This window comes from Camelus dromedarius, chromosome 23 (assembly GCF_036321535.1).
Source record: "Camelus dromedarius isolate mCamDro1 chromosome 23, mCamDro1.pat, whole genome shotgun sequence".
NCBI lineage: Eukaryota > Metazoa > Chordata > Mammalia > Artiodactyla > Camelidae > Camelus > Camelus dromedarius.
Window position 1 is genome coordinate 3,726,809 of NC_087458.1, and position 123,582 is coordinate 3,850,390.

The window sequence follows — 123,582 nt, forward strand, 5'->3', positions numbered from 1 at the left end:
ACACAGGCGTTCAAGAGGGTGAGCTGTAACTCTATGAAGATTCAGGGACCTGACCCTTCAGTAAAGTTATTTGGGGTCTAGTTGTCAGGGGCATGCTAGGACACCCTGTCTAAAGACAAATTGCTGCATCTTGCATCCACAAAGAAGGAAACACAAGGCCTGATGGACTTCTTTGTTCTAGAGACAACATGTTCCACACCTAGGAATACTGCTCCCACCCATATAATGGGGGAACATGCAAGGCTGCAGCTTTGAGTGGGGCTGAGGCAGGTATGTTGAGGCTGATGCGCAAAGGGAGGTAGAACTGCTACCACACAGTGGAGCTGGAATACATGTGGCACTCAGGTATACCCTTGGGCACCTCTTGGCACCCTGTGGCCTAACTGTGACATGAATGACAAGTGCTGCCCAGTATATGAAGGGTGAGGGTATCAGGGCTCAGACCTCCTCAAGAATGGTGGTGAGTTACACCACCAGGTAAGCCATGAAGACCAGCAGAGGTGATAGTGGACTCACCTCCAGCAGAGAGGGAGAGTGGAATTTAGAATGGATAACGGAGCAGGGAGAAAATAAGTTACCAGTTGTAGCCCCAAGACCAACCACAGCAGCAGCCTATGGTTATCCCAGGGACCTCCCTTTTCAAAGTCCCTTCAGGAAGAGAGCTCACTGGAACCCTGGTGAGCTACCCCTTGCATATGGAAAAGTAGATCCACACAGTACAAGGGATGGACTGTAGCCATGGGGGTGCCCCACTTGGATCTATTTTAGAGAAAGAGCTTGCTCAGCAGCTGCAAGGAGTACAGGCAGCTGTCAGCCTCCAGCCCTCAGCTCCTTCAGCACCCTCTTCCCAGGAAGCCCCCAGCCAGTGACTGAGAGCACAGTGAGGGGTCACTAGGGCCTGGGCATTTCTTCCCAGTGGGAACTTCTCTCATGGAAACATCTTTGCTCTGGAGTTCCCCAGTGGCTTGCCCAAGATTTTACCTGCATTTCAGTCTGAGGTTTTCCCTATCCAATCCTGCTGCCTCTCTCCTTTCCTTTTATAGGCATTATCTCCCTCTTATACCTCCTACATGACTAACTCCTCAGCATCTGCTTCCCAGAGGACCCAACTAACACACCTTTCTTCCTTTCGCCCTCCCCAAAGCCAACATCTAATCCATCAGCAACTCTTTTGATTCTACCTTAAAAAGTATCTACAATCTGACCATTTCTGTCTCTTCTCTGCCAGGTCCTCACCGAATAACTGCATAGTCTCCTGATGATCTCTGTCCCTGCTTCTACTCTTCCTCACTCCACAGCTGGAATTCTTAAAGCAATTCATATAACATTTCCTGCTTAAAACCATCCAAGCTTCACGTCACTCTCAAAATAAAAACTCAAACTTCCTCCCCTTCATCATCTGATCCATGCATGTCTCCGACCTTATGTTGTCCCAATCTAGCCACACAAACTTCCTTTCTGTCCTTGAAACACACCAACCTCTTTCCCACCTCAGGACCTTTGCCTTTCCTCATCCTTCTGCCTAAAAAACACTCTAGTTCTCTTCCTTAAAAATCTTTTTTCAAATGTCAGCTCCTCTGAGAGCTCTTTACTGGCCACTCTATCTGAAGAAGCACCCTGCCAATGGAACTGCTCTTCTTGCATCACTCTATTTGCTTCTTTCCCAATAATTACCACAGACTCATTATTTGCCTCATTTGCCTTGTTTCTCTCTCTCCCTGAACAGAGAATATAAGCCCCCTGGGGGCAGGGCCTTGACTCGTTCACCGTTAGCTCCCCAGCACTCTGCACACAATATAGACGTAAAAATTGTGTAATGAAGGACAATAAAATTGTGCCTAACCCACCCACACCTCCGCTACATTCATCCCCACCATTTAGTTCCATTGTAATAATATTAATGTATCTTGATGGCCCATTTCTGTTTTTAAATCGCATATTCTTATTTGTAAGTAATGGCTTTTTACACACATTATTTATTTATCTTGTTCTTAAGAATTAACCCTGTGAGGAAGATAAGGCAGGGATGACCCCCAAATTAAGGATAAAAAAACTGAAACCAAGAGAAGTAACCAGACTAGAAAGTACCAAAATCTAAATCTAAAAGCAGGTTGCGGGGGGAGGGAGTTTTGGGGGGGAGGTTATAGCTCAAGTGGTAGAGCGCATGCCTAGCATGAACAAGGTCTTGGGTTCAATCCCCAGTATCTCCTCCAAAAATAAATAAACCTAATTACCTCCCTCCCCTACCCAAAAAAATAAAAATAATATTAAAAAACAAATAAAAGCAGGTTTGGGGAAATGCAGTGATGTCTGACACCAACTACCAGTGCTAGGCCACCAATTCCACAGGTTAAGGGTACAGTCCTCCACAGGCTGTCCTCACTTCAGACACCTGTCACAAGTTCAGGGATCCCACTACTCCCTCAGTTTGAGAATTTGCTAGAACTGTTCACAGAACTCAGGGAAGCACTCTACTTACAATTAAAGTTTTGTTGTAATAAAAGGATACAAATCAGAACCAGCGAAAGAAGAGACAGATGGGGTGAAATCTGGGCGAGGCCCAAACATGAAGCTTCTGAACATCTCCTGTGGAGTCCTGGATGGCATTACCTCCTCCTGGCTACAATGTGTGCCAATACTCGAGAGTGTTGCCAAGCAGAGATGCTTACCCAAGTCTCTGGTGTCCAGAGTTTTTATTGAGGTTCAGTCACATACTGCCCACCTTGCTGACCTTCGTCTGGAAGTCAGAACTGATAGAGTATGTTCCAAAGCCCCCATCTTAAATCACGTCGTTAGACTGGCCTGTGGCCAAACCCCCAGGCAGACAAAGATACTCTCATCAGGTAGGATATTTTAGGGATCTAGAGGTTGCTTCCCAGTAGCTGAGGGCAAAAGTTTCTCTTTGGATAAAGCTAATTCTTCATTATACAGAGTTTTACTCTTCCCTTTTTTTTTTTTTTAATTCTAAGTCTAGCGCTCTAAACACATTGTTCTGTTTAATCTTGAATCTCTAAATCTGACCCATCCTTCCTCTTTTAGAGTCTGCTTCAGGTCACATGTTGCCCTGGAGAACGGAGAAGGCTGAGCAGATGAACAACCAATTACGGCCCCAAGAAAGCAAGAGGACAGAAGTAAATAGTCTTTATTATCAAACAAGAAACATGTTGTTTACAAAGGAAATTATGACAGATTCTTTTTATTACATAGTGTTATCAAAGTAAGATCTAGCAAATATATCTGTTAGTAAAAAGACCAAAACAATGCTGGGCAGTGACATCAAAGTGACATAATACTGTAATCTAGTTGACATTCTCTGATGATATACTACTACACTGCAGCCTAAAATTTCCTACAGATTAACATGCCAAGAAAATGCCAGTTACTTATTGGAATGTAAAATTCACATGATTTTCACTGATGTTGGGGGGTAGGGAGCGGTTACGCATGAGTATGTGTATGTGTGACTTCTTTTTCCCACTTTTTACAAAAGTCAATGTGATCATCATCTTTTGAAAAAAAGTTGTCATCAGGCTATCATTAAAAACCATTTATTAAGCCTACAAACTGCAAAGTATATTTTGTCTTTGATTCTTAACTATTTGTTTATTTCCCTTTCTCCCAACTAGATGGTGAGCAGTTTACAAAAGTACTCAATAAATGTTTTTTAACAAATGTCTACACAAGGCTATCTAATTTGAATTTTTTAGAAAAGATAATTACACGGACCAATAAAAACATACTCACAATAATGAAAGTTAAAAAAAAAAAAAAAGTACTGAAGTTGCTGACCAAAAGGCCAGGTTCCCATTCTGGCTCTGGTCCTTATTGGTTATTCGACCTTGGGCAAGTCTCAATTCCTAAATCTGCTTCCTTGTCTGCAAAATGGAATTACTCACATTTGCACTCCTTACCTCATAGGGTTATTGTAAGAATCAACTGAGTCCGTAGATTTTAAGGTATTTTGCAAACTGTAAAATATCTTACTAACACTACTTTTTTTTCAATGAGAAATTATTTTTAAAGTGACATGTGCAGAGGAGGGTATAGCTCAGTGGTAGAGTGTGTGCTTAGCATGCACAAGGGCCTGGGTTCAATCCCCAGTACCTAAATAAATAAATAAATAAACCTAATTACCCCCTGAAAAAAATTTAAACTAGAAGATTAAAGTGAAATGTACTTTAGTGGGATTTAAAATATGATTGCAGAAACAGACTCAAGAATTCCAAGCCTAGACAGATTGAGAGCAGGAAAGCTACTTCTCACCTCATCAGTCCTGTAGTAGTCTAGAGGGACTTCGTTCTGCTCTCTGCTATTTGTTATCTCAGTATCGTCTCTGAGTCTCAGTTTGTTTATGTCAATCTCTGAGCCTCAGTTATACCATCTGTTATATGGGAATAAAGCTTGCCCTACTCACCCCAGATGTTTCGCTGGGAGGCTCAAATTAGATCATTGTTGCTAAGGTCTCTTTGCCAGCCATAAAGTGCAATACAAATGTAAAGAAATTTGGTAACATTTTCCTAAAGGTGATGAAATTTCAGGAATAGTTTCAGTAAAATACAAAGGCTGAGAGTATGTTAGGCTTACACTGGCCAGCACAACCCAGGAAAGAATAGACTGTGCTTCACTGTCTTGGGTTGAACTACATATTGCTTTAACAAACTCCATTCTGGAAAGGCCTTGGAAGAAAAGTAAAATGAAACATAGCCTCTTCCACATGCACTGCCTTATTAAATCTTCCCAAGACTGTGCCAACCAGGAATTATTATGCACAATTTACTGGCAGAGGAACTGAAGCTTAGAGATGTTAAGACTTTCCCAAGGTCATGCAACTGGTAAATGGTTGCATCTGAAACTAACTCATCAGGAGGAGAGGACAAAGTATGCTTAAAAGAAAGAGAGGAACTAGTGGGAGGTGGCCTTACATACAACAATGGCCCATTTCTCACTCTTCCTTGACACAACATTCTATTCAACCCATCAAACCTAGTTTCTGTCTTTTACAAATACTTCATTTTCTCACTACAGCTAGGGAGTCCAGAGAAACAACTGGAACAGTAGGTACATTTAGGAGGCAGCAGGGTGACAGCCATGGATGGGTAAGAGGGCATTTCTCCTGGAGGAGAGTATGGGCAGTGTTCATAGTTGTGGCAGCCTCCTCCCCTGAAAGCTTTTTAACTGAAGAAGTGATTATGCCAGCTTTAACCCTTCCCTGTTAGAAATGCCCAGTTTTCAAGTCACATAGACTCAAAGGTCTGCATACACACTCACTCCTCTCCCACCTCTACCCTTATACCCACATTCACCCTAAGGTTTAGGCAACTCAAGAGTATGTTCCTCAGTCACAAAAATGCCAGGGGTCCCTGTTGATGTATAAACCTTTTTTCAGCGCCCATAATTCTTCCTTCATTAATTCATATCTCTTCTCTTATGTAAAATCTAATTCAAACACCAAAAATTGGAAACATCCCCAATGTCCATCAGTTTGGAGACTAGTTTAAGTAAATTATGGTAACATATTCATTCAATGGACTACTAAGCAATCATTAAAAAGAATGAAGCAGATGTGGCAAGACTGCCACAATATAATGTGAAGTGAATTACTAAAGGGAAGAGCAGGATGTATGGTATGTTCCTATTTTTGTAAAAGGAAAAATATTAAATATTTTAATAAAAGTACATTTTTTAAATAAAAATATTAAAAATTTAAGCTTGCAATGGTACAAAAAACTAGAAGAATACACAGGAACTATTAATAGTGGTTGACTCTGGTTAAGACATACTTTTCATTGTACATCTTTAGTACTGTTTGAATTTTGCTGTGGCATGTATTACGCTTTCAATTAAAAAACAACTTTGATAAAGAAGTTGTGGTATATTTATACAAGGGAATACTACTCAACCATAAAAAAGAATAAAATAATGCCATTTGCAGCAACACAGATGGCCCTAGAGAATGTGATTATAAGTAAAGTAAGCCAGAAAGAAAAAGAAAAATACCATATTATATCACTCATATGTGGAATCTAAAAAAAAAAAAAAAAGACAAATGAACTTATAAAGAAACAGGAACAGACTCACAAAGAAGGCAAACTTGTGGTTACCAGGGGGGCAGAGAGTGGGAAGGGACAGATTGGGAGTTCAAGATTTGCAGATACTGACTGGTATATATAAAATAGATAAACAAGTTTATACTGTATAGCACAGGGAACTATATTTGATATCTTGTGGTAGCTTATGGTGAAAAAGAATAGGAAAACAAATACATGTATGTTCATGTATGACTAATCATTGTGCTGTACACCAGAAATTGACATAACATTGTAAACTGACTATACTTCAATTTAAAAAAAAAAAAACTTTAAAAATGAACTCAAAATCTTTTTCTCTCAAAAGCTTTTCTTATCCATCCTACTTCTTAACTATCTCCTAAATCTGATCTCTTCCCTCCCTCCCTCCCTCCCCTGCCTCTGCTCCAGACTAACTGCTAGGGGTTAATGATACTTTGCCACTGGAGACAAAACTGTAGAGGGGAAGATCTTTTTTTTTTTCACATAATTATTTTAAAAGAATAGTACCTGGTTATCCAGAATATTTAGTTAGACTGAAAGCTATTGGAAGGCACATTACCAGTCACACCCACATGCAAGCCATATCTTGAATTACAGAGTTGTTTGAAGGTCAGTTTTTAGTTGTTTGCCTTGAGTGCTAAAATTGCTATTCATGGTTCTGCCCTTACAGGTTCAGGCCATCAGCCCTTCTCTCAACTAACGCAACATTCTTCTAATTAGTCTCACTGATTCCACTGTTTCTCATCCTCCCTTTCCCATAATCCAGTGCCACACAGCAATCAGAGTGATCTAAAATTTAAATCTGAGAGTCATATCTCCTTTGCCCTTGAGTTAAAGTCTACTTTCTTTAACACAGTTTACAAGATCCTCTAGATCTGGATTCTTTGGCCTTATCGTCTCTCTCCCCACTCCCCTCACTTGATGTCTCAGGGCCTGGTCCCCTGCTCTAAACTCCATCCACTTTGCATGTGCACTAAACTTTCTGTTCCCTGAACCAGCAGTGCTCCCCCTGGTCTCAACTTCCCATATCTGCTGTTTGCACTTTGAGGAACTGCTCCTCCCCACCAACTTGCCTGCAGAGCTGTAACCAAAATATATGTGCAGCCACAGGCTTTCCTCTCTGATGCATACCCTTCTCCTGTTGGAACAAGTATCCTTTCAATTAAAAGTAATAAATCTCCTCTTGTCTAAGTAGCAGATGGTTAAAATTGTTCTTTTGCTTTTAGCAATCCTCTTAAATGGGAAAGGAAACCTATGCACAGGCATAGACTGTGAGAAGAGATCAAATATTAAGGCCGAGAATAAATTCCTAGCAGCTAGGCAGAAGTTCGGGGTGGGGTGGGGATTCAAATTCTTTACATCAAGACCTCCACAAGGGCCCCTCCTGTCATAGACTCAAAGTTCTAGCAGTCTAGGTTCATCCTCCAATGTGTGATGGTCAAACTTACTCAGAAATCTGTGAATCACTTGGACTCCACATTCTCTCCCACATCCAACCTCCCAATCCTCACCCAGCTTTTATTTTAATGTTCACCAGGGGAACTTCTTGTGTGCACACACTCAAACAGAAAGCACACTTAAAGGCTTTTTCATACTTGGACAGGAGAATATAAATTTATCCATGTATGTGCCCTGACAACACAGAACAGAGACCTGATTTTTCTGGTTCTTTTGTAATGTCCACACCATACCCAGTGAACTCTCCCCATGTGCAATGGTAATTGATTATTCAGTTTATACTTCATTATATATTGTTTTGAACTGTTCTCTAACAACTACAAGGCACTTTCAACAACAGTCAAATGGGAAAATGCCAAACTGGAAGTAAAAATATCTAGCTTCCAGTCAAGAGTCTGCCACTAACTCTGGGTAATCTTGAGCAAGTCACCTTTCGGGGCCTCAGCGCTCCCTGCAGAATAAGAGTGGATTGCTGATTTCTAAGGATCTTCTACAGTCTATGGCTCAATGACTCTGAGCTCCTCAAAATTCGGGAGCACAGGCCACACCCCTTCTCAAGACTAGACACATAATAGGAGCTCTATTAATACTTGAATGAAAACCATTGATGAAGAAGTTGCCCAGCCTCAGCACTTTCACACCAAATCAGCATGCTACAGATGACGGTATCTTCCCTGAAGAGCTCTCTCAAAGTCTATAAGTGAGACTTCAACTTCACTGATACATATCTAATAACTTTTATTATCTTATTCCACTGGAAAGTTATTCCTTAGCATAAACTTAAATCTCTCCAGATCAACCTTCAAGAAAAGTAAGGATCATCAGCTTCAAATTTGCTTTATTTCCCCCACCCAAGGACTCCATTTTGCTGCAGTACTTAAATTCTACTTCAGAAAACAAATATTAATTCTGGGCCACTAATTTGTTAGGGACACTGCCTTGGACCTACTGCCCAGACCCCCAGTATTCCCACTAACCAAGCTAAGAGATCATTCAAATCATTGACTAACACCCAAAGGCAAAAGAAAAACAAAAACAAACTCTTTTTCACTTAGGAAACAAAGTATAATAGCCAAAAAAAAAAAAAACGTAATTTTTTAAGCTTTTGGAGATGTTGGGGGTGTAGAGATCGCAAGAACTGGTTTCCAAAGAGCACTGCATACCAGACAATACAGTACAAGAGCCTCCCGGCTGTTCTGTCAATGAAGCCTTTCAGGCCCTCCACACTACTTCGCTTGTTCCCCTAAAGTAGTGCTTTCTGGAAGCTAAAGCTCTCAGCTGGTGAGAACAGTGGACCCTGTGCCATTTGTCTATCAACTTCTTTAAAAAGAAAAACCTCCTGTACAGCTGTTTTGTTTTGCATTTTCTATTCTGTACTTCAGTACATGTAATGACAAACAGAGGAGGCAAGAGGCTCTTTTAAAACTGTGAAGAAAGAAGAAAATTTTAAATGCCCAGAAATCTCTGCTTCAGCTATTGGGGAAAGTTTGCAGCCCATAGAAACCAGCACTAATTTAAAAGAAAAAAAAAAAGTGAGTCCTAAGCACTAGGAATCAACAACAAGGCACACTTCAGGCTTTGGGGTACAGAAGAAATGACACAGCCTATCCACCCTCTCTAATTCAAGCAAAATGGTTTTCCAAAATTTGAAGGTAAAAATCTTTTCATATGTGAATGTTACCTTAAAAAATAAACTCTTAAAAAATCTTTCCACCTACAGTCTACTCTATTGGCACTACTGTAGGAAAATAGTTGGTACAGATAATTCAAAGTAGTAAATATTCCCAAAAGCATTTTTTTTCCAAAAACACTTTTTACCACACTTTGGTATACTCTATGTACATTTTACAGAAAATGTATCTTTGTAATTTTATTTTCCTTAAAATAATTGCTTAGTATAAATAGTTTACACCATTTGAACCCACACCCATTGACAGCATAAGAATGCAGTTCAAAAGAGTACGTAAAAAGAACTGAAATATTCTTTTTAAATGTTTTCCTTAAATATCTTTTTAAAAACCCAAAAACCCTACATGTTGAAAATTGGTGTTTAAAGGAATATTATTTTAAAAGAACTATTGATACTGTTCATTAAAAAAAACTAATGACTTAAAACACATCAAGAACTCAAAACAAACTGATAAGAAAAACCTGAGAAAATGACAAAGTAAATAATAATATAAATAAATAACAATATGAGGAATTGTTCATACTTAATAGTGGTCATCAAAGAATTGATATGAAAAACAATAAAATAACATTTTTGTCCCCAAATTTAGCAAATAAAAAACAAATGAGACTACTTCAGTGCTGTTAACCGACATGAAATGGGCCTCTCACACTCTGATGGGAACTCAAATGGGGACAACCCTTCTAGTAAGCAATGTGTCAAAATACATCAAGAACCTTAAAAATGGTATATTCTTTAGCTTGGCAGCTCCACTTCTAGTAGGAACTGGACCTAAGGAAAGTAATCCTGAATGTGAAAAAGAGTTTACAAAGATGGTCGCTGAAGCATCAAATGTGGAAAAATGGAATAAACGTCTAACCATGGGGCATGGCTGAACAAATTATGACACATCTCACTATTGTCATGTAGGTATTTTAAATGATACATATGAATATTTTTAAATGCTTATGACATAATTTTAAGAAAAAACAAAATAAACAATTCTATTTCATGATCACAAGTATTTTTAATGTACCTAAAAGACTTGGAAGGAAATATACAGAAATAGTTGTCTTTAGGATTGTGGATTAATGTTTTTCTTCTTTTTTTCATATTTTCTAAATTTTCAAAGGGTCATTTTCATAATGGGACAAAACAGATTAAACTTAACTTTAAAACTTACTGTCTGTATAATGTGTAAATAATGGCAGTGTGACTGTTAGGATGAATATGAAGTTGCTTTTGAAAGAACAAGATATTTCATTTTAACTCAGAATCCATGATGAACTCTCTCTCCTTCTGCATTTCCAGAACTATGAACTTAGTACTTTGGGAGTTTAGCACTTTAGGGCTATAGTTTAAAGTTTACACTAAATCTTTATACTAACATTACTTTCCCACTAGATATCAAGCTTAATGAGAGCCAAGATCATACGGCTTTTATGTAGTGAACATACCTCCCCACTCCCCAGTGATTCTACATATAATCAGAACTTCTTGATGATGACTATTTGTTTCTCTGATTGGTAAAGAGCTAGTAACTAGAGTGCAGCTAGCGAAATAATCAAATATAATTGAGACCAGTTACTGTAATTGACATGTAGTTACTACATATATTACTACTCTCGCCATCTCAAGCGACAAATAAATACCAGATGACTAAATGAACCTCAGTTCAGATTGTGAAAAATAACTTCTTGGCCATGAAAATCAATCCATTTGATACCAACTTAGTAGTTCTAGGGGACTACATATTACTTCTGTATTTCTAATGGTCTGCACCGTTCCCAGTCTGTCTCTCAGAGTTTTAGAAACTCTCATTCGCCATCATCCCTGATGTGGCTCCACCCCCACCACCTCCAAAATCATAAAAATTTTCTCTAAACCTGTGAGTCACCCAACGAATTGCATGACTTTGGACAATTTATGTGCTTTCAAGATGTAGATTCCCTTTTCTACAACTTACAGCTACGCTGTTTCCTTACAGTAGTTACTATCGCCATATGGCTACTGAGCACTTAAAATGCACCTCCTGCAAATTCAAATATGCTATAATTGTAAAACACATACCACATTTTAAAGACCTGGTACAAAAAAATAATGTAAAAATACTTACCTGGCAGAGGAGATACCATGGTTTTCCCAGGGCGAGGCTTATCCATTGCACTCCGGATGTGCTGACCCCTGCGATTTCCCCAAATGCGGGAAACTCTAGTGCATGATTTGTGGTAGTAGGGGACTGTGTTCATGCTTTCCCCTGTGGGAAAAAAAAGTAAGATATCTTGTTAACAATTTTATATTGATTACATTTTCAAATGATAAAATTTTGATCATTAGGTTAAATAAAATATATTATTAAAATTAATTTCACCAATTTTTAAAACATTTTTAATGTGGCTACTAGAAAACTTTAAATTTAAAAAGTGGTTCATGTTATATTCCTTTTACATAGCTTGCCTTAAAGGACTACAGGACTTCAAACATCCCTCCTTCCAGGTTTAAACAATAGAATTTCCAAACTTTGGGTTCAAATCTCTGCTCCGCCATGTACTAGCTTTAAAACCTTAGGTGATTACTTAAACTCTCTGTGTTTAGTTCCCTCATTGGTAAAAATGGAGATGATAATAATCATATGTATCTTCTGGAGCTGTTACATGGATTAAACGAGTGTACACATGTAATGCACTTAGAACCAGGCCTAGCGCTTACTCAGTACAGTCAGCTATTTTCATTACCATTTTTATTTACCAAAGAGAGCAAAGTTACAAACTATGCCTTTCCATGTAAAATACCTAGACGAAAACAGGAAATATCTTGCATAATTCCAAACACAGTGTTGCTTAATATTAAATTATAAATATTACAAGTATATTATATTAATAAAAATATTAACTATTATAAATATCCAGATTCCAATGAATATCAAGCTTTCCATCATATGGATTGTGTTCTTTATATATATCCATTTATTCAACTACTAAATATTCCTTGAACATCTACTATGTGCTAGGCATTTTTACAAGTATAAACAAAAATAGAAAAAAAAATTGCTGTCTTCATGGAGTTTACATTCTAGTAGAGGGCAGGAAAGCTAGTGACCATAAAGTCAATCTGAACTACTTGGTTTTTTTAGATCACATATTCTTGAATATTTAAAAAAGACGTTAAAAGTAAGCTCAAAAATTATACCAGCTCATTATTTTCCTAGTCTTTTTCCATTCCCAGCACCTTCTCAAAAGAATGATAAACCTAATTAGTATTCTGTACCACTATACCAATTAGTACCCACCCGGAGCTAGGGGGAAAGAAGCTACCACAAAAATGTGTCTAAGCTCATTACTTAAACCAAACGAAAGCATTAAGACTCAGATTGTTTCCATATTTGTTTCAGAGTTTTAGAAAACATACAGTCTGATGCAACAGATTACAGGATTTTGCATTTTTAACTTAGATTTAATTGATAAGACAGCAAAAAATGAATATGTGCAACCGAGCAATTCCATTCTTACATGTATACACTAGAGCAGAAATCAGCAAACTTTTTCTATGAAGGGTCAGATAGTAAATATTTCAGTCTTTGCAAACAATCTAATCTCTGTTGTAACTATTCACTGGGCCTGAAAATAGCCATAGGTAACATATTAAAAAATGAGTATGGCTGTTCCAATAGAATTTTATTTATGGACACTGAAATATGAATTTTCATGTAATTTTCAAAAACATGTCATAAAATAATAGTCTTTTTTTTAATTTTTAAAAAATCATTCAATAATGCAAAAACCATTCTTAGCTCCTGGATATACAAACATAGGTGGGAAAGCCTTATGGGCCAGGACATAGTTTGCTGACTCCTGCCCCAGAGAACAGTTACACATGCACAAAAGCAGCTGTCATATGAGAACATACATAACATCATTATTTGGATTAGTAAATAATGGGAAACAACCTAAATATCTATAGTAGGAAGATGATGAATAAATATTGGTATACCTAGAGATACTTGTATCAACATGGATGACTCTTACAAACATAATTTTGAAGGCAAAACACAAATTATAGAATACTTACATGCCATCTATAAAAAGTTTTTAAATATGCAAAAATTATATATTACTGTGCATATTTAACATATGTAATTAAAGTATGAAGAAATAGATGAGAATGTTAAACATTAAAGTCACTTACCTGGGCACCTGGGCATTATAGCAGGGCAGAAAGCAGGAAGAGAGGGTTACAATTGAAGAAAGGGTATGCAGAGGGTTTCAGTTAGATTGGTTCATAAATGTCCATTCTTTACACCGTGTTGTATATCTTTAATGTTTAATAATAAATAAAAAGGAACGTGTAGGTATAATGTGAGTTTAGCAAATGGTTTGTACTGTTTGGGAAAGAGATGTTCAATTTTTACTAAAATACTCAAAAACTTAGTCTTGAGCCTGGATGTCTCACTCTGAAAAGAGAAAATGTTTCATTTTTTAAAACTGGACTGATACTTAGGAGAAAACAGAAAATTTTACTGCATTCTTGCATAGTTAGCTAATTAAATGTTTTCAGGCAAGTAGATGGTTATTATTTATCTGTTTCAGAGAATCAAAGAGCTGTGTCAGACTCTCTCTGCCTTGTCTAACGGGTTCAATCGGCTTTGCCTGTCTGCTCTTAGTCCCCCTTTTCCATACACAGCTTCCACAGCATTACAATGATCCACATGCCCTAGGAATAGCCACTTTCCATCACCTGCTTCAACAGAATAAACAGAAGTGTAGGTGGCAATGACGTTAGTGTTTCTGTGTGTGAAAACCTAGTGTGAATTTTCCCCTTTCTCTGGCAAAAGTTCTCAAGGCATCATTTATAAAAAGAAGAGAAAAAAAAAAAAAAACGCTTGCTCTGCTTTTACTGATTTCAGCAACAGTTATCATTAAAACTGCCTTTTGATCTAGAATTACTTAAATAATTCCTTAAGGGCCTCCTAAAGTCACTTTTCTTCAAGTTACCTAAATCACGAGCTCTTTTTTTCCTTCAAAGACCCCCAAAGTAAAGTAATGTCAGTCACAACCGCTGGGCAGGTACTGCCCTCTAGTGCTTACACTTTTATAATAAAATCTTTAAACACTGACATCATACCAAAGAAAGTTAGTAACATCCTCTTGACCAAAGATTTTTCAACTTCATACTACTGACGTTTGGGGCCAGTAAGTCTTTGCTGTGAGTGGGGGGCTAACCTCTGCACTGTTAGATTTTTAACAGCATCCCTGGCCTCTCTACCCACTAGATGCAGTTGCACCCCTCACCTCCCCACCCTGCCCCAGTTGTGACAAACAAAAATGTCTCCAGATGTTGCTAAATGTCCCTTGGGGAGCAAAATCACCCCTGGGTGAGAACCACTGAATTAGCCAAAAGTGGTCCAACACATTCATATTAGTACTGAAAATTATAAGCAAAAAAAGTCTTCTCTAGACTAATTCGAGTGAAATAAAAGATAATTTCATTTCTGCATGGAAAAAAAAAAAACAGAGAATTAGATTTTCAGCTTTTCTCCCCACCCACAAAGTCTTGACTGGTGGGAAATTCTTTACACCTTTGTCTTTCTGTTCCAGCTTTACTTCTTAGATCTATTCACTTCCTTTCAAAGCGCTTAGAAAACAAAGCTTGCACTTCTAGCTGAATGTAGGGAATACTATAGGGAAAGGGTAGGGGGAGGTATGAGTGTCTGTATTGTGTTCTAAAAAAACTTAGAGGGTCAACATGAACAATGCTGGCAACAGAGAATCCTTATTGCTTGTAAACACAATATGAAAATTCTTACAAAATATCAAAAGAAGTTTCAAATCTGGATTTTATAAAGTTACATTAGGAAGGTTTATTCAGATCTGCTATGAATGGTTTTTCTTCATGTAAGTGCTTTATGCTTATAAATCCTGATTCTATGAATTTTAAAGCCTAGAAATGACTGAGGACTAGATATTTAAAAATAAAAAGTAGTTTGGACTGGCATTGAGTGAAATTTCCTCCCCTCATCAAATTTCTCACTGACTTAATTGATTTTACTGATGAAATAAATAAGAAATAAGAATCAATAATTTTAATTCACTTATATGATTAAAAATAAATCACTTCTTATTAACACATTCAGATCTAATATTTTATTTATTGCTTAGTGAAATTAAAAGTACTATAGCTCTACAATTGTAAGCTCTTATTAGCAGACCCTTGAAGTGGAAATCTATTTTAGCTCCACAGAGCAGTTTGTGATCACTCCCAATCTCTTCTTAGAGGCTGTTGCTTTGCTGACTTTATATTGGTTTCATTCTATCCTCTCTAATTAAATTCAATTAGAAAGTCTTCTAATCATATAATAAAGCCAAGCACAAATAGGTTTTAGGCTTTGATCTTTTAAAGGACAACCAAATGATTTAGAATGTATATTTAAAACTATAACAAAGAAAAGTTACATGACTTGGATCAAAGTAAAATGCTAAAGGAAAACACAAAATCTGGAAAGATATCACTCTGATCAGGGAGAGAGGAGGAATACGTATCACCCAGTGATATTATTTAAGAGTCATTTTAAGGTATTATTTAAGAGTTATGTTATTTTAAGAGTTATAATTTTTTCAGTTATATAAAAAGTCCCAGCTATTCTATAATATGCAATTATTTTAAAGCATCCAGAAACTTTTTTAAAAAAATAATTATTCTAGAAATTAGTTTATGTATTCATTGCTAATTGCACAGCACTTGAAGCTTCTCAGTGAAGGAAAATATTTTCTTAAGTTCTGATTTAAAGGAACTGTGGTGGGCAGAATACGGGGCAATAGTTACCTATCAAATCTCAAGAGATTAAAAAGTCCAGTAGCCCAAATATACTGGCTGTTAAACAAGTTGAAATCTGAGTCAGAAAATAGAATCTGACTTCAAAAGACAAAAATGGCAACGTTAACAATGTTACTTTTATGTGACCCTGTAACAGAAAGCTGACCTTTGTAGCAGTTGTTAAAAACAAGTTAAGTCATTGGAGGAAAGAGCTGAGCTTGATAAATTGTGAAAAATAGGCCTATCCTCTTAATGTAGACGGAGAGAACTGACTGACGATTATTCTCATCTCATTTCACCAGCATTTTAATGGTGAAAGCTGCCGCTGTGAAAGCTTGCTGCACAGTGCCTGCGGTGCCTCCTTCTAACACAGCAACTCCCAGTAGTCCTTTTGATGGCAAGTACCCATACACTCTTCCTTCTTATGTAGAAGTATTATTCAGACACACTTAAAGGAATTTTAATTACCATCTTTAAGGATTACAGTACCTTCAAATAACTAAAACAATGGCATATACTCCCAGAAGAAAACAACTCTCCTTCCTTTGCCAACCCACTGACAAATTTGGGAAAGATAAAATTCCAAACATAATGTTCATTATTGCTTATGATTTTGACCCTTGAAACTTTATAAAGAAAACCCTGCACATAGACTATTTTCTCATCTTTTCTTTGTAGTTTAAGAAGATAAGCTTCAGAAATTCTCTTGCTTCCTCTCCTCCTGTCAGGTTTCAGGATCATCTGGCCATTCAACTAGAACACGAGTTCATTTCTTCTTAGCTTCAACCAATTGTCATTCAGTATATTGACTTTTAAAATACTGTCCGCAGAGTAAATTAATTTGTTACAGAAATTTTTCTTTATTTTCAACTGGCATCAGTTGGGCATCAAGGTGTCCTTTGTACTAAGCAGTTTAATCCGAATTGGCAATATATGGATTACATATGTATAGTAATTTGGAGACTTTACTGTATTTCCCTTATGAAATGCTTTATACAATTTATTTTCTCTCCTTCCTTGATATCATAAAATGCCTTTAGAGAACTCTATGGACAAAAGGTACATTGTGAGTTTAATGAAAAATATTTTAAGAAAAGTAAACTCTAGCCATTTCTACCCTGTACTTGAAAATTCTCCCTTCTTGCACTTCTGTAAGGAGGCAACTGATAACAACTAAGGGGATTGTAAAAATCTAAACAAGCATTATAAACAAGGCACTGCTGCAAAGGATGGAAGAGCAAAGACAATTCCTGCCCTCCAGGAGGTTCCCCTTTGGTGGGACAGGAAAAATAATGATAAGAGGCTGAGTAAGAGCTGAATCATGAGCAAGCTCTAGATAAGCACCCCAAGGATATGTAAGAGAAAGACTGTATCCAGAGGGATCCATAAAAGAAACCACCCTGAAGATGGATAGGATCTTAGTGAGCAGAGATGGGGGACATCCCAGGCAAAGGGGAAAGTGTGAGCAAAACCAGAGAGAGATGGCATATTAGTTTCCAAGGGTTGCTGTAATGAAGTACCACAAACTGGGGGGCTTAACATAACAGAAATCTATTCTCCCATAGTTCTGAAAGCTAAAAGGAAAAAAGCAAAGTGTCATCAGTGCCATGCTCTCTCTAAAGGCTTTAAAGGAGAATTTTCCTTGCCTCTTCCTAGCTTCTGATAGTTACCTGAAATCCTTGGTGTTCCTTGGCTTATAGACACATCAGTCCAATCTATGCCTCCATCATCATATTCTCCTGTGTGTCTCTCTCTTCACATGGCCATCCTCCATGTGTGTCTGTGTCTTTTCTCCTATTCTTATAAGAATAGCAGTCATATTGGATTAGGGCCCACCCTAATCCAGTATGACCTCATCTTAACTTGATTACACCTACAAAGACTCTTTCCAAATAAGGTCATATTCACAGGTACTGGAGGTTATTAGGACTTGAACATGTTTTTTTGGGGAGACACAATTCAACCTGCAACATATAGTAATGAGTTTAATGTGGCTAGAAAGTAAACTACACCTTGGGAAGGAATGAAAATAACAGGAAAGAGTAGTTGGGTTGCAGAAGACCTTGATGAACGAGAAATGGGGGTGCCACAGAATATTTTTAAGAGTATTACTAATGAAATTATCCATTTGGGAAAATTAATTTGTCATTATTGTGTAAAACTCATCATGGGAAAAAAAAGAAAAATGAATAGGCAGTCAGAGAGCTACGTTAGGAATAGAGGGTGTTTGTGATACCTCAAATAAAATGGTCTAATAAGGTTTATAAAGAATGGGACATACTAGAGACTGGTTATAGGAGATAAGAGATGAAGTAACACTGAATTTGAAGAATAGGAGAATAGTGGTACAATTATTATCACTGTGATATTAGTTGTATTGTATTCTAATTCTCTGACACCAACTGGGTGTTCTACAATTTAACTCTGACACTATCTACCAAGAGTTAGTGCAGAATCCACAAGTTAAGGGCAAAGTCCTTCACAAGACTGCCCCCACTTCAGACACCAGCCACAAGTGTCAGGCGTCCCCAAGCCATGCACACATCTGCCCTGCTGACGACAAATTCAGGCTTCTCACAATGCTCAAGTTTGATAGTTTGCTAGAACTCACAAAATTCACTGAAAGCACTATAGTTACAATTACAATTTTATATAAAAAACACAATTCAGGAATAGCTAAATGGAAGAGACATATAGGGCAAGGTCTGGGTTGGGGGAGGGGAAGAGGGGACACAGAGTTTCCATGCCTTCTCCTTATGGAATCTGGTGCATCACCATCCTGACAGATTAATGTGTTTATGAACCAGGAAGCTCTACTGAGCCTCAAATCCAGAATATTTATTGGGGTTTCACTGCATAGGCATGGTTGATTAAATCACTGGCCATGTGATTGAGTCCAGTTTCCAGTCCCTCTCCCTTCCAGGATGCCAGTGGTGGGAAGTGGAGGAGTGGGGCTGAAAGTTCCAACCCTCTAATCACATGCTTGGTTCTTCTGGTGTGGCCAGCCCCTCACTTGAAACTAGCTAAGGGCCCATCAAGTCACTTCATTTGCATAAATTCAGGTATAGTAGAAAGGGGCTTGTAATGAATAACAAAAGACACTCTTATCACTCAGAAAATTCCAAGTTTTTGAATCTTCCAGGAACTGGAGACAAAGACTCCAAATAACATTATTATATGACATGCATATTAATAACTAATATTTATTAAGGACTTGATATGCAACAGTACATTTAACTCTCACAAAGCCTTATTATTATCATCTCCATTGTACAGATGAGGAAATTAAGTCTCAGGGATCATATGAGTCCTAAATTCATAATGCCAGTACATAGAAAAGAGTCAGTTTACTCCAGAGCCTGTGCTGGTGACCACAATGAATACTTTCTTCCTGTGCATCCTTGGGCAAGTCACTTAACTTCTCTAGGCTCTCTAGTAAACTGAAAAGGCTGTGATTACCAATGTTCCTTTCAACTCCAGTGTTTACCTTTTTCATTTGAATTGTTTCAAAACACCACACTATCCTACTTACAAGTAAAGGATATTTACTATTACCCTGCTATTGGACATTTAGGCTGCTTCCAGTTTTTCCTTTATATAATTAACCCTGCAACGAATAACTTTGTGCACTGACTATCTGCTTTACAGATTATTTCCTTAGAATAAATTCTTAGAAATAATCCTAAATTGATTTCAGTAATGAGGATTTTTTTTAACTTTTGTTACTCTAATGAGGATTTTTAAGTATTATTTTAGTGTACCTGCTTTTAAAAAGCAATATATGCTAATAATAGGAATTTAGTAAGAAAAAAATGTAACATACTTTACTTTTACTTGATTTCTTAAAAAATTTTTATCACTAACTTTTTAATATCAGGTCTACATCTTCTTCACAAAATTACATTTGTTAATAATAACAATTTAAAAGAAAAGAACACAACAAATTTTACTTACATCTGATTAGTTCAAAATTTTAATATCTTATTCATTGATGTATCCCTAGGGTTTGGAACATAGAAATCAATAAGTACTTACTGAATGAATAACTTTGTCTTGCTCTTTTTGTTTATTCTTTTATATCAACTTTGGAAAAATTTTCAGTTCCCTCCTAAAAATATTCCATAGGGAATTTAAATGGGAATTGTATTGATTTTTTAAGTTGATTTAAGATGGCCTGAAGTCATTAAAATGTTTATATTTCCATCCAAAACTTAACATGCCTCTCCATTCAGTTGTGAAAAATTAAAGGTGTTTCTGTTAAAGGGTGCTTCCAATATTTTTTCTCTCTGGTAATAATTTGATAGCTTGGATTATATAAATCAAACACATTCTTCATTAAAAGCATGTCTATTAATGTTATTTGTTGATATAGTGAATGAGATCTTTTCCATTACATTTTCTACCTAATTGTTGCCAGAATAGTAGAGTGATTTTTTCCTGAACTACTTCATTAATTCAAATGTTTAGTTTGACATAAAAATTCCATCATCCATTTTTCCTCTAGGATTTAAACCACTTACTTGTGTGCTATCTTACTGCATTAGTCAGAACTTTCAAAACAATTTAAAATTACCGTGACTGAGAGACTAAATACACAATGGCCAGACCATATAGAAAATAGAACCTTGACCCACAAGCTGCAGCCACCTGCCCAGGAAACCAATCCCTTATCTACAATAAACAACCCAGGAAGCCAGCCTGCTATGTCAGACTTGCAGGAAGCCAGGTTGCTATCTACAGTGACAATCCAAGCAGCTAAACAATAACTTCTGTAACAACTGGTTTGAAATGGCCAGGACTTGATTAATAACTGACAGCTTCCCTAATTTTGGTCCCTACTTCCAATGTGGGACCAACAATACAAAGCCAAGTATGCACCCTCTAACCAGTCACATAGGAAGCCCCACTTCTAGTTAGTCTGCCTACAAGCTTCTCCATGCCAACTGCCTCCAATTAAAGCACACATGAAGCTTCCCCATTCCTGTACCTGACACTGAGTTACTGACAAAACTCAAGTGATGGTGGCTGATTCCCTTGCTATAGCAAGCTCAGAATAAACAGCCTTTGCTTTTCTCATTTAGTTGGTCTTCATTTGTTTGAACAGGCAATAGCAGGCATCCTTAATTTTGCTCCTCATTTTAATGGAAACATCCTTAATTGGGGGCGGGGCATTAAGAATAATATCGTTATTTTGAAAAAGATTTTTATCGTATTGTGGTATCCTTCTATTCCATTCTTAACAACTACTTAAAATAGAATGCTTACTTCTTATCAGGTACATTTTCAGCATCTGAAAAGATCTTATATTTTTCATATTCAGTGTTTTAAGATTAGATTTCTTTTTATTGAACCATCCTCAAATTTCTGAGATAAGCATTTCTCAGTTGTAAATAGTTATTCTTTCAAAATATTGTAATATTTACATGCTTGTCTTTTTACTTAAAATTTGAAGTCTATATAGGCAAGACTCATTTTTAGTATTCACTATTAATCTTACTAGTTTTTTTTTCCAATGGGTAATTTTATTTTCAGACTGAGAGGGCATCTTTTAGGTAATTTTAAAAAGATGAACCACAATGTTAACAGCAACTTATAATTATAAAGGAATAATAAACAAATGCCTCACCTTTAAGAGTATAACAAATTTAAATGTATTCAAAAGTGAAGTGAAAAACCTACTTACAAATATCTGCTTTAATTAAACAGAAAATCATTATTTTAAGCATTATCTTTACTTGAAAATTCTTTATTGCAAAGAGCCATAGCACCCAACCTAGAGAGGGAAAATTCTATTGATATTAGAAACAGAAGTTAAGACTCCTCAGGAATAAGAAAACAAATACATATAACTATGATTTCTCTTAATACTAACCTATTCCTGTATTAAATGATAATATGTGGGGGGAGGGTATAGCTCAGTGGTAAAATGCATGCCTAGCATGCACAAGGTCCTGGGTTCAATCCCCAGTACCTCATTTAAATAAATAAATAACCTAATTACCTCCACCCAGCAACAAAAAAATGATAATATGTGTTTCACATGTCAAATTAATATACATTTAAAATTTGACTTCATGAAGTTAATATCCTGATGTTAATGATATTAATATTTTTAAATAATTAGACATAAAATATAATATATAAGAATTTAATATTTGCTAAAAAGGAGATATCAAAAATAATTGGCTAAGAGACAGATTATTCAATAATACATGGTGCTGGGAAAACTAACAACTTGGGAGTATGGAGAGACAAAAAAGATTGTCCAAAGAATGAACTAGGGGGCTTTCCCACAGTTACCTGACAATGAGCTGGCTGGTATCTGGAGGTGCCTGATCTCACCTTCCCCCAGAGTCTCCGAGTACTGAACAGCTAGTGTTTCCAGCAGCTCTCTAAAGAGCTGGCACCCAAGCTCCGGCTATTTGACACCCAATTCAGCTCCATCCTCAGGCCACTCCCATGTTTGACCACAACATACCTGGTACACTAGAGTGAGAATAACACTCTCCTAGATGGTGGGCATATGGCCCCTTGGATCCTGCTGACTCTTCCATTTATTAATTCCGGCTTGAACCAAATAATACTTGCTATTGATTAGCTGAGTCCTTTTCTTGAGGAAATGGGTTTAAACACTTAACCTCACATTATGCACCAAAACTAATTCTAGAAGGTCAGCAAGTCAGTAAAAATAAATCAAGACAATAAAAAGCTAGAATAAAGTGGAATTAAGTCATCTTCAAATCTCTGGAGGATGAGACAAATTTCCAGGCTTCATAATAAGATAAATCACAAATAAAAACACTGATCAATTCACTAATTTGACATAAATATTTTAAATGTTCACATAATAAAAGAAGGACAAAGAACAGAAGAAATATGTTCATCTAGTATGACAAAGGGTTAACATCCCTATTACATAAAGAAATTAATAGAATTGGTGTTTTAAATCAAATCATGAAAGCTCAATCAATAAAGGTTATAAGCAATCTACAAAGGAACATGCAACCAGTAATCAAAGAAATGCAAATGAAAGCAACAAGGTACCATTTTAACCTACTTTTCTTCCTTTTTGATAGCTCCTTCTTAGCCTGTTTGGCTCCATTTCCCCAACTTCTGTATGTTGAAGTGCTCTAGGAATTCAGTAGTACTTAGACTCATTCCCTAATGACCTCATCCAGTCTCATGGCTTTAAATAGCGTCTATGTATCAATGACTCCCAAATTTTATATCTCCAACTCAGACTGGAATATCCAGCTGCCTACTGGCCACCTCCACTTGGATTTTTAACAACTGACTCAAACTTAATGAAAATATATCTCATTCTGTACAGCTGATACTCTCTCCCCCAAACCAGTTCCTGCACCCTTCTCCTTCTCAGTTGATGGCAACTGAATTCTTCCTGTTGCTCAGGCCAAAAATCTTAGTACTATCCTGACTCCTCCTCTCATATGCCACACCTCATCAGTCAGCAATTCCTGTCAGTTCCACCTCCACAATACACCCAGAATTCAATTCACTTCCCTCACCACCACAGGATCCAAGCCACCATCTTTTTTCACCTGGATTATTGCAATAACCTCCTAAATGGTATCCTGACTTCTGTCCTTGCCCCTCTTCCTCTGTTCTCAGGAGAGTAGCCAGAGTGAACCTGTTAAAAACTAAGGCAAATGCTCTCACTCCTTTGCTCAACTCTCCAATAGTTGCCCATTCTCATTCAGAGTAAAATCCAAAGACCTTACAGTAAGCCCTACATGATCTATCCCCTTCTTATCCTACCCCACCCCTTATCTCCATGACTTCATCTAACATTGCTAACCCTCTTGCTTTGTTCTAGCCACATGGCTTTGATGTCCCTCCACCACACCAGCCATATTCTTACTACAGAGCCTTTGCACCTGCTATTCCTTGTCTGGAATGCTCTTACCAAGACATCAAATAGCTAGCTCTCTAATTTCCTTTGGGTCTTTACTAAAAATTTGTCTTTACTTTTCCTCCACCCTTTTCCTTCCTTTCCTACTGGCCCATAGTGTATGTCAGATCCAAGCAAGACAAGGAGGGCACCCATGCAGAGGGGTGGCCTGGCACAGGGTATCAGACTGAGAGGGTGAAGATTTGCTGACATCGAGTGGTGGAGCCCAAATTCGGTCAAAAGGGCATCGAGGCAGGGGAAGGGGTGGCAGCAGAGGAAGAGATTAATTACACACAGAGGGTTTGATCAAATAAGTAAATACACTGAGGATAAAGACGGCTAATTTCTCACCGTTAGAGTATAGACATACAAAGATAGAAAGGCATAAAACTAGAGTGAACTGAGGTTGGATTGAAATTGGAGTAAACACACAGTTTTCAATATAGTTGTAGTATAAATAAATACACACTTATATTGTTTGTATATATGTATATGTAAATGTGTACACACACATACATAAATATTCTATGTCCACTGAGAGTGTCAAGGAGCAACATGCCAATAGTAATGAGCATGCCTAGTGCATAGAGCATGGCTTCAAAATAGCATTCTCAAGGGCTCCTTGGAGAATTGCCTAATTCCGGGGTTGGACAGGAAAGTACAAGATAAGCCTGTAACATCTTGGTATGCCAGAAAAGAAGGAGGTGTTCAAAGAATGATGGGGGCATGTCAAAAAGACACAGAAGCTTAGTTTGAAAGTGTTCCAATGGGAAAATGTGAGAACAATTTGAACACCAAAATGATTCTAACTCATTGACATAGCAAATTATGAACTCATATGGACATAAACAAATAAACTGGAAGTTTGATAAGAAATGTGATCAAGTACCTCTCTACAAAATAAACAGAAAAAGGCTAACTTTAAACTGGAGAAGCTTGGAAGATACCATCTAAATCAAGTGATCAAAGTAAATATGGTCAGTAATAGGCCAAACAGAAATTATATGTCATCTGATAAGCTGCAGCAAGAATACTGCATGACTTCTGTGATATTCCTGCCAAAAATGCATAAGCTTAAGTCTAATCATAAGGAAACAGCAGACAAACCTACATTAAGGGGTATTCTACAAAATAAGTGGCCTGGAATTTTCAAAGTATTAAGGTCATAAAAGATAAAGAAACAGTGTGAAACTGTTTCAAACTGAAGGAGACTAAAGAGACAAGATAACTAAATGCAACAACTATTGATGCAGAACTGGATCTTTCTGCTGTGAAGGGCATTATTGAGATACCTAACAAAATTTGACTGGAGTATGAGGGTAAGACACTATTAATGTATCAACCCTTATTTTGATGGTTACAATTTGATTATGTAGAAGATTATGTACAATTTCCTTTGTTTATAGGAAAGGCACCCTAAAATATTTGGGAAGGTGGGACATTATATGGGTAAGTAACTGATTCTCAAATTGTTCAGGAAAAAAATGTTTTGCTACCATACTTTCAAGTTTTCTGTGGGTTTGTGATTTAAATTTAAAATATTTTTTTAAATGTTGTCACTTACTCAGTGAGACCTTTACTAGCCACTCTTAAGATGCTCACCCCAATGACACTTCATATTTCCCTTTGGCACATATATTTTATTTATTTATCTAGTTGGTTGTTTCACCCAGGAGGATCCATGAGGGCAGGAATTTTTGTCTGTTTTATTCATTGCTGTCATCAGCGCTTAGACCATTGCCTGGAACACAATAAGTGCTCAATAAATATTTAATGAATAAATGAATGGATAAGCCTATTAAGTAAATGTTTTAAGGAGGATAATAACCATTACAAGGACAGGTGAAGTATAACTGTTACTCTTATCATCAATGACAGGCTTGTTAAAAATCCTTTTGGAAAACAATTTGGCAAATGAGAGTCATAAAAATATTAATATTCTTTTCTCTAGAAATTTCACTTCTGGGAATTTGTTCTAAAGAACTATCCTAAAATATGCGGATGTAATCACAGTGTCAAGCTCTTCACTAGTGTGTTATTTATAGAAAAAAAGAGAGAAATATACAAAAAGCAGTTGATAAATTATGCCATATCCACAGATTAAAATTCTACTTCATTTGAAATTCCATTTGTTTTGATATTCATTTCATTTGAAATTCTACTAATGTGGGAAAGTGCTTTTTAATGTATTATTACATGAGAAAAAAAAACTGAATATAAATTTACAGTCTATGAGTCCAACTAAAAAGCATGCACTGTATTAAGCAATTATTGTGGCAAATTTTGTTTTTCTCTATTGTCCAAATAGTTGGTAATATGGTTATAATTTATATTCTTAAAATACATTTATAATAAATATATATATATATATTTTTAAACACATCATGGATGAAATTAGCTAGATGTAGAAAGTATTAACCTCATGAACGAAAATAACTGCTTAGGTGAAGAGATTAAGAACATACCAATCAAAGACTGACTAGTCTGTCTTCAAACATGAAAAATATAAAAGAGGTTAAAAAAATTTTTAAGCCTGTTTAAATAAAGTATGTTAATAGAAAAAGTGGTTTACAAAGACTCAAGAGAAGAATTGGATGATACCAGTCTATTACTGCTGATGCAAGACATGCTAAATGCAACAAATACTAAAACCACCAAAAAGGTATACTCTGCTGGACGAGGGTAGGTTCATCAAGCTTGCCAGGCCAATAAAATATCCCTCAAGACCATCCAGCACCCCCTGTTCTGATACCATGCTCACCAGAGAGTCTTCTGATTAACTTGGCCTCCCAGGTAACTTATAGGAAAGGCATTTCCTAGATCTTCACATAGCCACGTGAGTACTTGAAATGTGGCTAATCCAAACTGATATGTGCTGCAAGTACAAAATCCACTCCAGATTTTGAGGACTCTGTATGAAAAAAAAAAAAGTAAAATACCTCAGTAATAATTTTATATTGATTACCTGATGAAATTATAACATTTTGGATATATTGGATTAAATATGTTATTAATTTTACCTGTTTCTTTTTATTTTTTAATATAGTTGAAAAGAAAATTTTAAATTACTTCTGTGGCTCACATTTGTGGTTAATATTGTATTTCTGTTGGAGAGCACTGATCTAGAACACGGAACAAGAATACTGCAGTCCATGTAACTATATAATCTCCCTATAAAGCAGTAAATTGACACTCTGGTTTAGACATCAGTCTCTTGTGAGCTTTCCTGTCACAAATCTGTCCCTCACAAACTGATCAACTTTGCACTGACAAAAACAAACCCAGTGAAGATGAGACCTTCACTGAAGTGAGCCAATCAAGGTTCTGGCATCCTCTGAGCTTCCTGGGCACAAGCTGTCAGCTCCACTATTTCTCTACCTCTCATCATTTCTTCTTGAACTGTGTCCTTCAAGAGACAGGGTTGTGTATTATTAATCTTTGTTTTCCTAGCACTCAGGTGTCTTAAACAAAGGTATTAAAAAGTTTATTAAATGAACATTCTTCTACTTTTTATGCCTTTGATCACAGCTACAGGCCTCTTTGCCTTGAAAAGGATTTGTACATAACCTCCTCACTTCTTCATCTGTTAACTGCAAATGGCTTATAAAGATCGAATACATAAAAACCTGAAAGAAAGTTATATACAGTCATGTGAACTAAAAAGAATAGTATCTAATATGGAGTGAAAGCTTCATAACCATCACAGCACACTATACTTTATTATCAAGGACAGAGCCTTAGAGACAGACCACAGAATTGATATTTCATCATTATGCAACGGCCTACATAATTTGACCTCTTATTTGTCCCTGAACTCCAACAGCAACCTGAAGGCTGATATAAAATAATGATGGAAGGGAAAATAGATGACACAAAAAGGAAAGGAGGTTTATTATGGGATCAGTGTAATGCTTTGGCCTCAAAACATAGACCAGATGGCAATAACCCCTTTCTCTCAGCAAGTAGCTTCTCAAAGTCCTACTGGTTGTCAAAAACAAATTCACTATCAACCTTCTCTGCTAATAATCATTTTTGAGTACTGTGGCAGCATCAAAACAATGCTGAGAACACACACAATCCCTCAACATAAGGAGAAAAAATATTTTTTAACTTCTCCTAAATATTTACTTCTGACAAGGGAAACCTTTTTCTGAGAAATGGTGTAACCCAGTAGAAACTCTAAAACCCCAGGCATGTTTTCATCTTTTATTTTAAATGAAGTAGACAGACTTTGTTTTACCATATTTTGTGGCTGTTTTGTAAAACAAAATGCCTTAGAGCTGATAAACAGAGGGCGACAGTCTGGAAATGTGGTCTTAGGGTGAGAGAACTGAGGGTCCAAAAAGCCGTGTCACTGACTGAAATTGACACTGTTATCATGGGACAGTATTGAAATCTCAAGATAAACAAGTTCATACTGTATAGTACAGGGAACTATACTCAATATCTTGTAGTGACCTATAGTGAAAGAGAATATGAAAACAAATGTATGTATATTCATGTATGACTGAAGCATTGTGCTGTACACCAGAAATTGACTCAGCATTGTAAACTGACTATACTTCAATAAAAATACATACAAACAAAGAAGAAGAAAATGCCTGAGAAACTATTGGTTTTACTGAAATTAATACTTATAGCTGCTAATTCTTTCGGACATTAAACCCTTCCTTTAATTTTTTTAAAATCGTGTACACAAGAATTCAATTGCCTTTACCTTCCATAGCTCCAAAGAAACCTTTCTGGCATACAAGACAAACTGAAGCAAACAGTCTCTGAAAGGTGACTTAGTGATTCCAATAAGAGGTATAATCTGATGACAGTTTTTCTTCAATTGTTTGAGGCACTTCTAACAAACTACAATTCAGTTGCCCTAACTAGAAGTCCTAAGCCTGCAAGCTGACCTTTACAAAACTTCCCCAATAGAACCATTCTTTCCTTCTAGAAGAGAGAATTTAAAAATCCTACATACGTCAAAGCTCTTTATCATTTTACACGGGGGCTGCGTGTCATTTTCTCTATGATTTACCTCTGGTTAGTCGGTTGACTCTAGTAATTTTCCAGAACTGTTTCGTCCTGAGGTACCGACTTGACTGAACTATTAAGGCTCAGATCAATCCACCAATTCTGACACTGAGAGAAAATGGGAATAGGAAGGGCTGAGGAGGCCAGCTCCTGGGGACAAGAAGCAAAGTTCACCAAGCAAAGGTCCCCCAAGTGCAAACCTGAACCAGAACGGCACAAACGAGAGGGACAAGCAAAGGGGTCTGAGCTCCAACCGCATTTCCACCTCAGAAATCTTGAAAACGTACATAATACCAATTTATAGCTGTTAAACTGGATGATACTCGTGAATCTGGGACTGAGAATCATTCAATATTTGAAAATTGGGGGGGGGGGGCGGGAAGCTCTGTAAACCGTTAAGCGAGGGCTGTAAAACGTAGGAGTGAATGAAGAAAAGGAAGGCCCTAAGGACCTGACAGGAGACGTTCAGTCCCTGTCAGCGGGCTACCTCAGGAGGAGGAAGAGGGGCTCTTTCCGCCGATCGTTGGCGCGCGAGCACCTGGCGCGACTTCACCCTCACGCTGCGCACGCGCAGCTCGCCGATTGGAAGCTGCGGGCGCGCTGTGGTCGTTGCAAAGCTGGCGGCGGGGAGGGCGGGGCGAGAGCACGTGACTGGGATGCGGCATTTCTGGCCCAATCCGAGGCGTCCGGGAAAGCGCCCTTGCGGAGACTTTCGGGTAGCCCCGGCTCGTCCCGGGTGTTGACCTTTTTTTCAGTGTCCTGGCTTTTCGACTACGCGCTTGAATCTAAGAATCTGGTTTGTTAGAACTTGCTGTATGTCCCGCAAATCAAATTAGGGGTACATTCTAAAGTGGTTGGCGCTTTTTATTCTTTTCTCCGTAACTAGAATGTCATTTCTATGATGTCAAATCTTGCTCTCTCCCCAACACTCTCAAATCCTAGTCCGAATGCTTGAGACTCCAGAATCGCCGGAGGGCGCCCTGTTGTAAAAACAGTCCCCTTAGAAAGAGTAAACTTCATACCTCAGCGGGTGAGGATTAGGGACATTAAGGTAAGAATTTAAAGAGGCACGTATCCCACAGAACTACGACAGATCACTTACCTCAAAGACAGACTCTAAAAGATTACTTTTATTAACGATTTAGGCATTTAAGTAAAATCTACCGCTGTTTATTCTAGGCTGCTATCAAGGATCTGAATTACTGATACTGGGAGATTACCTGCACCATGTGGTTAGTTCGCCCTAGAGGGGTGTGACGGGAAATGAGGCTCCGGAGAAACCTGTCTTAAAGCTGGAGTCCTTGAAATAAGAAGGGAATGGGGTAAAAGCAAGATAAATGAGGCTGAGTTCCAGAGTTTTAATTCTTCGTGCTGCTACAGGCCAGGAACCTTGGCATTGGGAAATCAGGCCGTAGTGCAAAAGGATAAAAATGCCGACTATATCAAAACAATAACGAAGGAAATTTCTCTCCACATATCCCAATATAGATAACTTGGCAAAAATAAGACCCTTCATTTGGAATCCTATTTAGGAAGATTTCACTCGTTTCCTACAAAGAAAATCCTCAACACTGCATAAATGAGTTTGTTCTTAACTCAGTCTATTCTCAGAAACCTGAGGTAGGGCACACAGCTGAAGGCTCTGGACCTGTCCTGCTAGTTGCAGTGTGATTGTACGTGCTGCTTCCCGTGCAAACGCTAGCTTCCTCTCGTGTTGCTGTCATTGGTTCTTAAATATAGTTGATCCAACTGCATTTCCTGCCGTAACACAGATTCTTTTACCAACCCCAGTATTCCTCAATCGCAGCTGTCTACAAATGACATTGAGCTCCACCGAGCATACTATTATTGGCTTATTGGTGCCAAGAGAAGAGGACCCTGGGAGCAAATGCCTCCTACTGGAGAACTCGGTAGCCTTTGTGAGTTAAGTTTGGGGCTGTGGAGTGAGTTACAGCTAAAGTGGAGGGCACAGATCATGGCCTCCAGCTGCAAGATGGTGCAGTGTGAGTATTCAATAGAAGAATTAGAGAAAATAAGGAACTATTTACAGGATCAAAGTCACTTCTTGAACGGCAAGAATGAGTTATTTTCATCAGTGTTATGTGCCTGTTTGGTGGCCTCAGTATTGACCAGTAATGTGGATGTGTCCATTTTATAAGTAACCAGGTGGAAATGATGCCTTAACAAAAATTTAAATTATTTGTAAACATTCTTAAAATTGAAGTCATACTTGCTTCTGATTCTTTCTTAATCGGAGTTGCTGTTATGGGATAACCCTGCTTCAGGGTCTTACCACACATAAAAGTGGCCAGATTTGTATAAAATAATTAAATATATATGTATAAATAAATAAATAAATAAATAGCATATATAGGATATAAAGCCTTATTAAAGATTCTCCTGGAAATCATTTTATAATTTCCATTTTGTGGTATAACCTGTTCTCAGTCAAATTAGAGCTCTTCAGTAAACTAGTAGTAACACAAGTAGCTGCCTCAGACCAAATTACACAAGCCAGGTTCTCAAATCTTAGGCTGATCAGTACATGAAAGAGGAATGCAATAGTAGAATGCTATTATTAAGCAACAGCTGCAGAATACCATGGCATCCAGTACCAGGAACAACAGAGCGGAATTCTCAGCAATGGGAAGAATAAATGTCACATGTTCCAAAGCCTCTCTCTAAAATCCAGAACAAGGAATAAACAATACTTTAAAGTGTTTTTGAATCACAAAATGTTTATAGTGTTCTACCATTTTCTTTAACTGACAGGGAAAAGGCTTTGAATTTTTTAAAGCCATAACCCCCCCCCAAAATACCGTATTAATTTCAATAAATAATTCCTACAATTGAAATACATTTCAATATTTTCCACCTCTCAGGAAGCGGAGTTCCATAATTTAAATATTTTCAATATTAAACTGTAAAAGTCATGAAAGCATGGCATTATACTTGTGCCTTGACTTTACAGATTCCAGAGTCGTTTATGAACGAAACATTTTAAAAATCACTTATCACAGGAGAACTAAAATGAGAGCAGGAAAAAAAAAGTGTGGTTCAGGTTTGATGTACTCAAGGTAAACATGCAATTGTTTGTAATTATATTATCTATGGATTCTGAAAATAAATATTATACAGTATAAGTGGGGACTTTGAGTATAAACTCATTTTAGAAAACTGTTGGTGTACAACAGGTTTATAATCACTTTAGTTAACTATAGGTAATAGTTACTTCAACTGTAGGTTGTAAGTTATTACTTCAAGTCAAAATACAAAAAGTACTGGCTCAATTTGCAACTCCAAAAGTAAAGTCAGTTTTTTCAGCTCCTTGGAAAAAAAGTTAACAAGGCAGATAGTTTAACTATTACATTGTAATGCCTCATATCACATCCAAGTGTTTGAATGTTAACTTTCAAGCTGATTCTTAGTTTTCAAAAAAAAAACCTTCAAAGCTCCCAATGGTGGTGTTCAAAAATGAATGTCATACAGTGAAACTAATCGTTAACAACAAATCTTCAATTTATTTGAAGCAATTCAGTTTCAAAAACTTTAAGTTACAGCAGTCACAGAAAAAAAAAAAACAGGGAATAGTCAGAAACAATAAAAGAATAATTAGGAGTACTGCATTTTTTGTTTGTTTTTAACACTGTCATGGCTTTATTCAAAACACAGTTGCACAAAAGTATTAACTTCAAAGTTTTTTAAGGAGAGTTTGAGGAATTTAACACACTATATACATACTGCCATACAAAGAGCATTAAAATAGGACCAAAAACTTCTACAAAATATAAAACCCCACCCTTACTTATTTGCATGAAAATACCACCCACAAAGCTAAATAAGTCTTACAAAGTTATTTGGAGGCTCTAAGTGTTGTTTTCAAACCAAAGAACTCTAATTCTGATTGTACAGTAAGATGATTGATAAGAAATTCAATATATAGATTTAATTTTTAAATAAGTATTTGATAATCTGGCATTGCAATGAGAATTCTTAGAGACTAAAACAGGGCATTATAATTGTAAAAAAGGAGTAAAATGTTAGCCTTTTGGAAATTCCAATCCCCCCACTAGACTTATCCCAACAGTTTTATTTCAGTCATTTATGCAGCTCTTTTAGTTTATCCACAAATAATTTCATCATTTTTACTTTAAAACCCCAAGTTATACATTTTAAACTAAAAAAGCAGTATTATACTCAGTAATTTAAATGTGTCCCAGTATAGAAGTGTAACATCAATTAATTTGTTGATACTAACTTTTTAAAAACTTACAAATATTCAAAACAAAGGGGAAAATTTTAGATGGCCAAGATTAAAAAAGCAATTGCCTTGAACGTGGAGCCTCCACAACAAAAAAGGGAGAGGTACTTGTCTATTCATTGTATTATATTTAGTAGCCATAAAAGGAAATACACACTCACTTATCCCAAATGTTTTTCCTACTTCTGACAGACATCCACTTGAAAACAAACCTCAATTTTAATATTGATATAGTTTCAAATATTTTTCCAACTGTCCAGTATATTCCAATTAAATGCTATTATCTGGTAATGCTTTAAAACTATAAAGAATAATTAAAGGTTCTACTCAGAATAATTAGAAATACTTCCAGAGTGGTATCTAAATCATTTGGGAAGCTAATCTGACTTGAATTAATTATCAACAGGCAATTGTTCTGACTTTTGAGGAACACTAATGCTGCTTTCAAGAGCCTCCTCTGCTTTTCTTGCTTCATCCTACTAATACAGTCTGTACATCTTGTCAACCAAGAAAGATTTACAGTAAGCAGAGTCTGTTGCATAAAGCTGTATTGATAATAATATTCATATCTCAGAAAATACTCCATTTCTTTCACTTAGCTTGTTTAAAACTGAAGACAAGTCTGAGAAGGCAGTTGAGGTATAAGACAAAGTTGTCCTGGGTATCCAAAAGTTTCCCAACTCTTTTTTTGAGAAGAGGGAAGGGGGTGAAACAAGAAAGGGAGGTGATCATAAAGGGATCACTGAGAGGAAAACGAAGAATGCACACTTAAAAACAGAACAACTGCTGGCATGTCATGATCTTCAGCTTAAAGAAGAAAGGACTCACCTGCATGTCTCTCAACTCAGTATAAGCAATTTTTCCTTCAAAACTAAACTGCTAGTCACCTGGCTTAAAAGGTTTCAGAAGCCTCCACAAAAGCCATGAACTACATTGTTGAATAGAATCTTCACTATTCTACTCCTACCTCTGAAGCTACTCTTGTGACAAAAGCACCCAAATACCCTCAGCTAAAAAAAAAAAAAAAAAAAGTTATTGCCTTCAAACTAAAGATCTCTGGGTCACCTCTAAAAAAACAACCAACCAACTTATCATTCAAGAGACTATTTTCATTTCAGATTCCAGCCAACTGTGATTTCAGTTAATTTATAAATAACTTTAAAACCTTATGAATGAAATGCACCATACTACACCTGTGTAAAAGCGATCATGTTTTAATTATGCTAAAAATGACTAATACAGTGAGCTTTAATTAGAAAAATTAAGATTCTAAATAAATTGCTAGGGAATTTCACAATGGGGTCAATGAAAATTTTTCTCTACATACAATATGATCATTAACATACTAGTTAATCTTATTTGGAATGATAAGGCAAAAATAGTAAAACCACACTTTTCCTATAAAAAGTTACACGTTATCTTCTGTAGGGATAGCTATCATACATGAAGAAACAAAGATGTGATCACTCTATTGCACACCCAGGAACATTAGAGAATCTGGTCTTAGAATGATCTAGTCATCTTCTTCCTCTCCATCATCTTCAGCATCTCGTTTCCTCTTTTCTCCTCGAAGACCTTCTTCTTCTGAAAGAGAAAGGGAAAACTATACAATATTTAACAAGTGAATATTTGTTAAGCCACAAAGTGTTGAATGTATCTAGTGAAAAGTTCATGGCATAAGAAAATTATAGTTAAGTCTCCTCTCTGCATTACTTTCAATTTCAGTACTGAAACAGCCTCAATAGATTTAGAAATCCATGTAAAATGACAGCTTGCTATGCACCCTTGTGGCCAAATCATGAAGTACAGATCAGGAAACTAAGGGCATGACATTAATGGAATTATTAGTGAATTTTTAAATTTATTTTGAAAGACCTAGGTAAAGAGAACCAGAGAGAAAAATCTAAAAAAGACATTATCTGAATTTCAACTGTTCTTCTTAAATAAGGTTTCACCCTCTGCAAAATGAAGGGCCCTAAAAAAATAATAAATTGAGCTCATAGTTTCATTATCTCTTCATTCCTATTTTGAAAATAAATGTTATAAGCTGTTTTTCCCATTTAAATGGAATTAATGAATGCCCAAGAAAATTCCTCCCTAAAAAAGGTTTTATACCTTCAAGGCAAAAATCAAAGTGGTCAGTAATGATTTGAATTATAGACTCATTCTTTAAAATCCATGAATAATAGCTTTAACTTTAACTTTAGGATTTTTAAATGGGGCCTATAACTCACCCTCATCTTCTTCTTCTTCTCCCTCTTCAACATAGTCATCATCATCTTCTTCATCCTTGAAATTCAAATATTCAGTTTGAGAATAGATAAGCTATGACTTGGACTTTTCACTATTTGATAATACATTCCAACAAGAGCAAAAAATTATGGTCATTCTGTGTTCTGACAACCTCTGCCTAACTTATATAGGTCTTTTTTAAAAACCCAACTAAATTTAGTTACTTTATGAAAATAAATTATATCTGAGACCAGCAATATTCAAAAGAACTTTCTGCAACGATGAAAATGTTTTGCATCTGTGCTGTCCAATGCAGTAACCACTAGCCACACGTGGCTACTGAGCATTTGAAATGTGACCAGTGCAAATGAGGAACTGAATTTTAATTTTGTTTTATTTTAGTTAATTTAAATAAACAAATGTTCCCAGTGGCTAATGAACAGAGTACTTTTGACTGTTTCAAAGACAAGTCTTCTGTTTTATAGATTAAGGAAGAAATTACCTGAATCTTAGCCCCTACACAGTTATATGGGTTGAATAAGTCAATCTCTCTGGACTTTTTCCAATCAATGAAAGAAAGTATTCATCTAGAAGGATCTCTAAGTTCCTTCTACATCAAAAAATCTACACATCAAAACAGCAAATGTCAGTAAAAACCACAGTAAAACTTGATCTACAACTCTTGTGGAATGAGTTGTTCTAGACAGCTAAGATTTAAACATAGCCTTGAAACATCATAACCATTTTTCTTCTTTAGCCAATTGGGATAAAATCTCTAAAGTGCACTGCACACTTCTACCATTATATGCTAAACCTAGCAAAACCTCTTTCTTGAGTTCTCATAATCCCCATTTTGATCATGAACACTACACTAATTAGTACATGCCAATTCCCTCAAAGCCTACCAATATATGTAAGGTGCTTTTCTCATTTTTAAAATGACCTTGGCCTCTACTGTATCTTTTCCTAGTTTTTATGCCTTCTCTTTTACTGTCAGTTATTATTCCAATTTTAATCTGCTATGGATTCAGAAAATAGATCAACAAGCTTACCAGAGAACAGAATCTAAAAGAGAAAATAGGTTTAGAATAACAGCTGAACACTCTCCTACAAAGAAAATGTCCTTATACTTCAGCTATCCAGAGACCTTTTACACACTGTCGTGTGCTTAGTTGTGTTCCAAACGGTTGAGTTCTTCTATGTTTGAAAAAAATGGAACCCATCTAGGGTCTTCCCTCCAATCCCACGAAAGTTTACTCCTCCTTAAAACCAGTTTAATTGGCAAATGTCAAGAACCTCTGGGTAGTTAGGAAAAACTTTGATAACCCACCCTTTTCACAGTATCTACAGCCCTATCTGTGTCTAGAAATACAGTACAGAACCTATTTTTCCAGCATTTAGCTTGAACACTAAATTGCGTATTATATTAGAAATTACTCTCATACAGTCAATTCAAACACTAAAGCATTCCAGACCAGAACACCCAAGCTATAAGCAGTACAAGCAATAGATGTGGCAGCAAATAAACTAAGGAATTATAGTAAAAGTCAGGAGAACGTGCAGGCTTACACTAAAGGAAAGAAAAGAAAGGAAGAGAAAAGGGGTAAAGGAGAGAGGGAGAGGAAAAGAATGAGAAAGAAAAGGACATTTTAAACATCTCAAAGCTGCAAAGGAATGATGAGGATATTTAAATACTTACTGTTTTTTTTAAAACCACTCAAAATACTAATCACACTTATTCCATGATAATTTAGAAAACCCAAGTCTAAAAAGCAAATTACTTCTCTGGATTTTGTTTTTAAACAAAACATGATTAATTGATTCATGGTTTTATGCCTTTTTTTTTTAATATCATCTGTTGGATCACCAAGAGACATGCTCTGTAAAGACTACGGTCTTTTCCTAATCAGTGGGAAATAAAATGTTTCCCCATTTGTACTATGAATAATACTAGGACACCAAAATTCCCAATTCTTCTAAAGCCTCCATCCCCATTTTTAATGAAATATACTACAAATACATAAAGTCCTTCTTTATAAATATTAACTCCTTACCTCTGAAGAGCAATTGAAAGAGATAAGACTCAAATAAAAAATAGCTAATCAAGTATCATTTCTATTTCCTTCTAATTTCTTTTTTGAATCTTATATAGTCTCTGAAGCTTCTCTGGCTCCTAGCTGCTAAAAATAAGATTTCATTTTTAAAAATATCCAAATTATCTCATCATGATTGAAAACTTCTGGCCCCTGTTACCAGGTACCACATTGACTTCATGTTGTATGCAATATCTCAGAGATGTTTGCTCTATACTTGACCACGTCGATTTTAGTTAATATTTCCCAATATTCAATGAAATGATTAAATTTGAAACATAAACATTTGCAGTTAGCGCAAGGTCATTTTTAAATTACTTAATACTATTTAGACTTAAAGAGGAATTATTGGCAAAGAAAATAAAAAGTCAACTGCAAAATAACAAGTAAAATAAAAAATTATTTTACTAATTAAAACTTTGAGGAAAATATTCAAGTTGTATGCCGATGTAAATTGAATAGGTTGCCTTTCTCCATGAATACTTAAAATACTTAAAAGTTCTGTTCTTCGTTATTATAAAGCTCCCAACTCACTAAGGCCCCCAAACAAGTTTGTCTCATTTTTTTTTAATTTTTTAAAATTTTGTATAATTTTATTTTGGTGGGAGTGGGGAAGGTAATTAGGTTTATTTATTTTTAGAGAGGGTACTGGGGATTAAACCCAGGACATCATGCATGCTAAGCATCACTCTACCACTTGATATACCCTCCCATAAGTCCCATTTTTTCCTATACTAGTTTCATATTTTAAATGGTATCATATAACTGCTATACATAAAATAGATAAACAACAAGGTCCTACTGTATAGCACAGGGAACTATGCCTTGTAATAGCCAATAATGAAAAAGACTATGAAAAGGAATATATATATATATATATATATATAACTGAATCACCATGCTGTATACCAAAAATTAATATTATAAACTGACTACACTTCAATAAAAAATAAAAATAAAGTAGTATCAGAGAAAAATCATTAATCAGTGATATTGCCTATCTAACCAATGTAGAAGTTATTAGAATAAATAAGACTAACAATTTCTAGTCCAAATAAGATACCTTTTTAATAATATTACTTCAAATTATGAACTATGAAAACAAAACTCAATAATTTAACATTAGGAGAAAATAACTTATCTAAACTCCCAGGGGCTAAAGATCATTTGTTCAAGTCAATTGACATTTCCCATGAACCTACTATGTCCTAGTCAGTGTACTACATACTGAGATACCAAGATGAACAGACTGCCCCTGAAGGAGCTTTCTAGTACAAAGTGGCCAAATAAACAAGTTTTTACAAAAGTGCCTATAAGCAACAGACACCTAATCAAGGTTCAAATGTAATAAAGACTGATTGTCTATGGAAAATTATAGAAAGCTTCAATAATGAGGCAACTCCAGAGTTGAGTGTTTAAAGAGTCACGAGGCATGATCTGAGTGGTAGTTACAAAAGTATGTACATATATAAAATTTCATGGACTTGTACATAAAATCAGTGCACTTTACATGCTTTACTGTATTTATGTTTACCTGAGGAAAAAAGAAAATAAAGTTCATCAGGGGGCATGGGTAGAAAAGCCATTTCAGATAGATTAAACAATGTATATAGAGATAGGCAATTACAGCTTTGCATGATGATTTAATTGGGTATTGAGGGAGATGAAGCTAGAGAAGGAAGCTGAGGCTAGATAATGAAAGGCCTCATATGTCTTGGTGGCAACAGGGAAACAAAGGGTTTCAAGCAGGCTAGTGATACCCCATTTGCATTCAGACTACGCAGGCAAGCACTGTGGAGGACACACCTAAGTGGTGACACTGTTCTCAGAGAGACCATGCAGAAAACTATTAGAAAAACATAAGAAATAATTAGGGGAAAAGAGAGTTTTCCTGGGGGTCTACAACGTGCCAGCAACTAGATACTTTACATACATGATTTTTTTAAATCCTTAAAACAACTATATGAGGTTGGTATAAACTCAGTTTTATAAATGCAGAAACTGAGGCTCAGAAACATCTGTAAAATGTTTCCACCTTACCATGCTGCTGAGGGCAGAATGGATTTGAAAGATATCTGGGAGGTAAAATCAGTAGGTATTTGATCATCTGGATGTAGTTTGAACTGGGGGGGCAGTGGGAAAAAAGGCAGGCAGACACACACAAACAACTCTCAGATTTCTACACAACTTACTTTTTGTACTACTTAACCCTATGCCTAAATAATTAATTTTCAGTGCATGTGAGAAGGTCTATTCACCTGAATTTCTTCTTTCATTAAGTATGAGAGGCCCACCTCCTCTTCTCCCTCTCCTAATTCTGAGCCTGCTTCATCTTCATCCTCATCCTCATCTTCTTCCTCCTCTTCTTCCTCATATCCTTCAGGTGGACCAGCTTCATCTTCCTCTTCATCTTCCTCATCTTCATCTCCATCTTTAAAAATATTTTAAAAGACGAGCAAATGACTGGGCAAATGTTTCTCACTAGTATGCTGATCCTTTTTACCCTGGCCCCTTAAACTTTAAAGTCAATTGGTAGGAAGCATCTCAAGGTGACTTTTTTTTTTTAAGATTTTTCTTTTAGAACATCCACATTTACTACTTGAAAAACATGGTTTCTAAATATTGAAATTTTCCTAATGTATAGATTTTCATCAAAACATTATACGTACTAAAGTTTGTTGTACTTCATGGACACTTCAAAACCTGCCTGTCCATCATTCCATCATTTTATAACATTATTTATCCACCAAATTTCTTCTTACAAGCAAAAAACTTTTCTGTGACAATGAATATGTGTATGTTCATGTATAACTGAAAAATTGTGCTCTACACTGGGATTTCAAAAAACATTGTAAAATGACTACAACTCAATAAAAAAAGTAAAAAAAAAAACAAAAAAAACTTTTCAACCAATAGTAACAGTGTCCCATTACTAACAACAGCTATTCTGTCATCTGATCTATTAGTCGTCCATTTATCTAAAAATATACATACAAATGTTCTAGAGAACAGTTCCATCACATCCTCTCCCCCCAACCCCACCCCCCAAAAAAACCCATATCCATGAGCAGTCACTCACTATTTTCTCCCACAGCCTTGGCAACCATTAATCTATTTTCTGTCTCTATGAATTCGCCTCTTCTGGACATTTCATATAAATGGTGTCATACAATATGTGGCTTTTTGCATCTGGCTTCTTTCACTTAGCAATAAGTTTTCAATGTTCACTCATACTGTAGCATGTATCAGTACTTCCTTTTTATGGCTAAATAATATTCCATTATATGATATAGCACATTTTGTTCCTTCATCAGTTGCTAGACATACGGTTGTTTCTACTTCGTGACTTTTATGGATAATACTGTGATGAATGGGTTTTTTTTTTTAAGTACTATTTTAAAAGTTGCCATTTTTACTGGGTGGTGGTTACACAAGTTTATACAGATATAAAACTTCATGGAGCTTGATATTATAATAATCATTAAACTCCCCAAAGCTATTAGAAATCTGAAAGAATACAGGACTAGAGCTGTGGGTTTTTAAATTTTTCTTGTCTTACTAACATTTTTTTTTCCTACACCTAAATATCCACACCCAATCTAATCTGCTAGCTAGAGTGGAGGCTATAATTGTAACACATTTATAAGCATTAAGAATGATTACCCTCATCATCTTCTTCTTCTGAATCAGGTGCTTCGTTATCCTCCTGGTCAAATCCATCTAAGTATGTGATTTGCTGCAGCAGTTCAAAAATACTTTCTCTATAATCTTCCAGGTTTGTGATCTCACAGTTAAACAAGTCAAGACTCTTCAAATTTTTAAGATTTTGCTGGAAAAGTAAAAAGTTAAAAATTATATTCAAGATTTAAAATATAATGTTACTTTTTAAATTCATGAACCAAAATATACTATGTGATATCAAGTGAATGATTTTTGAATTTTTAGAATATTAGAATGAAGGGTTATTACATCAAGCACAGCCAATTCTCTTAATGAGGCCCAGTACATAAACTCCAGGAAAGTAGGAACTTTGTTTTGTTCGCTGCTTTATCTCTAGCACCTGGCTTAGTGCCTTACTTATAGAAGGCACTCAAAATACTTTGTTGACTGAATTTGTTCATAAATTGGCAACAACAATAACATGGTTTAGTTTAAATCCAAAGTCAAGCTTTTTTTCAACAATTTCAACCTCCTCATAAGCTTTTTTTTTTTTAATCAGAGCAACAATTTTCAGTGTTTCACTTTATCTCCTTTTCTTTCCCTCATACCAGGAAACAAAGGAGCAAATAATGAAATAACTCAAAAGATAATCAAGAAAGGATGGAAAAGGGACAGAATTTAAGAAAATCCTGGAAATCTTATTTTAAAACCAGATAGTCAACTCCTGAAGTTGATAATAAAATAAATTTCTCACTGATATAAAAATTTATCTGAATGTTTTACTCCAAAGGAAAATAAACCAGTATCATCTAGATCACAACATACAAGAAATTCATAAGTTTCAAAAGAGTGAAATAGAAATCAGTAAGATAAGACAAGCAAATCTCAGAAAATTCAACCAAAAAAAGCAAGTCCAGAGACAAACCTTCCCACTTACCAGAGCTTCTACTGTACTGAGATCTTTGATTTTGTTTCCACTCAAGTTGAGGTAGGTAAGATTTGGACACTTCTCTGCCAGGACTTCCAAGCCTCCAGAAATGATATTGTCACTAAGTTCCAACTATATATCCAGCATGGGGAGAAAACAAAGGATGGTGAAGGCTTAGGAAAAATCAAAGATTTTTAAAATATATCAATTTAAAGAAGAAAAACAATTGTAGTTCTCTCCGGCCTCAAGAGATTGTCACAAGTCTTTAATTTCCAATCTCCCACCTACAACCACCAAATAATATATTAAAACCTATATATAATAGGCTTCCAACCCAGGTTTGGTTCCAGTTGTATAAGAGTTGGATTTTTTGTTTTAGAGAAAAACACTTGGTAGAAGTTAAATCTAAATTCATGCCCAAAAGCAATTTCATTATTAAATTTAAATTTCTAAAAGCAGTATTACAGCTGATTTCAAAATTCTATATAACCCTTCTTCTTACCTCTAGAAACTTAGAACCTTCTAATTAAAAGGCAGAATGATCATTTCATTTGGCAAAAAACTGTACAGAATAGACTCCAGCATCGAAATCTTGATGCTTTCATGCCTAATGCCAACTTACCTTCCGAAGTTTATTTAAGCTGGGCAGCCGTGCCAGTGAACTTAGTTCCACATTAGCCATACTCAGAAACTCTAGTTTTTTAAAGGTATCATTCAGGCCCTCAATTTCCCCATTGACACAAAGGCAATTATCAAGGACTAACTCTGTCACCTATAAGAGAGAACATGAATGATTCTTTAGTTTGTAGTCTGTTTAGTAGAAGACTTGGGTCCTGACATTCTGGAAATATGAATATTAAAACCACCAATCCCCTTACATAGATCCTTTTCATTCACACATACACATACACCAAAAAATGAAATACAGTCTCAAGTCATCATAAGTTAACCTTCAAATTTAAATCTGGGCTAAGAAGTTCAATGCCTGCTTCAAATCACCAATAAAAAATTAAAATTGCATAAAAAATAAAACTTTGAAAAAGGTCTCACGTGAAACTTGTTTCTGACCTTCATGAAAACGACTCTTAACATCAGGGTATGCGTTTATGCAGTGACAGGATCCCTGGGCTACTGAGAAAGGATTTAAGTGAGCTGCCCTAAAACGGCCGGAGAAAAAAGGAAACTGTTCTATTCACTTTTTCAGTTTAAACCCCATTATCTTCGGTTGATAAGTATCACTATAACTCAGAAATACCTTGTTACCCTTCTGAAGAAATGTTAGAAAGCTTCTAAGACAGCCCAGCTTTCGGATGTTATTTGTTCTGATATGAAGGCCAAACAATATCACCCTCAGAACAATACATCCTTGACAAAATGTTATTTTTCCCCGCCATGCTAGTAGCATTTTTGTGACTACTCCCCATTCTTGGGGGGTGGGGCATGCTGGATCCTCTGTTAGGTCACAGTTGTAGAACAAAACTTTCTGGTAAGGGCCTAAATGGACTTAATCTGAAGGAGGAGGCAGGAAACCCTGGCTCTCCATTCCCAATGCAAAAATATCAGGTATTCTGAGTACTAAAAATTAGCGACAAGGAATGCCACCTTCTCTATTGTAATATGACTTTGACATAATTATTTCAGGAAGCAGAAAGGGCATCATAATCTTTTGAGAGATGAGGAAGCCAAGGCTCAGAGGGTAAGAATGACTGCCTAGGGTCACAAAGTGTATGGCAGAGCTGTGCCTCCCCTCTAAGTCTTCGGACTCCTAGTCTAGCTGAGTGGAGGAGAGAGGGCCACTAGACTTGGTGTCAAAAAATCAGTTCTTCCACTTGAGTAACTTCACTGCCCTGAGACTCCGTTTGCTAACTTGGATTCTAGAACAATACAATCCACCTTACAAGCTAGTCGGAGGGAGGTAAGTAAATAATAAACATGAGAAGTGCTTTGTAAACTGTAAAGGGCTATACAAATACAAGAGACCGTTATTACACCACAGGGGAAGGAGAGGCTGCAAAAAGGCAACATCCGGCACCCCCCCAAAACTGGCAAGGAAATTACTACGGATAAGACAGGTTAAAAACTGGAGGGGTGGGGATCCACTTTTTCAACCCAAGACATAAAAGAGCATTCGAAATATGTGCTTCTGCGACGCAGCTTTTTAAGCTTGATTTTGTTTGTTTTTTCCTAAAGCCCCTAAAGAGTAGGCCCTAGGAAACTTCAGGTTATCTCGGGTGATAGCAAGTTGACTGTTTCCTCCTCCCTGCCTCCTACCAATTCAGGGAAACAGAGACTTTTTTAGAAGTACATAAAGATCTTGGATTTCCACTCTTTACGCCGTCACAGCCCATCGGACAGACCCTACTCATCCTCCATGCTGGTATGCACAAGCACCACCTCCCCCTCGCTGAAAAAATTACATCTCTCATATTGCGATTCTAGGCTTTATTTCAGAGGTCGCAAATAGCAAGACTCTGGACGTTTTCCTCTGCGACCAAAAGTGCGAGGTTCCTCGCTGGCCCTGGGCCCCGCTCTCGAGACCTGCCGCTCCGACCGACGGGAAACCCCACGAGAGGCGGGGACTCCCCAAGGAAAAAGGGGTCGCCTCCCAGCCCGCGTTCCCCTAGGGCCTCCGCCCGGGGCAGGGAGGGCTGGGTGAAGCGGAGGAGGCGCCCTCGAAAAGGAGGCGGAAACGCCTCCCGCCCGACCCCCGAAAAGTTGACCAGGACCCCGCCTCACGTGGCCCCTCCCAACCCCGTCTCTTTAACTAAGGCGACAGCAGCGAGAGCGCATCATTTGGTTTCGCCGAACCCATCTTTAAAACACAAAACTTCTACGACCCATTTGTTGAGTTTTGTGAAGCCATCTCCAGGGATCAAATTCGGAGTTGCGGCCACCACGACACGACACACTGAATTTCGTCACACCGTGGGGGGGACGAAAGGGAGCACGCCTCGTGTCCCCTCCCCACCTCCGGTCACTACAGCGAGTCCTAAAACTTCCCCGCGACCGGAGAACCGGCGGCTGACCCAGATTCCGCCCGGCGGCTGTCGGCGCGCGCCGCTTCCCCGGGGGAGTGGGCGCCGCCGGCAGCAGGCCGTCCGGATTCCGCGAGCGACCCCAACCCGCGCCCGGCGCGACGTCGTCGAACACCCGGGGGCCTGGAGGCCGGGGGCGCCCTCCCCACCAAAAGAAGAGTTGGCAGCACCGCAGAAAAGTTGGACTAACTTCTCAGGCAACGATGGCTGCAACAGAAGCGAGTGGGTCTTGGGGGGTCGCGCCCACGCCGCCGGCCCCAAGGAGCAGGAACGTGGGGAGTTAAGCGGCAGAGAGGCCCGCAACACCCCGCTTCCCGCCCCCAAGAGGCCGGGATGCCTGACTGCAAGAGAGGGGAAAGGGGCTAAGCCCCCATACACACACAAAAACGCCCCTAGAAACTTAAACCCTTCGCCATTTTAAGTAAAAGATTTTAATGATTTAAAACTTAAAATTAAATATTTTCCCCCAGCCCTAACCCCAGGTGGGAGTTAATTCACTACCCCTCCCCACACACCCACCCAGACCCCCAGAAACCCGATCCTCCGAATACAGGGCTGGTGGGGAAGGGGAGGGGGCTGAGTCATCTCACCTCCTCCGGGGCTCTGTCCCTTAACTCCAGGTTAATCCTCTTCTTCATCTCCATGTCCTCCTCCTGCTCTTCTGCTGCTACTCTCCTCCTTTACCCTTTCCTGCCTTTCCCACTACCCCCAACCCTAAAATTTTAGAAGATTTGGAAATGAATGAAAAGAAACGCAAATATTAACGCCCACCACCACCAGATAGGTTGTGGGGGAGAAAGAAGAGAATAACAAATGGAGTCCAAGGAGTTGGGACTCTAACTCGGCTGCCCCTACCTCCTTGTCCACACACTCGCGCGCGCACTCACACGCACACACATACACACACCCGCAGTTCCTTCCCCTTCAATGGCTGCTCGGAGACTGAGCCTCCATGACACGGCACCGCCAACCCCCTGGCCTACACTCCACCCACCTCCCGAACATATTGGTTGATTCTTCAGCATCTCTCTATCCTATTGGGCTACATAAATGTCTATCAGTCTTCAGGGTGGACCTGATCCAGAAATGCTGTGTCTATTGGCTATGACCAAGCGCGCAGTTAACTCCGATAGGTCCAGGAAGGTGTTCGTCCCGGGGAAATGATTTTGAATCCCAATAGCCCCCCTCCTTTTCTTTGTGTAATTGGCGCGCTTTCCCTAGGCAATCGGACGGTTTTGAAGCCTGTTGGATTTGTTTTTGTTTTGTTTTTGTTTTTGTTTTTGTTTTGTCCGTTTTAAATGCTAAAAGAAGGCATACAGCACCCTTCTTACATGCCGAAGTTGTGAGACAGATAATTCAGCACACGGCATCCAATGGCTCTTGACAGTTTTAAGGCACAGCTCCTGCTTTGCAACCGAGGTGCACAGCAATGTGCACATCACATAAAAAGCATGCCTTTGTGACACTGTTCTGCTAAAGAGAGGCTTCTGGTGCAGAACCAAAGCAGATGTAACGGTGGTATTTTAACATCCATCATGAAGGACTGAATGATTTGAAAGCAGCTTGATGAAGTATGATAAGCTAGGCACCTTTAAATAAAACTACCCTGAAGGAATTGTTACTGAAGTAATTGTTGCTGCAATAAACACTAAAGCCTTGAAGGAAAAACAGTGCTGGCCTAATGAAAATCAGACATCAATGCGCATAGAAATGGTACTGCAAAGCCTCTCCTTTTTAAAATCCCTTTGGTTGGTTTCCATGGAAATCTGTAGTTTAAATGCTCGTTTAAAAGTCTGTCAATGTGAAATATAAAAGTGGGATAAGAATGATTTTTTAAAATTTCGTCTTGAGAGTCTAGCTTTTCTTAGTTCTTGCTTAAATTCTGTCCTTTTCATTAACTTATGCCTTTCTCAGGATAAATACCAAAGAAATTCCAGATGATTTGGGGAAGGAATTGGCTGAATTAGTCCAACCTTTCCCAGAGCTGAGTATTTATTTGCTATTTTTCCAGTTTCTCAGGTTAGAGACTTTAGGATTTCTGAACATTCCACCATCACTGCCTCTCCTACCATACAGATAAACGCAGCTCCTCAGATAGGCTTATGTTTAAATTGTAAATATTTGTCAATGGACATTTAGGTTGTTTCCATGTCTTGGCTATTATAAATAGTGCTGCTATGAAAATTGGGGTTCATGTATCATTTTGAATTAAGGATCCCTCTGGATATACGCCAGGAGTGGGATTGCTGGATCATATGGTAAGTCAATGCCTGGATAAAGAATTTGTAGTATATTTATACAATGGAGTACTACTCAACCATAAAAAAGAATAAAATAATGCCATTTGCAGCAACATGGATGGATCTGGAGATTGTCATTCTAAGGGAAATAAGCCAGAAAAAGAAAGAAAAATACCATATGATAACACTTATATGTGGAATCTTAAAAAAAAAAAAAAAGACAAATGAACTTATTTACAAAACAGAAACAGACTTACAGACATAGAAAACAAACTTATGGTTACCAGAGGGGAGAAAGAAGTAGGAAAGGATAAATGGGGAGTTCGAGGTTTGCAGGTACGAAATAATACCTATATATAATAGATAAACAAGCTTATACTCTATAGCACAGGGAAATATATTCAATATCTTGTAGTAACTTAGAGTGAAAAAGAATATGAAAATGAATATGTGTATGTTCATGTATGACTGAAGCATTATGCTGTACACCAGAAATTGACACAACATTGTAAACTGAGTGTACTTCAATTTTAAAAATATATACAAAAAATGTAAATATTTGGTATTTGGCAAGTTAAATACTTTGAAGGAAAATAAAATAGTGGTTGTCTTTTCCTTGCCAAATGTTTCCCTTGAATTCCCTGAAAATGAAATTTTGTGAAGATGAAAACAAAGGGGGAGAGCTTTGGGTATAAAATGACATTGGAGGAGGGGGTATATGGAGTTAGTCAAATTTGTTTGTTTGTTTGTTTTAATGCAGGCCAAAGGAAGCCAGGATGACATAAAACTGAACAAAAATGAACTGAGGAACAGTTCAAGGAAGAATTTAAAGAAACAGGAGAAGGGGGAAAAAAGGCTACAAAGAATCCTGGAATTACCAGCTTGGGAAGAATGCCTGTGTCCTGACCCCATCGGCCATTGCAAAGTCTGGAACTCTGGAATGGAATCCCAAAGAGAGTTCAGGGAAGGAGATTCATATTTGGGAGTTATCCATTTACAAGTGATAGTTGAGCACATGAGAAAAAAATAAGATGTCCACAGAGAATGTATATAAGGAGACTATCAGGCAAAGAAGAGCAAAACATGGTTATGGGGAGAAAGAGGAATTGCCTACCAAGGTTGTCCAAAAAATTGAGGAGTAGTAGGAATTAAGGAGGTGAATTTGAGGGGGAAAAAATGTGTGGAAGCCAAAGAGTTTCAATGAAGAGATGATTATTGGGGTTAAATGATAAGGCTTTTGTATCAGAGCACAGTAAAGAGAATGGGAGAGTAGGCTGGAAATACTGAACGTGATGAGCCAGATTGGAGGATGTAGCTTAGTATGAGAATCAGTGGGCTGCTTCTTCCTTACTTCGGAGGTTTTCCTTCTTGCAAAAAGAGCTCCGTTAGTGTTAATGGGGCCTCTCCTAGCCCTTTGTTCATCCACCCTAAGTGGCATGTTCCATGTTGCTCCATCCTCCATGCTCCTGGGAGAGGGAGCCTGTTTGTCAAAACACACGTTCTGCTGTGCTCCTCCACACTGACGTCTGCCCCAGTCCTGGCTGCCTGATTCTGAGGTGCAATCAGCAGGCCCATTGACTCTCACACTAAGCTGCGTCCTCCAGTCTGGCCTCTAATAGTAATAAAGGGGAGATATTGATCTCCAAGTTTACTTTTTGCTTTATTTCTACACTTGTTGGACTCCTGCACAAAGAAGAAGTGCTATTATTGGGATCCCCCTCAGAGATCCCATTAGACTAGAGGTAATTGTCTTAGCAGAGGAGAAAGTTGAAACCTAACTGCCTGCAGGAGATTGACAGACAGCCCGATTTACACTGTAGAACTCCACAAAGCTGCTGAATTTGGAAGCACTAAGAACCCTTGAAGATGAGGATGAGGGTAGAGCTAAAACAGAAGAAATAGTAAAGGTCATATTAAAAGCAACTAAATCCTCTTCCCAATGCTGGCCCACAGAGATCAAAATAAAGTACTCTAAACTCGGAGGCAGAAGGCATAACTAAGGCCAAGTTAGATGTAATGAAAACTGAGAGAAAAATGAAAAATTTGTATTTTAGTGAGAACTTTCCCCAACAAACCAACCCCTTCCTCTCCTCCACTCGTCTTATAATTGGATGTAACTTCAGGTAAAAGGTTGGAAGTTTCCTCTCTGGAGAAACTGACCAGTCTAAGACAGAAGTCCAGAGATACTGACAAACTGGTAGGAAATGGCCAGATATCTGTTCTGTCCCCTCACCATGCAATCTACCAGTCAACAAGCTTCCATACATAATTACACACACCTTTTAAGTGTCTCACTCTTAAATGTGAATCCATAGGTAAGAATCACCAAGTATTTAGAAAAGCTTTTTCACATAAAAGAAGAGCAAAAAAATAAACAAACTGGAAAAAATGAACCCAGAAGAAACAGACAGGGCTGGAAGCAGAAGAAAACAATTTTATGAAGCCTAAGTTAAGGGGTGGGTATGGCTCCGTGGTAGAGCATATGCACGAGGTCCTGGGTTCAATCCCCTGTACCTCCATTAAAAAAAAAAGTTAAAAAAGAAAGCCTAAGTTAATATCATAAAAGATGATATATTCATGAAAATAAAAGAAAATGCAATAAGAACATTCTCAGAAGAGCTTATGAAAATTAAAAATATGAATGCAGAACATAATAATTCAATAGAAAGGGTAAAAGATAAAGTCGAGGAAATCTCCCTGAAAGTAGAACAAAAAGCAAAGAGATGGAAAACAGAAGAAAAAAGTCAAGAGTATTAGAGATCAGTCCAGAAGATTCAACATACAATTAACAGGAGTTTCAGAGAATGAAAATATATAAAACAAAATTATTAAAGAAATCACATGAGAAAATGTCCCAGAGCTGAAGGATATAAACTTCTAGACAAACAAGCCTACTCAGTATCCTTCTAAGAAATAAAAAAGACCTACACCAAGATACATTGTCATAAAATTACAGGAGACTTAGAACAAAGGAAAGATACTTAAAAGCTTCCAGGGAGAGAGAAGCCGGTCTAATTTACAACTGGAGGATGGAGGGCTCCAAGACGAATATTCCTTTTAAAAGTGTTATGACAGATTACCTTGTATCTTTGAACACAATGAAAGAGGAATTACATTTTCAACAGTGAGATTAGAGATGAATAAGCAATTATAAAACCAAAGCAAAAAGAAAAAAATTATCATTATCAGTTCAAGGGAAGATTAAAAGTTGTATGAGAAAGGAAATATAATACACTGCTTGGCTCAGCTATAAGTATTAATGACTTAAATGCTGAATGCTGATTTAACTAAAATTGTGATGTAATCATTATATCAGGAGGATAGAGTTAAAAAAATGTGTTAGGGAGGGAGTGTTGTGTAAAAAAGGTAAATCCTTATCTTTTATAGTTGGAAGTTAGTAGATAATAATATCTAAAACTGAAAAATCAAGAAATAGCAGTATAAACATATTTTTGGAAGTTTGGGCTTATAGACTGGAAGAAATAGTTTAAAATTTGCAGTGACTGTCTTTAGTAAATAGAATCAGATGTGGGGAAATAGTGCTTTATTTTGAATTTTATTGATCTATTTGACTTTTAAAATTATGTACATTACTACTTTGATAAGAATAAAAATTAAATTTAAAAATAATATGAGGGAGCTAACAACCGACTTGTGGACCTTCTAGAAACACAACAAAACATATTGAGTGAATCAGCTGTCTTCAGACTGATACCTGCTTTTCTTATTCTGTAGTAGAAGCTAAGAATATAGGCATATTTGCTGTATAGAAGTTTGGGGTGCCAAATCCATACTTACAGTTACAAGACAGAGAACTTTTTCAATGCACAATGCCTATAGGCAATATTGGTATACTCTTCTGCATGTGTTTCAAAAAGTATGTTCCTCTGTTTCTTTATTTTTAAATACAATTAGATTTTTGCCAAGGCTATGTTTGTATTTCTATCTAACTTTAGTTCAATCAAGCCAATGGCTTCCACAAAGTACTAAAAGTAAAGTCTTAGTAATCAAAGAGTTGAATGCAATCATGCTGAAATATATTAAAATTTATTAGAAGCTGGGTGGCTGGTGCAACGTGGTCTGTTTAATTGAGGTCTTCTCCTGCTTGATTATTTAAGCTATTTTGACAAGCAGTATTTTTTCATTACCATAAATTGTTTTAGTATTGTGATTTCTTATAAAATAATGGGTTTACTTTCAACATGTGTATTTGAAGAGCTTGCTACACTCACTAATGTAGACTTTACTCATTTTTAAACCAAAATTTCCTTCAAAAGAACGTATCTCTCACTTTATACTAAAAGTACATGTGAAGATAGGGTTCAGAAATTTATGGCAATGTAGTTTGGTGCAGCCATTGTGAAACAATTTGGAGATTCCTCAAAAAGCTAAAAATAGACTTACCATATGATCCAGCAATCCCACTCCTAGGCATATTTCCAGAGAGAACTCTAATTCAAAAAGATACATGTACCCCAATCTTCATAGCAGCACTATACACAATAGCCAAGACGTGGAAACAACCTAAATGTCCATCAACAGATGACTGGATAAAGAAGCTGCAGTATATTTATACTATGGAATACTACTTGGCCATAAAAAAGAATAAAATAAGCCATTTGCAGCAACATGGATGGACCTGGAGATCATCATTTTAAGTGAAGGAAGCCAGAAAGAGAAAGAAAAATATCATATGATATCACTCATATGTGAAATCTAAAAAAAGAAAAGAGGAAAAAAAAGAAGAAAAGAGAAGACACTAATGAATTTATCTACACAACAGAAACAGACTCACAGACTTATAATAAACAAACTTATGGTTATCAGGGGAATAAGGGTAGAAGGGGATAAATTGAGAGTTTGAAATTTGCAAAAACTACTATATATAAAATAGATTAAAAAAATCTTCTGTATAGCACAGGGAACTATATTCAATAACTTGTAGTAAGCTATAATGAAAAAGAACATGAAAATGAATATATATATATGACCAAAACATTATGCTTTATGTCATAAATTGACACATTGTAACTGCCTATACTTCAATGAAAAAAAAAAAAGAAATTTAACCACGATACAGGTAATTTTACTTCTGTGTGATAGCTGGAAGGTCACAGGGAGAGAAAAATGCTAAATTTTTACCTAGTTGGGGAACACCAGTTATAGGGTCCTTTGCTTATCTCTCCAAAGAAAGAAGAGAGTGACAACTTGTGTGTAAACTATTGGAGGAGCCTTTAACCTTTAAAGAAGGCAATATGGCAGTAAATAAAGCAAAACCCTTACAAGTACACACCTCAAATTAAAACCAAAATGCAATATCACTACACACCAGTTGGAATGGCTACTTTTTTTTAAGTGACAATGTCAAGTGCTGGAGCAACTGGAGTGCTCATACGTTGCTGGTGGGAATGAAACAGTGCAACCACTGAGAAGAACAGTTTGGCAGTTTTCACAAAGTTAAACATACACTTACCACACAATCCAGCACTAGGTATTTACTCAAGAAGAATAAAAATGAATTGAATGTTTATACTGGTTTTATTCACGGTTGCTGAAAACTAAAAACATCCCACACGTTCTTTAATTGGTGAATGGATAAACCATGTACAACTACATAATAGAAAAACTCAGCAATAAAATGTAGCAAATTCCTGATATGCAACAACATAAATGAATGGTAAATGAAAGAAGCCAGATTCAAAAGACTACATGCTGTATAATTTAATGCATAAGACATTCTGGGAAAGACAAAATTATAGGAGCAGAAACAGATCAGGAATTATGTGGGGTGGGGTGATCAATTGTTCTATGTCTTGATTATGATGGTGGTTACAGGACTGTACACATTTGTCAAAACTCAGTACTCTACACAGAAGTGGGTAAACGTTACTGTATGTAAATTACACCTCCATAAACCTGACTTTAACAAAAGGAATGAGTCTGAAGTTTTTCATAATAGAGTTTTTTTAAGTATATACCCTCTTGCAATTCTACTTCTAGAAAACAGTTGGACAACTGTGTAAATATACATGAACAAAAATTCTAATTGAAATATTGTTTGTCACAGGTAAATATCTACCAGTCCAAAGGTAGAGAACTGGTTAAATACATTAGGTTTCTTCTCTATAACACTATGCAGTTTAAGTTGCTGATAGGGATATATATTTATTGACACAGAAGAATGTTCACAAATAGTGTCAAGAAAAAAGTTATAGGTCAATTATATATATAGTTTGGCCCTATTTTTGTAAAAAATACAATATTTTTACACACAAAATATATGTATTTAGATACAGCTTCATAGAAAAAAGTTTGTAAGATATCAGAATGGTAACAGTTATTATCTCTAATTGGAAGAATTTTGAGTGATGTTATTTTTATTTCTTTTTTGCTTTTTTATATCTCTTATTCCCCTAAACTAATCAGGTATTACTTGTAAAATTAAAAAATAATAATTAAGAGGAAAAGTGACAAGCCATTGCTAAGATCTGATGTTCTCTACCATTCCAGAGCCAACTCCAGTATTTCCTTTTTAATTTTTAAAAAAGGAGCAAAAAAGTCAATTTTTCCCAGTGTGCATGGATTTGCAACCAGCCTGCAACAAGGCTTCTTAAATAAAATATGTGTAACATGAAATAATAAGCATATTTGATAGTAGAAAATGGGGAGAATGCAGGATCTAGGAGCTCATTAATAACTGCATTTCACTTTTGCAAGTGTTGCCTTAGAAATGACTTGAAGCTTTTTAAAAAAAGAAGGTTATTTTGGTTTTATATTTGGATTTCCTCCTCAGAGCTATGCCTCCCCACCTATTACAGGGAATTAACTGAGGCAGCAGCAGCCAGGACCAAAAATTTCTTCTATTTTTTTTCAAACGTTTTTGATCTTGTTTTAAAATATCTTAAATTTTAAGTGATGGGTCTATCAGAGCCTGATTCTTTGTCCTAGTACTATTTCTCTATGACCCCGGCAAAGTCACTTTATCCTTCAAGGCTCATGCCCTTTTAAGAAAAATGTATAGATATTTTGAAGCAAATAAAATGCCAATGAAAGCACAGCAGGATCCTTCACTTTAAGGTTTCAAAGAAATCCAAATCATTTGTCACAATCTGATCTGAGAACAGACTTATTTGGGGGATGATTAACCTAGTAATAAGCTACCCATCATCACAAGATTTCGCTATCTTGTCCTCGGATTTCTAGTCCTATGGCAATTCAGACATAACAATCCATTCAAAAACAAAGAAAAAAGTATCTTTAACTGGAATCTTCTCACTATTGCAGGGAAGTGGTATTAAATGTTAATGTCCTTTGCTTTTGTTGGTACACAACCTTCACCTGAGTTAGACGAATGGTAGGGAATAAAAAGAAAAGGGAGAAGCCAGGCAGAATGAGGCAGCCACCAGAACAGATGGGACAAATTATTACCCTTCCAGGGCATCATGATAGCCATTATCTTCCTCCTTGCAAAGGAAGAAGCTTATTAAATATATTAAAGAGAATCCTGCTTTGACATAACTTATCCTTTGGTGTCACTCTCAGAGACAGTGAAGCATGGGTCTGCCTGCTGAGGAGTGGCAACTTTTATGTTCTTACATATAACTGTGGGACCTGATTATGGACCCATCTTGTGGAAATATTGTTGATATCGGGTGAAGAAAATCTCACTAATTGCCCAGCCTCCTTGGTTCCCCTAACACTTTGTTCTGCCACTCTTTTGAACTTCTCACTATTGTAGTCTAGTAACTGGGTAAGGTATCTGCATCCTCTATGAGACTGTGAAGTTCTTGAGGGCAGGAGTTTGTCTCATTAATTTTTATTTCTAGGGCCTGCCATGGTGCCTAGCACCTAGAAGTGCTCAATATATATTGAGGCCTGTTGCTTACCTCTGCAAAAGTGACTGCAAAGAACAACTCCAGATATCTGGAAGCTCTGCAAAGAATGGCAAACCCCTTCCTGCCTCTGCTTCTCCAGCTGGTGTAGAGCATTGATTCTCAAGTGCGGTCCCTCAGACCAGCACCATCAGCGTCATTTGGGGACCTGTTAGAAATGCAAACCTCTGGACATACCCCAGGCCTGTGGAATCAGAAACCATGGGGCAGAGGCCCAGAAATCTGTATTTTAACAGGCCTTCTAGGTGATTCTGATGCACAATGGCATTTGAGAACCAATAGGAGAAAGTTCAATGGCATCTGTGTCCTTGTCCTGGTTTAGCTAAGTAGCTATAAGACTAACCACGGGAGGATCCCTAAATCCCTCAAAACTCAGTGTTTCAGGGAATGACAAGGGAGTTGGAAAGATGCCTGAGGACCCTTTCGGTCTAAAATTTTGCAAAATACCAAAGGCAGAAAGAAAGTTTTAAAAAAAAAATGGTCCAATAACTAGATTCATTCATTCAATCAGCAAATATTTACATACTAGGCAGTGTTGTGAGCATGAAATCAATGCGTGACACAAAGTTGCTCCTTTTTAATTCAAGTTGAAACATTTCAGACCACAAACTTTCACCTGTCTTCTGTCTACAAGATTCTCATACTGCATCTGTCATGCAATGTGAACTGGAAAACTGAGAAAATGACCCAAAGAGTTCTGACCACCCCCCTCCCCTCCAAATTACTTTGACTTTAAATCTTGCAAGCTTTTATGTTTCCTTACGGGCCTTCAGTACCAGTGTGTTAGAAGACAAGCACGTGATAATAAATGTGATTATCAAAATAGACTATCTCTGGGTCTACATTACACAGGGCACAAAGTTGCTTGCTTTTTCAGGAAACTGAGTCCATCCGATTGTCTTCTCATTGATTCTCTTTTCCCGGCAATCAGTAACCAGCTGTTCTGCTGGAGTAAGTCCCTACGTTGACCAAACTTCTTTCCTTTTGATCGGCCTCCCTCCGTCACTGAATTCTCACTTACCCCACCACACAAACTCAGAGCACTTACTGGGTTCCTGTAAAGTGTTTTAAACTATTTATGATATTTGGTGAGTTTAAATATCCTTTTTTAAAAGGATCGTTTAAGAAAAAACAAACCAAAAAACTCACTACACACGGACACCTTTGATTCTGACTTGTTCACATTTCACTGCATTTGAAAGGACAGGAGATGGCGCCAGAAGGCAGCAGAACGCCTTGGTTTTAGTGGGGTTTTAGCCAATCCCAGCGTGAGGAATGCGCTGGAGAGGGAGCAGTACGAATTGAAACAAAGGCGGCAGAGTTTGAGTAGTGACTAAGGTAGAGCACAGTGAGGGGTGGGGGTAGGGGAGGGAGATATTGGTGTTTTTTTGTTTGTTTGTTTGTTTGTTTGTTTGTTTGTTTGTTTGTTTGTTTAACATGTAAGGATTCTCTTGACACTACTCCAAATCAGCCTGGTGACAACAGAATTACCCACAGCTGAGCCAAAGATGAAAATAAAGGCAAGTCCCTGGAGTTTGCCTCCTTTCCTCCTCTCTCCTAGAAACTGAAGCCTTTGTCCACTTGGGAAACACGAGGGCCTGGAGAAGGTGCTGATTTGGGGCTGAGACATCTTTGTGAAACAATGTTCAGTAGTGTAGACAAAATCCCAAAGCCCACCAGCAGGGAAACACTTCCCAGAAGGAATCACATACAAAACATTTTGAACTAAAATTTGGAAAATTAAAAAAATTCATAGACAACCAGGAGGTGGCGCCTGGCAAGACCTGCTACCTGCCTTGGGAAGCTGCATCGCAGCCTCAGATCCTCCGCGGGAACTCTGTCCTGGAGGAGGTCATTCTGTCCAAATCGCTTCTTTCCTACCATGCAAAAGATGTCTCTGCTTTCTTTCTTTATTCTGTTCCTCTGTGTTAACTATCCTGATTCTCAGGAAGTCTAATTTATGCTTTAAGCCTTTTATCCTTCTTAGGTGGGATGGTTGGGGCTTTGGGGGAACCTCAAAACATAAAACTAACCTGGAAGGAAAAACTAATTTGGAGCGTGATGAGAGAATCAAAAAGGAAATGACATCTGCAAATGGCTTTGCTTTGCAGATTAATCACAGTAGACAGAAAGGCATGGCAGGCTCCTGCCTCTGCAGGAGCTGATGATTTAGTACATGCATTATTCTGTTCACTTGGCTTTTATCCTGCTCCCTAATTTAGCTTTTGCTCCCTTTGTTTTGGCTATTTATTGTTACTTGGCAGGAGCAAGGAGGGCAGAGGGAGCTCAAATGGGTGCATCCTCCTGGCTGTGACTCTGAAGGGTATGGAGCAGAAAGGCTCCAATGTCTGGCCTGAAGTTATCTGAGTTTCACATTCTGTAATGAGGGATTTAGAATGTACATTCCAATCAGGATTTCCAGTCCCATGACAGAATAAACACCAGCCCACATTCCTGAGACATGGCAGCCTCTCTGCTCCACTTGCCCAAGTTCTCTGGTGGCACGTTCCACTCAGTCCCAAAAGCCCTGCCTCAGCCCTTTGTTGGGTAGGAGGGAAGACCCTGGGCCCCTCTCAACTGGATCACATGGTCTCCCTCTGCTCCCTCCCCTCTCCTCTGGAGTCTGCCTTTTTTTGATGGGGTTAGTGATTGTTTCTAAGATCTCCCCGTCACTTTTCCTGCCCTGGTCTCCCTGCCAGGGGTCAGTGTCCTCTTCAGTGACAAAAGCCGCCCTAGATCTGGGCTCCCTGGGGAGGGAGGTGGCTGGGTCTGGCAGTTGGAGCCGCTGTCTCTCCATGGTGCTGCTGTAGCCCCTCCCCCCGCTGGGCACACAAATGGGCTTTATACAGCAAACAAAACCACCCCCCACCCAGGCCACACAGGCACGTGGACCCAGGCCTCACCGTGGGAAGGGGGTGGTGACAGGCGCAGGAGAAAGAGATCGCTCCAAACAAGTTCTCTTCGCCTCACTTCTCTTCCACAAGCCAGGTTTTAGTCCTTGACTTCCTACCCTCCACCCACTCCCTGTCTCCCAGCTCCTCCTGGTTACCTCTCTCCAAACTCTGGACTTTTCCTATTCCAGGGCAGCTCAAATCCTGCAGGGGACTGGGAACAGGTCCTCCCCGCAGCTGCCCCACATCACCCAGGGAAGGAGTTGCTCCTCAGAGAAGCCAGATGGGGAATGAGTGTCTCCCTGAGGGGGCTGGATGGGACCCCAAAGGGCTGAACCCCCAAACCCTCTTTTCCTGCCCCTGCCCACTCCAGGGGACACTGTTGCTTCTCAGCAGTATCTGTGTGAATAGCAGAGGGAGGAAGAGCTCACCCCAGCTGGGCTCCTGAGCCGGGGCCAGGGCTCCGGTGAAACCCGCTGCTTGCTCCGCAGGGCCATCCCGCATGCTTAATCGGCTATTTAAGGAGCTATTCGCCAGCAACCCAGGCCACCCCCCTCCCCACGTACACCCGTCCAGAGCCACCTTAAAAGCAGAAGGCAATTGTGAAGTCGCTGGCCAGAAAGTGGAGTGAAGACTGCAGAGGGAGATAAAAAAAGCAGAGGGCAGAAAGAGAGGCAGCAAGACTTGTCCTGGGAACCAGAAATTCACAGTACCCCACTGAAAACCAAATCCCCTGGCAGCCCGCAGAAACAAAAAAAAAAACAACCAGAGAAAGAGATCAATACACTCAACTCCAGGAACCTCCTCTTCTCTCTCTCTCTCCCTCTCTCCCCACACCTCCCTCTCCCCTCCACCTCCCCCCACCACCCCGCCCTAGTCCTCTTGTCCCCTAGTCCCCAAACTCCCAGTACCTTGTGCTCCTTCCGAGGATACCATGTTGCTTTTCACCCTCCTGCTAGAGGTGATTTGGATCCTGCCTGCAAACGGGGGTAGGTACCTCTGGATGTCTGTGTGTCTGTCTGTGCTGGTGTACACATGTCGCCATGCATGCTTAATGGAGGAGGAGGAGTGTAAAAGGAAGCCTAGGGGCTAGAATAATAGGCTCAGGGATGGAGGGGGAAAAAGGAGTGGGGAGGAAACCACTTTCCTCCTTTTCCCTTTGCTTTTCCAGCTTTGCCGTTCATGGGGATGGGGGGCGAACTAGCTGGGGGCAGGATGTGTACACACACCCTGCGGGAATCACTTTGCAGGCTACAAAGTCTCTCTGGAGCTCTTTCCCCCACTGCCCTAGTCCCAGGCAACCCTCCTGGCCTTCTTTATTTACAAACTCATCCAATTAAGGAGCCAAAGAGGCCTGCAGTGAAAGAAAAGAGGACTGATTTGGGGCGGGGGGGAGCACATACCTCCTAACTCAGACCCTGGTCCCTGACTATAAGCCACGTGGCCAAAGTCCCCTCTTGGTTCTCTACGTGGCAACTAATTTCTCAGCTTTTTTCCTGAACGTAGTAGCAATAATAGTCAACATTATTGGGCTCTTTACAGTTGACAAAGGACTTTCAGGAGCTCCCAGGAGAGGAGGAGGGACTCTTGGGGGAAAACAGGCGAAGGTGCTCCAGGAGTGTCCCCAGGACTCCCACCCCTCATTTTTGTGCTCCTGTGCTTAGCACAGTATTCGGCACAGAGCAGGTGTGTAGTTAAGATGCGTTGGAAGAACAGGGTTGGGGGTTGTCTAGAGGACAGAAGGGGCATTGCAAAGAGGATGACGGGGGGGGGGGGGGGCACCAAGCCAAGGAGAGTTGCAAATTGCACCTGAGGAAAAAGAAAAAAATTGGCAAAGAGGAGGAAGAGATGTAGAACTAGTGTGTTGAAGATTTAGTGGGAGGGAAAGGACAAGACAGTCGGCCTGCCCAGAACCAGGGAATTTGAGTCATTGAGGTGTCCCACTGAGCTGGTGAGTGAGAGGCAGCCTCCAGCCCTCCCTTGGGCTGCTTTTCAGAATTGTCTGAACCAAGGGATGGGCCAACAGAAGAGCCCGATGATGAGATCAAGGATATCTTAGAAGTCTGAGGAATTTAAGACAATAAGAGAAAGGAAAGAATGTATAATTTTTTTCCAAAGGTCCTAGCAATGTGAATAATACAGAGACAACCTGCCAGGACGCCTCCCTTTCCTCTTGAAGCAGTTTGGTCCTGGGTCAGTGCTGGGCCAGCAGACCCCCGGCCTTTCAGCCCAAGACAGGACTGCCCGAGAGCCTGGCATGTGACCCAGCTGGCAGCTCTCTTCTCCACACACAATGCTTAACTTTCATCCTGTCCCTGCCAGCCTGCTGCCTGTGCCCACCCACCACCCTCAACGTACAGTGGACCCTGCCCGACTCCCACCTTCCCTAGCCTTCTGACAGTCTAGGGAGCAGAGGTTCCTGGTGATGTGAAAAGTTTCCTTTAGAGTTACTGGGACCAGAAGGAAGAACTTACATGTTAATTTTCAGATCAGTGCCTTGCTTCTTAAAATGCTTCAAAGCAAAGGAATAATGGCTCTCTCCCCTCAGCAGCACCACACCAACTCTGAACTTCTTTCCCCTCCTCCCAACTAGTCCCTTTCTCCAAGCTCTCTGCCTACACCCTCACCTCAGCCCGATCTTCTAAGGGTTAGATTGGCTTGGCACTGGCTGTAGAAAAGTGAGGGTTGGGCATTCTGCACATTTGGATCCAGGTTAATTTTAGTCTCCTGGCTTTATCTCTTTTCATTTCTCCTCCCTCTTTACTCAGCGAGCACAAGCGCAGCCTGGCTGGTGATTGTAAATAGGCCCCCCGACCTTTCCACTGAGGTGTCCAGTTTCAGGGCTTCCTTTGGGAAGTGCTGGAGCAGAGGGAGGAGAAAGCGCAGAGAGGGAGGGGCAGTGGAGGAGGGCTGGCCCCAGGCCGCGCTGGCTGTAACTCAAATTACTCTGCTTTGCAGGTCAACACTGGACATATGAGGGTGAGAGCCGAACCCAAGGCACACTGCCCCTCTTCCATACTGGGGCCTCTTCACCTGGTGGGAAGACTCTTGTCACGTGGGTGGGGAGGCTTCTTTTAGCTTTCACCCTAGCTCCTCCCTTCCAGTCTCCCCATGCCCTAGCTTTTGCATGTATGGCTCCTAGCCCTATTCTAACCATCAAATCCCACACCTCCTGATACAGCAGAAAAGCCAGTTGTGTCCTCAGTCAGTCTGTGTGGGAATGAGGGAGCTGGAGTGGAAAGGGGACTGGGGTGGGGGAGCACCCTGAGCTTAGCTGCCATTCTCCTCCTGGCTCTCTTTCTATCCTGATCGATCCTCCCCTCACCTGCATCTGTAATTGGGCCAGAGCTTGAGGTCAGGGGTGAGGAAGAGACCAGCCAGACCGTCTGCAACCCTGGCAGAAGTGGAACTTGAATCCTTTGAGCTTTTGATCAATAACTCAACCAAATTCCAAAGTCAATACAAGGTCCAGGGCAAGAGCAAGAAGTGAATGATGGAAAGTTAGCAGATCTGGCTCTTAAGGCCACTTGATGGGGACCCTAAAGAGACCCTATCTCTCTGGGATCATTTCCTTTTCCCAGTTTTCCTGCTCCTACTCAAGTCCCACCTCTTGCAGGCTTTCTATCCATCCCCTCTTCCTTTCATTCAGTTTCTTATCCTCCAACAAGAGGACAGGTAAGTAAAAGCCACTGCTCCCCATGTATCAGGAGCGCTGGGGGGCATCACTGCCTCTGGGTGCGTGAAGGGACCACAGCAGCAAGCCCAGCAGGGGGTCCCACTTCACCCAGCCCTGCACAGCTGGGGGCTTCACCCAGGCTGGACAGAAGTGCATTTCTGTCTCCACACGGGTTTAGCTTGGTGGGGGGTTGCTGAAGGGTGGCTGGGGCAGGAGGGCAGGACGAATGTCTGTGGTAACCCCCACCAGGCCCACATGGTCAAGACCATTGGCCAGCCTCTTACCCTGAGTGTGGAAGCAATGCCCAGTCTCCCATCAATATCCAGACAGACAGTGTGACTTTTGACCCTGAGTTGCTCGTTCTGCAGCCCCATGGATATGAACAGCCTGGCACCGAGCCTTTGGACCTGCACAATAATGGCCACACAGGTAAAAAGCCCAGGCCCCAAGGAGATGTAAACTCCAGGTCCAATCTTAGGAGTTTAGGGGAGGAATCCTCCTAACCTCTAGATTCTCAGAAGGCTTCATCTATAAATTTGGAGACATGAGAATGGGGATGAGGCTCCTGTAGCCAAAGGTGGGAACTGTGTGTGTACAAGCAAGCTCTGCTGGTGGGTTAGTGTCATAGCATTGACTTGATCTTCGCTGAGAAAGGCAGAGACATGCTAGAAAAGCAGTATGGGAAAAGCCTATGGGAAAAACTGGGTGCTGGGGGGGAGGAAGACAGAAAAGGCTGGCCAAGTCTCCCAAGAAGTGGTGGCAACCCAGGGGCTGGAATGTATCCACATTCTTCCACCAACCCAAGCTCGCTCTCTTTCCCCCACAGTGCAACTCTCTCTGCCCCCAACTCTGTATCTGGAGGGACTTCCCAGAAAATATGTAGCTGCCCAGCTCCACCTGCACTGGGGTCAGCGAGGATCCCCGCGGGGCTCAGAGCACCAGATCAATGGCGAAGCCACAGCTGCAGAGGTACCAGGGAGCAAAGCCTGGACTATGACACAGTGACAGGCATGGTCAGTGCGGGGGAGAGGAAGAATCCACAAACTAGGAAAAGTCACACTTGGGAGAAAAGGCCAAGCTTCTCGGGACAGATTTAGGGCATGCTGGTGGTGGTGCTGATGGTAGCGGCTAGGCTAGAAGCCCTGGGAGTGGGTAGCGGAGAAACATTAAGTGATTCAATTCCCTCTCCCCTCCCTCAGCTCCACATTGTACATTATGATTCCGAGTCCTACGATAGCTTGAGTGAGGCTGCTCAGAGGCCTCAGGGCCTGGCTGTCTTGGGCATCCTGATTGAGGTCAGTGGCCCCCAACCCCTCCTAGGCCTCTCTCCACTCCCTCTGCATCCTTCAGTCCTACTCTGCCCCTGTCTGTTGCTGGTCACCCTCCCAAGAAAAGTCAGCAACCCACTCTGACCATTTACTTTACCCACGAATGTCTTACTCCAAACCCGGACTCGTTCAAACTCTCTTCCCCTTTCCTCCCATTCCAGGTGGGTGAGACCAAGAATCCAGCTTATGAACACATTCTGAGTCACTTGCATGAAATCAGGCATAAAGGTGAGTCCTAAAAATCTACCTTAACACAAAGAAAGGTTAGACTTCAGGGAAACTTCCCCCCAAAGGCCTCAAAGGCCTGGAATGAGGTGGTGAGTTAGGGACCAGGAGGGTTCGCTTCTGGGAGCCCTGCCTAGGTAAGCTGGGGTGCAGGGAGAGGCAGATGAGTCCAGTGTTCTCACCCAGATCAGAAGACCTCAGTGCCGCCGTTCAACGTGAGAGAGCTGCTCCCCCCTCTGCTGGCGCAGTTCTTCCGGTACAATGGCTCTCTCACCACACCCCCCTGCTACCAGAGTGTGCTCTGGACGGTCTTCAGTCGAAGAGCCCAGATCTCGATGGGACAGGTGAGCGGTGGAGAGGGGAGGCAGCAGACAAAGCTGTAACCTCAAACCCTTTCCTACTCCCCCAAGCGAGTGCCACTTGTCCCTTAATCCCACTCTTCTCCTCGTCCTCAGCTGGAAAAGCTCCAGGAGACTTTGTTCTCCACAGAAGAAGAGACTTCTAAGCTCCTGGTGCAGAACTACCGAGCCCCCCAGCCTCTCAATCAGCGAGCAGTCTTTGCTTCTTTCATCCAAGGTGACTGTACAGGGCTTGGAGAAGGAGACAGGAATCTGGGGGACTCAATGGCAGGAACCAGGGAGCCCCTGGGAAGGAAAAGGAGGCTAAGTGGGGAAGGGGTTTCCAGAACTCACTTGGACTGCGAGCCAGCCCCCAACCCCGAGTGCTGGCGCAGTGTGCTACTCCCAGCCAGGGTGGGGATCTGGTCTCACTGACCCAAGTTTTCTTCCCTTACAGTGGGATCCTTGTATACCACAGGTAAGACAGCCCTCCCCAGGTACTGGGGGACGCCGTGTGTAGGGGCTCCTCAGCAAGTCAGGGAAAGGCTCAGTATCTGCATTAGTTCTAGGCTGGCACCTTCCATCTTTCTCTCTCCCAGGTGAAATGCTGAGTCTAGGAGTGGGAATCTTGGTTGGCTGTCTCTGCCTTCTGCTGGCCCTTTATTTCATCATTAGAAAGATTCGGTGAGATCCTACTCTGCATTCCTCCAATCCTTTCTCTCGTACTGAAAAGCATTCTTGTATTCCACCTCTAATCTGTTCCCCCAGGACTAGTCATTTCCATGAACCATTCACCCTTCCAGGAAGAAGAGACTGGGAAACCGGAAAAGTGTGGTCTTCACCTCAGCACGAGCCACTGAGGCATAGACTCCTTCTCGGACACCATAGATGCCTTCCCCTCGCCTATTAGGGAGCTTGTAAAGTGGTGTGTTGGGACTGGCCAGAAAATCCTGTAGGAATAGGCCAACACCCCTCCTTCCTCCAGGCAGCCCCTACAGAGGTGTGGACAGGCTCTTGTTCAAGGAAGAACAACAGAGCCATGAGCCTCTCAAAACATACAGGAGATCAGGAGACCCCCATGTTGACAATGCAGCAGGCAAACTGTGCTTAGGGGATGCTGGGGATGTGTCCCAAAGTCCCCCACCTCCTCATCTTTATATTGCTGTCCCTAGATAGAGTGCAGGACCTCCCCTGAGGAAAAAGAGTTGCTGTTGTTGGGGTTGTTTTTTTGCTCAATATATTTGGAAATTAAAGTTTCTGACCCCACTTCTGGCCTTACCTTTGGGGCTTTTTAGAATGGGGAAGTTCCCTAATGCTTCAGATGGCAGAGGTAGGCAAACGATAGGGAAAAGGGAGCATGGGTGAATAATTCCTTTTATCCCAGTTCTGGAAGGGGAGATCCACTTCTGGAAGACACTTAACACAGTTTCTGACACGTTTGACCACCAGCCCAGATTTCTGCCCCAGCGCCAAAGCCAAGCTTGGAGGGGACCAGAGGTTGCCAGGTTAGGAAGGAGGTTGGACAAGAGACATGAGAGGGCAGAAACCTCAATTTAACATGTTATCCCCTGCCTTTAAAGCCAAGGTCCCCCACAATTATAAAGTCCTTTTTATTAGTCAAAATCACAATCACCTTGATTAAAAGGATGGGACACACCATCCTCAGCAGAAAATGATACAGTTTGTAGAAAACCTCCCCGTCCCCCTCACCCCCCAATTAAAAACTAGAAAAAATCTGCCCTCCTTCCCTGTGATGTCACGGTAGGCTGACTCCTCCAGTGGCACTGCAGCTCTGGAGTGGGCCAGCTCCCCACAGCACCCTCCACTTCACCTTGGGGAGAGGAGGGATGCTGGCGGTCAAGGAGGTTAAATCATTAGTTCCAGTAATACCAGTTCCCAAACATGCACTTCCTTCCTTTCCCCCAAAGCCTGCGACCAAGGGGAAAGCTGGACAGATATGAGCCCAGCCATAAGGAGCAATTTAAGGAGGGAAGATATAGTCCAAGGAGGTTGGGAGAAGAATTCCAACATACCTCCTCCCTCCCCCAACTCAAAAAAAAAAAAAAAAGAAAAGGCAATTTGGGGTCTTTATCACATCAAAAATGGTTCCCCTCAGACCTGAGAAAAAGACCAAGGTGTCAGCCTGGGGAGGGGATACTGGGAAACTCAGAGCTCGTCTACCCTTCAACCTCCATTGACTTCATCTCCGTGGCAATGGCTAAGCTAGGTCCCTTTTCTTGGCAACCTGCACTGTCCAGAACTGGAGATGGAGAAATACAGGGCGAGGTGATCAGGAGGGCACCGCAGGCCCAGGGGTCCCCCCCCAGGTTCCCTCAGTCCTCGGGTGGGATGCGCAGGGCAGAATACACCATCACCCGACTGTCCTCCTGCCGTCGGCCTGCAGAGGGGAAGGGGGGTGAGTCTTGGGCAGAGTGAGAGCAGAGCACTGACACAGGGGGAGTCCTGGACAACAAGAGGGGGTCCCCAGATGGTGGGGATAAGTGCAGATTCAAACCCACCAGTCACTGACTGGCTGAACCCAGACTGCTCCTGGTAAAGTCTAGAGACTAAAGGTCACAAGTGGACAGAGCAAAACCCTGAAGGTGGTGGAATAGACCGACGTGGAGACAGAGAATGGAAGGCAATGGACCCGGGCTGGGGCTGGGCTCAGTCATGGGCAGTGGGCAGGCAGGTGGGATCTGTCAGGCGATCAGTCCAAGTAGTCAGTCCTTACACGAGAGACTGCGCTGGATACTTCGGAAAGACCCTCCAGCTGTGATGAAGGCCCAGAGCCCCATGGAAACAGTGACTGCATAGATGGGCAGCAGGCTGGCCTCATACCAGGGGTTCAGGAATGTCTGGGGATGGGAGGAAGAGGAGAAAAGAGGTTAGATTCTCCCTCTGCCTAATCCCCCTATTCTCTTTGTGGCTTTGACCCAGATATCTCACTTAGCTCCCCAGTCCTTCCCTTCAGAACACCAGCATCTTGTGATTAAGAGGACTTGTGATTTTCAGCTCCCTCTGAGGTTTCTGCCACTCCCCCTCACCTCAGACTATCTGCACTACAGTTTGCCTAACCATTCAAACTCCTACCCCAGAGCATCCTCAGAGCAGGTTATACAATTGATGCTGAGGTGAGAGACCTCAAAAGACTCACCTTTCTGCCTCCTCCCAAAATAAGTTTTAAAATGTTAAGAAGTGAGGATTTATTTCCCCTCCATCCCACTCACCATTAAGTTCTTTTCTCTCTGACTCAGGCAGGCCCCTGTCCCCAACTCACCAGTCCCGATGTCAGTAGGTGACTCCCAACCACCAGGCCCAAAGCCCAGTACCGTCTCCTCTCACAGGCATCAAAGAACACAACTCCCCAAAAGGTATGGAGCAGGATAATGGCTGCTGTCAGAAAGGCTGCAGGGAGGGAGATGGGGATGAGATACACCCCTCATCTTCTCCCAGCCTCCTGAGATGTTGAGCCAAAGAAGTCTCCCAGGGAGGGCCAATAAATCAGATCAGGGCGAGGTATGGATGGGGCATGAAGGCAAGAAAGAAAATGGATCTTACCTGAAGTCAAGAAGTAATAGGGTGAGTCTCCATGGATCCCAACCACACCGGGCCCAAGTGCATCGGCCAAAATATTGATAACAGAGAAGACACCACTGATGATACCGAAGGAAAGACCAGAAACTGAGGGGAGGGAGGGTCTCATCAATGGCAGAGGTCACTATAGTCTGATTACCAGTGATCCCTCCCCATTCCCAGTCACAATTCCCCCACACCTACTCTCCCTCCAGACCTCCTCTCCCTGGAAGTCAGGTATGAAGAAAAACAAGAAGCCACTTAGGACATGTGGATGTTTAGAGACTTCACTGGGAGAGGGGGGTGTCCAACTCCCTCCTCCAGTCCTTGTCCCTTGGCTCACCATAAGCCATCTGGCGGATCGAGATGGGTGATCTTCCGTCCTCACTCAGCGATGCTAACCCCTCATCTGCCTTCCTGGGGTGGGGTGGGGTGGGGTGGGGTAGGGGAAACATGAGGAAGGGCAGGAAGCTCCTTTCCCTCTAATGTCTTCCCTTAGTGCTTCCTCATCCAAACCACCACCCAGCGCTGCCCCACTGCAATCCTCTGCCCTTCTCCCCTCCAGACCATCCCATCTTCTTACTTAAGCAGCTTGTAGTAGGCAAAGCGGAACACCTCCTGTAGAAGGACAGAGACTGCAGCACCAAAAATCAGGAGGCCATACTGGAGCCGGGCATCTGACCGGTCGGTCACATGGACCAAGATGAACCAGACCACAGAGGCCAAGAGCAGGGAGACCAGCCAGAAAAATGCCCTGAGAAAAGACAAGGGCAATCAGACAGGCAAGGGTAGGGGGCAGCCAGAGAAATCAAAGAAGGGACCCAACTAAGGCTGCAGCATAAAGTGGAAGTTAGACTTCCGGATGGCCAGGGAGACAGGGAGGAGACAGGATAGGTGTCTCCACCAAGGGAGTCTGGAGGGATCTGGACGCAGGGGAAAGGGTAAAAATCTGATTAAAGAGTCTTCAGAGCCAGATGAGAGGCGGAGTGTAGGAGCACAGGAGGGCGAGGTATCCATTCCTGGATACTCCCTTAGGGCCGGCCGAGGTCAGCACAGCCTCCTCAAGAATCTTGGCCTTGGGCCTTCTCTGACGTCGCCGGGAGGAGTATAGGAGGAATCTGTGCGATCTCTGGAAGGCGGAAACCAACTGCGGGAAAAGGCACATCACCCAGACCCCTGACTCGACTCTCTCCAGTCTTCACCTCCGACTAGTCTCCCTCAACTCAGGCTTCCAGGCTCGCCCCAAGTTCCTCCAGCCCTTTTCTGATCTCTCTCTTCGGCGTCGTCCCGCGTCTCCCCAAGCCCCTAACTCACCCCGCGACCAGGATAATGACGCGAAGCGGGTCTCCAGCCACAGTGATCAAGAAAAGCGCAAAGGCTGGGCCGAAAGCGACGAAAGTGCATCCAAAAAACACAGCGGCCCCCATGGCTGGGTAGCTGGGGGCGGGGTGGAGGCCTGGCCAAGAGAGGCGAAGGGGAGGAGCACGCCAGCTAGGGAGTCCGCGTGGGGTGGCGACGCGACCCCGTGAGGGGTGCGGTGCAATGTCACCCCCGGACCCCGGGGAAGGGGGGGGGCACAGAAACCCCAGATACTGGTCTTCGCGACTTCCTCTACGGAAGCCGAGGAGGGGACAAACCCCGGCTGCCGCCCCATGGCCACCTCCCATCTAATCCCCACCCCCTGGAGGCCAATGGAGAACCGGCGGGGGCGGAGCTGCGAAGGCGGAGGCGTGGCTGCACTACCTACTGGGAGTTGTAGTCCTGCCCCCACCCAACCCTGGACCTCGCCCCTGGGAGTGGCTCCAGCCCGTTAAATCAGTGGGCTAGTCCCAGGCCCGGATTCGGGGCTTCAGTTCATCATTGTTCGCTGTTTCCTTTCGTTATTTTCTGGGGAAGGGTGGTAGCCACCCTGCCTCTTCTTGAAGAGCTGCAGAGAGGGGAAGATCCTGTTGAAACCTAAGGGACAAATACAAGGAAAGCACAAGACAGAGGGTGCAGGGAGATAGGGACAGGTATTGTTCTTACTTGAATGAGCGGAAGTGGACTAGAGCTAATGCCTAAGAGGTGAAGGTTAGACGTAAAACTCGGAGCTCTTTGAACAGGCTAGTATAGGAAACATGCAACACAGCTAATGAAGCCTTCATCTGTAATGACAAGAGAATCAGAGAGAAGCCAAAGGAGCCTGGAGAGCAATGTTAGGAAGGAGGTTAGAGGGGATTTGGAATTAAAATTGTTTGTAAAAGGCAGAGCGACGGGGATGAAGGAAAAAAGACAACCTCTCCCTCCAGCTTACTCAGTTCCTTTTATGTCATACTTCCTCTATTTATTTTATGAAAAATGAACCTCAGTGGGGTCTTTTCCTCAGCCTGGGGGGAGGGAAGGGGCAGGGAATGCATATTAGAGCGGAAGAAAATTAAAGTAGAAAAGGGTATTGTCATCTCATTTGGACCGGAGTAGGGTTAGTCCTTAGGCAGGATGTTTAGGCAAAAGAGTACCAGGATGAGAAAGTGAGGGAAACTGGAATATCGCTTTTGAAAGAGTAATCAACGTACCAAAAAACTATAGAAATTGTTCAAGGAGAACCAGGCTTCTTTTCCTTCCTGGAAAAGATTCATGGCCATGCATATGTGTACATTCATGTAAGAGTTTACATTTTTTCCCCAGGAAATTCTGGAAAGGAGCTGAAGGAATAGATTCTATAGATTTACAGGGGAAGTCACCATGCAAATCCTCCCCCGATGAGGTTGAGAGGGTGGGAGCATCTTGGCCAGTGCTCAAGCTCTAGTGAGTCTTGCTTCCGAACCTACCAGGCCAGAAGAGAGAGGGAAAGACAGCTTATCTCTCCTTTGAGCTGTTACCACAGCATCTTCTGACTTAAGAACAGGCGCCAAACCTGTCTTGTTCATGCGTGGTTTCACCGAGACTTGCATATTGCCTGGCTCACAGTAGATGCTGAATAGATGTTTATTAGCTCCCTTTAAAAAACAAAACAAAATAAAACCCCTACATCCTTTTCTTATTCCCTTGCCTATGAACTTGGAATTGCCTATCAGACTAGGCCTAGAACACTATGCCTAGCACATATGTTACTAAATGTTTCTCAATTGAATTGAATGAATATGGGAAATATAAAAGCAAAGAGAAGGACATGAACACCACCCCTGAATGGTGGAATGAAGGGAACACACCAAGTGACCGAAAGTGGGAGAAGGGGCGTGGAATAAACAGCAGAGAAAGAGACTGCCTGCTTCCTCCCTTCTCCCAGCCTGTGTGCAGAGGTTGAGAAAGTGGTGAGGTAAGGTCAGTACTTAGCAGAGAGGAAGTAACTGGCCTTAACTGAGAAGGTTTGTTTTTTTTTTTCTCAGAAGCAATGCAGCAGGTGCTTTGAGAGTCAGACAAGGATGTTGCTATTGCTCCTATATTTCACAGTCCAAGACAGGCAGAGGAGAGAGACTGTTCTCAGTCTAGAAAAAAATGCCTATCCCTTCCTTAGAATATTTTGTCTGTGAAGAAAGACATTGTGATGAAGCCTCAGAGAGAAGGGCAGTGTTGGATGGTGACAGTAAGTTAGGGACAGTGAGAGGAAGGGTGAGATTTTTGTGAGGACTGGGAGCAAGGAAGGAAAGGAGGGGAGAGGGGAAACTCCTTGGGAGCCTGGGGGTTTTGTTGTTGTTTGGTTGGTTGGTTTTTTGGTTTTGTTTGTTTGTTTGTTTGTTTTCCCTGGTAGTGGCAGGAGTCCTGAATGGATCTAGTCTAGGGCTAGGGGAGCTCAATGAACATGTTTCCATCAAAATTCACTTTTCCTCTCTTGATCTGCACAGCTCTGAGGACCAGACCGGTAGTAACTGATGGTCTAACCAGTCAACAAGTGGGCGGGGAATCCCTCCCAGAGAAGCGTGGCTGCAGCAACCTCCCTGCTTTGGAGGAGGGCGGGAGGCGGGGTAAGTCTGGTGGGAAACGCTGTTATTTCCTTTTTTACTTTCAAGGCAATAGTGCAGAATCCAGAATGGATGTCCTCTTTGTAGCCATCCTTGCTGTGCCACTCATCCTGGGTAAGTTCACATCCCTCTCTGAGCTTTTGGGCCAGGTCTTCCACCATAAATGGGGTGGGAGAGAGGAAATGAGGAGAGGGTGAGAAGTGCAGTTCAATAAGGAGCGATGGCACTCTCTCATCGGTGTTAGATGGAGTGGGGCATGGGGAGGTTCAGACGGGACCTGGAAATCAGAGCCAGGAAAGGGGGAGGAAAGCAGAGTTTTGTCAAAGAAGAGACAGCTGACAGGGAGGGGCCCCAGCTATGGGAGGTCCTAACGAGTGTGAACTCAGCTCACCATCACCACAGGGCTGAACAGGTTGAGAAGGACTAATGTGAGAGTGAAGAGAGGTAGACTCCTTGAAGGCAGGACAGTGAAACTAGTGAGGGACGGCAGGGTATCTTCTTTCTTAGCGAGCTGGAAAAAGCAAACCGTGTATTAGTAAAGATAGAGAAAGAGTGGCCTTTAGCCAGTGAGAATTGGCTGCCTTCAGGAACAGCGTCCCAAAAGTAGCCTGGCTCCTTCCCTCCTTTGTTCCCAGTCTGCCAGGTGCTCTTATTGTTTCCTCTTCCTCTAGATTCTTGTGTCATTGCTTGGGATTAAGAGAGGGCAATAAGTTTAGGGAAGTGTTTAATATCAGGCCAGAAGTTCTTGATCTAAGCACGTCAAAGCCATATATTTTTAGTTCTGGGAAGGAAGAAAAACTAATGCAGATAGATTACTTTGTCCAGCTGACTCATTTTAAGAAAGCGGATGCTAAATTGTTGGTTCAGAGATATTCCACTAGTTAGCAGTGAAACTGGAACTAAAACTAAAAGCCAAAGGCTGTGTGTGTGTGTGTGTGTGTGTGTGTGTGTGTGTGTGTGTGTGTGTGTGTGTGTGTTGTGAAAGACACTGTAAAGAGAAGATCTCTCACAAATACAATAGGTCTGGAGCATACAGAGGAGTGGATTTGGGGTCCTTAATATCTGGTCTCTCTCTGCTTTGTACCTTTTCTAGGTTTAGTTTGGTTATGATATGTGAAGGGACCCACTTTCTACTCTGGGAGTTGCCAGAGTGAAAGGGCACAGAGTAATAGGCCTCATCACAGACATGGAGTCCGGAAGCCTAGGAGGGCTTAGAGGTGCAGAGGCAGGGAGACAGGAGAGCAGAGGCAGAAAGGAAGGAAAGCGACAGAGCTGAGATCAACTGCAGGTATTCTTCAGTTGCTAAGACGTTCCAGATGCCCCTTGACCTCTAGTCCTTGTTCCCCTAGGACAAGAATATGACGATGAAGAAGGACTGGAAGAAGATGACTATTACCAGGTGGTCTATTATTACACAGTCACTCCCAACTATGGTGAGTATGTAGAAGGTTCTGACCCTCTGCAGGGTGGAGAGAGGTTTGGGAAATGCTTAGTTCTGAGACTCTGCCTTTCCCTTTGCAATGGAACAACTGGGTCAGAGAGAAATCTGGCTGTGAGCAAAGGCTATCAAGGCTCATGATGTTATTTTTCAAGCTAGTGATTTCCAATCCTTTAGAAACTGGTTGAAACAATTTGAAAATTTTCAAATCTGTAAATGATTTTATATACCAGATTGAAAATATAAATGCATACACATTCACAAACATTTTTTCTTTTTCATTCACAAACATTTTTAACATTAAAGTTCATTAGAATTATATGATACCAGTAAATTTTACACCTTGAGCAAATTGAAGTATTCTGAACATTTTTTTCCTCTTTTCGTTTCTAGATCTAGTGCTACCTTTCTGTTTTGTTACTACTGATTTTTTTTTCTCCTCCCTAGATGATTTTGGTGCAAATTTCACTGTTGATTACTCTATGTTTGAGTCGGAGGACATGCTGGTGAGTGACCACTAAAAATTGATCAGAATAAGTAACAGTTAAAAAGAAACTGGGCAATGTTGAAATCTAAATAATTAACAGGAATGAAAATTAGTTAGGTTAGAAATTAGTTAGAAATGAAACCAGGAAGTGAGCCCGAAACAGATTTGTTAACTATAGTGGGGGATGAAGCCAGAATGGAGTAGATTTCCTAAGGCACTGAAAGGGAGGGGCAGTCCTTAATTCAAGGGAATTGATGAGTGGATGGGTACATAATTCATGCAAACATAAAGTAGGCGGGATCCCCGAGTCTAAGTCGGGGTAAAGGGTTGGGAGGGAGAAGAAGTGATGAAAGAGAGAAAAACTCTAAATAAAGAATTTTTGTGGATGTTGGATAGAGGCAATGATAACCGTTTCCTAATCCTACTGAGGGCAGAACAGGTTGGATAAGGAGATAATGGAAGCAGCAGAGACTACCATTAGTCATGAAACAGACCGTGCAGACCATCAGAAGCCTGTAACAGTGAAACATGTGACAGTGGAATCAGTGAGTAGATTGGGGATGGGGGGGGAGGGGGAGGAGACATCTTATACCCTGGGGAGATCCCAGGGCTGGTGACGTGGAGCAGAGGGAGGCTTTGGTGGATGGAGGAAACAGATCACTAGGACTACAAGGCAGGTATTCATCTCAGCCTGACCATCAGTTCTTTCACTGAGATTTAACACTAACCCTGTATACAGAACACTGGGAAGATGTGGTGCAGTTAAATTTCAGTTGACTAGTAGTTAATGTGTATGAAACCTATGCCCAAAGCGGCTAAAGATGCTGCTGCTGCTGCTGAAAAAGAAATCTATGATGTTGTTATTGCCCTCCAAGTATTTATAAAACTCAAGTTTACACTTAGGAAACATTTAGAGCAAAATGAAAAGGTTTGTAACAATGTTAAATCACGTATAAATTTGACAGCATATGACAGACAAGTGCTTTAGGCAGTGGAAGGAGAGAGATTAGTACAGGCTGGAGTTGTCTGGAAGACCTTTAGGAGATGATTGTGCTTGAGATACACTTTGAAGACTAGTGTTAGCTAGTTAGTTAGTTAGCTTTTGATTGGCAGTAAGTTATGAAAGGATGAAAGCAATTCGGAGGAAGAATAGTTATTCCAAGAGTGAAAGAGCTGCCTAGACGAGGGGGATAGAACAAGCAGGGTATATTTAGTGCATGGGGCATGACTGAAGGACAGGGTATGTGGGAAGGAACAGTGGGAAAGTAAAAAGAAATAAAATTTACAAGGCTCCTAATATTTGCTTGGTAATCTCACATATGGGAAGGTAGGGCCAAACTGTAGAGTCATGAAGTGTCAGGCTGAGGTTCAGACTTATAAGCAATAGGGAGCCTAGTAAGTTCTTCAGTGTGATAAACACACAATGAAAATGGTATTTTTGAAAAAGTTTGGTTGAATGAAGGATGCAATGGAATGGAGAGGGAGTTTCATGCGATTTGCATCATTCCCAAAGCAATCCTTTAAAGGCCTGAACTAGGAAAGTGGCATTTTTGAATGGATAAGTTTGAATAAGAAATATTTTGAAGAAAATGCCTTGCTCCAGGGATAATTTCATATGAGCAATAAATGAGGAGAGAGTTAAAATAACTTACAGGTTTTAAACATGGATGTCTGGGGAAATAGTTGACCAAAATGGGAACTGTGGGAGATCAGAGTGGTATAAGAGTGAAGTTATAAATTTGGTATTGTCCAACCTGAATTTATGGTGACAGCCCTATGAGGGTGTCCTAAAGATAACTGAACTCTGTCACCACTACAGTTATAAGTCCAGAGTCACAGTTACAAAAGTAGATGAGCCCATTAGAGCCAGTACAGAAGACCAAAAGGCCAGTGGTTGTGCCTGTGGTTAGTAAAAGGAAAAAGAGGGATCAGCCAAGGAAACTGGAATGAACTAATTGAAGAGGTAGGCAGATAGCCAAATTGCTATCACAGAGTCTAGAAGAGAAAGTTTAATATAATCAATCAAAATCTAGCAAGAGGCCAAGGAGAAGGAAGTCATTGATGACCACAAAGAAAGCAGTTTTAATTGAGTGGTTGTAGCAAAAGCTAAATTTTGTGGAGTCAAAGGGGGAGTACGTTGTGAGGAAGTGGAGGGACAGTATAGAGCACTCATTTGAGAAATCTGGTAATGCAAAAAGAGAAGCACCAGTTAGAAAGGGCAACAGGACCAAAGTGCAGCCTGTATATAGTAAAACACAGATGGGAGGAATCAGTAGGACCAGAAAGCTGATGATTGACAAGGACAGATAAATATTTTCCAGTATAGAGTAGGCTCCCTTTTGATTGTAAACTCTGTGAGGACAGGACCAATGTCTTAGTCATATTTATATTTCCCCCCTCAATGGCACCTAGCACAGTGACTAGCATAGTGTCATGTACTTAGATTAAAAAGAAAAAAAAATGTCATTGAATTGAGTCGGGCCTCCCTGGTATGATCATAACTAGCTGGAGAGTGTCATATTAAGTGAAGTATACCAGAAAGAGAAAGAAAAATACCATATGATATCACTTACATGTGGAATCTTTTAAAATGACACAAATGAACTTATTTACAAAACAGAAAGAGACTCACAGACAAAGAAAACAAACTTATGATTACCAGAGGGGAAAGGAGGAGGTGGAGGGATAAATTGGGATTTAGGGATTTACAGATACTACTATATATAAAAAGATCAACAATAAGGTTCTACTGTATAGCATGGGGGACTATTCAATATCTTGTAATTACCTATTTAAAAAAAAAAAAAAAGGAACAGGCTGAAAGGCACAGAGGAAAGGATTCCTTACAGTAATGGGGAGGAGGGCTGGATCTTTCTCTAAGCTCAGAGGAAAAGAAGGCAGAGGTTGGTGTAAATAGATGACTGTCCTTAAAAACAGAAAGAAAAAAGAGATAGCTATCCTTCCAGAGCGGGAGGTGGGTAGTAGGAAGGATGACACTGGCCTACTGTGGGGGGTTGTCTGTATTTTAGCAGAGTCCAGATCTGAACGATGCTGTATCCAGTCTGCAGAATCCTGTTCCCCTCCTCCTGTCCTGGGCCCTCGTTCAAGGGGGGATGTATTTCATGTAGAAGGTGAGAGCACAGCAGCCACTGGTCTTGGGGGAGTCTGTGAGCAATTTTACCAGTATCTCTGGCTAGTGTTTTCAGCCTGGTCAATTCAGCCTGAAGGAAGAGCAATCACATTTAGAAAAGTCTTATCTAATTTTAAGGAGGTTTAAGAGATCTCCAGGCAAAGGCTTTTGTAATAAGAGTCATTACTTTTTCTGAACTGGGAGGATTTCAGGGCTTCCTAGAGCAGAAGCAAATGGAATGGAGAAGAAAGTTCTTCAGCTTTCTAGTCTGCTACAAGGAATCAAAGCTGGTCCCAGCCTGGCCCCGTTTAAAGATTGGCAGGTGCCAGAGGGCAAAATAGGAGGGGGCCTACCATCTGGGGAGTCAAGAGGCGAAGTTCAAAGGCAGAAGGGGTGGTGGTTCTCTAATGTAGGGGAGAGGTGGTGCGGGAAAGGAGAAGGGAAGAGAAACCTTTATTACAGAGAAGGAATTTAAGTTGGTATTCTAAATAACTGGCGGGCATGAAGAGGTTTAGTGGAAGGAAGGAGTGCAGAGGGGAGGGGACATATCTTTTAGTAGATGTCATGGGGAAATCTAACTCAAAATATGAAATCTGGGGAGTTTCTACAGAGGTGGGAGAGCTGGAGGGGCTTCCTGAGTCCCATTATTCTGTTTTTTTCCTCCTCTTTCTTTCTTTATTTAGGAGAGGGAAGGCTGCTACGACTCGGATGGGGATTTGGGAAGAGGAAATTGGAAGATAAAATAAATACATGAAATAATCCGGTTATTCTCTTCTCCTTTGTGAGAGTCTGTTCTGAAGCCACAACACTGAAGAGAGCACTAGCATATGGCTGTGGGAAGGGTAGGCTAGAAAGGGATTTAGGTGACAATAGAACTAGAGGGAATTATTAGGACTTGGAAAAAAGCCTGAAATTTTGGGAAGAATGAAGAAAAGTACCCACAAACAACAGGTTTATTCACAGCTTATAATTACTTCTAATTCTATTGTTTCACTTTATCATATATGGTTTTGGGATAGTGTGTTTGCAGAAAGAGAGTTGAAGTTTATGTAGAACCCTTTTTCCTTTTTATAAAATAAGCACATTGTTAAACATATGTAAAATATCGAAAAGTACTTAAAATAGATTTTTAAAATTCACACCCTCCTCCGCTTACCTCCCCCCTTCCACCTCCCACCCCTAACTCTGTACCTTTCTCTGTAATTAGGGCATACAGGGACAAACTACCCCCCCCCCAATTCCTTGACACCCTAATCAGAACTAGGCTGCCCCCTTGCGGTCTCTTTGATATTATAGCTTCAGTTAGCCCACAAGTCCCTGAGCCCTAACCCCTTCTCTTCACTGTGCTCTCAGTACTGCGAGGGGCAGTGAATAGTAAACTCTGGACTTGCCACCCTCCCTCCTTCAAATCTTCTCCAGAGGACAAATGAAAAAACTGAAACTGAACAAAGGCATAATCTAGGAGATCACGGACTTTCCCCTTTCCGTTTCTTGTTCTAAGAAACAAAGAATTCAGGGCGCAGGGCCCGAGGAGCCCAGATAAAAGTCAGGAACAACCGAGTTGGGCTTTGACCTCTGGAGCTGTGGCGGGCTGGCATCTGAGCTGGTAACGTGCGTGGAGGGTTATGTAAGGAAAGGACTCGAGGAGCCGCCCCAGCGGGAGCCGGAGAGAGGACGCGGTGTTCTCGGCAGCAGTCCCCACCCTCCTCACCCAGCAGGGCAGGAGGCACCCAGCTTGCAGGAGGAGGAGGAGGGGAGGGTGAAACAGAGACCAGGGAGTCACGAGGGGTGAGCCGCCGAGACGGGGAGAGGATATACAGTGGCACACATCCATTCTCTCACACACGTTGCTGACGCAACTCGCTGATGGTTTCCACGTGCTGCACTCGTGAGATGAGGCTCTAAAAGAGGGGGCAGAGGGGTCGGCTCCAAGGAAGAGCCAGGAGTCCCACGTCTCGAGGCTCACTCCTCAAGTCGCACAACCAGTCTGCACACGCCAGTTGCACCGCTCCAGGCGCGCCACCACCCTATTTAAGGCCACAGGCTCCGCCCTTTCCCTCCCCTCCCTTCTTTTCCACTCTTTTTCCGTCCTCCTCGTTTTCTCACCACGGGGTCCTCCTCGCTAGCCGCATGTAGGGGCGGAGCACGAAATGCTTACCTTCCAACCAATCGTCACCTGACTGCCTCTCTATTGGCCGAGCCCCTGTATGCTGTAGCAAATGGAATGTGAACTTCAGTGACGGGAGTCACGTGCCACCGGCTAGACAACCAATGAGGATGCGAGGTCTGTGTACGCAGGGGGAAGGCACGTGCGGAGCTGCACGTGTCTGGGAGGGGGAAGGGGCAGGACCCAGTGGGAGAGAGGCGGAGGTGGGTAGCCGAGACCCGAGAGTCTGAGAAGGATCTGGAGACAGCCTGGGCTAAGCCGACCGACACAGGTGAGGAGACTCAGAACAGGGAGCGATTCGTGCAGGGGGATCAGACCCGAAGGGAGTGGGCTTAGGGACCTAACGCAGATCTGAGTATTGCGAGGGATCGCATCACGTGACAGGCGCGACCGGAGGTGGTCCGGCGCAGGGATCCTGATCAGAAAGATTGGGAAGTGGCGAGAGGTCTGTGTGAGGTGCGGTCCTAGGTGGGTTCGGGTGCCGCAGCTTTTCGGCTCGCCGGCAGCTTGACCTCAGGTAGAGAGGCTCGCTGCGGGGACAGGATGGGAACAGAGCAGACGAACTGGGGGAAGGTGTCAAATCAGGTAATTTACTCTGAGGGAAGAAAGAACAGTCTGTGTCAGGCTCACAGCTGCTCTGCGGAGGCCAGAGAGGCAGTCCAGATTCTTAACGGAGGGGAAGAGGTGGGAAGATGACTTTTTCTATTGTCCCCGAGACAGGTAATATTGGGGAGGGAGAGAAGAGATATTATTATCGCGTATAGTACACCCCAGTCCGTTTCCTAATCCTCAGGTTCTGGTTTCAAACGCCCTCGCTTTGCTCTTCAGTTGCAGGTCCCCATCTTTGGGTACTACGGGAGCTGCCCTATGGATTCTCCATCTAGCGTTTCTTCCTATTCTTCCTACTCTCTTTCTTCCTCTTTTTCCACCTCCCCAGTGAACAATGACTTTGGCTTTCCCTCCGATAGTGAGGGGGAAGACAAGTGGGCCCATGGCCCCAAGCTTGACACTGTTGGGCAGAGGGGAGGTTCTCGGCCCAGCCCCGGTCCTATCCGCTGCAGGCAACGACCCAAGGTTTCCAGTAACGGACGAACAGCATCTCGCTCGGAACAGCGGGTCTTGGTTTCTTCTATGTCAGGATCTGGGGTCAAAAGATCAAGAGACGGTGAACTGGAAATCTGTCTAAACATCCAGGGGTGTACCACAGAAGGAGACCTGCTCTTTGCTCAGAAGGTAAGAGAAAACTGGAGAAAGGAGACACGACCAGAGTGATTTAGTACCCAGGTTGTTCGTAAGGACCCTGTGAGGATAGTATTGGCTCCCACATTTGGAGATGGAAGAATCAGTACTGGTGTGAACAATTCTTGGTCTTCTCATGCCTTTTGTCCTGTTTCTCTGCAGTGTAAAGAGCTCCAAGGATTCATACGCCCTCTCACAGCCTTACTGAATGGGCTGAAGATGGGTCGATTTGAGAGAGGTAATTATCTGGTTAGTTGCATTCATTTGAGCTAGGTTTAGCTCCCTCTTTCTCTCTCTCTTTTAAAATATGTTTTAAATGTGCATTTTTCTTAAGTCTTTGGGATATGGATGATTCCTTTTTTCTTCTGTGACTTAAATTCTTTAGGTGCATGAATTTTAACCCCCTTCTGACCTTACTTTACCTAACTAAATTCTTACATCTCAATCCTTGTTCTCTCTTTCTCTCACCCTGACCCCAGGATTGAGCAGTTTCCAGCAGAGCGTGGCAATGGACAGGATTCAGCGTATTGTAGGTGTTTTGCAGAAGCCACAGATGGGGTAAGTCCCCCTTGGTTCTTTCCTCAGTGCTTCATAAAAAAAAGGAGATATCTTTGACACAACGTTGTAAAATGACTATTACTCAATAAAAAAAAAATTTTTAAAAAAAGAGATGTCTCCAATCTTGTCCTGTTGCTGTTTTCACATCTAATGGCTTTTTTTAAATGTGTTTCTCGTAGAGAGCGTTATCTAGGAACTCTGCTACAGGTAGAAGGGATGTTAAAGACTTGGTTTCCTCATATAGCTGCCCACAAGTCATCGCTGGATAGTAGTAGGCACCAGCTGACCCAGGTAAGAACTTATAAACCTGAGGAAGAGGTGGGAAATAGCCAAAGAAATGAAGTGTACCTGCAGAAATGGGCTCCCTCTTCCATTTTCTTTGGGGTCTTTTCATCTTTTCAACAAGTTTCATTTCAGGAAAGGGAATGCCTGAACTTCCTTCATTGTCTTGGTTTCTAGATGTTCTTTGGTTCTGTTTTGTTTGGATCATCATGCAGAACACCACAAAGTCTAACCCTATCCCTCCTGTTGCAGCTTATCCACTTTCTGCATGGATTCAGGGGGCTTTTCACCTGGCCAGTTGAATCATGCAGGAAGAGTCCTCAGTTTTCCCTGCAAATCTTTTCTCCCCTGCTTCCCCTAAAACCATTTTCCTCTCTCTCTTTTTACACCTGCACAAGTATTCTTGGGTCCCTGTGGAAGCTTGGGTTTTGAGGACTGGTCATAAGATGTATATCACTGGGAGGTCTAAGAGGTGTATCACCCATGGGGCACCCATAGGGAGAGTGCTGGAAAGATTCTTAGACCTGGTGTGGAATGATCTATTTTCTGTGCCTTCAAGTAATAGAGTATTTAGGGGGCACTTAAATGATAGAGAGGAGAAAGTCTTCTGTAGACAATGGACAGTCCTTCTTGTTTTCAATCAGCCACAGTTATTACTGCTCTGGGAATAATTGATTTAAAAATAAGCAGGAGGATCTTGCCTGCATATTAATTTATACTTCTTAAGGAATTCAGCCGATGAAATTAGAATTTAAAATACAGAAATTAGGAAGTGATTATTCCAACTAAAAATAGACTTTTTAGTGGGGGAGGGTATAGCTCAGTGGTAGAGCGCGTGCTTGGTATGCAAGAGATCCTGGGTTCAATCCCCAGTACCTCCATTAAAATAAATAGATAAATAAACCTAATTACCTCCTCCCCTGAAAGAAAAATTTTTAAGTAGACTTTCTCGAAAGAAGTTCTAAAATGAATTAGTTTATAAATAAGAATGTATGGGACTGTTTGTTTTACTTTGTATGTTTTTGGATATCCAGTGCCTATATAGTGTGTGGTACATAGTAAGCCCTCAAGAATTTGTTTAGAAAATGAAAGTACATTTTGGTTACCAAAACTTTTACTTAATCATGGCTTGGCAGGAAATTATCTGTTGCATAAAAGAAAGTATGTCAGCATTGCAGAGTTCCCAAGGAAAGCAGTTTTAAGCAACCAAGTGGAGTTGATCTGAAAGCTTTCTTACATAATTTTTTTCTCTTTTCTCCCCATCCATAGCATTCTCCAAACCACCACGGTTACCCAATTGCATCTTCTTCTACACCTTTCATGGAAAAGATGGACCAGACACAGCTAGGGAAGCTAGTATCGAAACCAAAGCAGCCTTGGCACCTCACTGAATGGCCAACTATGAATCTCACTTGGATCCACACCACTCCAATTTGCAATCCCCCTCTCAGTTCTCCAGGTACCATCTCCTTTAGCCATGGTCCTGTAGGCACTGGAACCAGCATTGGTGTCATCCTTTTCCTCCAGCATGGAGAACAGCCCTTCACCCAGTCAGCTCCAGTCACTCCAGTTCCATCTGCTGCAGCATCTCCTGTCATCCCTGGTGAACCTAAGAAACTATCTGGAGAGGGGCCTTGTTGCCACAATTTGCCAGTGACTCTGCCATCAGACTGGAGCTGTACCCCACCCCCTCCTGGCCTACCCACCATAACTGGAGCGATGACCATGGGACACCTGGAGCAGATGGGAAGCCAGTCACCAGCTGCTCCTGATGTCTACCCTCTCAACCCCTAATCCAGGACTTGACATCGTAGTTTCTAATTTGTGTAAATAGATGTCTTCCTGCATTTTTTTTTTTTACTTTTAATGTGTGTATCTGTGTTGAGGGAAGAGAAATCCTTTCTGATTAAAGAAATTTTATACTAAACAGTTTGCTGATTGGGGGAAATTTAAACCTTCTGCCTCCAATAACAATATTTATCCTCTGAGCTGAACAGAAAAATGAGGATGGGAATGTTTGTGAACATGCGCTCACCAGATTAGAAGTCTGGATGGGACAATATACGTCCTGTGGGAGAGGAAATGGGACTCTCTGTTGCTATCTTTTCTAGGGAAGATCCTTGAGGCAGTTATAGGGCTCAGAGTTGGGTTTGTTCTTTCATTCAGGCTCAGAGACTAGTACCTTTCCCTTTGTGTCTCTCACTCTTGCAATCTTCCAGTTGGCCCAGACTAGCAGGTTCTACTGCTCTGGGGTAGCCCTTTGCTTCGTTGCGAGCTGTTGGCGCTTGTGGATAAGTGCATATGTAATCTACTGCTGCCAGAGGAGAGGTACAAAAGCCAGAACAGCCTTTGTGATTGCCAGTTTTGAAGAGGAAGGGGTGCCTTAAATCTGTCAGAATGGGAAGTCCCCTCAGATACTGGGCCTCATCCTTATTCAAAAAGCTGCAGCTGCTAAGTGGGTGCTACCCAGTGTCATCAGGAGGCAAAAATGAAGTCTGTGAATTTACCTATATCTACCCTTTTCCATGTATTACTACTTTCTGACTTGTCTCAGTTTCCACCAAAACCATGTCATCTCCTATCCTAAGCCTTGGCAATGTATCAGACTACTCAGTCATTTTACTAACTGCTTATTGGCTACTTAACATGTTTCTCTTAGCTAGTTTTACATCTTTCACCTATTTTTCAAGTCCTTTGTTCTCAGTGAATTATTGTCTCCTTTTATGTCAGACAGCATGACCTCCTTTCTAAGGCGAACTTCTCCATTTGTGTTTTGATTACCTTTCACCTCTGGAACTTTTGCTGTATCACTTATCCTCTCTTTTTCTTGTAACATCAATTTGTTATTGAATTGTTTATTCTTTCTTTCTCCTACAAATGTGATCAGGTCTCTCCTTCTTGAGAAATCTCTTGAGCCTGATTACCCTTTCTCATCTTTTCTCCATAATTCTTGACACAGTAGTCTAATTGTACTCTTTCTCCTTTCTACCACTCAGTCCTTAAACTCTTGCAGCCTAGCTCTACTACACTTTCTTAAGTTACCAGTGATCTTATAGAATCAGAGTATTATAATGTAGCTTCCTCCATCCAATCAGTAGCTAGGTCCAGGGGCCTTTACAAAGACTATGCACTTCATACTCTCTTATCATTTGACGCTCTTGGTAAAGCCTACTGAAACCCTCCTCCCTCAGATCCCATGACAGCACACTATCCCAATTCTCCTCTTACCAATCTGGCAACAACTTCTAGGTCTCTTAATAGCCTCACTTCTGCCCACTCCAGAGTGTAGGTGTTGCCCTAGGCTCAGTCCTTGGCTTTTTTCTCTGACTACATTCTTTCACTTCAAGGTTTCATTGTCTTTCATGGCTCTAATTATTGCCTCAACTTAGAAGACAGCTGAAGCTTTATCTCCAGTCCCAACCTTTCCCCTGAGATGGCATACTGAATGTCTCCATTTCTGCTGGATAGTTCCATTTACATGTTATTAACACTTAAAACTTATCTAAAATTGCAGCATTTTAGAGCCAAGAGGGTACCATTTGTATTTAATTCAACCCCTTCATTTTATAGATGAGGAAACTTAGGGAACTTGTGTAAGACAATACAATGTATTATACAGAACTCTTGGTTTCCAGCCAGGTGCCTTTTCTGGTGTTCACCAATCAAAATATTATCCTTCCTTTAGAGATGTCCTATTCTGCTTTTTTACAGTCTCTTTTTCTTCTGTTGATACTATCGATGGTACCATCATTTTTGTAGATAATGAGGCTTAAAATGTGGTGCTATTTATAGTCACCAAATACTTTTTATTCTGTGTTTGGAATGTTTCTTAAAATCCATTTCTTTCTGTCCATTCCATTGCCACCTCCCTGGTCTAAACCTTGATTATGGCAATAACCTCTCTTCCTTCTCATACTTTCTCACTGGTAACTAGATTAATTTTCCTGGAACATTGCTTTGCATGTCATTTCCTATTCATTGGCTCTCCAGTACTTTGAGAAGAAAGTCCAAAACCTTTAGTCAAGATCTCTGTTTCTTCCTCTGCTCCCCTGCGTAATTTTCCTGTTCCAGTTTATTTATTTGCCCCTTAACACTGTAAGCCTTTTTGCCTCTAAACTCTTGTTCATGCCGTTCACCTTGCCCAGCCTTTCCTGCTTCTGTTAACTAAACCCTGCCCTCTTTTCAATGACTAACTCAAGTCCTTCCCCCGATTATTCTCCCACTAAACATGATATATGCGCTTAGTCTTTGGCCCTTTACTCCATCAAATGAAATCAGTTATATAAAATGCCTAGTACAAAGGTTTGGTATATAGTAGGCTCTCAAAAATGTTACTTTTCTCCTTCCTTTCTTTCAAAGTGTTTTTTTAAAATATGGAGTGCTTCACGGATCTGCATGTCATCCTTGCACAGGGGCCATGCTAATCTTCTATCATCTCAATTTTAGTGTATGTTCTGCCGAAGCGAGCACCAAAGTATTTTTATATTTTATCCCATTTGATTCCCATGACAAACTTTGTGTGATTAAAAGCCACTATTAGTTCCATTTTACAGATAAGAAAATAGACTGATAGTTTAAGTCAGGGGTCAGCAAGAGCCAGACAGATACATGCTTTGTGGGCTATACATCTCTGCTGTAACTACCCATTGTAGCCCAAAGCAGCCGTACCTAATACATAAACAAACGGCACAAGCTGGATTTGACCTGGAGGCAGTACTTTGCAGACTACTGGTTTAAGGTCATACACCTGATGAGTATCAGAATTTGGATAGAATCCAGATCTCCTGATCCTCAACCCAGTGCTTTTCCACCAATTTATGCTGTTGCCTATGTAATTTATTTTGCATATGCTATCTTGTTTTACTATTTATCTTTTATGGCTACTTATTGTCTTTTGGTAGTCCAAGAGATACTAGAGTGGTATCAACAGTTCCTGACACAAAGTAGACATTCAATAAAAGTCTATCGATAAACATAATTATGTCCCAGTCTAGCTCTATTTTGATACTTTGAACCTGGCTTACTCTAAAGCAGGCGTCAGTTTTTGCATGAGTCCCATTAGCATAATTGATGAGGCTGCATCTACGTGTGTGTGTGTGTGTGTGTGTGTGTGTGTGCGCGCGCGCCTGTGTGTACTCTAAGAACCTTGTGTAAGTACCTGCTTGGGACCTTTTGAGCCTTTTCTTACTGTTTTCCAGTAGCCTCTCCCAGTGGATCTGAACTTATGTGAATAAGCATAAATGGATACATATGTAGAAGTAACACACAAATAAAAGGAAAGCTGTTTCCACAGTGAGGAAGAAATTTAAAAAGGAGCTATTTCTACTAAGTCTCACTAGGAGACAAATGGGATAGAAGTTGACGTAAAAGAATCTTTGATTCTAAATCCTGCAGGTGTTTTTCCTATTCTTTAGTGATTTCACTTTACTTCATGAAATGGCTGGGAAGGTCGTATTATAGAAAACTCATGGTATATTCATTTCGTTTATTTTCCTTAGTTTTTAAGCAGATGAGGGGTGTGAAGTTGTTTTCATACATAAGTCAGATCTCAAAGAATCTGTGTCCTTTGGAAGAGAAAACAGGAAGCATGCTCAGGAACTTCGCCTATTTCCCTCATTTTCCTTCCAGAAGAAGAAATGGATTAAATATCTATTTCGCATTTCATAGGATTAAGGGGCATGTTAATCCCTTCGGGCTGACCTCAGGGGCCGAGGCCGAAGGACGGTGACTCCACGAGAAGGCGAAGAACTTGTTTGGGGGGAATTTAAGGCAACAAGCATTCCACTTTGTAAGGTGTAGAGTCCAGGCTCGAAACTTGGCCGTGGGGGACGGAGTAAAGAAACCGTCAACCGGGACCGGGAAGGTTGCCATGGTTTCCACGTAACGTCCCTCCCCTTTCAGCCTCAGTGTCTGCGCGGCGCTGGAGATTACACAGCTTCCGCTTCCGGTCGGGGCGGGCTCTGGGTCGGCTGGACCCTGGGGGGTGAGGGGTGAGAGTTGAGAGGTCCCTGCACAGGTTGGCGAAAGGAAGGTGAGTGTGGCGGGATGGCGCGGTTGCAGGCTGTTGCCCACATTCCTAAGCCCCGAGAAAGGCTCCGTTCCCAATTCCCACCTCAAACCCTCCTGGAACCGTTAGCGATAATGGGGCGGGGCGAGGGGCCTGTGCCGCGTCCCGGTCCTCCCGTGCTCGGCCAAGTGACTCAAAAGTGGGGACGCCCTGCTACCATCTCTTTTCTTCCCTATGGTAGGGTTTATATTGGTAAAGAAAACGAGGGAGTCTTGAACACGATTCGCGTGTACTTTCTAGGATATGAGGACTTGCAAGTGCCCCTGTGTCGCATGTTCCAGAGCCTGTTGCATTTCCAGACCCTGAATAAGCCACGCGGTACAGTGTGTGTTCTCTTGTGATTATCTTTCTTACCTGGGTTCTGTGCTTTATTCCCTTTTCCTCCATGCTGCAGACTGAAGACTTAAATCCAAGGTCATGGCAAAACATCTGAAGTTCATTGCCAGGACTGTGATGGTACAGGAAGGGAACGTGGAAGGTGCATACAGGACCCTAAACAGGTAACTGGTAAGAGACCAGAATCATGCCTAGACCAGCTCTCTTGGGAAGTGCGGTGGTTATTCTCTCCCTTCCCCGTCATAGGTTGTCTCAAACCAGTGCTAGCCCCGGTGTTCACAGTCTTGAAACTTCTCAGCCCCTCAGTTTAGTACCTTAAAACTGAAGTTCTTCCCAGAACCCGACTGTATGAAGCTTATTCATCAGTGTTCATTCCTTTGATGATGAACCTGAATTCTACCCAAGACTTTTAAAAGAGCCCAAAGGGAACCAGTTATAAAGTTGCTAGGAAGCGGGAAAATAGTACATGGTATACAGAAAGCTGAGTGAGGGATTGATGTAGGACAAGGCTAATGGAAAAGCTGAACTCGTATTTGGGGTCTTACAGAAGCAAGATGGGAAAGTGTTACAGGTTCAGAGAAAGTTTACAGCATAAGCAAAAACACATAGATGGAAATGAACTGACTGGAGTGGAGAAGCTGTATTGAAAGGTTTTGAATCCTAAGCTAAGATTTAGAATGACCGTAATAAAAGAACGCCTTCCTATTATGGTTTCTCAAGCAGATAGTTCCTTTATCTTCCCCTATCACTAGTTATAAGGGTTTTGACTTTTGGGCATGCTTCGTTTATCATTTTCTCTCCCCAGTGAAGCAGAGTTTGGAGAAACAAATGCTTCTTGAGTTGAATTATCAAATAATTTTGTGAAAGAGATCTTAATATGTGAGCTGGCCCTCTGCCTTAAGTCCACTAAGGTGGTAACTTTACTTCAGAAGTAAGAGAAGCCTCAGAAAAGAAAATTGTATTGCTTGGGTCACACAATTACCAAATGGTGGAAGAAGCATAAAACACACATTTTTCTAGTACAGTGTTCTTTGCTCTGTGTTACTAGATTATTTACTAGTTTCTCTGGAAATGGAGAGACCTATGGCAGTCATTCTCCAGTTAAGGAATCCTTATGTGATTGGGTTTAAAGATAGGTAGGGTTCTTGGGGACTGAGAAGGTAAACGTAAGAGAACTTTGTTCTTAACAAAGAGTTCTAGGTGTGGAGGGCTGGATGGCAGAAGACTGTAGTAAATGAGGACAAAGATGCTCTCAGAAGCTGTGTAATTGAGAAGCAGGCTCAGGATGGTTTGTATGTCTTTTCAAAGGATCTGATCTAAGGTGCCTCATTACCTCACTCAGTATCAGTGCATGTCAGTCGTATCCCTGGGCAGAAGCTGTTCCCTTTGCATTTTCACTTACATTGAAAGTAAAGATAATCAGTTAAGTACAGGGTAGTAAGATAATCCTATTTCATTTTTACTCTATCACTGTTCATTCCCATCTCTCCTATTTCAGACCTTTAAGTGGCATGTCTTTGGAAGGGTTGAGATGTCTAATGATCTTCCTCTGCCCCTATACTGGGAGCACCAAATGACTGTCTTTGCAGACTCTATAGTGAATTAGCTAGTGAGATGAAATGCTGAATTTGGGGAAAGGGAGTCTTGTAGATTGCTTCACCATTTTTCTGACTTCTCCCTGTAAGTCTTTCTGTATGATTTATTTTGGTGGATTTAAGTGGGTCTTCTAACCAGGGTGATTGAGATGTTTATATTGTTGAGGGATGTCAAAGGGCAGCTGTTACTTGATGGTAGAACAAATTTCCAAAGGCTCAGCTTTAGCTCCCTTCACCTCTCCTATTCCAAAAGTGCAAATAACACAAAAACAAGAATTTTGTTTTTGGGAATCAGCTCTTTGACAGAACCCAAAACAATTTGTAGTGCAGCATTATTTATTGAACCATTTCTTATAATTGTTTCAAGAAAATAGCTACAGCTTTAATTCTTTTTACCAAAGCCAGGCCTGAAAATAGTTTTCTCACATAAATGAGGCAGCATAATTTAGTAGTTTAGAGCACAGACTCTGAAGTAGACTGACTGGTTCAGATCCCTGCTATGCCACTTATTAGCCTCATGAGCTATGAATAGCTACTTAATGTCTCTGCCTCAGTTTCTTCTTCTATAAAGTGGAGCTGTTAATAGTGCCCACCTCATAGGGTTGATGTGAGAATTAAGATAGTAATATAAATGAATTAGAACAGTGCTTAGCACATAGTAGGCATTATGTGTTAGCTATTGCCATAATTTGGAAGTCACTGGAAGGAAGTTTTTACCCTTGTGGTTTTGTTTCCTAGGGGATTTGTTTTGAAAGATTCAGTTTGCTTTAACTGTTTTGTCTCTTATCTTCCTTGATTATCAAGTTATGCTCAAGGGGGCCTGGAGGTGAAAAAATGAGAGAATAATTAAGCTTTGTTTTGTCATGAAGATCTAGTTTGCTGCTGCTATTGGAATGACTTTTCTTCTAGACAGTGATACTTTCCAACCAAGGCTCCTTCTCCATAGCCTAATGCTAATCTCATTCGGAAATAACAGCATTTATTCCCTCTGTATGCACTGCTCCCTCTTCCCCATTTCCACTTACAAAAATTTAGAAACCTGAGAACAGAATATTTCTAGTTTCCTGCCTGAAGGAGTTGATCATCTCTCCACTGATACCTGGTCTGCAGAAAGCAGAAGGCCAGCTCCACCTTCTGAGAGAGGACTCTTCCAATTTCTTTGTCTGGGATTGGTCTAACTAACTATAAACAAATCTGTATCTCTGTCTCTTACAAAATTCCTATTTAGGAAATACCTCTTTTTTTTTAATTAACATTAGAGTTTTGCTTTTCCTGGTTTTTCTGTTTTTTTGTGTTTTTTTTTTTTTAAGTTTATCTAAAAATCCTTCCTGATGATCCCAGGTACGGAGTGGGTGTAGGTGATTCCGGGAAGAAGAAATAAATGGCAAAAAGTGAGGCATGTTTGGATACCTTCTGCCATCTGGCCTTGCATAGTACTATCTCTTGTTAAGAATCAGTTTTCAAATATCTGTAAATTAATTTCCTTTCTTCTTCCCTTCCTACCTCCCTCCCACCCTTCCTCCTTTTTGTTAAACAACAGCCTCATACTACTTTTAAGATTCTCTTTTTATAGATGGATAGTACTTTATACATACTTTTTTCCTGGGTAGAAATGCTAATTTTAGTCAGAAACAGCAAGAGACTGGTGTGACACTATGTGGTTTTTGATCCTGACTACCAGTCACCTGGGGAATCTTAAAAAAAACCAAAAAACAAAAAAACCCTACAAAACTCCAGATTCCAGGGCCCAGAGTCTCTAGGCAGTGGCATCCGGCCAGCAGCATTTTTAAAAATGTCCCATGAGATTTTAATAGGCTTCTTAAGGGCAGAGATTTGTGCTTTTTCACTTATGTATCCCTTGCATTTACCAAAGTGCCTGGTGCATAGAAAGCTCTCCATAATGTCTACTTAATGAATGTAAATGTTCCTTTATCTTCTGTCACTCCCTTACTTTAGTGTTTGTCAAGCTTTTCTCCCAAAGTATCCTTAACAGCAGAGGAGAGTGAAGGACCTATGAGAGGTTCTTCCACTACAAGCAAATATGGAATTTCTTTGAAGTCTCCTTATTTTCTTACTTACTTTTTTTAAAAAATTATTGTTTAGGTCTCTCTTTTTTAAATTAAAATTTTAGATGATTTTTTTTAATCTGTTGCCATTACATCTGTTTTAGGGCTAGAGCTCCCTCTTCTCCTCTAATAAAAGTTGGTCCTCTAGGCAGATACATCAAATTTATCCAGAGATTTTTGTCTTTAGATAGTACCCTTTGGCATTTTGTCAAGTATCCTAGGTAAGAAATGTGGTGTTACTTTTTCTTCACTTCAAGGATTGAAACACCAATGTAGGAATGGGTTTTGGGAAAAACTATTTACATTGCTTAAAAAGAAAAGAATTTGATCAGAAAGAAGAGGAGTGGTTAGGCAGAAAAATAAATGAAGAGATTCAAGTCCCATAGACTCAGAGCCTGAGGTGTGTGATGATCTCTTTTAGGCTTCCTTATGCATTTAGAAAATTCGAAGCTTGTGTTTGGGGTTGTCTGGGAAAGCAATGCAAGAGTGTATGGTTGGAAAAAGCCAGCTCGGGGCAAGTATTATGGCAGTGATTTTTATAATCTTTGGGGAGGATACGTATTTTGTCAATTTAGATTTATTCCTTTGGAAGCTGCATTTCTGTTCCTTTTTATCTTGGAGTGTTAGCTGTATATTCTTAAATTGTATTTTCACCTCAGGGAAAAAAGTGAACAAATATTTTGCTCTTAGAATAATTTTCTAGGCAAGGACTTTTGAGTATTCAAATGTGCACATGCTGGTTCTGGAGTGTCCCAGTTTTCCTATCTGTCAAATACTGTATTTTCTTTTTTTCTTTCTTTTTCCCGAGTCCTTTTTTTTTTCCTGTATTGAAATATAGTTGCTGTAGAATATTATGTGTTACAGGTGTACAATATAGTGATTCACAATTTTTGAAGGTTATACTCCAGTTATAGTTATTATGAAATATTGGCTATATTCCCCATGTTGTACAATATATCCTTGTAGCTTATTTTATGCCTAATAGTTTGTACCTAATCGCCTACCCCCTTAATACCCCCTCCCCACCTTTGTCTCCCCACTGGTAACCACTAGTTTGTTCTCTATATCTGCTGCTTCTTTGTTATTTTCACTGGTTATATTTTTTAGATTCCACATATAAGTGATACCGTATAGTATTTGTCTTTCTTTTTCTGACTTATTTCACTTAGCTTAATGTCCTCTCCAAGTTCATCCACAGTATTTTCTGATGCACTTTTACTCGTTTCCTCTTCTTTTCCCTAATGTCCTCAGGCTATCCTTTCTGTATCTCTCTCTTACATCCCAGGCTTCTCCTCCTCTCTCTCAGCTTTCTGATAGTTGGAAGTTTAAAAATAAGGTGCATGTTCTATGGTTTAATTACTGCAATGGGTATGAGCAAATGAGAAGAGAGGAAGGTGGTTAAAGCTTTAGCATGTTTGGAGCACAGAGGTAGTCTTACTAAGGAAACATCCTATGTGTCTGCCCAGTGAGACCGCCACTAAATGATTGTTATATAACCAAGAGCCCTCATTGGTGCCCTGGGATGAGGAGATGGAGAGTAGAGGTTGCTAGGAAGCCCTGCGTGATTGGCTGGCCCCCAGGCAAGGAAAAGCAAGCATACTGGAAGCGTGCCCAGTTGACCCCTTTTATTCTTGGTAGGTGAGCTTCTAGGCCCATTGAGTCCTTCTGTGGACACGTTGGTCCTGACGTAGGCTGGCTACACTGACATGTGAGTCTGCCACCCCCGAACTCCCCCAGCCCAGGCAACTCAGCTCCTTTTACATAATCTGTTGAATTTCACTAACACTGGTGGCTGATTTCAGTGTTGGGTTGCTAGGCGCCCAAACTACAGGCTGATCTGTTTACTCTAAACGTCTTGGTTTGCTAATTGAACCACTTTTGGAAGCAGAATTATCATTAGTCAACACCCTCTCTGTTTGCTTCATGAGTTCTACACAGCTCTTCCAGCATCCTTTTTATTAGAAATGAGTAGATGCCTCTACTGCAGGGATTCTAGAGCATTTGAAGATTATCTATGCCTTTTTAGGATAAGTAGATGGTGCAGGGTAAGGAAGGGAATCCTCACCTGGCATCTTAGAATTTACTTGGTTTTCATTTTGAAAGTAGAACCATAGAGGGAACACCATTTAGCAACCCTCATCATTATGTTGGGGGCCACTGATCTTTTCATTTTTTCCCCTCCTCTATTCTTACATTCTTTTGTTACTTCTTTTTTCTTGTCTTGATTTTCTGCCTGACCACATAGACATTTTACTTGGTAAGATGATCACTTCTGTTTCAGAACCTTTTGAAACTCCAGTAAGGTACCTTAGTATGTGTCTAAATGCTCTCGTCCTTCTGCAGTTTTCTTTCATCCTACTTTTAAACTGTCTTTGTCTTTCCAGTAGGATCCTCTTCCTGGGTGAAGTCATATCCAGGGGCTCTGTTCTTTTCATAGTCTCTCTTCAAATCCAGTCTCCTAGCCCTTTTAAATTATATATCCAATCTTTTCCTTTCAGGCACTTTTTTTTTCCTTTTTTTTTCCCTCTCCTCTAATATACTTGTTTCTAGTCCAAAAAGTAGCCTTCATTAAACAGCAATAAACAAGTCCAGACAGAAATAAATGCTTAGATACTGGATCAATTCGTTTCCCTCAGTATGCCATGTCTTCTTGACCTGCATCTTTTCACTCTAATTAAGAAGGCTGGCTCAGCTCTTTCTTCTCTCATCATTCCTTTGCCCGTGGGCACTGCAGTCATTTGTCTTTCAAACCTCTGTGGCTTTTGTTTGAGAAGCAGAGTGGTATTATAGAGCACCGCACTAAAGACCTGAATTTTACTCCTAGCTCCATTTTGTGAACTTGGGCAAGTCAGCCTCTCTGAACTTCAGTTTTCTAATCTGTAAAAAGATGATATTACCTGCTTAGTCAGTTTCGTAGAATTATGATTAACATTATGGATGTGTAAAATGCTATCTAAACACTAATGTGCCATTTTAGTGAAGGTAATGTTATTGAGGCTTTCTGAGCTAATATTTCCAAGAACTGTGTCTATTACAAAGTCAGCTAATCCCGTGAACTGTGAATGTGTGTCAGTCACATAGAGGATTCATTTTTGTCATACATAGACTGATAATTTGCTTTCTGCCAAGTCTTATATTAAATGCCAAAATGAAAAAAAGCTTACCTCTAACCTTAGAAAGCACACAACCCTGTAAGGGAGATTTAAAAGATTAAAAAATCAAACATGCTAAATATAATACTATCTAATCAGTGCTTTGAACGTTATTAACACCGTGCTGTGGCATTGGTTCTCCCTGGACCATCAGCAGCAACATCACCTGGGAACTTGTTATAATTGCAAATTATAACACCCTGGAAATATGAAATCAGAAACTGAAGGTGGCAGAGTGATCTGTGTTTTAACAAGTTTTCTAGGTGACTGTTGCATGCTAAAGTTTGAGAACCACTGTGTTTTGTGAACAGAGGGAAGGAGTTAATTTCTCCTGGACCAGTTTACAAATGTGGTAACCATTGATTTGGGTCTTTGAAAAATAAATGATTTTATAAAACTGAGAAAGAAATGAATCATATTCTAAGAGAACATCATGAGCAAAGGTAAAAAAAATAGATACGTAGTGTTTTCGGAGAACTGCCCCTAGTTCAGTGTGACTGGACAAAGGCTTTGTAGGGCAAGTTATTAAAGATAAAGCTAGAGAGAGTGGGGAGCTCAGTTGTTTAGGGCATTGAGCTTAGACTTGGTTCCCAAATTTATCTGCACATTGAAATTACCTGAGGAACTTAACAAACGCTGCCCATGTCCCTCCTCACTTGTGATTTAATTGGCCTGGAGTGTGGTCTAGGATTTGGAATTTTTAAAAGGTCCCTTGGTGATTCTAATATGCTGACAAGTTTGAGAACCACTGGCTTAGACTATTTTGTATATTGTGAAAGATTGTTTAACATCAGAGTGACACAATCCAATTTATGTTTTACAATAATTGGTGTAAGGAAGGAGTATGGAAATAGGGCAGCCTGTTTACCCTTCACAGTTCAAATATCCCTCAGGTGTGTTGTGGGAGAAAAACGATTGAGAACAAGACCATGACTATAAATTCCCCAAGAACAAAGACTGTAAAATTAATTGCCTTCTTTCCCCCTCACATATTACTATTTGGGACCTGGCCTGTATATGTAGGCAGCTAATGTATTGTATTGCCACCATTTCACACCATAATTTTTATAGACACCAATTGTTTGATTAGTTGACTTCTGACCATTGTGAAACTGGGAAATAATAATGAGCCCAAGCCTCTAACTTCATTGTCTTTATACAGGATCCTCACCATGGATGGGCTCATTGAGGACATAAAGCGACGGCGATACTACGAGAAGCCTTGCCGTCGGCGACAGAGGGAAAGCTATGAAACCTGCCGGCGAATCTACAACATGGAAATGGCTCGCAAGATCAACTTCTTGATGCGAAAGAATCGGGCGGATCCATGGCAGGGCTGCTGAGGCCTGGAGATAGGAGGCCCAGTATGAAAACCCTTATCCAGTTGTCTCCACCTCTTTTCCTTCTTCAACCCCATTTTCTCTTACCTTCCTACAATAAACTCAATCACATACATGTAAGAAGGCCTGCATGTATAGAAGCAATCCCACTAGTCAGCAGTGGACTCTCTCTCTCATGAAGTCAAAGACACTGAGTCAAAAAGTAGTCTAAGAGTAGAATGCCGATTGCCAAGAGCTAGTGTTGGGAGTGGGGAAGTGGGAAATTATTTATTGACTACCGTTTCAGTTTGGGAAGATAAAAAAGTTCTGGAGATAAGTGGTGGTGATAGTTGCACAACAGTGTGAATGTTCTTAATGCCACTGAGCTGTACACTTAAATGATAAAAATGGTAAATTTAAGTAGTCTAAGAGGTGGAAAAATTTTCTAAAGCGTGGTGGAGTATATCTACTGTTTTCTAACCAATTTTTTTGAAACCCAAAGCAAGGTTTTATTTTTGGAAAAGCATCTGTTCCTCTTTTCTGAACTGCCTCCCAACTATTAGGTAAAAGGCAGGAGAGGAAACATGTATGTATTTGGAGTAAATTCTGCTTCTGAAACACCCATCAGCCAGAGTAGAGAGCTGGAATCCTTGCCCAGAGGAATGCTGATATTTACTCCTGTTTTGTCTTTCATTTGGTTTTCCTAAAGGAGGTTAGTGGAGGTTAATGGTGGAAAAGCATCAGATGGATGGTAGGAAAGAGGAAATGGGAGTGTTAAGGAAGGGCACAGAGCCAGAGATACCTACCGCATGGTTCTCAAAATGTCATCTTCCGATCAGCAGCATCAGCATCACCTGAGAAATTGCTTGAAATGCAAATTTAGGGGTCCCAATTTTTAGACATTCTGAACTGGAAATTGAGGTTGGAACCCAGTAATCTATTTAAACAATCCCTGCAAATGATTCTGGTGCCTACAAAAATTTTAAAGTCACTTCACTAGAGAACTCAAAAGAGATTCCAGGTAGTGGTGCCTTCCTACCACCCCTTCCTCTCCTCCAGAGGCGCTCCTGGTTATGTGATCCTTGACAGCTGGGGCTGTGGTAAGACCAGCTGCTCTCCTCCTCTCCTGCTGTGTTTGCCTGGCCTTTGTCCCCTGACAGCCCTGCCTGGTAGTAGAAGAGTTGATGCCAACCCCTGTAGAAGAGTGCTGAAGGAGGCAGGGGTGGCTGGCCCACCCTCACCCTGACTGCAGCCCTCAGCACGGTGTCAAAAAAGTAACAGCTGCAGACTGCCCGTCTCCTGCATCTCCAGATTACTAGTGGTCAAATATTGCCCCCTTGTGGTATAGTAGCATGGCTTCAGATTTCTTCTGGCCTTAATTCTGCCTTTTCAGTATCTTTTTTCCCCTTTCACAATAACCGTAATTTGATGGAACCACTGTTCCTTGTTTCTGAGGGCTTGATCTTTCTTTCGCTCATCAGGAGTAAGGCCCATGGTGAATAAAGCATATTATTGAGCACTACACAGAAATAGCTTAGAAACAGAAGATCTGGTCCTTGCCCTCTAGAAACTTACATTGTGGTTGGAGAAATTCAATATACAGATTGTCTTCAACTTTGTTACTTTTGTACAATCTCATTTTAACAAGTTAGACATTGAAAATTCTGAATTACCTTTCAGTCTCTGAATTTGATCTTTAATATATCAGTTTTGAATGATTTTGAGCCATGGTGTGGTATTACCTCCTGGCAATTGCTGTTGCTAAAAAATAAAGACCCGGCTCCTGCCAAAATGGTAGGATATGTTTGTGGTAGCAGAACTGGGCCTGTTACTTGGCAGCTTTTCTCTGAGGCTAAAGTTGCTTCTGACCTCCCTCCAAAATACCAAGGGGTGGCTAAGGTCTGGAATTTGTCTCTGAAATTATCCCCTGCTTGTCCTAATCTCCAGTCCTCACCATTGTTCATGTTCCCGGGAGCAGTGAATAATGTTCAGTTGTAGCAGGTAGCCAGTTTTGAAGGCCCATGTGAGAAGGGGTTAACAGGCTGGCTGAAGTCCCCGTCAGCTTGTGCTGTCATGGAAGGGAGAAAGACCTTGCTCTGGGAAACTAGAGGATACCACATGGTCCTTTAATGAGTGGGGATTGCCCCAATATTTTTATTCCTACATTGGGTTCAGGAGAGGGGTGGTTTAGTATTTACACAGTTAACAGGGTAATAGATACAGTACCTCCTACCTTGGCCTTAGGCACCCATGGCATCTCTTGGACTTCCACTAGGTTGCCTCTAACAGGCCTGTTCCAATCATAATTTAAGGATCTTACAATGTTCTCTGGAAAAAGGCACCTCTTTACAATTGTGACTTTGTTGAGTAATTCTGACATTGTACTTTAAAGTTACCAGAAGTGCACTAAGTACAAAATGAGAGTTTGCCTATATGTTAACTGAAAAGGCATAGAACTTTTAAATTTTGAATTCCAGTTTATCTATTTTTTCTTTTTTGTTGCAGTGTTTTTGGCGTTATAGCCAAGAAATCATTGCCAAATTCAGTATCACGGAGACTTTCTCATTTCCTTCTAAGACTTTTTATAGTTTTTGCTCTTAGGTTTACGTCTTTGATCCACTTAGAGTTAATTTTTGTATATGGTGTGAGGAAGGGGTCCATCTTTATTCTCTTGCATGTGGATGTCCAGTTTTCCCTGCACCATTTGTTGAGCAGACTGTCTTTTCTCCATTGAAGGTCTTGACACCCTTGTAAACATTCAACTGATCGTATATGTAAGATTTATTCCTGGGCTCTGTTCTATTCTGTTGATCTATATGTCCATCCTTATGCCAATGTTACACTAAATATGTTTTATATATTACATTTAATCCTTAGAATACTCTTTTAAAGTAGAGATTCTTAATCTTATTTTATAATTGAGAAAACAATCTCAGAAAAATTAATTACCCAAAGGAATCACAGCTAGTAACTGTGAGACTAAGGATTTAAACACATCAGATTCCAAATATTGGAAATAAAATCAGTTCCTGAAAGAACATTTCCCTCTGGGGAATTGAGTACAAGCAGTTAAAAGCACTGGAACTAAATTGACAGCTCTGCAGAGTTGGAACTCGTTTGCTCATTCAACAGACTTCGGAGTGAATATTATGTAAAACATTGGTTTTAGGTTCTGTAGATAGACTGAGGAAACAGGCATGAGTAAGTTGAGCTGCAGCCTCCCTCAATTTGTTACTCAAAGCCAGGATTTATTCATTACTTCATGCTGCATCATCAGGGAAGATGGGTTTTGGAATATATTTCTAAAACTTTTAAAACCAGTTTTTAAATATAAAAATCTTGTGCTACCTGGGAAATTCTAATAGCCTTCCTAGGGAATAACTACATTTCCTTGTGAAGCTACTATCTAAGAAGACGTCTTGGACTTTTAATTTCTGTAGTTTGTAATCTAGAAATAGCAGTATTTTTGTTTAATTTTCCATGTATGAAATTGTGTCATAATATTGGACATGCTTTTCCAAGTTATGCTTCACCAACACACATGCTTTTCAGAAACAGTGGTTTAAAGGGTCAGTAGGTTTAGAGACTTATTTTGAAGAAAATAAAAAATACAGGCTTATTAATAGAATGAGGAAAGCAATGAGCCCTTAACATGCCTGGAACAATGGCATTATCATAGTTCCTGGAGATACAGACAATATGACACAATTCCTGCCCGTAAGACATTTCCATTCTTAAGGAAACCAGAATTCAGCAGGTTCTGAAGTCTGCAAGATCCACTGCTGAAAAAGGTCTATTCTGTAGTTCAACAAATATTTAATTGTGCCAGGTGCTATTGTAGGCATTTAAGATCTACCAGTGAACAATGATTCCTCCTTTATGGAGTTAACTTCCTAGCAGAGTGAGTCAGATGATAAGCAATAAGTGTAATTAGGTTATCTAGTACTAGTACCATAAGTGGTGATAAGTACTAAGGAAAAGGAGAAAAAAAAGTTGGGGTAATCAACTGTGCCAAGCAAGATTCAGAATTAAATAGGGTGGTTGGGGAAGATTCACTGAGGTTAATTTTGAATAAAAATCTGAAAGTGAGAGAGCAAACCAGGCAAATATCTGGATGAAGAGCCAGCCAGGCAGAAAGCAGCAAGTGCAAAGGCCTTGAGGTGAAATTACATTCAAGGAGCAACAAGGGGTCAGGGTTCTGGAGATGTGGAGCTGAATGAGTGAAGGAAAGATTGGTAGATGAGATCACAGAGGTAATAGAGTGGGGCACAGATGTTGTGGGGCACTTTGCTCTATAGGAAAACCAGGGGATAGTTTTGAGCAGGGAAGTGATGACATTTCTGTTGTGTCAATGTGATCACTGGCTACTGTGATCAGACTAAATAGGGACAAGGTGGAAGGAAGAGAAAGCAGTAAGGAGTCTACTATAATAACCCAAGTATAAAGGTGATAGTGGAGGGTGGAGAGAAGCAGATGGGTTCTGTATATATTTTTAAAGTAGGGCCTATGTAACTTGCTGATGAACTGGAGAGAAATGAGTCCATGTTGACGCTGAGATTATTGGCCTGCATAACTGTGTTGACTAAAAGAAAAACACACAACGTGAGAGTTGTAAGTTTAGTTTTATTCAGGGTCTTACTGAGGGAGAACACAGGTTCAGGAAGCACTTTCATTGTGTTGCACCAGACTACAAAATGAGGAAGGCTTATAAAGGCAATAAGTTACAGTTACATGAGTTCTTTATCAAGAATTATAATTGGAACTGGCAAGAGGTAAGGGTGCTTGGTAAGTAGAATTGGTTGAGGTCTGAAATGGGTATATAGTTACAAGGGGAAACCTTGAGACCATAAGGCTGTAGCTGGCAGGTGTTGTTCTGAATGCCACTGATGGTGTCCCTGGTCTGGTACAGTTCAAAGAAAGTTCAAGTTCTCAGTGGGGCAGAGATGTGCCTGAGATCAGATCATCAGTGGCTTCCTGACTCCTTTTTTGTATGCCTGAACTGTGATTACTCTATTATAATTGCAATTTGTCATCAAATGTAAGAATAGTGTTGCCACTAAGTGAGATGTGGAAGATTTGGGGGAGATTATTTTGGGGGGATATTTGGTGGCTAGAATCAGCTTTCATCATGTACATTTAGAATGTTTAGTATACATTTATGTAGGCAACTGGATATATTACTATGTATCAAGTAGCTTTATTGAACTCTGTGAGAGGCACTGTTTTAAGTGTATTACCCTCAGGCATCTTGTGGTCTTCACAGCAACCCTGTGAGGTTGGATTTGTTTTATAGGTGAGGAAACAGAAGGCTTAAGGAACTTGCCTAATGTCAGAGCTAATGAGCGGGAAAGCTCGAATAAAAATCTAGGTAGTCTGGCTTTAAGATTTGTGCTCTTGCTTAATCATAAAACAATATTGAGTCTCAGGGGATGCCGGGCACAAAGTAATAGGCAGTCAATAATTCTTTGTTCAGTGAATGAATGAAAGAGACAAAAAAGCGGGGGGGGGGGGGGGGGCAAAGGTTAAGTAGGGGTGGCTAATGGTAGTGATCACGACTCCCTTAAATTCTGCCAGAAAGTCCGCGTTTACTCCAAACGCAGAAGCCCCGCTTTTTAGATCTAGTATAACCATAGCGCACTTATTCTCCACACTAATTTCTGCTTCAGGTAACATTCACGTTGCAACAACCTAGTTAACAGATGTAGCTCGGGAAACCGACGGACGTGAGCACTTCGCCTGAGGAAACCTTTAGCGTTCCGGCACGCATGCGCTCCGCCGCCTGGACAGTGGCTACCACGGCTGCGCGAATCGGCGGCCCCTCCCTCCCTCATCACATGCTGAGGGACCGCGGCGTGGCGGCGGCCGTGGCGGCAGCTACGGCAGGCCATAGGGCGGTCGGAGGGTTTCCGGTTCCGGTGTAACGTTCGGGCTCCGTCTCTGGGGCTGAAGTTTGAGAGGTGAGTAGTGGCCCCGGGCCCAGAGAAGGTGTCTTTGGGTCCTACCACCTGGGGCTAGGGCTCAGTCCAAGAGGAGGACCGAGGCGGGAAGGCTCAGCGGAACGGCAGCTGAGAAAAGAACAGAGTTCTGCGGGAGAACGGGTTGGAATGAGATTGTTGAGAGGAAAAGGGCGGGGGCGGGAAAGGGATGGGGTGAGGAGACTAGCTCTGAGATGAGGAGTTCGGGTAGAACAAGGTGGGGTAAGGGACCAGTCAGAAAGATGGAGAGAGCAAAAAGAGAAGAACGGGGGTTTCAGGGAGGAAATTTGGCTTGTAGCAAAGAAGAGCACGGAGTAAGGAAATCCTTCAGAAGATTAGATTATGCTACCTGCTCATTCAGAGATCATTCTGCTTTCCTCTCCTTCAACACCATAACCACCCCCCACCCCGCCCACGCAGTTACTGCTGAACCTTTGATTAGCGACAAAGCTAGTTACTGTTTGGAACTTCTATTTTTGCCCACTGACTGTTTAGTTTGCACGTTATCTAATGGAGGAATGGATTGAAGTTGAATACGTTTGTTAGTGTAGTGCTTGGGCACACATATCATCTGATAAGAGTGGTACCCCATTTATTGCTTTGGATTTTCAAATTGCTTACACTTTCTAGCTTATGATTCAGTTATAGTGGAATATATAGCGACTGGGGCTAGGGCTCAATACAAGGGGAGGATTTTTGTCTATTTTGTTCAGTGTTGTATGTATCCTCAGCACCCAGTACGCTGCTTGACAGTTAGTAGTTATGCAGTAAATATTTACTGAATGATTTAACTGTCATATAGGTATGACAGTGTCCTCATTTTGTAAGATGACTGAACTGAGGCTCACAGGAATTACTTGCCAGAAGGCTGGTAAATAGTAGTGCTCAGTGTCTGAACTATTCAGTGTAAGCCCTTTCTTCACTCTCTGTAGTGTCAATATGCTTCTTTTGAGCAATGCACAGTTAACATGTCAAGATTGAAAGGCTATACTGCTATCTCCTGGTGGGTAGATAGAGCCATTGTAGAATTACTCATATAACATGTCACCAAGGCACAAAATCTTTCACTCTTAGTTTAATGACTTTAATCTACTAGCTTCATATGGTTATACCAAAATTAAATACACCATTTAGCAACAGGTCTTAGAGGATAAACCTGCCAAGAATGTAAAAGTTAATCAGACTGTACCTTTTAGGAGAAAAGATGTCTTAAAACATCTTGAAAGATTGACTCCCAGGTCAGACCCTGATGTGTGGCACCACTGGAAGGATATTAGCTTGGGGTCAGTCTAACTTACTGACTTTTAGGCACTATGGAGAAAATCAGGGAAATAAAATTGTTTCTGTGCTCATAAACAGTTTTGAGATTTAGGTAGGATATAAAAATGTAAACATGAATAGAGTTTAAAAATTGTACTAACTTGCACTAAGTAACAAATTAGAGATTGTTGTAGAGAGTCTTTTATAATGGTGTTTTCTCTATTAAGCCAAAAAGTAGAAGAATAAAGTGAAAAGAGAGAAAGAGAATGCATCCAAAATAAGGGTAATCTTTTCTGAACTGAGGGATTATTTAATGACAGAGACCGTAGATCATGAGAGAAAAGTATCTGGATATAGAATTCCCACCAGGATGAATATGGCTACAGAGAAATGTGACAGAACAGTCTTAAGGATTATGAGCTTTCATATAGGATGACTGACCTGGATAAGCCCTCCCGCATTTGCACCCCTTAAAAGAAGCCTGGGTTAAGGAATGCCTGCCTAGAAATAGGAAGAATAGAAAAGCTGGCCTCTCAGTGGGTTTTTTCAGTCTGATTTTCATGTTATATGTTTTCCAGTACTTGCTGAATATGACAGAATTGAAAAAGAAGCTAGAACTCATTTCTCAGACTAGGTTATTCCCAAGGTTTGTAGATTCCACAGATTTCATTGATCCACTGATACTTACTGAGTTAGGGTTAAAATCAAATGAAATTCTTTCTGCTTTGAAATATGGGTTATAGGGAAAGTATCTGGCTTGAAATGAAGTGGAAGAAATTGCCTAAGGATTGAGAATAGGGATGAGGAAAGCATTACAGATATACTAACCATTGCCTGGAATCATTTTAGTCTTTTCCTATCCTATGACTTAACTCTTTACTGGTTTCTTTTCAGGTGCAGTATTGAATTCTATTTGAGCTATCCTCCTGTTCCTGGGGAATGGCACTGTCTAAGAGGGAGCTGGATGAGCTGAAACCATGGATAGAGAAGACAGTGAAGAGGGTGCTGGGTTTCTCAGAGCCCACAGTGGTCACAGCAGCACTGAACTGTGTAGGGAAGGGCATGGACAAGAAGAAGGCAGCTGGTATGTACCTTTCTGAACCTTTTGGCCTAACATATTAGATGACCCCACATACTGCTTTGAGTGTCGTCAAAATTCTCTTTGTTGGAAGTGTCTAAAAAAGGTCAGGCCACATTTTATTTTCTTTTGCATTATAACGGAAATAGCCTAAATAACTAGTTGTGCTTTTTCTCTTATTTTTTATGTTATTTGTGACATATTTTGAATCTCAGACTGACTTCCTTTTACCACTACACTTAGACTGAGTTACCTAAATTAATACTTGCTCGGGAAATATGCTAAAGTCAAATGGGTATATTCAGGTTCAGACTGACATCTAAACATATAGAAGTCTTTATAAAATACATGAGAAAAGTTGAGAGAAGTAGATTTTGTTCATGAAAGTCTCCTACAACTTGCTGTTTAGGGAAAGTTGGGGTGATTTTTGATCCTAAACTTTGATGCTCAACCTAAGCAAGCTTCTCTGGCTACGCTACTTCCTACTCCAGAAAATTATAACTGTGTTTTTACTTCATAGGACAAGGTCATTCAGTGTAAGAGAATTTATGAGAATCCTACAAAGAACTTAAAGTGTTTCCCTCCCTCCTGGGGATAAAATTCCAGTGTTGGTAGCTGTTGTATGCCTCATATTGGACTAAGTACTCTTATCTTTTCATCTCTACCACCTCTTTTTTTCCTGTCAGACCATCTGAAACCTTTTCTTGATGATTCTACTCTCCGATTTGTGGACAAATTGTTTGAGGCTGTGGAAGAAGGCCGAAGCTCTAGGCATTCCAAGTCTAGCAGTGACAGGAGCAGAAAACGAGAGCTAAAGGTAGGTTACAGTTAACTATCTGATAAGCTCGGAGTGTTCTGAATGGTAACAAAGTTGCTCAGCTTACCTGGCTCACACTTTAATATCTACTATTAGACTACCTAATATCTAAGAGAGGTAGACATTGAAGTAGAGGGGATGAGCTTGTATTGTCATCATCTTATGGTAAGGAACTACCTAAGTTCATGGGTTGAAACATTCCAAGGAAACAATTGGTAGCTTTTCCTTTTTTTTATAGTTAGGCATTTTGGTTCTCATGTTTCCCTATTTCACTGTTTGTTTGTTTTTTTAATAGATTGATTGCTGTAAGGTTTTATGCTTTGATTTACTTGAAGCCTAATAGATTGCTTCAGAATGTGACTTCACTGCTGCCTGAGCTGGAGATCTCATTGTTTGTTGCTCCTTTACAGATATTTCTCTGCAATAGACAAATTTATAGATGGGACACCTAACAACTATTGTTATTTACTATATGTCTTGAGAGCCTACTGTTTGCTGCATAGCATATTGCTGATCATCTGACCCCTGCAAGTGGAATACTTAAAGGGACCGTCATTACTCCCTAACCTACTTCACTTTTTAGCCTGTAGTTGCTGATTGGTCATGGCCTCTTTCAATATTAGCAGCGTCAAGGAGCTGATCTGTCTCTTTCCTCTGATCCTCTCAAAAAAAATCTTTTCGGTGACTCCCATCAAACCTTCCAAAGTGCTTTCAATTCCCTTGACTATCCTATTGCTTTTCCTGAGGCTCAGAAGTGAGTAAGCAATGTTTGCTGAGTCCCTGGCCAGGCTATGGAACCAAGAGAAACAGAGATTCCTGTGCCCTTTGATTAGGGTGTTGTAGGGTTATCAGAGGAACGAAAGATAGTCCTTGCCTTAAAAGAACTTGCAGTTTAAGATTTGGGGGATAGGAGGGCACAACAAAATACAGTTACAAATTATAAATTCTGAGTAGCCGTTTCATGTAAATTTTAGGCTTGACTGTAGAATTTCCGACTTACATTGAATTTTGTTACGTTCAGGGGGAATGCTTGATCCATAGTATGCAAAGATCTTTAGAGTGAAGATTATGCTATGATAGGGCATGCTACCATGTAAGTGCTGAGGGCCTGCTGTGAGTAAAGTGACTACATTGGGTGGGATTAATTAAAATGGTTTCTTGAAGGAAGTATCTAGATAGCCTTGGGATTCGGGTCCCATTTTGGTCCATTCAGGTCCCCCCACACACAATATATTATGGGAGAGTCCTTTTTCTTGAACTGTAGGAGTTCCAGGAAGCGCTCGCCCCTGGCCGAGGATATGTCCTTGCAAAACACGAGCCCTCCTAGTGAAGAGGGGATGTCACCCAAAGTCTACCACCGGTGTGTACATTTGCTTTTTCCCATTGTCCCTTCCAGTTGGCCACTCTTGGTCCTGTTAAATTCACCTTGCAAATTAGTCAACATATTTGAGTTCCCATTGTTTGATGAAAACAAAGTGTTATTGGGGAATACTGAAGAAGAGTGAAAACCCCTGTCCTGGAAGAGCGTACACTCTAACTGGGAGAAAGTACGTACTAACATTGAAAGACTTAACACTTGGCAAGCAGAATATCAGCAGTGTAACTTTACCTAGTGTGAATCAAGCTCTTAAGTGATAAAAGGATGTGAAACAACAGTTTGATCAGAGTGGGCTGAAATTATTAATGAGGAAAACTTTCCTGGAGGAGGTGAGTTTTAGGCAGGATTTGGACTGGGGGTTGTGGAAAATTTGAAGGAGATCATTACAAATATGGGCAGTAAGATTTGCAAAGACCTTGAGATGGGAACATTTATAAGAACGTGGGAATGAAATTTGTTTGACTGGAGTAAGAGAATAATTAAGTTGGGTGAGATGGTCCTTTTGGTGGAGGGTCTAGAAGACTCTGGGCAAAACCACAAAATGCTATTAGGATGTAGGATTATTCTTCCCTTCTCCCATTGGCAGGGATACAACTCTTCTTTCATCTTGGGTTCCCTTAGGAAGTGTTTGGTGATGACTCTGAGATCTCCAAGGAATCATCAGGAGTAAAGAAGCGACGGATACCTCGTTTTGAGGAGGTGGAAGAGGAGCCAGAAGTGATCCCTGGGCCTCCCTCAGAGAGTCCTGGCATGCTGACTAAGCTCCAGGTTAGTAATTAGGAGCTGGAAGCAATGGTTTTGTGAGTTGAAGAAGCAAGAGATGGATAGGTCCAGATTTACTGTAGGCCTTGATTTAAACTAATGTTTTGTATTGGGGAACTTTTATTTCCTGCTTTATGTTTCAACATTTCTTGGTTTAACCAGGAGTATTCTAGTTGAAGGCTATTGAAATAGATTTACTGAGCACATGTTACATAGCAAGGACAGTGTGTTACATACATCATTTGCCCAAATATCTACCTCATTGTGTCATTGAGAAAATTATTGGAATAATTACAACTCAGCATGATGGCAGAGGATAGTTTCCAAATACTATAATACAGGAAAAATATAATCGACTTGAATAATTTAGAGTTGACTTTCTATTTTTTTTAACAGGAATTCTTTGTTTTTAAAATGGCACTAGAGGATGGGGGTGGAAGAATTTACAATATACCCTTTTGTACTTTTTTGCATTTTGAACTATGTAAATATATCATCTACTCAAAAAATGTTAAAAATAAATTTAAAAAAATATCTTGAAGCACCTTGACAGCAGAACTCTATTGGAAAATTTGAGAAGAATTATTTGATCATGTCCTCAAAGCTTATTCGGAACTTTTATAGGGCAGAGGAAGGGGTTTACAGAGACTAGGAAGCAAGTCTTTGCATTGTCGGCTCTGGTTACCCACATTAGGAAGTCAGAGATCAATACTGCGATTTTTTTTTTAAGTATAATAATGTGCATGGGTTCTGTTAGTTTTACATGCATTATTTAAATGTTCACAATAGCCATGTAAGGTAGATAGTATTTTTACCTCTTTTAGTCACTTGGAGGTTTCAAGATTAAATACCATGTCCAAGGTCACACAGGCATTAAATGCAGAGTGAAGATTCAATGTCAGGTTCCTCTGACCCCAGTCTTAATCATTAAGCTGTGTTACTAGTTAATGTGCTAATTCTTCCTTGGGAAGATAGGTTGAAAAATTCCAGTGTTCTGCTGTCTAGGTTTATCTTTGCTAAATTTTCTAGCCTGTGGTACAGGCAGAATATGATGAGATCATTCAAAAAATTTTAGTTCATTAGACCTGAAAGCCCTTTTGGTTTAGGAACCTGTATGGGAGAAATAAAAAAGAGATGTTAACAGTCTTTCAACTTTTCCCCCACTGAGAACAGATCAAACAGATGATGGAGGCAGCAACACGGCAAATCGAGGAAAGGAAAAAACAACTCAGCTTCATTAGCCCCCCTACGCCTCAGGTATTGTGCCCAGATTACTCTGAAAGAAGAATTTTTAGTACAGGATTTCTTGCCGTCCACTCAAATGAGAGTCCAGAAGATGACTGCGTGTTCACCCCCAGTCTACCATAGTCTACCACTGTGTGTCTGCATGTGTGTGTGTGTGTGAGGGAGAGAGAGCTCTGTCTGCCTGTCTGATCTTTCCAATTCTGATTTCTTTTTCTCTGTCTCACAGCCAAAGACTCCTTCTTCCTCCCAACCAGAACGACTTCCAATTGGCAACACTATTCAGCCCTCTCAGGCCGCCACTTTCATGAACGATGCCATTGAGAAGGCAAGGAAAGCTGCTGAACTGCAAGCCCGCATCCAAGCCCAGCTGGCACTGAAGCCAGGGCTCATCGGCAATGCCAACATGGTGGGCCTGGCCAATCTCCATGCCATGGGCATTGCTCCCCCGTGAGTACCTGTTTCATGGAACTTTGTTGTTTCTGAAGTTTGAGAAGCAATAAATACCTTTGAATGTTATTGATTCTCTTCTTCCAAGGAACCTAAATCATTTCTTACAGTTTCCTATTTCTTACATATGTTCAATAAATATCAACTCAACTTATTCTCTTGGCTTCCTTGTTGTAGAGTTTCATTATCTTCTTTTTGCATTTGGTAGAACTGAAGTTAAGACTTTTCCTATGATACTGGAGCCAGGAATAGAACCAGGTCTCCTGGTTCCTAACTCAGAACTATACCTGTTAAGCCACATTGAGTGAGACTAGATCTGAGAGTTCTCTACAACTTGGATAAAGAGATAGACTTTATTTTTAGCAGCTACAGTTGGTTTGACAGCCCCTATCTGACTCAGGAATTCAGGAGCAAAGAGAGATAGGACTGCAAATTCTTGTCATTGTAATTTATAAGTTCGTTTCATCTGATTGAACTCTATATTCAAATATCCAGTTTGATATTTGCAGTTAGTATTATATTATTCCCTGATGGATTTATGTTCCCTAGAATTGTGCATCCTAATTGTCTTTGTTGGGTTTTGTTTTTATTTTTCTGTTTGTTTTTTGTTTGTTTGTTTGTTTGCCTTATTGTTCCATATGAGATTTATTCTTTTGTGGACTATTTTTCAGGAAGGTGGAGTTAAAAGATCAAACTAAACCTACACCACTGATTCTTGACGAACAAGGTCGAACTGTAGATGCAACAGGCAAGGAGATTGAGCTGACACACCGTATGCCTACTCTGAAAGCCAACATTCGGGCTGTGAAGAGGGAGCAATTCAAGCAACAGCTAAAAGAAAAACCATCAGAAGACATGGAGTCTAACACGTTTTTTGACCCACGAGTCTCAATTGCCCCTTCCCAGCGCCAGAGACGCACTTTTAAATTCCATGACAAGGGCAAATTTGAGAAGATTGCCCAACGATTACGGACAAAGGTATGTGACTTCAAATATAATCTAGAATTTTGAAGAAGCTAGGAAGGTGACAAAGGAAATTGAACACAATTCTAAAATACTGTCAGCTAAATTCTCTGTGTTTGGCAATCAGATAAACAAGTAGGAAAACAATGAATAATTTTTAAAATGCTGTATTTATTCCTGGAATGCTTGATTTTTAGCTGATTTGTCTGCTTACTTACTTATGTTCTACGTGGTTGAAAATTGACTTTGAAAATTCTCCACATACAACAGACAGTGGAGGGAAACAATTCAGAACCCTCTGGGCAACTGAGGAAAGCTAGCCTGGTGTTGAAACGTACTGCATACAGTCCACACATGTGGAGAGTTTAATTGACTGTATATTCGGTGACTTTTGCCTTCTTGTTTTCATCCTCTCAGATTGAGGTTGTCATAAAATTCCATTTCTGCATGTTTGCTGCAGGTGAGGTGAAGGGGTAGTGATGAGGGTGAAATATATGTCAATCAGCTAAAGGATAAAATAAAGCAGAATGGCTCTTTTTTCTAAGCTTTCAGAAAATATGAATTTGTTGCATTAGGTATTCAAGAGTTCAACAAGGGAATGTTTTATAATTTGAGATTCTACTACTTCCCTGTTTTCTGTGACTCCAGTTTCTCTTCTTATCTTGTCTTCAGGCTCAACTGGAGAAGCTGCAGGCAGAGATCTCACAGGCAGCTCGAAAAACAGGCATTCATACTTCAACCAGGCTGGCTCTCATTGCTCCTAAGAAGGAGTTGAAAGAAGGAGATATCCCTGAAATTGAGTGGTGGGACTCTTACATCATCCCCAATGGCTTTGACCTGTGAGTTTGTTAGTTAATACCTTTTAATAAGGCTAGAATTTTAATGAGAGAGATGGTACTTGTGCATTAAGTAAAATTTTAAAATCCAAGGGAAATAGGTAACCATATACAAGCACATGTATTTGTAAAGAATATGGTGTATAGGTTACTTTTAGTTTTGGGGGTTATTGTAGGAGGAACGGGCACAAATAGTCTATACAAATCATCTATACATTTTCTACTTGTTTTATTATACGTTGTTATTAGTCTTTAGCATATTTGTTTCCTTAATTATATTCCTTTGCTATTTATAATACGTGTTCACATTTCTGAAAGATCCTATCCCAGTATAGAGCAAGGATTCTTAGTTGATGGGGCAGAGAATGATAAATAAAACATATAAGAGACATTTAGAGAGCTTTAGTCATATCTGCTCCATTCTGATTTCCTTACCCTTCCTTTGTCAGCCACTGTCCCAGGGGATTATTGTTACTAATGAGAGAATGTAGTATCCATTAGGATAGAAAAAAGGTTAGGATAGAAAAAAGGTTGAGAACAGCTGGTGTAGAGAGTGCACCCAACCTTTGTGGGACCCAGTCTTCTCATTTTGAAAATTATGTGTAATATAATTACATACTCTAGATATGCATATACTAAAAAAATGCTAGAATGTGTTATGGAGAGTGGATTTTTTTCATTGTGTTTCTGAGAGTCTCTCTCTCTTGAAATCATCTCTACCCACATATCCTGTTTTCCTTTCTTCCTACAATTTTAGTACAGAGGAAAATCCCAAGAGAGAAGATTATTTTGGAATCACAAATCTTGTTGAACATCCAGCCCAGCTCAACCCTCCAGGTAATGTATAGTTTACTCAATCAAGGCTCTAGAGAGGTATTACCCAGTAGAAGTTTATGTGATAATGGACATACTCTCTATCTGGGCTGTCCATCCAGTAGCCACTTATCCACATGTGACTTTTGAGAACTTGAAAATTGAGTTGAGCTAATACAACTGAGGGATTGAATTTTTAATTTTATTCAGTTTTAATTTAATTTAAATAATACATGTGGCTAATGGCTATAGTATTGGACAGTGCAGCTCTAGAGCACTGAGGCCTAATCTAGAGATTACCTCATTGATGTGTATTACAAATTTGGGCTTTTGCCACAGTGTTGACTCCCAACTCCAGTCTTTACACCACCACTAAATTCCTGGCCTTCTTCACACTTCTTTGTCTTCAGCCTTTCCCTCCCTCTCTCTCTTTTTTAAGAACTGACTTGAGAATTTCTTAAGTTTTCTTTCTTTCCTTTTCTCTTTTTTAATTGAAATATGACTGACTGACAATATTGTATTAGTTTCAGTGTACAATGTCTTTTTTTGTTTTGTTTTGTTTTTTGGTAGGGGGAGGTAATTAGTGCCTTTTTCTCTCTTTATCATTTTTGTAGCAAAAGTCTATTGGCTCAGTCAGAAGAGATGGGTTTTAGTTGTGGCTGTGTTTTTAACTAGCTGAATCCCTTGGGTAAATCACTTAGAATACAGAATTTCTTCATATGTAATAACTGATATGCCTTCTCCAAGAGTTATACTTTCTTCAAGATGTAAAAGATTTTAACTCTTTCATCAAATTTGGGATGAACAGAAGAGGTAATATTTCAATAAATTTGCTTGCTAGTGTCAAGTAAGTTTAGAAAAATAGATTGACACCTTGAGATAATACAAAGTGTAATAATCATTGAATTATACTTAATCAGTATCTACTTAGTTGTCATCCTTGTGAAACATTAGAAGAATGTGGGGGGTTTTGTCTGTTTTAACAAGTTGAGTTAATCTGCTTTGGGAGTCTGGGGGATTTTTCCCAATCCCTGTAACTTTTAAATTATAAATTTCATCATCTTGGCCAGTGGGTTTCAAATTGTGTTTCATAGACACATTGAGTTTCAAGAGGTCTAATCCAAATGGGATTCTAGATACCCCCACCTGCCTCAGATCCTCACACAGAGCAGCCAGGGCAGCTGTAATTTTGTTTTCTACATTTGCCATATTTCAGTTGATTAAAGAGTTCAACTGCTTGAAGAAAAACAAGTTAGAACACTGGTCATGAAAGAATACTTTTAAAGACAACCATAATACCACTATCACAACCTAAAAATAACTAAAAACAAGCAAGTTCCTTTTAATGTGTTTGATAATCACCTACGTCTGACTAATATGCTTATTGCTTTGGTACATTCATTTCTCTGCCTGACAGTCGACAATGACACACCAGTTACTCTGGGGGTATATCTTACCAAGAAGGAACAGAAGAAGCTTCGAAGGCAAACAAGGAGAGAAGCACAGAAAGAACTACAGGAGAAAGTCAGGCTGGGCCTGATGCCTCCTCCAGAACCGAAAGGTGCGTATCTCAGAGACAGAGAAGAAAGGGGGCAAGTTTATCTCTATAATTTTAGAGGAATTTTAGCATCTGGCTATATTTGGGTGCTTTTTTGTTTCTCAGAGTCATTTATTGGTTCTTTTCTTTCCTAAACTTTCTTCTTTCTTTCCTTATTAGACAGGTCAACATATTGTAAAGGTCATTTAAGGTTTTTTTTTTAAGTAGTATTGACCATACAACACTCTGGTCTTTCTGGAAGAATAATGTTCTTGAAATTTATGAAGGTAATAGTTGCAGTATTTGCATAGAGTTACGTACAATTTAAAAACCTCACTCCTGGAGTTTCCATTGTCATTTAGTAACATTTTGAGTTAGCACTGTTATATATAGGATCTTTCACTAAATACTGTGATCAGAGTGAAAAATGCCAAAGAAATTAAGTCCTATCTTTCATAAGTTTTCAGGAAATGTGAATAATGCATACCAACTATTTTAGATTAGTTGTGAGAGCTTCTGCAAACACTGAGTTAATTGAATGGTCTTCCAAGCTAGGAGTTTTAGGGAAAAGTGAGTTTTAAGCAGAGATTTGAAATAAGTGAACAATGAATTGATAGAGAAGAGATTGACACGTTATTCCAGCTGGAGAATTGACTTAGGAGATTGATTTCTGTCCTCTCTTCACTGCAGTGAGAATTTCAAATTTGATGCGAGTATTAGGAACAGAAGCTGTTCAAGACCCCACGAAGGTAGAAGCCCATGTCAGAGCTCAAATGGCAAAAAGACAGAAGTAAGTGCCATGGGATTGGGTGGAAACCCAGGGCAAGTACCTTTCCCATACTCTTCTAGGGGATCCATATTTGGAGGGAGGGGAGAGTCCTCCGTTGCTCTCTCTTTCCCTCAGCCCTGCCTCTGATCTTCAATGCCTTTCTCACTTGTGGATGTCCTTCCTGTCACGACAGAGCGCACGAAGAGGCCAACGCTGCCCGAAAACTTACAGCAGAACAGAGAAAGGTCAAGAAAATTAAAAAGCTTAAAGAAGACATTTCACAGGGGGTACACATATCTGTATATAGGTAGGTGTCCAATCTGGGCCAGCATTTCCCTTAGAAATACCGAAACATTTTCCAAGTGCTTGAGGCAGAAGCCCTGTGAATCACTAAAGCATACCTGACATCAGCCCCCTACTCTCTTTCAGTGACCCTAGTGTAAATCAAGAGCTAGTAGATCTTTCATAATGGTGAGGGTTAAAGACTTATTCTTCTGTCTGAGGTCTCAGTGAACTAGTACTAGTTCTGAAGCATGAATGAATGAATATACTTTTTCAGGCTGAGATGTGAGCCAAGAGTCATTTATCCTCTATGAAGTATGAAATACTATTCTTCCAGGAAGCATTAGAAGTTTTTTTCCTCAGTTACCTATGTCCTTATCCTAATATAATGTGCAGTAATCCTTTTATTTCCACTCCAAAATGGACTTTATACATAGTAAATATTTTCTACCTTTTGTGTTTGTTTAATGTTCTCATTTTACTCTTTTATGCTGATAACATGTATATCTTCTATTTAAATGTGCTCATAGTTAGTTCTTTATAGAAAAATGCTATTATAAAAGTAGTGAGTGCTTATTAAGATAAAAAACATTCTGACAATACAGAAGGACACTTATTGAAAAAAATCCCTTTCCTGTTCTTTGATCCCTTAGGACCACTCACTATAGGAAGTTGCCACTAACAGTTTTCCATGTGCCCTTCTAGAAATTTTTCATGCATAGCATTATGACTTCTTTACATTATAAGCATCTAGAGGGCAGAGAATCTGTTGACCTTTATACTGCCAAGAACAGCTAGCATATAAATATTTTTGGATGCTGGTAAATATTGCTCCTTCGTTCTCAAGAGTAAATTTTGATTATCTACTGTTTGTTGTAAGGTGTTCAGCGCTAGACTTTGAAGAAATGTAAGACAGTAGAAATACTTCTAAACTCATCAAGTCTACCTTTTAAGCAGTAGTATATTTCCTTACTCCAAAGGCCTTTGTTTTTAAAGAGAAAACCATTTTGGATCCATCTTTATTTGCCATTCCATTGAGGCAGCTACTGATGCTAAAATGAAAGCCATAACTAAACTTTCCCTTCTCCAGAGTTCGAAATTTGAGCAACCCAGCCAAGAAGTTCAAGATTGAGGCCAATGCTGGGCAACTGTACCTGACAGGGGTGGTGGTACTGCACAAGGATGTCAACGTGGTAGTAGTGGAAGGGGGTGAGTCTGAAAAAACTGAGGGAGACTGTCCCCAGGCAACCCTAGGCCGTGAAGTGATTAGCATGGTGGGGAGAAAGAAGAAAGAGATAGTATTTTAGAGCCACACCTGGGTATAATATCCTGGGCCTTCTGTTTCTGTGTTTATTGGAGTAGAGGACCTAAGATGTGGTTCCTGGGATTGCTTCAACTACCACATTAATGTCTGAGCATTGAGTGAGCTCAGAGGTTCTTTCTACCCCATCATCTTCCACAACTCTGGCAAAATTCTCCTTCTCTGTTTCCAGGCCCCAAGGCCCAGAAGAAATTTAAGCGTCTTATGCTGCATCGGATAAAGTGGGATGAACAGACATCTAACACAAAGGGAGATGGTGAATGGGGGTTAGAGGGAATTAACGGGGAGGTGGGCTGGTTCTCTGTCCATGCATCTATTCCTTTCCTTTGACTCCTTTGACACTCTTGCAGATAACTAGATAATGTTCAAAAATTTTAGAAAGACCCATTTGGACTATAAGCATGCTGGACATTCATATAGTGTGTCTTCTATAACTATCCATGGATGTTAGGTATTTTTTTGCCTGTTCTTTAACGCCTTTCTACCAGCTGGTTTCCCTGTCATCCCAGGCTCTAGATACTGGCTATATGAGTGTGTTTAGTTTGTGAAAATTTAGCAAGCTGTGCACTCATATGTGTATTGTCTATATTATATAATTTTTTGATAAGTTTTTTAGGCGTCTGAAGCCTGGCTCTCCGAGTGCTTAGGGCAAGTTTTCGTTGTTGATTGTTTGTCCTTTATTTATCTCCTTATTCCCAGTACCTGGCACAGCTCTTGACACACAGTGCTCAATAAATGTTTGTTAAATTAATTATTATCACTGCCTACTTGGAGCTTCCAGTCTAATTTGGGGGAAATAAAGAGTAAAGAAGACATTTGATCTCAATACATGAGAAAGGGTGACAATATTTAAAAGAATTTGTGTAGACTTAAGTACTATTTGTTTAAGACCTAAATCTTGGTGTTTAGTCTAAGTCTAGAGCAAGATTTAGCTATATTGTCTTTTCCAGATGATGAGGAATCTGATGAGGAAGCTGTGAAGAAAACCAACAAATGTGTACTAGTCTGGGAGGTAGGTGATTCTTTGTTAAATACCGAAGCAGAACTGTTGCTAATTCCTGATTATTTACACTATTCAAATGGAGCGATGGAATGGTTAAACTTAACAATGACTAATCCCTTAAGTAATCTAGGTTTCTTTTTGGAATTCCTTATTAAATGTTTGGCAGCATATCCTTCCTGATTATATTTTAGTTAAATTGATAAGTATGTATTTATGCCATCTGGGGAAAAGAATGGAGGACTGGTGACAAGAATTCAAATTCTTGACTGAGTTATTTGTTTCACAGTCATGGATGTGAGACTTGGCAACAGAGAAATGAATTGTAGGATTTTTCTTTGTCTGGATATAATGAATGAAGAACTAGATTTAAGAATATAAAGTTGTGGGGAGAGGGTATGTATAGCTCAGTGGTAGAGTGCACGCCTAGCATGCACAAGGTCCTGGGTTCAATCCCCAGTACCTCCATTTAAAAACAAATAAGTAAACCTAATTACCTCGCCCCCATAAAAAATGATTTTAAAACAAATTAAAACTGAAAGAAATAAAAAGAACTTAAAGAAAAAAGAATAAAATCAGGAGTCTGGGAAGTCTCACTCGCTGTGCAACTGAGGGCGCAAGACACAGCATCAGATACCGCTGCCTTGTCTGTGGGGTGTGGGTATTATGTTCCCTCTCTGTTGTCAATTTTTTTGAGAACCTGATTAGTATGTAATAATGCTGTGTAGAATATGACTAAATTCACTCTTTAAATGGAACTTTTTATGGTTATACAATTCTTTCATCCCTGAAATTTTCTTAATGAATCGCTATTTGTTCTGAAGAGGGAATGAATGAATGAATATGCTCGTTCAGGCCAAGTTGTGAGCTAAGGATCCTTTATCCTTTGTGAAGTACAAAACATTATCCTATTTCTCCAGAAAGTATTAAAAATTTCTTTCTTCAGTAACTCTATTGTTATTCTGATATACTGCAATAATCCTTTTATTCCCACTCCACAATACATTTTATACATTATAAATAGTCTACCTTTATGTTCATTTGATGTTTTCATGTTACTCTCATGTTGAGTACATGTGTATCTTCTGTTTTTTAAATGTGCTCATATTTAGTAACTAATTCTTTATTATAAAAGTAGTATGTTACGACAAAAGTACTGAATGCACATTAAAATGAATTCTAACAACACAGAAGAGCACTTACTGAGATAGTGCCTTCCGATATCCTGATTCTTTAAGACCACTCTTCATAGGTAATTGGTACTGTTTTTCATGTATCCTTCTGTCTTATCCCAGATTACTCCAATTTGTGTTATACTAAGTAGTAAAATAACCATAATAACTATTTCTCTGTCTCGTAAGTCCCCACCTGCATATTTAATATCCCAGCCCCTTCATCTCTTTAAAATTCTCTTCCATTTATCTCTGAGAGTCCTCAGTAATTATATCTCAGGTTCAGAAACAAGCCGTGTTCTGCACTAGCCTCCTTTTTGGCATCTGATCCCTGAAAGCTTCTTGAGGTAGCACTTTATGACTGCCACTGCTGCTGGTGCCTTTGGTGAGAATGTGGTTCTACCTAGTACTGTATCTTTTGCTATTGTAGTTCTCTGCAGGTAGCCCCCTTGGCTCCCATTCCCCTCTCCCTGTTGCCTGTGTACTGTTCTTTGTCGCTGTGCCCCTAGGTCTCCTGCTTGTATTCGGGGTCTTGCTAAGTCTTGTGAAAAGAGTCCATTTAGCCTTAAACTCCTTTCTTCTTAAAGGTCCAAATCTAGTCCTGGAGGCCTGGTGGGAGACAAGTTCATCCCATCTCACCGTCCATAATCCTTCCTGACTTACTCTCCCACCCAGGCATCAGAGCACAGAACTTCTCCGTTCAGTCAAAAAAACTGAAACCCACATAAATTCATGAGAACTCAGCAAATATCCAAGGGGGTGACGTTAGAATTGTTTTTACCATAAAATCACATTCAGCTAGGCACATTGCTACACAAATGTTACTAGGTTTTATAAAGGATTATTATATCTGATTTAAATTAGAAATTGCAGTGTTTTTATTACATGTTTTGTCTCTTTCCCAGGGTACAGCCAAAGACCGGAGCTTTGGGGAGATGAAGTTCAAACAGTGCCCTACAGAGAACATGGCTCGGGAGCATTTCAAAAAGCATGGGGCTGAGCACTACTGGGACCTTGCGCTGAGTGAATCTGTGTTGGAGTCCACCGACTGAGACTACTGCAAGCCCTTGCCTCTCCCCTCTTGCCTTTGTCTCTTCAGTCCTTTTCCTTATTCTGCTTCCCACCCCAGTCCCATTGTGTGTGCGATCTCGGAACTGTGCCAAGCTGACACTGGGACCAAGGGAGAACACCTTGCTCCCTTCCCCAGTCAGCCTGGTGCTGCCCTTTATTCCCCTTATGTGAATATGATTAAAGAGTTATTTTTAAAGTTGGTGTGGTATTTTTCACACACTCATAGGTATTGGAGTTTGGGTCTTCAGGGGATCTTTTCTCCAGACTTCTAGCAATTGCCATGGAAAAAGAAAATGTTGTCGTTGATATTTATGTATATATAAATGGATGAATGAATGGACATGGGTGGATGATTGGATAATGGAAATTTCTGACCTCATCTTAGAGCAAGAGTGATAAATACTGTTTTCCTGGAGCAGAGTGAGGCAGGAAGAGGTGTTAAGTGGAAAAGGAAAGGGGGAAAAAATGAATGTCCGTCTCTTAACCTTCAATAGATAGTCACAAAGTAGACAGATTACTTCTGGTCTTGGCTGAGTATTCTTAACCAGAAATCAGTTCCTCAGATGGGTGCATATATGAGAATGTGTGTTGGAGAAATGGACACAGAGGGAGAGCCCAAGGAGAATGTTACGAGTCGGTTTGTAAAATGGAATAGGGTTTGGGAATTCAGCATATTTCTTCTCTTTTCTAAAAGACAACATGTAGTTTTATCCCCCCCACCCATAAGAATCTGACAAGGTGCAGTTCTGTTTAATGTTTATGGTTTGATTTTAGGAGTATCTGAGTCAAATTAAGTATCCATTGAAGTTCAAAATTCTTACCATAATATTCTTCCATTTCATGTTGCCTGTTGAGGACCTACTGGGAATGGATTGAACACAGGAGCCATTAGAGACCCTTCCTGCTAATAGGAGCTTACAAGGAAGTCGTGTTGGAGAATGATACTTGACCAGAAGTTAAAACATTCTGTATTACAAGATTAACCTTTTTTTAAAAGTTACATGTCTCAGGCCCTAGTTAGAGTTCCAATTTTAAGGCAATATTAGCACTAAGATTTAAAAAAAGGTTGAAAGAGACAAGGAACTGCAAAAGACCTTAAGGAAAAACTAGTACAACCTCCTTTTTTAGAGATAAGCAAACCCAGACAGATGAGGTTACTAATCCCTAGAGCAGGATGAAATCTGAAAAGAAGCCTATATATGTGAGACTTGGGAGGTAGAGAATTGAACTTGTTTTTCATATTATTGGATTCAAGCAAATCCAGGGGAAAAACTCACTGAAACAAGTTCAATGGTTTATTACAAATATGTGTATAAATAACTTAAACACAACTTCAAAAATGTATTATTTGCACAAAATCTAAAAGGACTATTAATACTATATTATCATTCATTATAAAGTACCCATAATGAGACTTTATCCTTATTGACTTAAAGTTTTTTTGATTCCCTGTGCATCAGAGTATTTTTGTTTGTTTTTAAATTTTCTAGATCCCATACTGTATTGAGCATTGTGCTCAATGAGCATTGCCTCCTTTATCAGAACAAACTTAGGAGGAAAATAGATTTTAGAGGTGAGGAATCTCAGGCTTAGAGTGAGTAAGTAATTTGCCCTAAGGTTATGGCCAGTGACTGGTGGAGTTTAATTTGAACCCAGGTTTGTTTGACTAGAGCCCAGACTTAGTCCCCACACATGCTGCTTCATTTTGTGAAATAGGTGGTAGAGCAGATGTGTTCTTTCAAATGAATGTCAGTCTCAGAAAAGTTCCTATCTGGGGATGCTGTTATCACATTAAAATGCCTTGTGAACTTTAGTAATTTCTTTCATAATGTGTTTCAAATTATGTAGAATATCTTAATGGCAATTATTTGTCCTCTGTAGAATCCTGGAAAGAATTTTAAGTCATTTGGAGTTTGTGATGGAGAATAAAATGAGATGATCAAGGTAGATAATAGCTTCCTTTGTTTAAAAATATGAATATAAAGTAATTGGACTGATTTTGTTCCTCCCTGTATCTGGCTTACCTTAATGAATTTCCAGAAATATCTTGATCAATGGCAACATCATTGGAATATAGGTACCAAATAATTATTTCTGGATAAGACAAGTCAGTAGTAACACTGTTTTGCAATCAAGGTGATTTTGCACATCATTCAGTGTAATATTCTGGTAGGTAAGAAGATACAAATAATTTTATCCACAACAGAAAATGCTTTGTACAGAAGAGAAACTCCATCCAGTTGGAATGATCAGGGACATTTGCATGAAAGAGACAATTGAAGATAGCTCCTGAAAGATGGGTAGAATTTTGGTGATAGAAGAGGACATTTTAGGCAGAATTAATTATAAATATAAAATTAAGGAAAAGGAACAGTTTGGAGCCCAAGGAACCATGGAAGCATAGGCATTTGAGATAATACTCCAAAGTTAGATTAGAACCATTGAGGAGCGTCTTAAAAGCTAGGGCTTTTACTTAATTTGGTAGGTAAAATGAACCAAGTTTTTTTTGGTTTGGTTTGGTTTTTTGAGTAAAGAACTAGATTAGTCTGGTAATGTGTATAAGCTGAAGAGACAGACTGGGAAGCTGATTGTGATGCTGTTGATGCATAGTTTATTAGAATGGTGATGATAACCTTTAGGTAGAGGGCAAGGGGAATGAAAAGAGAATTCATGTAAGAAATTTCTAGGTGGAAGTTTATAGGATTTGATAACTAAATGGAAGGGGTAGAATCAAAGATAACTAGGACATCCAACTTGAATAAATCTGAATGCAGGTGGTTAATCTTTGGGACAGAACGAGCAGAAAGATGAAAGAAGGGCTAAAAATGGAACTTTGGCAAAGACAATGGGGTAAGAAAACTAGGAATGGGCAGAGAAAGGAGCCATTAATTTAGTGGGATCTGATTAAGGAATGTCTATTTAACAGAAGCAAAGGGAAATGAGCTTTAAGAAAGATTTAAGTGTAATAATAGCTGACATCATCAGCATCATCAACCCTTCACTAAGCCACTCACTACTCTAGGCACTCTACATGCATTAACGTCATGTAATTATTATAGCTCCACAGAGAGGTTAAGAACTTAACCTAAAATTGCCACTGGCAAGTGGCAGAACCTGAATTTGAGCAGTATGAGTTCTAAAACTCTTGCTTTTACCATCACAATAATGGAAATGTTGAAGGTTAAGTAAGACTGTAAACAATGCACTAAAATTGGCAAATACCAAGATCATTAATGCTTTTTTGTTTTGGGGGATTTTTTTTTTTTTAATGGAGGTACTGGGGATTGAACCCAGGACCTCGTGCATGCTAAGCATTTGCTCTCCCACTGGGCTGTTAACCTCTTCCCCCATTAGTGCTTTTTAAGAGTGTGCTCCCTCAGCACCTACTGTAGTGCCCACCTATATCTCTAAGAAAAGAGAAGCAATTGAGAATTTCTGCACATTCTCACCAACAAATCTGTCAACCTACCTGAATCTCTATCTAGATTATCTACCTTCCTGTTGCAAGAAAGGAACTGTTTGGGGGCCTATCACTTGATCCTATTCTCTCCCACCTACTCAAGGAAATCAATCCAGCCATTGTTCCATATCTAACCTGTATCAGTTGTAGCATCATTTTCCCACCTTGGAAAAAATAAATGACCCTTTGATCCCACATTTCCCTCCAGCTTCAGCTCCACTTCCCTGCTCCCATTATATTTCTTGAAAGAGTTGTCTATATGTGATAACTCCACCTCTCCCATTCTCTTAAGAGCCCTCTCCAGTCACTTTACTTCATGGAAACAGCTCCTGCCAAGACCACTAATGACAACTGTTTTTGCCAGATCCAGTGATTATCTCAGTCCTCATCTTATGCAACCTACACAGCAACACTCAACACAATTACTCCCTCCTTCTTGATAAATTTTCATTACGTGGCTTTCCAATCTCCTTTGCAAGTTGCTTCTTATAGCTTAGCTCAGTTCTTGGACCTCTTATCTATCTTAGCTCACTTCCTAAACAGCCTCATCCATCTCATGGCTTTAAGATCATTTATATACTAACAATTCTTAAACTGATGTTTCCTACCTAGACCTCTCACACAAACTTCAGACTCAAAATACCTGGTGCCATTTATGTCTCTGATATCTCAAACTCAAGATGTCTAACTGAAATTCCGATTCCTACTCATTTTTCACAGGACTGTTCCTCCCCCTTTCCACCCCTGGTCCATCTAAGAAAATGGCAACTCCATTCGTCTAGTTCATGCATTCTCAAAGGGGGCTACATCAGCCCACAGAGGGGAAAATCGGCTCTTGGGGGATGACAAATCTTAGATATTACAATGCTCTGTGACCTTCAAAGGCTCAACTCTACTCAGCAAAATCTTATTTCTTATTTAATCTTATTCTCTTGGGTATGACACAAGCAGCAATGACACTGGGTTCATGGAAGATACACAAAATGTAGGCAGAGTCAGTGCTACAAAACTATGAGGAAGATGGCTGTGATTGGAAAACTTTCTTCCCCTCAGTCATCTACTGACTGTGAAGTAGTGGCCTTCACTGAAGTAGTGAAGAAAGCAGCCTACACATGACTGCTGGCAGTCAAGTACTGCCTCGTGAATGTTATGTTTGCTTCTCTGTGCTTCTGCATATGATTTGGGATTTGAGAAGCAAACAAAAAATAGTTTATATTGTATTATTTAATCCTACAAAAGTTATTCAATTCATCATTAAATGTCAAATGCTGAGAAGAAAAAAAGTCAATATCTGAATAAATTTCTAGCAGCTAGTAATTTTCTCATGTCAAATAAAGGTTAAAAGTTCACTACAATTTTTTAACAAATTAATTTTTCAATTATTTTACTTTTGCTGGAAATATAACAGTTCTGAATGATTTCTTAAAAATGATTGTATTGCTATTATGTATTTATATAAATTCCTAATTTGCATATGTAATGCAATAAATTTATAATTTATATACATAAATAAATTACATTAAAGTTTACTCAACAAATACAGTTATAAAGTTACTAGCATTAAAAATTTTAATTTTTTGATAGAACATTGTAAAATGACTATAACTTAATAAAAAATGTTAAAAATTTTTTTTAATTTTTAACTTAAAGATTTTAGTCCTTTTTTAAAAAACTGAAGTACAGTCAATTAAAGTGTGTCAATTTCTGGTGTACAGCACAATGTCCTAGTCATGCATATACATACATATATACATATTCATATTTTTTTATTAAAGGTTATTGTAAGATATTGAACATAGTTCCCTGTAGTATACAGAAGAAACTTTTCTTTCTTTTTTAAAATTTATAGTCAGTTTACAATGTTGGGTTAATTTCTGGTGTACAGCACAGTTTTTCAGTCATACATGAATATACATATATTCATTTTCATCTTCTTTTTCACCGTGAGCTACTATAAGATCTTCCATATATTTCCCTGTGCTATACAGTATAACTTGTTTATCTATTCTATACATACCTGTCAGTATCTATAAATCTCAAACTCCCAGTCTGTCCCTACTCACCCCCCATCCCCCTGGCAACCACAAGTTTGTATTCTATGTCTGTGAGTCTGTTTCTGTTTTATATTTAAGTTTATTTGTCTTCTGTTTCTTTTTTTTTTTTAAGATTCCACATATGAGTGATATCATATGGTATTTTTCTTTCTCTTTCTGGCAAACTTCACTTAGAATGACATGCTCCAGGGACATCCATGTTGCTGCAAATGGCATTATGTTGTCATTTTATGGCTGAGTAGTATTCCATTGTA

At 40.2% G+C, this 123,582-nt stretch overlaps 7 protein-coding genes, 1 long non-coding RNA gene, 2 other non-coding genes and 1 pseudogene across 26 annotated transcripts; 7 read left to right on the forward strand and 4 right to left on the reverse strand.

Moving 5' to 3' along the window:
* The first annotated feature begins 11,303 nt into the window (after positions 1 to 11,303).
* On the forward strand, positions 11,304 to 11,455 carry LOC116148229 (U1 spliceosomal RNA; annotated as a pseudogene).
* Positions 11,336 to 29,487, reverse strand: LOC116148152 (uncharacterized). Of its 2 annotated transcripts, none has more exons than XR_004131674.2 (3): positions 29,427 to 29,487; positions 26,676 to 26,825; positions 11,336 to 11,452 (listed from the first exon to the last, which is right to left on the reverse strand). It is a non-coding gene; the product is annotated as an uncharacterized LOC116148152 (long non-coding RNA). The 2 variants fall into 2 exon arrangements; XR_004131675.2 differs by lacking the exon at positions 29,427 to 29,487 and adding an exon at positions 28,632 to 28,707.
* A 2,953-nt stretch (positions 29,488 to 32,440) lies between these two features.
* Positions 32,441 to 46,107, reverse strand: ANP32E (acidic nuclear phosphoprotein 32 family member E). Its single transcript, XM_010996706.3, has 7 exons — positions 45,739 to 46,107; positions 42,736 to 42,885; positions 42,123 to 42,245; positions 41,189 to 41,354; positions 39,784 to 39,956; positions 35,435 to 35,489; positions 32,441 to 34,784 (listed from the first exon to the last, which is right to left on the reverse strand). Exons 1-7 carry the CDS (start codon positions 45,790 to 45,792, stop codon positions 34,714 to 34,716), a joined length of 792 nt encoding a protein of 263 aa, XP_010995008.1. The 5' UTR covers positions 45,793 to 46,107; the 3' UTR covers positions 32,441 to 34,713.
* Positions 46,108 to 58,099: 11,992 nt separating this feature from the next.
* Positions 58,100 to 65,034, forward strand: CA14 (carbonic anhydrase 14). Of its 8 annotated transcripts, none has more exons than XM_064477707.1 (12): positions 58,100 to 58,268; positions 59,131 to 59,160; positions 61,130 to 61,150; positions 62,097 to 62,276; positions 62,674 to 62,816; positions 63,047 to 63,142; positions 63,337 to 63,403; positions 63,587 to 63,744; positions 63,856 to 63,976; positions 64,196 to 64,216; positions 64,338 to 64,422; positions 64,507 to 65,034. In XM_064477707.1, exons 1-12 carry the CDS (start codon positions 58,115 to 58,117, stop codon positions 64,646 to 64,648), a joined length of 1,218 nt encoding a protein of 405 aa, XP_064333777.1. In that variant the 5' UTR covers positions 58,100 to 58,114; the 3' UTR covers positions 64,649 to 65,034. The 8 variants fall into 8 exon arrangements, with proteins under 8 accessions (XP_064333777.1, XP_064333779.1, XP_064333778.1 ...); XM_064477709.1 differs by having other exon boundaries at positions 64,542 to 65,034; XM_064477711.1 differs by having other exon boundaries at positions 58,182 to 58,268; positions 59,049 to 59,160.
* A 300-nt stretch (positions 65,035 to 65,334) lies between these two features.
* On the reverse strand, positions 65,335 to 68,977 carry APH1A (aph-1 homolog A, gamma-secretase subunit). Its single transcript, XM_010996710.3, has 7 exons — positions 68,629 to 68,977; positions 67,898 to 68,068; positions 67,658 to 67,731; positions 67,300 to 67,422; positions 67,019 to 67,146; positions 66,473 to 66,596; positions 65,335 to 66,136 (listed from the first exon to the last, which is right to left on the reverse strand). Exons 1-7 carry the CDS (start codon positions 68,739 to 68,741, stop codon positions 66,072 to 66,074), a joined length of 798 nt encoding a protein of 265 aa, XP_010995012.1. The 5' UTR covers positions 68,742 to 68,977; the 3' UTR covers positions 65,335 to 66,071.
* Positions 68,978 to 70,693: 1,716 nt separating this feature from the next.
* C23H1orf54 (chromosome 23 C1orf54 homolog) lies at positions 70,694 to 77,074 on the forward strand. Of its 3 annotated transcripts, none has more exons than XM_010996711.3 (7): positions 70,694 to 70,876; positions 71,136 to 71,366; positions 72,602 to 72,685; positions 73,138 to 73,196; positions 73,612 to 73,722; positions 76,207 to 76,308; positions 76,991 to 77,074. In XM_010996711.3, exons 1-6 carry the CDS (start codon positions 70,789 to 70,791, stop codon positions 76,303 to 76,305), a joined length of 672 nt encoding a protein of 223 aa, XP_010995013.2. In that variant the 5' UTR covers positions 70,694 to 70,788; the 3' UTR covers positions 76,306 to 76,308; positions 76,991 to 77,074. The 3 variants fall into 3 exon arrangements, with proteins under 3 accessions (XP_010995013.2, XP_031292366.1, XP_031292367.1); XM_031436506.2 differs by having other exon boundaries at positions 76,210 to 76,308; XM_031436507.2 differs by having other exon boundaries at positions 71,136 to 71,255.
* Positions 77,075 to 77,775: 701 nt separating this feature from the next.
* Positions 77,776 to 85,485, forward strand: CIART (circadian associated repressor of transcription). 4 transcript variants are annotated; one of them, XM_064477715.1, is made up of 6 exons: positions 77,776 to 78,591; positions 79,536 to 79,707; positions 79,876 to 79,951; positions 80,193 to 80,271; positions 80,451 to 80,562; positions 81,823 to 85,485. In XM_064477715.1, exons 2-6 carry the CDS (start codon positions 79,606 to 79,608, stop codon positions 82,345 to 82,347), a joined length of 894 nt encoding a protein of 297 aa, XP_064333785.1. In that variant the 5' UTR covers positions 77,776 to 78,591; positions 79,536 to 79,605; the 3' UTR covers positions 82,348 to 85,485. The 4 variants fall into 4 exon arrangements, with proteins under 4 accessions (XP_064333785.1, XP_010995014.2, XP_010995020.2 ...); XM_010996712.3 differs by lacking the exon at positions 77,776 to 78,591 and adding an exon at positions 78,600 to 78,745 and having other exon boundaries at positions 79,303 to 79,707; XM_010996718.3 differs by lacking the exon at positions 77,776 to 78,591 and adding an exon at positions 78,603 to 78,745 and having other exon boundaries at positions 79,412 to 79,707.
* On the forward strand, positions 81,362 to 81,434 carry TRNAA-GGC (transfer RNA alanine (anticodon GGC)). Its single transcript has one exon. It is a non-coding gene; the product is annotated as a tRNA-Thr (tRNA).
* Positions 84,921 to 85,023, reverse strand: LOC116148240 (U6 spliceosomal RNA). Its single transcript, XR_004131759.1, has one exon. It is a non-coding gene; the product is annotated as a U6 spliceosomal RNA (small nuclear RNA).
* Positions 85,486 to 86,475: 990 nt separating the features above from the next.
* On the forward strand, positions 86,476 to 95,253 carry MRPS21 (mitochondrial ribosomal protein S21). The gene is made up of 3 exons (XM_010996719.3): positions 86,476 to 86,584; positions 87,015 to 87,120; positions 94,932 to 95,253. The coding sequence occupies exons 2-3, from the start codon at positions 87,038 to 87,040 to the stop codon at positions 95,110 to 95,112; spliced, it is 264 nt and encodes an 87-aa protein (XP_010995021.1). The 5' UTR covers positions 86,476 to 86,584; positions 87,015 to 87,037; the 3' UTR covers positions 95,113 to 95,253.
* Positions 95,254 to 100,911: 5,658 nt separating this feature from the next.
* PRPF3 (pre-mRNA processing factor 3) lies at positions 100,912 to 118,010 on the forward strand. 4 transcript variants are annotated; one of them, XM_010996720.3, is made up of 16 exons: positions 100,913 to 101,045; positions 103,218 to 103,407; positions 104,088 to 104,218; positions 106,218 to 106,364; positions 107,532 to 107,615; positions 107,830 to 108,050; positions 108,722 to 109,028; positions 109,686 to 109,852; positions 110,607 to 110,686; positions 112,080 to 112,223; positions 112,890 to 112,989; positions 113,162 to 113,275; positions 114,341 to 114,459; positions 114,744 to 114,827; positions 115,522 to 115,583; positions 117,649 to 118,010. In XM_010996720.3, exons 2-16 carry the CDS (start codon positions 103,263 to 103,265, stop codon positions 117,793 to 117,795), a joined length of 2,052 nt encoding a protein of 683 aa, XP_010995022.2. In that variant the 5' UTR covers positions 100,913 to 101,045; positions 103,218 to 103,262; the 3' UTR covers positions 117,796 to 118,010. The 4 variants fall into 4 exon arrangements, 3 of the variants coding, with proteins under 3 accessions (XP_064333786.1, XP_031292363.1, XP_010995022.2); XR_010377436.1 differs by lacking the exon at positions 114,341 to 114,459 and having other exon boundaries at positions 100,912 to 101,045; positions 117,649 to 117,725; XM_064477716.1 differs by lacking the exons at positions 114,341 to 114,459; positions 115,522 to 115,583; positions 117,649 to 118,010 and having other exon boundaries at positions 100,912 to 101,045; positions 113,104 to 113,275; positions 114,744 to 114,824.
* Positions 118,011 to 123,582: the final 5,572 nt, after the last annotated feature.

Excerpts from the sequence above, each read along its gene's own strand:
- ANP32E (XM_010996706.3), bottom strand. The coding sequence starts at position 45,792 with ATGGAGATGAAGAAGAGGATTAACCTGGAGTTAAGGGACAGAGCCCCG. Across the intron at positions 41,355-42,122 it reads TCAGTACAGTAGAAGCTCTG|CAAAATCTTAAAAATTTGAA; the intron begins GTAAGTGGGAAG and ends TTACTTTTCCAG. Across the intron at positions 34,785-35,434 it reads AGAAGAAGAAGAAGATGAGG|AAGAAGAAGGTCTTCGAGGA; the intron begins GTGAGTTATAGG and ends TTTCTCTTTCAG.
- CA14 (XM_064477707.1), top strand. The coding sequence starts at position 58,115 with ATGGGCTTTATACAGCAAACAAAACCACCCCCCACCCAGGCCACACAG. Across the intron at positions 61,151-62,096 it reads TCAACACTGGACATATGAGG|GCCCACATGGTCAAGACCAT; the intron begins GTGAGAGCCGAA and ends AACCCCCACCAG. Across the intron at positions 64,423-64,506 it reads TTCATCATTAGAAAGATTCG|GACTAGTCATTTCCATGAAC; the intron begins GTGAGATCCTAC and ends CTGTTCCCCCAG.
- APH1A (XM_010996710.3), bottom strand. The coding sequence starts at position 68,741 with ATGGGGGCCGCTGTGTTTTTTGGATGCACTTTCGTCGCTTTCGGCCCA. Across the intron at positions 68,069-68,628 it reads GTCATTATCCTGGTCGCGGG|GGCATTTTTCTGGCTGGTCT; the intron begins GTGAGTTAGGGG and ends GTCTTTTCTCAG. Across the intron at positions 66,137-66,472 it reads TATCCAGCGCAGTCTCTCGT|GCCGACGGCAGGAGGACAGT; the intron begins GTAAGGACTGAC and ends TCCCCTCTGCAG.
- C23H1orf54 (XM_010996711.3), top strand. The coding sequence starts at position 70,789 with ATGCCTATCCCTTCCTTAGAATATTTTGTCTGTGAAGAAAGACATTGT. Across the intron at positions 71,367-72,601 it reads TGCTGTGCCACTCATCCTGG|GACAAGAATATGACGATGAA; the intron begins GTAAGTTCACAT and ends TTGTTCCCCTAG. Across the intron at positions 73,723-76,206 it reads AACATGTGACAGTGGAATCA|CAGAGTCCAGATCTGAACGA; the intron begins GTGAGTAGATTG and ends TCTGTATTTTAG.
- CIART (XM_010996712.3), top strand. The coding sequence starts at position 79,342 with ATGGATTCTCCATCTAGCGTTTCTTCCTATTCTTCCTACTCTCTTTCT. Across the intron at positions 80,272-80,450 it reads TTGCAGAAGCCACAGATGGG|AGAGCGTTATCTAGGAACTC; the intron begins GTAAGTCCCCCT and ends TGTTTCTCGTAG. Across the intron at positions 80,563-81,822 it reads GTAGGCACCAGCTGACCCAG|CATTCTCCAAACCACCACGG; the intron begins GTAAGAACTTAT and ends CCCCATCCATAG.
- MRPS21 (XM_010996719.3), top strand. The coding sequence starts at position 87,038 with ATGGCAAAACATCTGAAGTTCATTGCCAGGACTGTGATGGTACAGGAA. Across the intron at positions 87,121-94,931 it reads GCATACAGGACCCTAAACAG|GATCCTCACCATGGATGGGC; the intron begins GTAACTGGTAAG and ends GTCTTTATACAG.
- PRPF3 (XM_010996720.3), top strand. The coding sequence starts at position 103,263 with ATGGCACTGTCTAAGAGGGAGCTGGATGAGCTGAAACCATGGATAGAG. Across the intron at positions 112,224-112,889 it reads GCCTCCTCCAGAACCGAAAG|TGAGAATTTCAAATTTGATG; the intron begins GTGCGTATCTCA and ends TCTTCACTGCAG. Across the intron at positions 114,828-115,521 it reads ATCTAACACAAAGGGAGATG|ATGATGAGGAATCTGATGAG; the intron begins GTGAATGGGGGT and ends TGTCTTTTCCAG.